At 40.2% G+C, this 144,179-nt stretch overlaps 1 long non-coding RNA gene across 2 annotated transcripts; it reads left to right on the forward strand.

Annotated features, from left to right (window-relative positions):
* Positions 1-13,186: 13,186 nt before the first annotated feature.
* Positions 13,187-105,741, forward strand: LOC137482305 (uncharacterized). 2 transcript variants are annotated; one of them, XR_011003994.1, is made up of 7 exons: positions 13,187-13,260; positions 93,032-93,126; positions 96,206-96,302; positions 96,780-96,910; positions 99,895-100,003; positions 104,184-104,412; positions 105,500-105,741. It is a non-coding gene; the product is annotated as an uncharacterized lncRNA (long non-coding RNA). The 2 variants fall into 2 exon arrangements; XR_011003993.1 differs by lacking the exon at positions 96,780-96,910 and having other exon boundaries at positions 105,500-105,729.
* The last annotated feature ends 38,438 nt before the right edge of the window (positions 105,742-144,179 follow it).

A 144,179-nucleotide genomic window follows, 5' to 3' on the forward strand; every position in this document is an offset into this window, starting at 1 on the left:
TGTCACAGTGAGAGAGCTCCCAGGTGTGTGATAAGGGCCGGGGAAGCTCTGCAATTATGCAAAATTCAAAGGGAGCTGGAGAACAGGAGCAGTTAGCACAGGAGTGAGGGAACAATGATGTTCCATGCAGGAGTATCAGACAGCCCTGGAATTTCAGGCAGTATTGTAGATCAAAGGCAGGACACAGAAGCACAAAGGAATTACAGCGAGCTTCTGTTAAATAAGGGTCAGTCAGGCTCAAGGGGCTGCCAGAAATTTCACAAGATTATGAGTGGTTTAGAGTTCGGGATTTCTCTCTTCCCCAGCCTATCCTATTAATCTGTTTTTTGAGATCCCTTTCCCCTCCCACATTTCAATGAGATAAATTCTTTTATCCCCCTCCTGGACTTTGCAGGATCTCTCCTGTGTTCTGGGAGCAGCTTTGTTATCTCCATCCCTCTCTAGGATCCAGATCCCCCTTTCCTGCTGCCATCAAGCCAAAAGCCATCCACCTGAGAAACCCCAGCTTGCCTTTCTCCAGCTTCTGGAAACAAGTGGGCAAGAAGGAATAGGGTGGGCAAGAAGGAATAGGGTGGGACAAGAAGGAATAGGGTGGGATGAGAAAGAATAGGGTGGGATGAGAAGGAATAGGGTGGGACAAATTCTACCCTAAGGATCAGAAGGGATGACAGGCAATAATCACTCTGCAGCTGCTCTGCTGCCTCCTGGAACTGCAGCAAACTGGGGAACTCTGCCAGCTGCCCCTGCAGAGACCTGGCCTGGGTCACCCAGGGACTTTCTGATTTTATTAGGAGATGTGAAATGGCTCCTGTGAGTTTGAGACTTGTCAGCACACGCTGTCCTTGCCTTGTTTGCCCCCACAGATTAATCCTTTCCAAGCTGTAAAAGGCTGAAGCAAGATTGACTGTGATGGGGAGGAGAGGGGAGGCTTCAGAGGTGTTAATGTTGTTTTAGGCACCAAGGTGTCTGTACAACCTTGATGAATTATCCCTAAAAATAGCAGTGATGCAGGTGATCAATCTTACAGGTTTGGTCAAAGGGATAAGCTTCCCCCAGCCCAGGTATTGATTTTTTACAGTAGGACCACGTTGGAGAATTACAAAAGGCCCTTCAGTCCCTGCACACCGTGGCCACAGAGGTTGGTGCACAAAAAAGGGTGTTTTTTGTTTTGATATATTTGCTTCTCCTCCCTTAAGTGCTGCCTCTTGCTCAGCTTCCACAGTAATTGCTGTTCTTATTTCTTTACAGTTTGTAGTTATCTTTTAAAATAGCAAACAAATGCGGGCTAATTTTTGCCACAGCAGCACCTCACAAGCAGGTACAAGGGCAAAAAAAGGGAAAAGAGAGGATGGTGGGCAAGCCATGAAAGGAAGGATTTTCCTGCTGGCTGTAATGCTGATATAACTGTGATATAAAGCCAGCAGATTTTTTTTTGTTTTGTTTTAATATTATCTATATGCTGTGATTTAAAAGTTATGTAGCATAATTTCAAATCACAAGGTGATTTCAAGAGTATTCCTGGAACTTGCCAGCAATGGTGTGCCTCAGGTGGGACAAGAATTGATGTGGGAAGTTTGGATCCTCTCTCAGGATATCGCTGGAACCTCATCACTTCAACAGCACAGCCAGCACCCAGGGACAGGGATGGCTGGTCCTGCTTCACTGGCAGAGGGACTCAGGAAATCAAATTCAGTTATGTGTCTGACATCCCACTGAACTCCAGCTTGCGCCAAAGGACAGATAAAAGGTTGGCAAGATGTAAGATGTTTGCTCTTTTTTGGCAAAATCTTTGTTGCTTTCTCACGTTTCCTTTAGGAGTGCTAGAAATGCCCTCATGCAACCCCCAAAAAAACCAACAAAAACTTCCCAAACCTAAATAAAACCCCAGAAAAATAACCCAAAAACTCCAGATACAACTCACATTTCAATACCCATCATCAGCTGCCCCAGGTGTCCCATTGAGGAAATCTCTCATTTGCATTCTCAAATTTTGGGTTTAGTCAGGGCCCTGGCTCTTTCTGCTGGGCTCTCTGACATAAATAGATCTGGTATCTGTTTCATTTGCCTGTGGATTCTATGTTCACAGTATATAATGTCCTAAGTAATATTTAAAAGTTTTTCTTAGGTTTAGACAACTAGCAAAGTTGGATTAATTAACAGAATACCAGTAAAATATTAGTAAATAGGAGGCAAAACCAGGACACTACCTATCATCATGTAAACATTTCAAATATTTTGAAAATGAATTATTACTGAAAAGGATGGTGCAATTCCGAGCCAAATAATCATTCCTCTTAGAACATCATTTATCTTATTGTAAATTTTAAAATGTGCAGAACACAGAAGTGTTCTGCTCTTACACTGTGGGAGCAGAGATTTAAAAAATGATTCATTGTCCTGTCAGACTATTTGCCTAATGCCACAAAAAAAATCCATTAACATCTTTCAGCCTCCAAAATATTGGGAACAGAATTGCTCTTCCCTCTCCTCCCTTCTATCACTGGGCTGGAAAGGAAAGCAGAGGAAGAGGAACTCTCTCTACCATGGTGATTTTACAGTGCAATATGGGATATTTAGTAAAACATGGCTCAACTTCTTGTTCTTCTATTATTTTAATTACGAAAGGACATTTCCCTATGCTGCAGTACGAGCAGTGTGGACAGTAACAGGTACATTTTGTTCTGGACTGCACAGATAACTCCCCCCTAATTTCACAGGTCTCAGTCTCCCATCTGAGACTGCACATTCCTTCCTATCACTTCCAAACATTTCAGACCGGGGAATAGAACTTTCTAGAATCTCATTAGAATAGATTATGCATGTTTCATATGTTGCCTCCCCAAACTGCATATTTTAAAATACACACATCTCACCAGGAAATACTCAGTCTGCCAGTTTTGCTTTATCTACCCTTCCTAGATAATTTGCCTTCTGAACAGAACTGAAAAGAGATTTTAAGTGATTTTAATACAGGAAGAAATCCAGCAGCTGGAGCCAACTGTTAAAAAATGTGAAGCCCTATTAATTTTTTATCACATGTCCAAAAGGACCCTGCTTTGTGTAGATTATACAGGCATATTCAAATAAGTTTGGGAATGAAGCTTCAGAAAAATTTTAAGTAATGGATAATGATGCCCATGAAAAGATGAGTGAGAAAAAAAGGCTGAGAAAAATCTATTTTGATCAACCAGCCAAGCACAGGAGCGTGTCAAACACATGCATTTTCATTTCTGTGAGAGCAGGCTCAATGAAGCATTAAAGAACATATTACCACAGAGACAGCTGGATTCTAGCATCCCAAATCAGGACACATCCAGGTTAGCTCCTGATTTATGTATCCCAGAGCATCCTCCTGCCAGGGCTGAGTCCCGTGGCACAGAGAGCAGACTAATTCTAAAGACATATATGCTACTCTTCATCTTCTCTCAGAGGCTGCAGCCACTGTGATCAGGGCAGGGTTTGACACAGAAACTGAAAGATTTATGGCTCTCAGCCTAGCCAAGATCTTCAGAGATGGCCAAAGCAGCACTTATTTCATGCAATTAATAATTGTATCAGAAAAGCCAGAGCACTCTGTTTACAGTGACACTTGACAAAAGGTAAATGGCAAAAATCTTAAATCTTGATTTCTGAACTTTCTCTTTAAATTCTTAATGTATAGAATAAAGGACATATTATTTATATTCAGACTTCTTCTTCTCCCTCTTTCAAAAAGTTCCGTGCCAAAAAAACTAATCCTGTCACTTACTACTTCCTTTTATTCAGTGCTCACCAAAACTTGAACTGCATCTCAGCAAACAGCATAGATAAATAGCAAAATTTCTATGCCTTACCACCTTGAAATGACAAACGAAAGTTCTAGATCCTTTGGTATATCAACAAAAAGCACTGCTGATACAGAAATGAAAGAAAATTATATCAGAATTGTGCTAAAAGATTTCAAACTGTTTAATGCAATGTAAAAAACTCAATTTCTTTCCTCCTTATTCAACACTTTTTGGACATCATTCTGAGTGGGCAGGCCAGGTTTAAATGCCTTCATGACAAGAGAGAGCAAGTTCAGCAGACGGCCACGAAGAAAACAAATGCTATCCATTTCCTTATCAGTTACCTCCCCTTCTTTAGGGAAAAGTTTCTTTTAAAGAGACTTTTTAAAGTCTTTAAAGGAAAGAAATGTGTATAGCATTGTTTTGATTCTCCCTTCCAATGAAAGAATTTTATTCTAAATCTGCTAATAACCCATTTTTGTAAGAAAAAGCTTGGTGAAACTTTATGTTTAGCATTATATTCTCAGAAAGTTGTGGCTAGTATTAAATACCATTGTATTTTATAAATACTGTCATTTTCTACTGAGGTTGAAACATTGCATAACTTTTCAGATGACAGCAGTAAAATTACATTCAGTCATGTGCAATGAGATGACAAATCTAGATTAAATTACTATTTCTGTAAGTCTTGCATCAATCATAGGTGAGACAAATGCAAACCCCTGTTCTTTTAACACCCAAAATTTCCAAATCCATGCTCAGAGTAATTGCTGAGCATTCAGGAAAACCAGCCTTGAATTGTGAATTTGCACCAACTCAGAGAAAAGGAATTCAGCAGCAGACTGAAGAGCAACTGAGAAATCACTTTCCTTCCCCCACAGTTTATTTCAGCCCAGGTAAAATGAGTTCTGTTTATGTGCATTTATATTAACTTTCATTGCTGGTATTAAAGAGCTACCTGAGCTCCCCTTCCCACAATTCCTGTGGCATTTTAAATTAACAGTAAAGCATCATTTCTGCCAAAGACTACAGCTGGCAAGAGAAAGGACCCTGCAAGTCCTGAGTGACAATGAATTGGATAGAAAAATAAAGAATCACCTCAATTTCTGAAACTGTGGCTGGGTTTGTCTGTCTTTATTCAAGGAAACTAAAATAGGATTTATTGGAAAAGCAGGGCGGCAGTAAGTCCATCTGCCTTAATGGTGTTAGTGGATATTATTAGTTATGATCCAGGGAGTTATGTAACAATTTTATACATGTGTAACACAAACACTTTAATGTCCTTGCAGTATCCCTCCTAAAGCATCCTCAGAGGGAGTGCTCAGCCTCCCTACCTCATTAAATGCCTAAAAAAGAGTGTGAACTATAACAAATTGCTTTTCCATAACTTTGTAAAGGCAGTCTACTCCATTCACCCTTGGTTTTTTTAAGCTTTAAATTGTATCTTATGCTGTAGCCTCCATCCCACGTAGCGTTTGACATGAATTTCCTTTTTTATATAGAATGGAATGGAGATTTTAATGACTGTTGGACTTTTCAGCTGCTGTGATGCAGAAAGAGTACAGGGAGCAGGGAGAAAGTGCATATTCTCAACAGGCTTCTTAACAAAATGCAATATCACTTTTACACACCTCCCTCCAACGATTCACTCACCTGTGCTTGTCATCTGCTTTCTGGCCCTTGGATCCTTGCCTGCTTTCAGTGAGCTCTGTCCTGACCCTGGTCAGGTTTTGTGGGACAAGAAAATCCCTTCAGAGTTGCATTCTAATCGCCTGTGCCTCTTCAATTCCCTTTGCTCTTGCTCTCCCCCTTGCCAGTAACTGTCTGGGTCATTTCCCTGAGGGAAAAGCATTATTACAGGCAAGAATTGCTTGAAAATTTCCATATTTTGACTTTGAAATCAAAACTTCATCAAGCTTGTGCTCTAAGCACTGGGTTTGTCATGGGATTTTAAATTGTTATCAGTAACTGAGATAAAATTTCTGGTGGCCTCTTGGTATTCCTGCTGTGCTACCCAAATGCAGACATGCCAAAATCTGCTCCAAAGCTCTTCGGGGTGTGCCTTCATCTCCTGTGCACTGGCTGACATTAACCCCAGCTCCGGCAGAACCAGGCTGCTGCTTTTCCACCTGTGACTTGCATCAGTGGGACTTTTGGAATAACTTTGTGTGAGGGGCTGTTTGTTGTGCAGTGTTTGGAAGTGCAGTGTTGTGAAAACACAGCTCTGCAGCTGGCAGATGACTCATTTTAATGCAATATACTTCATCTGAACCTTGTTAAACAGCACTGAAAGGTTGTTTTTACATGGCCTGACACCTCTGCATTTCATTCCCTTCTCCCAGCAGAGAAAATGGATGGTAGCACTCTGCCACAGAGATTCCTCTGTGCATTGTCACAGCCCGTGGTGAAATCCTGTGAAAATGGATATGGTGTCACCTTCGTCCCCAAATCCAGAATGGATGGGAGCTCTCTGCCTCCGGGGAGTTTTCAGCTTTTCCTTTGTAAGATAAAAATACTTTCCTTTTTTTTTTTTATGGACCTCTTGTTTTCCATTCCAGGTGCACAATTAGCATTCAGTTAAATTGCAGCTCTCCAGGTTTGCTTTGGAGGGGTTGATGCCTAATCAACACCATTGTTATTCTGGGCACCTCGGTGGAAAACCTGAGCACAAATAAAAGGAACCTGGAATTCTCTTGCTAGAACGGTTTTGTGATCAACTGCTTGAGAAAACTTGCTGTGTTTTTGGGATGCCACAGACTAAAGCAATTTGTTAGGTGTGGAACGTGAATTTTAGAAATTAATCAATACACCAGTCAATGCTATAAAAAACACTTCTGTGCATCTTATAATAAATGGGACAAGAGTTAGACTCTCCACTGAACAATGCTTTTAAATGAAAATTCTCTTTTTCCAGACTAATTGAACAGACACATTTCCTATGTTAAATTGTTTTGAATGCTTAAGTCTTCTATCTACTACTTTCCTCCTCAAAACTCATCATAAAATCATAAACAAGCTCTCCCCTGACTTAGTATTTATCTTCTGTTGATGCAGTGTTCAATAGGAGTCTTCTAACCAACATTTTATTGATGGGAAATTTGCAAGAAAATCTTCAGTAAATACTTCTGGTCTAAGAATCTCCCTGCAATTTGTAAAAGTTATTAGTGTGCTGCATCTTTGCTGAAATGTAAATCTGGATTAGATTTCCTCTCTTCCAAGACCCAAGATCACACATACTCTACCCCTAACATGAACTTTATACTTCACTCTGTGCTTGCTGTCATATTCAGAGTGTTTTAATAAACACCCGCAAACAGGTATTTACAAAACTGAGCTGGTTCAGCTTAAAGAGAATCAAAATTGAGTTTCCCATGGAGCTTTTCAGGTCACCAGTTCTCAAACTGTGTGTGTTGAAAGCATTCAGCAGGTAAATGCTATGATAAAGTCCCATTTTATGTGTAATTTTTTGTTCATACTGGGATTTTCAAATTAAAGGTTTCCATGTAAATTATTTGCTGGGTTTTAGAGAAAATCCCACCTTTCCAAGCGTGTTTCATTTCTAAAGGGTGGAATGACACAGCAGTGTCCTGTCTAAGGGTGATACTGCCAGGAGCACAGTCCTTGCCACCACATGTGCAGTAAAACATGTCCTGCACAACTTTATTTTATTGTAAATAGACTAAATAGTGCCTGGGAGCACAGATAAGGTTCATGGCACACAAAAACACTGCTTTATTTACTCTAATAGGAAAACAGCAAACTCCCCACACCTCCCTTGCACCTTTTTTTAAATATCAGTTATTCAAGACTACATTTAATTATCACAGGTAAAAGTATAGGGCTTTAATTGCACAATCCTTGAGGTTCATTGAGGTTGTGGGGCTTTACTGCCAAGAAAACGTGACTGTGGGATGAAGATTCCTTTTGTAGACTCCATTAATAATGAAGATAACATTCTTGCCTTTGGTTTTAAGGAATGCTTCTTCTTTCTTCAAAGTGACTTTGCAGCAATATATAAAGTTTTTGTCATTATCAATGCATATTCTTTGGTTTTAGAGTTATATTTTTAACAGCAGAGAAGCCTTGGTTATATCAAGGTGAATTATATCTGTGGCCCTCTCGAATATACTCATTAACTCTGAAAAACCTTTTTAGACTTAGTTCTGTTATATCCTTCTTACTGCAAGATCTGAAGGCAGATTTCCCAGTTATTGAAATCCGTGTCACAGTGTATAAAGATAAATAAATATATTACATAGTGTACAAAGAACGGGAAGACAAACATTTATTAATATTATTAAATCTGTCTGCTTTCCATCCTCTTTTCCCTGGACCAGAAAAGTCCTAGCTCAGAGCGAATTTTATGAGCTCAGTTAAATGCTGCTTATTCTTTTCCTGGTGGCCAAAGCATGCCCAGCACGCTCCTCTGACTCTCCAAGCCCCATTAAGCCACGTCCCTGTTGCTGCTGAGGAGTGCTGATGATTATTTCTGCTCTGTGCTCCCCAGCAGGATCCTCTCTCTCCATGAGGATGCTCACAAGTGATGATTCCTCTGGGCTGCCTGGTGAAGATGCAGCCCTGCCTCAAACTCCTCTCCATCTGTTGGAGGGTGCTCTTAACTACAGATCTGCTCTCACTCTGGAGAGGGGCTGGGTTTTCATTCTCACACCCCTTTGAAATGGAGCATTGCAAGCAGCAAGAAATAAACCATTGACTTTGAGTGAGCAGCAGGGTAATAAAGAGGACAAGGTAAAGTGCTGGGATGTAAATATTCACCAAGGAGGAAAAAAAAAATTAATTGCTGAGTTTGGCTGGCAGATTCTTTCTGATTGGAATCATAAATATAACTTCTTTCCTGTGAGAAGTTGAGTATGTTTGGTAACAAAAATAACACCTAAGACATGCAATCAGTGTGTTTGGATGCTGTCCTGTATTACAAACCTCACTGACCTTTGCTATTTCCTCTATTTCTGACCTGTAAGAACCTGGCTGACGTTTTTGTGCTGTTGATTTCACTCTGGTAACTTAGAGGTGCATTACACCTGTGCTGTGTCACCCTGCAGCCTACAGGGGCAGAATAAGGAAATCAGGGTAAGCCCTGATCATGATACAAAACATTCCTCTTTTTTTTTTCTTTTTTTTTTTTTTTTTTTTTTCTTTTTTTTTTTTTTTGGTAACAAAATTAATTCTTTCAGAGCAATTTGCTGCTTTTGTTTTTAACAAAGCCCAAATCCAAGTAGCTGCTGTGCTCAGCAAGACCAACAGGTATTTTTTTGGTGGGGCCAGCATATTTTGGCTGACAGGCTGAGAGCTGAAAGCTATCAGAGCTCTTCAGAGCACCAAAGCTGCTTTCCATGAAGTCTGCTGAGAAACAAGACAATATCTGGCCTCTTGTTGGGTTACAGCCAAATTATATTATAATGCTTTTTCTCTGGGTTCATTTACCTGATAAGGTGACAAGACTTGAACAGCAGCTGTAGCTCAAGGGTGTGTTTCCCTGTGCATTCAGCTTTGTGTGGAACAGTTTCCTCCTGAAACAGATTTAGTCATGGCCTGGATTTTGGGTACTGCCTTGTGGGCTGTAGGAATTTTACATAGGATAGGCAAATGTCAGTCAACCTTCAAAAAGAGTTGAAAAGTGCCTTTGCATTAGATGTTGTGAGTATATTTCATCTCTGCTGGCTAGCTGGGAAAGAAATGGCAATGTTTCAGAGCAGAATTCTCTGTCCCTTGCAGTTTTTACATTTGATAATCATTAGTCAAGATCATGAAAGGTGCATGAAAATAACTGTGTAGAACAGCATGCCTAATTCAGACTTTGAGAACTTGTTAGGACAAAAAAAAAAAAAAAACCAAAACTTCAACCCACATGCCAGCCCACCAGTCTAATCGTATATGGAAATTTCATTTCTGTTAATTCTTTTCCTGCACAGCACTACCCTACTGTGAAGTACAGGCCATGGGCTTGTTGAGGCTCCCAGAGACTTTCCCCAAAGAGCAACTGCTCTCTTTTCCCTCCTTGTTTTACACTAGCAGGCTGATCAAGTCAAACTGTCACTTTGTAAGTGTGTGAGGAGGGGACCTGGAGTCACTGGAAGCTGGGTTAGGGTCAGGATCAGGTGCAGAACCCAAGGGATGTAACTGCAGATCCCCACTTAAACACTGCACATCAGTCCCTTTTATCAGTTCATTCCCTTTTATTTTATCAGAGCTTCAATATCAGTTGATAAGCAGGGTGTGTAATTGCTCTCACCAATGAATAATGCCAGCTCCTGCCTTGCTGGAATCCTCTGGTGTGACACGGGGAATGCTCCTGGTGCACGTTCCTGCCACCACAGCTCCCATTCCTGGATTTCAGTGCCCTGACCTTGCTGCCTGCAGGGATTAACCAGCACAAATGGTTTGTGTCAATGGCACGGAGCCTGTAACAGTGATCTCCCCAGAGAGGTTTTTCCTTGGTGTTTGGTGTTTGGGGTGTGTTGATGTGCCAGGTTCTACTCAGGAATTGCCCAGTCAGGGAAGTGCTGACTATTACCAGCTCTTCCTCTGCATGGATTTACCCTTTTGAAGGAAGGCCCAGAAAAGCCAAAAGCTCCCTGCACTGCTGACTGAATTTCTGGGGGAGTTTTGGCAGGATAAAGGGGTGTGTGCAGTAGTGGTGGGGGTTTTGTTTGGACAGAGGAGCCTTGGATCAAATTCTGAGTGAAAAACTGAGATGGAACAGCATCCCTGTCTGTGCCTCCCCCACCAACAGTGCCAGTGGATGGGAAGAACCAGGTACTTTTAAATAAATTTAATTAAACACCAGTTAGACCAACACATGAACGTCTTCATTCAAACATTCAAACTTTCAAATTCAATGAACTTGAAATTTCAATTTCAATTTTCAAATGGGAAGAACCAGCTACAATTTAATTAAACACCTGTTGGTCAGTTAGACCAACACACGAACATTTTCATTCAAACATTCAAACTTTCAAATTCAATGCATTTGAAATTTCAATTTCAGTTTTCAATTTCAGTGAATTCAAGCAGTCATTCATTCATTCATTCATTCATATTTTTTAGATCTAGTCTAAAAAGGGAAAAGTTTCAGTCCAAAAGCTGCACGTGTGTGTGAATGTGCATGGCCTTTGGGTCCCCTGTGAGCAGTGTGCCCAGCACAGCCTCAGCAGCTCCTGCAGACAGAATTCTGAATATTGCAGGGTGCAGGGCACCTGCCACTTGAAATGTCCACTGGTCACAGAAAAGTGAAAATCAATTTCTAGCTTCTACATCCTTTATGCTGGAAACTGTGTGCTGCAGCGTGAGGCTGAAGTATATTTTCTTCGACAGAAAGAAGAGGGTAAATAAAGTTTACTGTGCTGAAAAACAACTTTTATTATACAATGTAAATAGGTAACTCATAAAAAGAGCTGGGGAAAATTCAGTGAGGATTTGAAGCTGGAATTTGATTCAGAGACTTCCAATACCTGATAGTTTATTTCTTAACCCTGTTCCCAGGAAACCTGAGATTTTTCTTATGCAGAAAAAATATACTTACTTTTTTAAAAAATAAATATCAAATATTCTCATTAATTTTAATGACTTTTGCATAAGCCAAATTTTCATCAATGACTTTATTTTTTGCCTTTAGAACTAGTAATTTCCAAGGGAGTGAGGTTTTAAATTAATCGAGAGTGAGTTGACTTTTTTCTTTTTTTTAATTTTTTTTCTTATTCCCTTTGGGAAAATATAATTGTAATTTTAAAAATTCTGCTTGTTTTCATCACCACTTTCTCTTTTCTGCTGATAGATTTGGGTGTTGCAGGCAGTGCATACTTGTTGCTTCTTGGATTTCCATTCATTCCCTCTCACACAGCTCATACATCACCAAAAGGATCCATTGTCTCAGGCCTTAGATTACAAATGTGAAAATAAATGCACAGAGATCTTGAGATTGGTCTGGCACCCTAAAATATTCCTACTGAGTGCTGACTCATTCCTAGTGTCTAAAATGCTGGTTTTAAGTTCAAGTCACAAATATTTCTCCAGCTTTTTTTCTCTCAGATCCAACACTCTAAATACTTGGAGGAACTGAGAAGTCCAAGTGGAAATTTTCCTCTTTGTCTTTTGCATTTGACCATTTTGAGGACTTGCACATGGAGTTACTGAAGGAGTTAAAGCTGGATGAGTTAAAGGACTATCTGAATTGCTCATTAGTTTACTCTCACTAGGTGTAAATCTCCCAACCTTATTAGAAAATAGGGACTTTGGCCACAAGTTCTGCCTTGCAGTAAATTGCACCTCTCCCTAATGTGGTTAATACTTTTAAAAGGGCACATTTACCAATGCAACCTCTAATTTTAATGGCTAAAACGTAGGATATGGAAGAAACTCCGTGCATGTGGAAAACTCACCACTATTAGTAGAGGAAGAGTAAAGAGCAAATAAGTGACACTTCAGATTTCTTTGCTCTCCCAATATTTTATTATTAGATTACTTTGGTCTAATTAATTGGACTCTGAACTTCTTATTGGGAGTTCTGTTTCAGGCCTAAAGAGCTGATCTTAGATGGGTTATTGGTAATTTCCTCAAGTTTCTCCATAACGTTCAAGTGTTGCTCCAGGCAGGGATTGTCTGATACAATAAAAATATATTAATTTTCAATTTCTTTGCTGGAGGGCTGGTTGTTCCTGCTTTTGCTTTCTCCTCCCATCCAAGAGCCTTGATGGTAATTAAACATCTCTCACAGAGAGCAGCTACTGCTCTTTTGTACTTTGAAGGGGCAGAGACTGAACCTTTGGTAGATAAAATCCCCCCATAAAATCATTAAAGCATTGAAAATGCTGGGAAGGATTGCAACTTAACAGCTGCTGCTTCTGCCTCTTGGTGCAGCGTTGTAGTGGCAGCTGCGTAAGGAGAACTTGAGAGGCTTTTCAGAGCGTGGGATCAGTCCTGTCTGTGGCCTCACGTGGAATGGGATTTTTGTGAGATAATTGTTTGGAAGGTGCCAGCAGAAGCTCGAAGCTTTATCGTGGCTGAGCAGGCTGAAGTGCTCGAGGGCTTGAGTGGTGTGCTCTGGAGATGTGCAAGATTTCTGAGGCTTTCTCTGCTGAGAGTGTGCTCTAGGTGGAGCACTGTGTTCTGCTTGTAGCTCCAACCATTTCTGACCCCTTCCCCTCCAAACTGGCAATTCGTGCTTCCAGATCTTGCTAGCAGTAGAAAATGTGAGATAATTGCTGTGTTTTTGAAAGAAATCACTGTGAGCTGAATTTCAAGACAAGTCCTTTCACCTGGATAAAACCTGGGCTGTGGCTGCTGCCAGTTTTCAATGTGCTGGGGTTTCATTGGTCCTGGGGAAAATTGGAGGGGAAATTTGATTTGCAGCTGCTCAGATTTGTGATCAAGAGAGGAGTTGGTGTGGGGGGTTGGATGTGGAGGGGAGTCATCTGTCTGGAAGCAGGAATGCCAGAGCTGGAACAGCTTGGGAGTGAGTGGAGCTGCCTGGGTGGTGAGTAAGGAACAGCCCCAGCATTGCCTTGTGGCTATCATGGAGTTCCCTTGGGCAGCAGAATGGATTCATGTGCTGCTCACAGGAGGGATTTTGCTGCCAGGGTGTGAAGGAACCTGCTCGTGATGCCTCCTTGTAGGACTTGTGGCCACAGGGCACCACCCAAGGTGTTGCTCTTTCATTTATTTGCTTTTCCTTTTTTCCATGTTCCAACACAAGCATGTTTAATTTGCCTCAGGAGGTGCACTAAAAATTTCCCAACAAAAGAAACATCAGGAAACTGCTGAGTTGCTTGTTCCTGCAGTCAGGGGATAACCTGAAGCTTGTTAGCATAATGCAGATCTGGGGGCTCTGGTTTGGACAAATCAAAATCTATCTGTCTCTGGCAGGGTGCTTTTCATTCTGTCTCCATGAATTGCCCGTTTCTGTTAGAGCTTTGAGAGAAGATAGAAATATTGTAGTCTTTTGTCATATAAAGTGTTCCAGCACAGGGTTTATTTTATGGCTAATGGGTTTTGTTATCCTGTCTCTACTTTAGAAGAAGGTCTGGGAAGTATAAAGAGCATATAGGTGATCCTTTTGGAAACCGTCTCTGCTCTGAGGTTGGGATGGGACCAGATGAACTCAGCAGGGTCTTTCCAACCCAAATTGCTTCAGGGCTCTTGTTGTATTTGTCTATCTGGGATGTGGGTTTGATGTAATTACAGCAACAGAAAGCTGGCAGTTTAGTTTCCTCTCTTGGGATGATCTTAACAGAAAATACGTGGGCTGTGTTTCCAGTTCTACAGAGTTAGCCTTTTGGCGCTGCAAACTTTCATCCCATGGGCAGATGGGTGACTTCTGCAGGGAGTCCTGTTTCTCAAGACCGCCACAAATAAAATGAACCCTTTTGAAACCCAGCTCTGCTTTTGTGGAGCTGTTGTGCTGCTTAATTACATATTTAAGACTAAAACCTAAACCAGATGTAATTGTTTTATGGCTGGCATAATCTCAATGGTTTTAGTTGCACCTGAGTTTATGGATAAATACCTTTTTGTATGTATGAGCCATCAGAACTGTGATCAAAAAGAAATTATAAATATCCATGTGTTGTTATCCAGTTAGACCGATCTGCAGGTTGTTAACAGTTCTGAGAGTTTGACCCGAAGTTGTCCTTTCTTTGAGAATTTCTATTGAAAGAATATTCCTTAAAAAAACACCCGGTGGAACTTACAACATCTCATCTGCAACAGGAAATTTCACTTGGTTTTGGACTGAAATAGACAAATACATACCAGAGACTTAGAAAATAATGCTCAAAGCAAAAAGCCCAAGCAAACCCTAAAACAATACTCAGATATAGCATACTTGTCCTAGTTTTATTTTCTTTAATTTTTATTTTTAATGCTCAACGTTTTATTTCCTCAGAATGCTCTCTATTACTTTTTCTTTCTCATCTCAATGTTAAGACCTTTTCCAGGGTAACGTGTACTTATTTAAGATTGGGTTTTCAGCTGTGAATTGAACCTTTATGAATCCTACAACTCCACTACCCTGTAAAAGCAGATTAAGTTTGGAGATAGTCACCCGTGGGGAGAATTGTGCTGCTCTGGAGACAGGCTTCCTGTCTTGTTTTTCCCTTTTATATTGCCTCTTTAAATGAGATGTTACATTTCAGAGGATAAACGTGGTAAAATGTTTCTTTGTGTGTTCCCCCAGTTGTTAATAAAATAAATAAGATCAGGCAAGTCAATGCATTTCTTAGCAAAGTTCCATCTGGTTTTTTATTCCGTTGTATTTGTTGGAGAGTGATTTTGGTATTAATCCTGCATGAGGCCACAGTTAGACTTGCTTTTTCTATGTTTTATCTTGCTTTTAATAAAGCAAGTCAAGGGTGTGGTTATTGTCAGATTTACTTCGGAACAGAGTAATAAATGAGGTTTTAATGGGAAGTTGGAAACACTGATGATTTATGGCTTCCTACGACTCTCATTAGACATCTACATCAGCGTGCAACGTGCCATAAATTATGGTACATGCTGCAAAAAGCCATAAATTGTCATTTCCAATGCGAGTTATCACCATTAAAGACTTTTATTCCCTGCTGTTACTGTGAGTTTCCACAGCTTCCTCACCAATTCCCTGACTAATGATTTCAGCAGCTGCTGGAAGATGACCCAGAGATGCAGTGGCTGATTAGGCAACACAATTGCCTTAAAGCTGGGGAGTCAGAGGTTAAACTGCTTTATAGAGAAAATATGCTCTCCTCTCCTGGTACCATCCCTAACACTGAGCATTGCTGAATTCCATTTGCACCAACTGCAGCATTTTCCTGGCTGTTGTTAATCTCTGCCTACTGAAAACCAGAAATGCTTTAAAAGCACCAATATCCCTTTGAGATAAGCTGGGTCCTGTGGAGCAGTTCAGTCTCTGCTGTTGATGTGCCCATCACAGGGCTTGCAGCAGAGATGTTGCTGATATTGGTGATGTTGCTGTAGCAGTTATAGCACTTTGAAGGGATGAGCCATCAAATCACTGGGTTGTGTGCTTGATTCTGGATTGCAAATCGACTGGAGTGGGGCTAAATAAGGTGAGGGAGTTGCAGGGATTACTGCAGGGTTTGCTCTTGTGCGGCGTTGGCTCCAGGGAAGGTGCTGTGTTCCTCCAGGTTCTGGTGGTTTCATTTCCAGGAGGAAGGCAAGAAAGGCTGTATTTAAATATCCTTCTGGTTTTAGACACCTTTGAGGCTCCTTTTGATTGAGAAGTGAGTGGTGCCTGTTAGGCTGCTGGCTGTGAAGTGTCATGATGGAAGCTACACACTGCAGCTTGCAAATGCAATGCAAACCCCCAAAAAATTATCCTGGCTTTCCCAAGGCATTCTTTCTGACCAGTCTGTTCTTTTCCCTGAACACTTGTGTGCACAGGGCTCTTGGGGAGGTTTTTCTGAGCCACACCTTCATTAAACCTTACTTTAGCAAACATCTTCCCTCATCCAGCCTCTTGAGTTCAGGGTGCTGAGGACAGAGAGGGACACCTCTCCAAAAAAAACCCCGGTTGTAATCTTGTTTTAGGCGTGATGAAAAGGAGAATTCTGATAAAACGGGTTTTAACACTTTACTAGCCATTTTCGTTGCATTCTGAGAGAAGAGCTTTTTGTGCTCCTCCATCCATCCCCCCAGCCGTCTCTCACCGGAGCGCATTTTTGGCTAAATCGTGCCCTCTAGCGCGGCAGCTCGGCGGCATCCGAAGCGCCCAGCTTTGCCGTGGCGCTCTGTTCCTGTTCTCTCTCGGGTAGCCCGGAGAGCCAATCCAGCCCAGTTCGCACGAACAGCTGCTTTGTGCTCCTCGCCAGGTGAGGGAAGGGGCACTGGGCCTGTGGCTGCTCTGGAGCTGCCCGGCTTTTCTCGGCAGGAGGGCAGCAGCGCTGCCTGCGCTCTGCAGCTCTCGCTCAGCAGCAATTTCGGAGCTCTCCGTGCCACGGGTGACCTCCAGGGCCGTCCCGAGGCAGGAAAGAGGAGGCCAATTAGAAATAAATTCTGCTTTATTTATTTATTTCATTTTTTAACTGGATCTCTAGTGTGTCTAGTTGATTACACTGAAAAGGGCCAGTGAATTTTTAATTTTAGGAAATTAAAAATAAAAAGTTGCCTGGAGTAAATGTATAACCTGAATAAAATAACTGTTGACTTAAGTCCAGGAATACCTCTTAGAGTCAGGAATGATGAAGAGCTTGTGCTGGCTGCTGCTTCCAGCCATTGTTTAAGCTCAGCCTGGGGGCTGCCGTATCCTGTGGTTTGGGAACAGCAGAATAGATCAGCTTTAAAATGCTCCCACACTTTACATATTCAATTACACTTCACATCTTATGGTAATGGGAACAGTGTCTGTAAAATGGGCTTGCCACTGTTCAATTGATTCAGATTTATTGTGAAACCAGACCCTGTGCCATCAGTCCTCTCCTGCCTTCAGAGGGCATCACCAAGACTTCTGTGATCAAATCCTGTGAGACACATTTGAATGGAAATTGTGAGTGAAGGGAAAGAAGTATTTTGTGTTGTGTGCATTTCATTAAATAAGCATCTTTCATGAAAAAAAAAAAAAAAAAGTGAGGTCTAGTCCTGCTGAATTATTTTACAACTTCTCAGATATGGGACTTATTCACAGGCTGAAGTTTTTTGTGCTTTCAAGGTATTCTTCAACTCTTACCTTAAAAGGCTTTGTAATAAAATAATTTCATTCTCAAATGACCTTTGATTCTGTACTTGATTTATATTGAGGGGTTTTTGTAATATGCTTTAAAAAAACTACAAATCTGAAATATTTAAAAATGGACTATCTGATAAATTCGATTTCACTGAGAAACTTTGTTTGCCATTTGTTTGAATGTTGTTTCAAAACATTGGGTCTTTGGTTGAGTTTTCTGTTTGGTTTTTGTTTATTTTCATTTTTTTTAATGAATGTTTTTGCATTTTGTAAATGGAACATGTTGACTTCTTCCTGGTGAACTTTTTTGGGGTGATGGTGAGGAATCACAACTTGTGAAACATTCAGAATTTGGGAACAGTTTATTTCTCATCTGTTCTAGAGTGATTTTTAAGCAGTCACATATACATATCTCAAGATGCCGTGGGTTTTTGCTCCTCTCCTATGATTATTGAAGAAAAAGTATTAGAAATATAGAACATGCAATCTAGTAGTTGAATTGAAGGATGACCTAATGATATCTGATTTCTGTTAGGCATTGAAGGTGAGAAGGTGGGGAGTTTCCCCATCTGTGACAAAGTCCCTTTTATATCCTGGATGAATTTCTGCATCCTCTCACACAAACTTTGCAGCCAGTGGGAGCCACAGGCTGTGAGGCCACCCAGAAATAGTCAAAATGTGATGGCTGACAGAGTCGCGTGGTTCATGGCACCATTAAATTATCATCTGGCCAGGTCTGAGAGCAAAAGGAACACAGGTGTGAGTCCCCACTGGAGATTTTGCAGTTCACATGAGGAAGTTTTAAATGCAGCAAAGGACAGAACTATGAAGTTGGTGTTTGGAGCAATCATTTCTCTTTTGGAGACTGCTCAAGAAACTTTCATTATTGTCCTAGGCAGGATTTAGGAGTTCTCTCCTGTGTCCCATTCACTGTGATTCCAACTGTGTCAGCATGCTCAAGGTCTGGTTTTCAGTAACAGATGTTTTTTTCCACTTCTGCACAAAGTAACTGCAGCTGATACTTAATCACAAATATCTCTAAGAAGATATTTTTAAATTAAAATGATAGAAATTACTTCAAAATTACCACACGCTTGAAATATACACACTGCATTTATTTGTTTTGAATTGATGAATTGTTTATGGAGCACATACACACATATCCTTTTGTTCCAAAATGAATGGGTAGAAAAATTTGGAAACATTGGCTGAAAAATGTCTTTCCATTTCTAGCTAGCTATTAGTCAGCTGTGTATATAAGAGCTCTGTCTGGATGAAAATAAATCAGTTGGGCTGATTAAAAGTAGCTTAATTGTTGTCTTCCCCTTGCAAGGATATTACAAAGCTTTCTCTTTCCAATGGCTAAAAACCTCTTTCTGATTTCTCACCTAAATTTATTTAGGACCACGCTTTGTCTGGCTGACTGAAGATCTTGAATGTCCTTTACTAATACCTAAAGCTGAAGTTCAGACTAAACCCAAAACATTTCTCTTTGGAACTTTTAAGATCCCAGTGAAAAGTCCTCTAGAGCAGAACCTGTGGTAGAATCTTGAGCTGGAAGAGGAGAACTCTGTTCTGGAAGCAAATTCTTATATTTCCTTCCCGGATGGGTGTTTCACAGTAATTTCCAATCACTGCATATTAAAAAATACACAATTTCTGTGACTGGTCTTGAACTCAAATATTGGCAAGCAAAATATTAATGAAGTATTATAATGTCCAATTTCTTTGCTGACTAAAAGCCATAGGTAAAAAATAAAATTTGGTCCAAATTCCTCTGTCTGGGCCAGAGTTGATTTTGAAAATATTCTGGTACAGGGATGGAATTAATCAGTTGTGCAGTATAAGAGCAGGAACATGGAGATGGAAATTCCATTCACAGAGATGGAAATTCCATTCCTGAATATGTCCTGAAGCAATTCTGGATTTGCTTTTCCCAATCTGCTTTTTATTTGCTTCTGTATGAAAAGCAGCTGATGCAGCTTTTCAAACTGACATTCATCCGTTTAAAAATATATGAAAAAAATAAATCTTTAAGTGTTGAACCTTGAAGATTGATTGTGGCAGAGATTTTGTTCTTTTGTCCTTCCTGCACTGGCTATGATTTCTGCCAAGGATTTGCACCAGTTTGAGGCATCCCAGTTGTCATTCTGCTTCTGCAGAGGAGACTGCAGGAAGGGCCGTGTGTCATTACTGCTTGCTGTGGAACAAGTATTTTCATCTGGTAGCTCAGTGGAAAGCAGAAACTGATGATCCTGTGCAGGTGTAGACTTTTTAGATTACAAGACAAAAAATGCAGCCTGGTGTGAAAACTCAGCTGCTCAACTTATGAAACACTTGCTGATATCCCCAAGGGGTTTCTGAAGCTGTTACTGCTCAACACCATCAAAGAGACCCAAAATGACACTTTGCTAGAAATTTTTGGAAGTTCTGTCTATGTGTTAGCAAGGAGAAGTTAAAAATGAGAATCACAGAGTGCAAATTCATTGCTAGTACAGTATGCAATGAATCTTTGTGCTGGGAAAATTAATTCTATTTAAAAAACATGAGTGGAATATTGTTGATTTCTAAGGAAGCCTTACAAAGGTAGGATGGTGATGGTTTATGATATGTATATTCTTGATTGAGTCTCATTGCTAATTTTCTTTTAATATATTCTTATTGTGCTTATTGGAAAAATTCAACTCATGCAGAAGCACCTGAATGTTTTGGTGACATTTTCTAAATCCCTGAGGTTGTAATAATTCCAAGGCAATATATTTGTGGAACTTCTAATAACAAATGTGGAGGCTAGTATGAATTCAGGCATTAACATTGTACAGAAAAAAGCTGTGGAGGTGTACAATTAATGGAGAACTCCATGGTTCTGCCTCTGGCAAATAATTAAAAAAAAAAAGTTGGTGGATGTGCTTCAAGGGAGTAGTAAAATGACAAGACTGCATAGTGTGCCTTCAGCGAGGTAATTTGCTAACAAAATGCTGCGTGTCAGATTTTGGGTCTTCTTTTGACCTCTGTATAAGGTTTGAAAGACTCAAGATAAATCTTAGCATGGCAGTTAGGAGATGAAAACAGGCTCATGTGAGCCAATAAACCAAATACTGACAGTAGCAGTGATTACTGGGAAGAGAAACAAAAAAAGGGTGGATGTGCTTTAGGCATTCTGGAAATATTATTGTACCTTGGTTCCCACTGGCCATAATCAGCTTTTTGAACGTGGTAGGAAAAAAAGTGGTGAAATTTACTGGATCATTCTGAATAAATACTTCACAGAGGGTAATGTATTCAGTGAAAGAAATTTTTTATTGTTGCAAATGTTTAATGGCACATTAGACTTACCTCTAATGTATTGTATATGATTAGTGGAATAATCTCGAAGAATGACTTTGAGATTATTACTGACTTGAACATATTTATTACTGAGAATTCCATTTTGACATACCAGTGGCGTGACATTGTTTTTGGAATTTGCATAACAAAACTTCTGGGTTGCCTACTTTAGCGAGCAGTGAAAAATAGGTTAGTGATCGTACAAAAAAAAGAAAACACACGTTTCCATCAATATTCCAGCCGAGCCAGCAGAGTTTTATACAGAATTTTAAGTGTTCCAAAGGAGGAGAGAAGATGAGGAGAATAGATCAGCCAGAATCCAATCTTATTAACGAGCACATAAAATTCATCCCATTGGTGAAGCAATGGTGAAACATTTTCTCTCTCCCTTGTACAGCTGTAGCCAGGACAAGTCTGTATCTGCAAAGCACAGGGAATCCTTTCCCCTCTCCTTTTTTGTTGTGTGCAAACTCTTTAGTTTCATTCCACCTTCAGAGATATTTTGAATTGTTATTAAGATGATTTTCAATGGGAGACAACTCTGTTTATCTTTAAACATCCTGATCTGAGCCTAATAGTTATAATCTTCAGCTTTGCCCACCCTGAGCTGATGTTTAACTCTCCAGTTTTATCTTGTGATTGCTGCAGTGCTTCAGGAGACAAAATGCTGCTTCAAATCAAGCAGAAATGTTGCCAGTGACACCACTCAGAATAAATATCTCTGGTTAAATGTCAGGGAATTGTCACTTCTTGCATGGATGGCTCTGCAGTGGGCTTGGCTTGCTTGGATGAGTAACCCGAGTAGGATACAACGAAGTGTTTTAGGATTTTTAGGTCTTTCTACTTGTCTTTGTCACTTGTTTGCTCTCTGTCAGCGTTTTCTGTGCTGTCTCATATCACAGGAGTTCTGTCAGTGCCACTTTGGGATCAACACCCACGTCAGGCACTGAGCTGCTGCGGCACCAAACCCATTCTGCTTCAGAACTGCCCAATTCCAGAGCTGTGTCCAGGGCTGTGGCACTGCCAAGGGAACAGCTGATGATCTGGGGTGTGGGATTGGCTCTGGGGCTTGGTGTTGGTTGGCTGGTCTGTGGGAGGTGGGTTGGGAGGTTTTTGGGTTGTTTGTGTGAGAAGACAGTCACAGCCATGTCCATGGGTGGTGCTGGGGGTCCTGGGCATGGCAGGGGTGGCTTTGGGGGACCTTGGTGGCACCTTGGCAGCTGCTCTCACACACCTGATAGAGGCAAAACCTTTGTTTCTGACATTAATGATTGCAATGCATCCAGGACAGCTGCTCCTGCAAGCAGCAAGAGGAACGAGCAGCACTGACTGCCCCCACAGCACTGTGCTGACACAGATGTTCACTCCTGGGACTTCTTGTTTGAGCTCTGCTCTGCTGATCAACAGATTACACCGAGTTTTCACCTCATAAAGAATATTTAAGTCAGCCCAAATCAGCTCATGGTGATCCAGCCTGACGAATGACTGGGGCTCTGTGCAATTCTCTGGAAATTCTCAGGATTTTTATCGAGGGTGGCAAAGTGTCCAGGGGTTGGTTTTTTGTGTCTTTGAGTACACCTAGCAGTGAATTTGCCTTCCAGCTTTACACCTTTCTCGACATGTTAAAGGACTGTTTAAGAACTCTTCCTGAGTTTGAGGTCAGAATTGAGTATTTGCTGTGGAAAATGTCAAATTCAGAACTAGGTTTTAATTTCAGGTGGGTCAATGACCTGGAAGTCTGTTTCTAGAAATTCATTATAGAACAGGGTTAGAAGTTCTGTAGGGAGGATGTTCTTGCCATGTGTGACATTATCCACCCTGAATCACAATTCAGGATGCATTTTTTCCCTTCTTCTTTTGCTTTTGTTACAGGATTTTTACAGGATTTTTGTTACAGAATTTTTAGTCCAAGCCCTGAATTTCACTGCATGACTGAGTTTGTGAAGTAGGTTTTCTTTGTTATTTGTTTTATGGAATGTAGGCAAATTGCAGCTGTGATGCAAATTTGTACATCCATACTTTTTTTTTTTTAATTTTTCTGTTACGAAGAAAAGTTATATTTTTCTCATGAAAATCTTGAACTAACTTAAATTCAGCACTTAGCTGTCCATTACAAAGGTGGGGAAAGTAAAATTCAAATTTGTCATGTGCCAGACTGAAAATAGAGCTGTCCTAAAGAGCTTGGGGGAGGGAGAAACAGGAGGTCATGGTGGACAGAGGTGCTGAGGGAAAAGCAGTCCCAAATATATTGATTGTTTCTGTACAGCTGCTTTAATGGATTTTACTGCCCAAAATCAATAACAACTTTTATCAGTCCTAATGAATCAAAGTGACAACTAAAAGTTTTAAGAATTGGTGGTTTTGGATTGAAAATTATACCCAGATTAATCTTCTGTATTTGTACATTATAGAAAGATTAAAAAAAAAAAACACAATAAAAACCACCCTTTCTTTAACAAAAATTCGGCTGAATAAGTCTGATCTCATTGGCTTTACCCAAATGAGCTTTGTGAATTTGGAAATGCTACTGCATTTACTGTTTGCTCATTTGTTCAGAGTAGGATTTTATCACTTGTTCATCTCTTGTGGATTTTTGTGCATCAATGTTTGGCTGGGCTTTAACCTGTTGACTTTATACATAGTAAATTGATACATTTTCTACTGGTTTGCAGTAATTAAACTCAATTAATTGAGCTGTTCTGTTGCTTGTAGTAAGTACAATGGTGTATTAGTACTTAATAGCTTTATCACTCTGTTTTCGAGGTTCTACAGCTGTAATTGGACTTTACACAGGCAGTTAAAGTATTTATTTTAATTATTTTTTATTTTAATAGCTAATATTTAAGCCATGCTTTTAGCTGAGTACAATTCCTGCTGCTGCCTGGCACCTGTTGATGATAAATACGAAGTAAATTATGGATATGCTTTGTCCATATGAAAACACTCCCAGCCATGCCACTGGTACTGATGGGCAGCTGGATTTAAGGTATTAATTAAAACCTTTCATTTGTCCAGCCTGGAGAATTTTCAGCCCATTTATGGGAGCTCATAATCCATTTATCTTGTCCCAGTCTACAAACTCAGCTACAGGGATGCCATAGGTAATTCTGTCAGAAGTCTTTCTATTTATTATCATTAAAATGATATAACACTATGCTTCATTGTTTAATAAAAATGAGATTTTGAGGATAAACTCCTAAAATTTTAGAACACATTTATTTTAATCCAGGCAAGCAGCAACAGTTTCTATGTAGAAAGCTTGACTTCCTTAGAAAAGAAAGTTTTTTTTGTGTAATTATGCCTTTGTAAAGGGGGAAGAAGTCTTTGAAGTATCTGTGGGAATCAATCTCCTTAAAAATTTAACATCACCTTGATGTTTTAATTGTGTGGGATCAAAATGCAAAAATGCAGAATGCCTGGTAGCTCAACAAGTTCTAACCTATCTCTTCCTGTAATATTGAACTTCTCAGAGCCATTTATCAAATTGGAGAAGCAAAGGAAACATTAAATGTTAAATATTTCTTGGGATCCAGCTGTGGTTTGTCAGCTATTTCTGAACCCTTTAATTGAACATGGAAAAATAGGCAGTGGGGCACTTTTTGCAGCTGCTAAACAGGGAGAGATGTGGCTGAGGTTTTATGCCAAGGTATTTTCCAGATCTGGAGTAAGAATTGAAGCAGCAGGAGACTTCACGACCAGTGGTTTTTCATCTTTCCCTTTTGAACTCGGGTAGTTGCAGCTAGGGAGGGATTTTTAGCCCAGAAAACCCAGAAGGAATTTTTTCCTGAAATGTGTAAGTGAAATAGAGTTGGTCTAATGTGTGTAAGAAGCATCTGATGGCAAACTGTGTGAAATTTCTCCTGGCAAAATATCAGTTCCTTGCTCAGGAAGTTATTGGGAATCAACAGGGATGCAGGAAGATGTCTAATCAGGGAACACAGTGAAAATCTGTCTAGGAAATAAGATTTCCTGTGTATTTAATTATTTTCCAGCCTACTGACTTGGGGGCTGGGAGTAAAGTGTGTTTTTCTTGTGTAAGGCCATTCACAAGAACAATAATTGTACAACTGTGACTATTGCATAGCTTTATTTTCCACTTACTGTATTAAATATGATAGAAACACTGTCCAAAATGTTTATCTGGGGATTTAATGATTTACTATAATTTATTATTTCAGAAACTGTGATTTAACATTGTCATGTTGTGAAGAAAAGTGCAGTTTTAAAGATAAAACACTAAATGGAGACTTTGAGTTTATGCTGTAAAATTTTCTCCCCCAGTTCTATTGCTGCCACACAATGTAAAAACTATTAGATTAGAAACCATGTTTCTTTTGATTTGCTGGTGGTTTTTTTCCCCCCAAACATACCCTAGTGAAAATAAATCTCACTGCCCTGGACAACTGACAAATACAAACTGTGTTCTAAGAGGAAGAACATCTTTGAGCATCAAATATTTTATGTGCCTATCAGCGTGGTCACATCTCTTGAAATGCGTGAAGCAAGTGCAGAGCTCTCGTTGGAGCTCAGGTTTTAAAGCACAATCCTTTCTGATTAGAGGGATGAAATGCCCATTGTCCAATGCTGATGGGGTGGAAAGAATACATTTCAAGCCACATAAGTCCCCTGAATGCAGTGACTCCCTCAGCAGGTACTAAATCTGAGTCCATGGGGATGAATTCCTGGTTTCAGGAGCTCCCAGCACTCCAGGTGCCCCCTGCCCTCCCTGCCCTGGCTGCTGCTGGAGAAGCTTTGGCAGAGCAGGTGACTCCAGCACAGATCCCCCAAGGAAAACTCCCCAGCCCTGGCTTTGCTGCTCTCCTGAGAGCCCAGAGCAAGGCTGGACCTGCAGCCGTGTCCCACAGGGACCAAATTAAGTGTCACAGCCACGTCCAGGGGTGTGCTCATCCTGCACACCCTGTATTTTATCTTCCCATTGATAAATAATTTTCATGTTCTCATCAGAATTTCCCTGACTGCTCTGAAAGGTGGCAGAAATGGGGACTGGGCCCTTATCCACACCCATGTCTTACACAAGGGAATTTACAGCAAATGTCTCAAGGAAAACACTCTGTAGGAATGGGGTCTTTGTCTGCACAATAATTGAGTATTTTGTGGCATCATGCAGTGCTGAGTTTCCCTGAAGGTATTTTATATTTGGTCTCTTTCCATTCTGAGTATGGGACACTTCTGTAGTTTTATGGAGAAAGTGTGATGAAAATCAGGCTGTACTCTGCTTTGTGGAAAGATAAATGCAAAACCAGGGCTGAGCTTTGGACATGAATACATTATAAATACAAATTACAAGTGAATAGATTTAATTATTTTCTTCTTTCTTCTAAGTGACCATCCAGCAAATCAAACATGGGGAGTTTGCTCTTTTGTGTGGCTTTTCAATTGCCTGCTGTGAAAGAAAATGGATATGAAGAAGAGTTAAACATGCCTTGGTGTGTTCTGCCTTTGAATGCATTGAAATATTAGGGCATTGAAGGAGATTACAACATGAACTCAATTACCACGTTGTACTTCCACTGCAATTTTTCTCAATTTAGAGGCTGCTTATTCTATTAAAAGAGAGGACTTGAACTAATGGTGATTGCTGATCTGCCCTAATGACTTTTTTTTTTTCCTGATTTAAATCAAGTTTTGTTGTGCCATTGAGGATATCATTGAATATCTATCAGTCCATTTATCCAATTTAGAAACAGAAAAGGTCCTGGAATGCACATTTTCAATAATACAGAGCAAGCTGAGGGTGTAATAGGTAAAAATGCAAATAAGAGATGAAAACATCCTCAATTCAAAAGTTCCTAGGAGCCATCCTGGGTGCTGGAACCCAGCTCTCTGTCCTGGCAGGCTGTCAGGGGAGTCCCTGGTGTGATTTTGGCATGTCCAGAGTAATGAGCTGTGACAAGAGGTCCCAGCCATGGCTTGGCAGCCAGAGGTTCCAGAGAGTGCCTGGAAATGAGGCCATGTGGGCTCTGCCAGGGTCCCACTTGGGTTTTGCAACACCAGCTCCATGCTAAGCTACTGGAAATTGTTTAATCTCCCTTACCATCCCTGGTGCTTTTAGGGTTTTAAGCATTAGGACATCTTCAATTACTGTTATTGAAGGTCTCTCAGCTTTGAAAATTGGGAATACATTCCATCAGAGACCCCACCATGGTAATTGGCATGTCGTGGCAATGTCTGCACAGTGTTGTTCCTATTTCAGTCTGCTGCAGAAAAGATTGTTTGCTGATTTTCCCAGAAGTATAAAATTAATTCAATCTAGGCTCTATCGAGTAATGTTTGTGAAAATGAAATTGCAATTTCTCAGACTTTGAATTATTAAAGTCTGCTTTGCTCAGATTGAGATCCAGAGCAGCTCCCTTTCCTTTTATTTGCTCCACACATAACAGTGTCGTTGTCACAGCTTTGTTTTCTATGTTATGATGGGAGAGCATCAGTCCCAAAGTTTTCTTGGCACAGCTGTGCCCCCAGCTTTGCTGTTCTGGACACGTGGCTTAACTGCAGACTCTTGTCCTGTGGATTCTCTGGTTCCATGGTAGTTTATGATGTTTATCCCACGTGAGATGCTTGGATGACCCTGTTCCCTTGAATGCTGTGCAGGATCTTTTCTTTCCAAAACCAGTGAATAATGCACAGGCTTAATCAATTATCTCCTCAAAGTTTGTAATTGATGCATTTTAATATCTGATAACATGCCTAATGCTTTCAGCAGCAAGACAAATATGTTGACAAGGACTATAAATGACTTGGGTATTGACCATCAGTCATTTTAATTAGCAAATCTCTGAATACACTGGAATCAATTTGTTCAATTAGAAATTAATAGAGGTTCCTAGTCAGGGTGTAATGTTGGTTTTGAAATGCTAAAATTGGCAGTATTACCAGATGCTAAAGACAAAAAATAATTGGAGCAGCTGGAGTAGAAATGGGATATTGTTAAATGTGCTCCTGGTTTATCACATTCCCTTTTATAAAAGTGTTCTTTGAAGTGAGGTGGCAATGAAATTGGTCTCTTACTGGATTTGGCTTGATCATTTCTTTCTGCTGAATAATTACACCCTTAATTTTCATGACTAAAAGCTGGTAATCCAGGACATAATTAGTGAAACTTAAATTCACTAATTGTAAACTGATCAGTCACTGATGTAATTAATAATTGAGTTGACTTCATGGAGGCTGCTGTGATGGCAGCACAGGTTCTTTGTTGCCAGAAGTGACAAAGAGCAGAAGTGGTGGCAGGGGCTGTCCCAGAGGGACAGGACCTCTCCTGGAGGATAATTCCATGTCCAGTGCTTTTAGTCTTTTGTCTTTTCGGAGACAACAAAGAGCATTAAATGGACCCAATATATTAAATGTAAATATAAGCCAATGAAGAGCTCCTTATTAAGGAAAAACCCAAACCAAACGATTAACAACGCCCTCTCCCCCTGAACCCCAAACACCCCAACCAAAGGGGGAAAGCAAAACGAAACAAACAATTCAGGAATAGTTTGGGTTCAGACTTGTGAGTTAAGGTGAGAAAACTCTCCCCTGCAGTTCGAGTGGTTCATTTACACCTCGTAGGATGCTTTATATAGAAGTGTAAAACAGGAGACGCTGCATTTTTTCCGAGATCACTCTTCCTAATGATTACTCCCTTCTAGTTCCATTTGCTTCAGCATCGATAAAATGCAGATTAAAGGGTGGCAGAATGTTTTGCTCCTAAGTGTGGTTTACCAGTTGATTTTCACTTCCTGCATGGGGAGATTTAAAGATAAATGCCTCAGAAATCACGACTGGAAAAGGAGACCTTCCTAGGTGCTGGATTGAAGTGCAATTTTTGCGAGCATCTCTGTTGAAAATATTATTGATTTACATCTGGTTGGGCTTTTTTTTTTTTTTGGTGGAGCGTTAGAACCTGGTGTTCATTGCTGTCATTTTTTTTTTCCTGCCTGCTGCCTCCTGAGCCAGGAGTGCTGCTGTCATTAGTGCACTTTCTGTGACATTTCTGTCAGCACTTTCTTTCACCAAGGTATTCTCCCCTTCTCTGGCAAAGAAGGATCTTCTTTTAACTCTGCTTATGACTCTTTCTTGCACACTTTTAATTTGTTGCTTAGAATAACAACAAGCTTGAAGTGCATCACCTCGTTCTAGAAAGGGGTGAGAGCAGTGAAATTTTCTGGGATCATCTCTAACTGACTAACATTTCTTAAATTTACACTGCTCAAGGCATTCATTAGTAATGGACGAATGAGAAAGAATGTGAGATAATGCCAGTTCAGTAATTTCAATTAGACTCAGCTCAGGCTTTTGAATTCTTCTGTAATATTTTGTGTTTTCATGAAACAGAGAGAGGGAGAGAAAGGAGCATCCTTCCATTTCCAGTCTCAGAAATACTCATGGAAATGGAGTTTGTGAGCGTTGGGCAGCCACTGCTTTGTGTGAGTCAAGGAGAAAGAGCTGGATAATGCAAGAACTTTCTTGAGTTGTTAAAAACAGCACAAAAATCAAATTTCAGAGTTACCCTTTCATATCTTTTCCCTCCCTGCTGCAGGTCACTCACTGATCGGGTTTCTTCTTTTCCCGTGTGAGTGAATTTATCTTGATTGGGGTTTTACCAAGTGACTTTTTCCCTCCTGAAGCTCTCACTTCCTGCACTTCTAATGGAAATAAATTCCTAAGAACTGTAGGCTGGCTCAGTAGAAAGCAGGCCTACAAGAAAGATGGGGCTTGTAATGAGGAGGGAGTTCACATTCTGACACAGTCATTTGTATTGAGATCACCACAGTGATGACTAGAAGGAAGAGTTTCCTTTGAAATGAAAATATGAGTCGTTTATTTTCCTAAAATACCCTGTTTCTGCATATTTTGATGCCCAAATATTGTGATTTTTCTGCCTTTATCTAGGCTGATATTGGCCACCAAATTTTCTGAGGAAATGTACTTTTTTCTTTGTTGAAAAATGGAGCACTTGGGATATTGTTATGGAAAATCCTGATCTGAGAATAATTGTGTCTGCAGGCTGTGCCAGCCTCTGCTGCAGTTGAATCCATCAATATCTGCATTCTACAGACGCCTCATTCCCTGGGACAGGAGCAGTTTGTGTGCTGGTGGGTCAGAGACCACTGGAGTGGGAAAGAGAACAGGGACAGAATGTAACAATTTTAGCATGGATACCTTAAATTTTGAATGTTAAAAACCTTTGCAGAATTTGGAGCCTCAGAGAAGCTGTGCAATGAACTTTGCAGGGTGGGATAGAATAGGGAGGTTCCCTGGCTGGTTTATGTCAGGGTTCAGGGGCACCGGGAGTAGGCAGAGGTATTGCTGTGTCCTTTCACTGCAAATCAGCCTCGTGCTTGGTTAAAATTCCTGCATTACTGAGCAAACTCACATCATATAAACACCTCAGGTTCTGGTAGGAGTCAAGGGAAGATTTTCATATGCTGCATTACAGTTTGATTTTAACAACCAAAGTAATGGCAACTTTAAACCCAGCAAGTTTTTCGTTCTCAGAAGAGCTCGGTGCTGAGAAGCTCAGAGGTGTGTGGTGCTGGGGTAAGGGAGAGGGACAGAAGACAGGGGGAAAAGGTGAAATGTTTAATTACACCCATCAAATTATAATATATAATGGCAAAACCTGCTGCAGGTAGAACCAGGTTCTGCTTTTTTAAAAAATAATTTAAGGGAGGCATCAAACTGTAAACCTACAGAGAATAACAAGCGATGTTACTCCCCTGAGAGGGACAGCACACAATCCACAACCTCCAGGTATTTACTTAATTCTCATCAAACCACATGGTCTCAAAGCAGCAGATTTAAAACAAACTACTTATGAGTTTTACAGGCAGCAGCAATGCACAGTAAAGGAGATTTCCTTACAATTTGTACATTCTGTGTACTCTGGCAGTGCCAGAATTGGAGCATTTTTTAACTTGACTTCATTGCACAGTGCTGTGGAATAATCATGAAATTTACCTGCCTAGACAGTCTATTTGCTCGTATTTCACCTAATGGTAATGAAAAATGAGTGCTATTTTCCTTGCTTGTCAAACCCGAGTTATTTAACCCTGATGAATGCAGAGGATGATAACGTCAGTGGTATTTTTACAGCAGGTGACACAGACTCGTAGAACTTCTAATTTACTGTGCAACTCCAGGACAAATGTGGTAAGGGGCAACTTTTATTTAATATAAAAATTGTCTTTTGCTCTGCAAGAGCTCCTTGCATGGCATATCTCCAAGGAAATCCTGAGGCTGTTAAACTAGCAGGAGTTTTGAAGCAGTTTGAGGCGTGGGTTGACCCTGATTGCAGACAGGACAAGGAGTCCTCCTCCCTCATTACGGGGCTGAGCCCTTCCTTGAGGGGGGATCTGGCTGGAAATGAGCAGTGCTGGGAATAGTCTGGTGGAGCTTGAGAGATGGGTGACTTTAAAACACATTCACGACTCCCTGCAAGAGCTTACTTTGAAGGAAAAATGTGTTTATGTGTTGGTTTCCCAAATGGTTCTCCTGTGGAGTGTGCAGAAATGGTGAAAGTGAGCCAGAGCAGATGTAATCCACTGCTTTTTAATCATTAAATAAAACTGCAACCCTTCACCTTTTTTTTTTTTTTTCCTGATCAGCAAGAAAAATGTGCTTATTGAACATATCCTGAGATACATCTCCACTAATTTTCACAGTTTAAAAATAAATGTGATGGAAATGTCACAATTGGCATTTCTGCTAAGGATGGACAAAAGTTTTGCTGTGTTTGGGCATTAAGTGTATTAATAGTCCTGGATGAAAAATTTAGCTCTGTTTCTGGCTGAGTTGTCTTTTTTTTGCTATCAGCCAGAGATAAACTGTCTACAAGTGCAAGCTACTAACTTGTTCATCTGCAATTATGACCTTCTCAGGCTATTTTTTCAGTGGGGAATATAATAATACTGCTTAGAAAGCAATAAAACTTGTCTATTTGCAAGTCTCCTATTTAAAGCATACCTGTCAAACTTGAAGGATAAAGACAATGCAAAATCCTGCCTTATGGAGCTTTTTGAAAGATAAACGGGTACAGAGATAAAAGGGATTGAATGCAGGAAAAATAAAAACTGCAAAGGATTAAAGTAATAATGTGGATTTAGGAACCAAAATGCTGCTAAATTACAGGATAAGAGGATGAGGGTTTTGAGAATAAGTTCAATATGACAATAAAAACAATAGAAGTTGACAGGAAAGGGAGGGGGGGAAGGATAAAAGCAGGAAATAAGTTGTACTAAGATGAGGAGGAAAAGGAAGTCCAAGATCCATTCACAAATAAAAGCGCCAACACTTAGAGAGCTGCTGTTGTTTACACAGTCAAATAGTTTTGTGTCTTGAATAAGATTTCAGTGTTTTTGTTCTCTGTTAAATAGAAGTAGCCTTAAATAAAATGTCTACGCCTCCCTCGTTGTGGAAATGAAAATGTTGACAGTCCAGAAGGCAGCAAAGAGAGAATTGAGCCTTGCTGAGTTTTCTTCAGTCATGCTGCAGATGGGATGAACCAAACTTCATTTCTCTGAATTTTCTGTTACTTCTGGTACAGGCTGCTGAGTTCCTGAGCACAGATTAATGTCACAGCTGTGGCATAGAGTGGTAAAATATGTTTAATATGTGATTAAATGTATGGTTTTTAAAAAAACTGTGTATCTCTAGAACTGACTCTATCCATTAAAATTGTTTCATTGCCAAAGTATAGCGACTTTGAGTTTCTAAAAATGGTGGGAATCTTTTTACTGGTTGTTTTACTGGAATTCTGTCCTTTTAATGTTTCTAGAGTCTATTTGCATGATAACATCTTATAAGTTCCTGGATGTAGTTGTTCAGGGAGCTCTCACAGGAGGCTGTGGTTTCAATGATGTGACTTTTAAAAAGAAAACAGCAGCCTTACAAGGGACAGAGGGGAAAAATGTGTTAATGAGTTGGTATTTTCCACATCCAAAATTAAAATGCATTTTAGACATAAATGTTGAGAGAAGAGCTAGAAAAAGAAAAGCTAGAAAAAGAAAAATTAGGTGTTTCTTTGTTCAAAGTATGGCACGAAAATGAGGTTTTTCCAGGAGAAGGCGAAGAAAATGCATTGGTAACTGCAGAGCAGCTTCACATGAAACTGGACACGAGAGAAACGTGGGGATTGGCTTGGTTTGTAGAGGTGTTACCTGAAACAAATTTTAAATAAATGAATCCAGATGGCAGTTTGGATGTGTGGAAGAGCAGTGCTGGAAGTGGCTCCTGATCTCAGCAGACCCAAGTGCAGGGGCCAAACCTGGTGGGCACAGCTGGGGCTGGTTCTGGGGGCTTTGGGAGACTCCTGGGCACTCAGAAGAGTTTGGTTGAAGTTTGCTGCTCATTTTGCAGTTAATACAAAACCTGTACGGTGTCCATAGAGCTCCCAAGCAAACCCCTTTCATAAGCAGGGAGAGTGAACCCAAAGGTAAGGGTGTTTGCCCTAAACAGGCATCCAGATATTTTAAAATGCTTTTTCATCTTGTTGCCATGGCTTTACCTGTGTGCTGTGTGTCTTGTCTATATTGTGTTTGTGAATGTGCCCAATTTCCCTCTTTGTGGAATTTACTTTTTGCCTTAACTCTTAATTGAAGTCATGAAAACAATGGCTTAAATCTTGGGAGAGGGGTGGCCATGAAAAGGCACTCATAACCCACCCATGCCACTTTGAAATAATGTAATGTTTACTTTGTCCTTCCTAATCATTATTTATACTTATTTTCTTCTCCATGTCCACCTAGAAAACATTTTAGTAAATGCCCTGACTCTTCTGAGGCTCTGTTCTCTGGGAGTGCACAGATAACTTGGTATCTCCATCTCTTTCTAGCAGATTATTTGGAGATTTTTCTGCAAAGGTGTTTCTGGCCTATACAAACTCCTCTGTGTGATGTGGATAAATAATTATCTTTTTGTCATTCTTCATTTTACACACTCGTGTGAGAGCAAGCAGCAGATCAGCCTTTCATTAGGTTGTGTCATGGTAGAAATATCAGGGAACTGAATTATTGAACATGACTCAAAGAAATAGATACAAAAGGATTTTTCTGGCCTGGTGAAGAAAAGCTGACTGCAGCAATTGCTGAGAAATATTAAACCCAGGTACTCTGGCCTAGGAAAAGGGTGTGTTTGAGGTTTTAGCTCAGGATTGCACAGGCTATGGTCAATATGACCAGATTAAAACGGTCAAAGGGATGCAGCAGCCCCAAAGAAATAGAAGAATGTAAATACCTGGTTTCTGTGACTAAGCCATAGAGGAAAGGTTAATATTTTTTATTAATATTAATTTAATCAGTATTATTTTTATTTATATTTCCATTATTATAATAATTTTGTGTCCTTTGTGAAAGAAAAGGAACATGCAATCTATTCTGACCCATCAAAATACCTTGGAGGAGGAAAGAAAGACTTATGAAAGCAAGAGAGAAATGGTTGGAACTGTGGGAAGTCACTTCTTGGGTGTCCTGTCAGAGCTGTCAGCAGTGCCTTGGCACTGCGATGTTTTTGTGCTGTTTCTTCACCCATGCAGGCAGAAAGGAAGTCAGTTCAGAGAAGATTATTTCTAATTACACGGAGATGTAACATTTTAGAGTGGGGCATGGGGATTTGACCATGTGACACCCATTAATGTTAATGGAACCCATGCAGCTAAATCACTCTTCACTTTTACTGGAAAAAGGGATCCTGGAGGGTTTGCACAGAGCCCGAGCTGTCTGTCACACAGCTGGACTGGAAATCCTGCTCCTGGGAGTACAACTGGCACAGCAGGAGGGAGGAATGCTTTACTACAGTGACAATTTCGGGTCTTTTTAGGTGGAAAGACACTTTTTAATGTACTTGAAGGCTGTGATTTTTCTGTTGCTTTTTTTTTTGGCGATTAGTGATTTGAGCATATTAATTACTTGGAGCAGTCCTGCTGTTGTTCTTCATGTCAGCCAGTGATAGAAGCAGCACCTCTGTGGTGGGTGTGATTCTGAGGAAAGCTGTGCGGTTAAACAGCATTTTCCTCTCATTCTGATTGTCTTGTGGTGTTATTATTGCTTGAAGAAAGAGCTGGTGTCTTGTCTTTGCTGTGAAGGCATGGTGGGAGTGAATTATGTGGGAGAAAAATGGGAGGGGAACTTTGGACTCTGCTCAATCAGCATCCATTACTGACTCCTACTGGAGATCACAAAATGGATAAGAAAGTTCATCTCATGAATTACTCTCAGAAAACTTAAGCTATTGAATACTTCAGTGTAAAAATAGAGATATTAACATTACAAATTTCAGTGTAATAAAACCTCTTTCCTTGGGAGATAGTTCATTACAAATAGCAGATGAAAGTAGTTCTTTAACATCTCATTAGAATTCTCCCTATTCATGCAAAGTCTGAATATCCAGAGTAATTACTTTAAATGCCTCTTTCTTTTTATTCCCTTTTATTTTATTGTTACTTTATTGCTGTCACTTTATTACTATTATTCATTTTTACTATACTTTATTATTCAAAATTACGCTTACAAAGGAGTTCTCTGATTTTTAGGAACCAAGATTTTTTCTTTTACTCCCTGAACAGAGCAAGCTGGAGATGGAGAATTAGACAGAATGAATAAATAGACAATTAAAGCAATAAATAAATTCCACAGGTTCTGTAAGTTGGATCAAAGCCAAGATTCCAGTGGTTCTATTCATCCTTGGCTGAGCAAGCTGCAAGAGGAGAGCCCATGCTGAGAACAGCAGCAGATCCAGCAGAAGCTGTAATGCAGCAGCACAGCTAATTAGAATTCCTGTAGGCTTTATCAACAGGTCTGCAAAACACAACAGTTAAGATTTGACTGTGAAAACGTGACTTTGATGTTTCTGAGGTGAGAAAAACCAGCTCAAAATTACCCCATTGAAAATTATCACTTAAAAATCTACCTTTCTGTATAGTTGGATGTGTAATGCATTTGCTACTACAGTGATTTTTGTAGTTACTGCAATCAAAGTTAGCAGTAATTTAATTTCCCAATAAACTGTAAAATATGGACATTCCTGCAGACTGATACTCACATGGAGCTAGGTTGGTAGATAAATACTTTATCTTTTCAGAGGAAAATGTGTGTATTTACCCAAAAGGTGAGCTTTGAGGAAGGAAAATGGCTGTTCACAACAGATTTGCATGGAGGCTTCTCGATATTTATGCCTAGTAAATGTCCTGGGAAGAAGTAGTTAATTGAGTCAGCTATTTTCAAATGAAATTGCTTCTGCTGGGCAAAGTCTAGTAACAACTGAAGATGTCATTTGGAGGGAGGAAATTGATGGTTAGGTTTGTCATTCCACCTGTGAATTATCCTGTTGAAAAGAAAGATGGAAAAAACACATCTGACAGGTTGATGTGTCAGTGCCTTTATTAGAATATTCCTTATAGGTGAGGGCATGGGTCTGGTTTAAGCCTGCAAAGGATGTTTAAAAAGCTCTGCCTGGCTATATCCTTTTGTGTGTTTGCAGTAGAATCATGTAGGTGCAGTCTTGTTTGGTCCTGCTGCTTGTAGCTGGCTGAACCAAGTCCACAGAATATGAAAGCTTTGTCACAGTGGGATTGTCACCATGGCTGTCTGGTGGCAAATAAAAAAAAAAAAAAAGATTCTGGGAGGTTTGTATGGTAGAATTGATTTTTTTTTTTTTTTTTGAATGTAGTGAGTTTTGAGCGAGAGATGTTAGGTGTCTGGGTTAAACTTTTGGTTTTTAGGTGAATGCAGGTCTGTAGGAAAGGATGTACATCCCAGTGTGAGCTGTGTATCCCAGGCTGTATCCTAATGTATATCCTGGTGTGTATCCCAGTGTGAGCTGTGTATCCCAGGCTGTATCCCAATATGTATCCTGGTGTGTATCCCAGTGTGAGCTGTGTATCCCAGGCTGTATCCTGCTGTGTATCCCAATGTATATCCTGGTGTGTATCCCAGGCTGTATCCCAATGTGTATCCTGGTGTGAGCCGTGTATCCTGAGCTGTGTATCCCAGGCTGTATCCCGATGTACACCCCAGTGTGAGGCTCTCTCCTGGGCTCTACATCCCAGTGTGTATCTCAGGCTATATCTCAGCTCTGTCCTGGTGTGTATCCCGGGCTGTGTCCCAGGAGGTATCCCGATGTGTATCCTGCTGTGAGGCTGTGCATCCCTGTGTGTATCCTGCTGTGAGGCTGTATCCCAGTGTATATCCTGGGCTCTGTCCTGGGCTGTACCCCAGTGTAAGGCTCTGTCCCAGGCTCTGTCCTGGGCTTGTACCCCAGTGTAAGGCTCTGTCCTGGGCTGTGTCCCAGTGTAAGGCTCTGTCCCGGTTTATCTCCCGGTGTCTCTCCTGGGCTCTATCCCGGTGTATTTATCTCCCAGGCTCTATCCCCGTGTATTTATCCCGGTGTGTGTCTCTCCCGGGCTCTCTCTATCCCGGTGTATCCATCTCCCGCTGTATGCATCTCCCGGCGCTGGGTGCGTGCCCGCAGCTCTGGAGCTCTAGCTCCATCTCCCGGAGAGCATCCCTCATCCCTCCCGCTCCATCTCCTGGAGAGCATCCCTCATCCCTCCCGCTCCATCTCCTGGAGAGCATCCCTCATCCCTCCCGCTCCGTGTCCCGAGAGCATCCCTCATCCCTCCCGCTCCATCCCGCTCCATCTCCCGGAGAGCATCCCTCATCCCTCCCGCTCCATCTCCTGGAGAGCATCCCTCATCCATCCCGCTCCGTGTCCCGAGAGCATCCCTCATCCCTCCCGCTCCATCCCGCTCCATCTCCCGGAGAGCATCCCTCATCCCTCCCGCTCCATCTCCTGGAGAGCATCCCTCATCCATCCCGCTCCGTGTCCCGCAGAGCATCCCTCATCCCTCCCGCTCCATCTCCCGGAGAGCATCCCTCATCCCTCCCGCTCCATCTCCTGGAGAGCATCCCTCATCCCTCCCGCTCCATCCCGCTCCATCTCCCGGAGAGCATCCCTCATCCCTCCCGCTCCATCTCCCGGAGAGCATCCCTCATCCCTCCCGCTCCATCTCCCGGAGAGCATCCCGCATCCCTCCCGCTCCATCCCGCAGCCCGTTGTGTACATTGTCGCTGAAATGCCGAATTGTCCTTGCAGAGGGTTCCCCACGGTGTGGGGCCTGTCCCTCCGGCACAGTTCAACTACAGAAAGGTGTGCTAAATACACAGATACATGCTGCTGTCAGCAGAGATCTTAATGAACACACCCTCTCCAGGCCTTCTAAAGCACTGGAATTTTTCTCCCTAGGGTAAAAGTTACCTGTGTCTAAGAGTGGGTTTATATTTAGTTATATATTTAGCTATAAACTACACTAGAATTATTTTAGCATTGAATTTCTCCCTGTTTTTATTTCCCCATATAATATAAAATGCATCCAGAGTTTTAGAGAAGCTGTCTCTAGAAATGAAAGTAATCAGATCCCAACAAGATTTGCTGTTACGTCGAGTTTGAGGTTATCTCTAAATGGCTTTTCTTCCACACGCACTGGGAGCAGCTCAGAACAGCTTCTGCATGGGCTCCTGTGAAACTAGGCTTAAAAATGTTAAGGAAAATTACCTCCACTGTTATGGACTTCTCACTGAAAAAAACAAATCACAATGCCAGTGTTTCAGTGCCTTTTTTCTTTGCTGCTCCACTCATAAATTAGTGCTTCAAGTGAAGGAGGTGCTGCTTAGAAGTCTGATAGTGCTGCACTGCAAATAGAATGTTTTCCTCTGAGGTCTAAATAATTAATTATCACAATTAATTTTTATGTGTTTTGTGTTTCAGAAGTTGTGTTTTTTCAGGGAATGGTTTATTTTCAGTGCAGATAATAAATTTATAAGGAGACTGCCAGGTTGCTGTTGCTGTCATATGGAGAAGCTTTTTATGGAATGTTAGTAATCACTGAAGGAATGGTTTATGTACAGAATAAAACCATGAAAGGAAGATATTTTCTATCCATAATTTGTATCAGAAGTGGAGTGAGTTTCCCTTGGCTTTCCAAGTCAAGGCTGGCAGTAACCCTCAGCTGCAGTGTGCTCTGAGCCTGTACAGTGTATTTTCTGTCTGGATGCCACAGGAAAGCAAAGCTTTTGAAACAATGTTTATAGACTGTTAAAATTAAACCCACTGTGATGTCAAGGCAGCAGCTGGAAAATTGTCTGTGGCTGTGTGTGCACAGTGAAGTCAAGGCTGTGTGACTTGGTGTGGCGTGGACTGAGGGCCGACAAGGTAATTCTGAGGAATTATGTCCTTGTGACACTTGACTGAGATTAAATGAGTTTTGGCCATTTTTGTCCAGCTTGGTTAACATAACTAATATGTTGTGTATTCAGAAACTGATGGCAGAATTCACTCCTTGCTGCTCAGGCCACAGATGGATAAACACAAAGCAGCTGCAGTGACTGTGTGTGACAAGTGTGGCTTGGCAAAGCTCCTCCTGCTCTTGGTAGGGCTTCCTCTGCATCAGAACTAATGCTGCTGAATTATTTTTGTGAATAATCCCTCTGCAAGGATGTGTCTGGCATCAGTGCTGCTGGAAATTGAGATTTTTATGGTTACTCTAGGACTTCTATTGTCTTTCCACTTGTGTTATGTTCAAAGGTAATGTGCTTTAAAAACGATTCCTGGCGTTCCCTTCTGGGATTCTGATTATGGCTCACAATATAAACTAAACCTTGTGATAAATTCTGCAAGCAAGCAAACCAAAACAAGAAGAGAAGAAAGAGCAGCAACACTCATATAGACATATGTATGTTATAGCTTCTGTATGTGGAACTGGGATTTTTTGATCCTGTTATTCTTTGAACTGTGTCTTTTTGAGGAGTGTAAGTAGAAAGCATCAGAAAGCAGATGCTTGAGATCTATTTGGCAGATAAAAATTGCATTAAGAGAAGGTGTATTTTACTTGGAGTTGTAAGAAATTCTATTTTGCAATGAGGAAAGAAACTGTTATAAGGTATTTCACACCTTTGATGTCAGTCTTCCATTCTCAGTGCCCCACTGCTTCTCAGGGCTTCCTCTTCCCTATGAAAAGCTTCAGCTTTTGGTGGGAGAAAAAAGTTAAGAATATTTATTTAGTGTTGAAATCCTTTCTGTTTGTTTAAGACCCTGTTTGTGCTCTTAAGTATTCATGGATGATGTAGATTTTTTTTTCAAGTTTACAGTGAAATTTCAAGCCCAAAAACCCAAAAACTCAAAAAAACTCGGATAACTTTCCCTCACTGGAAATGTGTCAAGTTTTAAAGAAATTGAGATGAAGTCCTACTGGCTATTTTGGAAGCTCAGATTGTGCAAAGGTGATCTCAAGAGCCCTCAGGTGGCCTCACAAACCCCACAGCCTTTCCAAGCTTAGTTACTCACAGCAATAAACAATTAGTAATGTCTGAGTAATGCAGTAAATTTGCAACTGTAGCTCTTGGGCAGTAGGGCAGGGTTTGGGAGTTAAATTAGCTTGCACAGTGCTCAGTGAGAAAGATTTCCCTCAAATTAAGGATTCCTTAAAGCAAGAAAAAATCAGGGGGGATTGGTGTATTTTGGGGCTCCAAATTCCCATAGTGTGATGTATCCTGGATGATGCAGTTAGGGAAGACTAACAAAGCAAACAAAAGGCAAAATAACTCATTGAAATAGTCCACTTAATGATTTTTGCTTTATTTATTTTATTTATTTATTTTGTCTATTGTGTGAAAAGCCAAGTTTGATTTATATGCAGTTTGATTTATTTTGAAGTAAATAGAATATTTCTCACTAATGTGCAGCATGTAGGAGCATCAGGGACAAAAAGGACAATGTAGGATGACAGTTCTTACACAGGATACATTTTACATGTGTCCCTCAAAGCTTTTTAGCTGCAGTAACACCAGTTTTACAACAGGAAAAAAAAATTAAAAATAAAAACAACTAACAAAAACTCCTTTCCAAGATAAGTCCATTCATCATCTGGTGGTTTCGTGGAAAGAAGTTTTCAACATTGACTTAAGTACAGAAATCTCTTGGGTAAGATATTTATTTCCTTCAGAACTTTGAACAAGGCTAGGAAATGTCCAGTACCCTGTGGTTTCGGATGGAAGCAGGGATTTCAAACACTTACAGCCTTGAATAATTCAACACATTCTGGTTTTATCCCATTTTTTATGAGGTGGGATCTCTGCCAGTGGTTCAGAAGAAAAGTCCAACCTCTCTGCAGTGCTCGTGAAAAGTTTCCCAGGGGTTCCTGTTATGACATTAATATGGATTGCTAAGATAAAGTTACCAAACATTTACAGGTTTCACAAAAGGAAAGGCGATGCCCCTCATTCCTACAATAACATTTCGGACATAGAAAATGGCAATTAAGTTTTAGGATTAAATCCCATCCTAATGTCTGATATTGCTTCTAAATGAACTGCCAAAAGTCCTGGGCAGGTGTGAGATCTGATTTTCACATCTGGGTTTTATTCTTTCAGCCTTATTCACAAGGCTTTAGTAAGCATTCCAAGAACTGCAGAATGATACAATTGTATGTAATTTGCCTAAATAAAGCTGTAGCTACTGCAAACTTAATTTCTTGCAGCACTGACAGCATAAAAATGGTATAAAACTCTGTTCCTGTTTTGAATTCAGTTCTAAAAGGCTCTTTTTTTTTCTACCCTGAGTATCAAATTTAAATTTTAACTAGTGTACAGGTATTTTCTCCCAAAGACTGAAAATATGGAGCTAATGCTGTATGTCTGAGAAGCCAAGGACACTACAAACTGCACTTTTGAGCCCTTTCTTTCCACGTTAAGCACCACTTTACAAGAAAATTTACACAGGCCTCAGTTGGTTGCAATGCTGCTTAACTTGATGATGCCTTTAATTTTTTTTTTCCAATTAATTCTTCAGAGACTGATTTGATTTGCCTCAGTGCTGAAAATCTGTTCCTCTCCTTCTTTCCAGCACAGATCCAAGTAAAGCTGTCCAGTAGCAGAGTTACGATGCTGGTTATTAGTCTCCTTCCTCTTGAAGAACAAGAAAGGTTAAAGTAGTTTCAGAAGGTCCCCAGTTGTCAATTTTTGTCTGATTCTATAAGTGTTAGGTTTTGGGAGGAAATCGAGTTAACTTCAATGTTGCAAGCACGTTCTTGCTGTTTGCATTATAAAAACCCATGAAATCAGTGATCAGAGTTGATGGAGCTACAGTTCATGGCTTTGTCCATGACCGATTCCCTGGTCAGGGATACAGCAAAATACACCTTGTTACAGAATTCTCCAGAACTGGAGTATATGCTAGGGGATGGGATACTGGAAAACTACAGATTTTTGGGGTTTTTTGTCATTTTGAAACTTACCTGCCGTGTAATCTTGAGGTCTCAGCACGGGAGTGAAGCAGAGGCTCCTCAGAGCACAGTCTCTGCATCAGCAGCCCAGTGAAACAGGATTTTGTGCTTTGCTGTGGGACAGAATAGCAATTAAAGACCCAAAAATGGGACTTTCAGCCTTTCCTGAATAAATGCAGCCTGTCACAAAATAAAAGTCAATATCAAATAATTAAGAATGAAAACAAAGAGCAAAGCAATGCCAGAGGAAATATTCAGTTTTGAGAGTGCCCAAACATTGTTACTATGAAACACTTTCCTTTGTCAAATTCTTGCCTGTTTGAGCTAGAAAAGCCACTCTTGTAGGATTTTATTCTTTAGGAGAAGGGGAGAAGAATGTTGCCTCTCACTGCTGATGAGTTACACAGAGTCCTTGCATAGGACAGCTGGGAGTAGCAACTGCCTTCAGAATGATTTTAAATTAACAATATTGTGAAAAGTACTCATGTTACCAGTTTCCAGCCCTTAGAGCTGATTAAATGAAATAGGACTCATATTTTACAGTCTGTCAGTAAGTCCATCATATTTTTTGGAAGAAGATTTATTTTCTAGGAGGCTTTCACTGACTCTGGATTCTACAGGTTTTTTTTCAGCTGGCAATTTCAGATACTGTTTAAAGAGGAAGGGAGCAAGATGCCATCATTCCCAAGTCATAATATTGGAGAGGAGCTGAAAAGGTGTTATATCAGCTTTAAATAGATTGAATTTTTGTGTGCAGGAACTTGGAGCTTCCCTTGCTGAATAGTTTTGCAGTAAACTCATTCAGTTGCTCCTTTTCTATTCGGGAGGCAGTAAAGTGACAGGACGCAGAACAGGAAAAATGACTTTTCTTGTGGATTTTAAGAGACAGATTCCACTTTTGCAGACCTGCCAGGGGACATTATCATGTAAATAATAATCATGTAAGTAATGTGGGGATGATGTTGTGAAGGAACCAGAGATCAGTCTGCAAATTGAACATACTTATTCCCTCAATATTCAGTCACCCCACGGGACTGTTTGAGGTGGGGCTGGGGGTAACATGGCATAGCTGGGTGCACTTTGAAAATATTTGAGTGGGCTCCAGAGAGCTGGAAGTGCTTTGGGGACGCACAGTGAGGTAGAGAGTGTAGAAGGAGAAGGAAATGGAATCTGCTGAGCACATCCTGGGCACCTCTGGAATATTTTGGTGCTGTAATGATGGTTGGCTCCTCCTGTGGTGAAGGTAACAGTAAGGATTACTGATTAACACCTCTCTTTATGGATTCAGGTGTAAGTGGAGGTGCAATTTATCTCTGACATTAGCCAGGGACTGATCAAGTGCCTCGACAGCACCCGAGGAGTGAGATGTAACACCTTGAGGTGTTTAATTCCTCTGGCTGATGAATTTCTCCTTGAGTGATGGTACCTTTTGTTAAGATTCCACTTTCCTAAAGTACCACTTTTGTTCTGCCGCTCTAATGGAGGCATTCAAGGCAGGGAAGAGTTGCTCTAATTTTTTTTGTGAATGCACAAGTTACTGACTTTTACTTGAACCTGCAAAGAGGAGAGGGGAGGAAAAGCTCAGCCTCTCCAGACTTACCCTGCACAGAGTAAATTCTGATGGCTTCAGTGCCCTTTAAGAGTCCAAGGGAATATGGGCTCATGAATTATCCTGATGATGAAATCCAGGTGGAGATTGAACCCATTTCATGTAGACTTTTTTTGAGGTAATCCAAAGAAAATATTTAATGTAAAAATTTCACGTTTGCGGAATCTGCGGGGGGGAGAGACATCCTGAACTCAAATAAAGGATTTAGCAGAAGACTTTAATTCTGCTGTATCAATGTTTTATGCAGGCTGTGTGCACAGCATGCTAGGTGCTCACTGGACTTGAGTAGTCTATAAAAATCAAGGTTCCTTAACTCAGTGTGGGACCAGCAGGAGACCCAAAGAAGGAATAAGAAAGTGAACCATGAAACCACTGGCAAAGCCTGAATTAATCAATTTTTCTTAGAAGCAAATCTCTTCCTGTCTCTAAAAAAGAAGAAAGCTGTTTAAATGTGGTCTCTGGAATGAATAGTGAATTCACAGGAGAAGAGCCTATTTAATAAAAGTCTTACACAAATCTAACATCAGGCCAAAATGACTGTTTTCAGTTGAGTGCCTACCTTTGAACTAAAGAAGACCACACCAGGATTTATGTACTTCTCTGGCAGTTCCTATTGCTGATTACAATTGCAGCACTCATTATGTCCACATCATAAATCTTTCCTGCTTGATGCTCAGCACCTTAATTTACCAGTTTCTTATTTTTCTAGCTGATCTACATTGTCTTAATCACACATTCCTGTTTTGGGTTAGTTTGCAGGAGGGAAGGAATTCCAGACCATCGATCTTTCTTTAGCAACTAACTTAAACTCTCCATCAACCCGAGGCTTACACAAGTGGAAAATTACTTCTCTGAAGTAGTTGAATTGCATTTTTGTTAGCATATTCAGACTCTGCAGATTGTTACTGATCTAATACTGATCAATTTTAATAATTTTTGGTGGTTTTATTGAGAACAGGCAATGTAGTCAATTTTATGTTTTACAAAAAAATTTTAGGTGGCTGTTAAAACTGAAAAAGCTTCCTTACAATTTGAGTTTAAGAAAAAAACACATAATATTTTTATTTTAGACTAGGACTGTAGCTGCTAATACTTTCACAGACTTGAGGAACAATAAGATTTAAGCACAGCAGTCTCTGCAAAAACCCTCTAAACTACATTATCTCAAATATTTTATATTTTTATAAATTATTGCTTTGAACACAGAAATCCAACAGACACAGAAGATGCCTCTAAGTAGTTTGTTAGAGTTGTGGATGTTGGAAAACCTTCATGAAACATCTGGGTCGATTCTGATCCCTCTCCTCCCATGCCTGCTCTTGGTCCTCAGGCAAAATTCCAGAGAAATTTTCCTCAGAAAAATTGTAAAATTTTCTTTGAAACCATCACAGTGGTTTCAAAGCAGGGAGTGGTTATACTCAGTATGTACCTCTTTCCCTCTCTGAAATAGCCCCAAATGATCTACCGGCAGTGTTTTCTGAATGTGCCAGGAATACACTTGCAGAAGGGACATGTAAGCCTGTTATGAGGAGAGTGATCTTAAAAAGATTTTTGGGTCTGGGTTGGTGTTAGTCCTGCTGGACTCTGGGAGATGCCTCTGGGTGCTGCTATTATCCTAATTATGGTTATTCAGAGGGAAATGCAAACTGAGCAGATTTCAAATTTCAGTCTTTGTGTTCCAAAGAAAGCCAGTTCTCTTTCCAAGATGGGAGATGAAGAGGGATTGCTGTGGAAAGTTTGGTGCAGAGGAGCAGACTGGGAGAGTTTCATGCTGGGAAAGAAGCTGAATTGTGGGAAAGCTGCAGAATCAAAACCAGGGAAAGGGGAACCGTGGGGACCAGAAACCCAAGGAAAAAAAAAAAAAAAGGGTGTCACCAGAGGACACAAGGAAAAATGATGCACCACAGCTTTGGTCACCATGAAGAGACTAATTTATTTTTTCTGACTCCAATCATTTATAGTTCTCAAAAGGTGCCAGTGGATTGGAAGGTGAACTTGCCACCTCTCCAACGACACTGGACAAACTACCAGTCTATCAAATTTCTCCGCCTCTATGAAAGAATGCAAAACAATAGGTTGTTTACAGAAAGTTGTGTGAGAAAGTTCTCTACAAGAATGTAAATTCAGAAGGCTTCAGAAAATCCTAAGAAATCAGGGCGACAAAGGGGGAGAAAAAAAAGCCAAAGAATCCCCAAATCTAGCCTGTTAACTTGATAGTTTAGGTATTCCCTAAATTATTTGGATGGTGGCTTTTTTTATCCCATGGGATCAAGAAATGTCCACTTTCACTCTTGGCTGTGTCATTTCTCAATTCACTATTTTCTAAATTGTGCTGAATACGTTACAGACACTTGATCTGTTTTATCAGTTAGAGACATTATGAAATGAAATGTTTCTGGAGTAAGGCAGAGGTAGATCTAAACCAGTCCTGTCGGGAATATTGCTGAAGTGGGGCTAAATAAAAGCCAGGAGTCCGAACTTGCGCTGCTGAATTTGCTTTGAGTGTAACTGTTCCCACTGAGAATATTCTGCTACCTGGAATATAATCAGGTTTTTCCTCTCTGGTTCCTAATATTGTATCTAGATTAAGTATTTCACTTCAATAAAGACTGCACAGTTATAATGAACACTACTTGATTTCTGAAAAGCTTGGGTTTTGTCATCATTATTAACTTAATGCCCATTAAGATTGTAATTATGGGCACAGTCCCCAGGTACTTCATCCTCACTGAAGGCCTTTATTAAAACATTGCTTTTGCTTTGACAGTGTGCACAAATTATGCTCAGGATTGCAGAGGCATGAGAGCCTAAAAATAATTTAGAAATGTTTAATCAGAGTATTCTTAAAGTTGTATGAGATAATGTCCTATTTTTGTTCCTTGCTGTGGCCAAACTCACTGCACTGTGAAATGAGGACTAAAAAGGGAATTTCCAGGTTTAATACTGGAGAATGCATATTGAGAATAACCTTCATGGTACCATTCTCATGATGGGTTCAATATTGTTGGTTGATGAAGGAAGCATACTCCTAAACTGTGGTTTTTCAAAAATCAGTATTACTACAGCTAGGAATGTGTTTCTGACAGCTGCTTGTTCACAATTCTTGATAATGTTTTCCAGTACCAGCTATCAGATATTTACAAGTGAAAACTTGCTTTTGGGGGTGTACTTCTCTTTAAGTCAATAGAATTTAAGAGGGATTAGAGGCTTCTGGATGGCTTTAAAAGACTTAAAAAATATTTTGGGTTCTTTTTTGCACGATAAAATTGGTTCAAAATTCATGACTGTTGTTTGTTTGGTGTTGGATAGTGGGCTGCAAACCAAAAACCACCAGGGGCCATGTGGATGAGAACTGATAAATAGGTGATTGAAAGGGAGAGCAAAGTGTTCATGAATCATTTTCCTGTTCAGGCAGAGGAATCAGCTTCTCCCCAGCTTTAGGACGTGGCTTTGCAGCCCCACGTCCTTCCCTGCCCAAACATCCCAGGGCTCCTGGTGTTTACACAGCTGATGTGGCAAACACGAGGCAGGGGCCTGTGCAGCCAATTTCCCTTTAGATGGAGCTGTTTCTCCTCGGATGATGTGAAGGTTGCAAATAATGTCTCTAAGTAAAGTTGAGTAAGAACGAGCTGATTTATCCTGCAGCTCAGTAGAAGGTTTTATTCTTTTATAAATGTATGTTTATCACTGCCAAAGAAAGCAAAGTGTGTTCTGTTTACACCTATTCAAAAAATCTCTTATAAGAAATATAAATTGATAAGGAAAAGAAGATGTATAATGATGTTTTGGAAACTATACAAGTAAATGTGTGCAGCTCAAATTGGGGATAGTTTTGTGATATGAAAAACATGTGAGCGCTGTGTGTAAGGTAATGCTACACAGTCAGTGAGCTGAGCTTTTGAGCATTCAAATATTTCCCTTGGAGGTGAGGAAATTTGTCTTTTCCCTGTGAGCAGCAGTGTATTGGTGGGAGTGATCCTCAGAAGGGTAAAAGCTATTTGTTTGCTTCCTGTCATGATTAACACAGACATATTTCATTACCAGGCAATCCTGCTTTATCAGCATTAACTCCAGCAAACCCAAAGCAATTCTGCTAGCTGGTCCTTGGGAAGTTGTCTAATTAACTTCTAATTAAATTCACTCTTTGAATTAAGTGCCACTTCCGAAGGATGTGTTCCCTGACACGCGTGGTTCCAGGTCTCTGCCCTTCTGCAGGATAACCATGTTCAAGTGCTCTACACGTTCAGCGCTGCCCAACAGCTCATCAGCTACCCCAGAGCATGCAGTTTGTTTAGCCTGCAGGTTTTTTTTTTTGCTGTCAAGAGATGTGGACTGGACTGTGGGCTCTGTTAATTGTTGTGGCAGCACTGGCAGCCTGATGCTGCCTCTCTCTGTACCCTCAGAGTGAGGGGTGAACTCGTGGTTTGATGAGAGAGCAAAATCCTCCTGCAGGGAAGAGGTGTGTGGAGCCAACCTGCTGGCAAGGGAGCAGCAAGCTTAGCCCAGGGACATCTCCCTTTTTTCTCCCACAGCCTGGGCTGTTCAGAGCAGAGCTGACCTGCTGGGTACATTGGAGGCCAAGATTTGGTGTCCAGCAGTGCCATTTGAGACTAACTCTGTTTGGGGTGATTGTGTGAGCCGAGGCACTTGTGCTCAGCCTTTCTCCTCCTGCTTCTCCTCCATCCCTGGTGGATTTAGGGTTGTTAAATACATTTCTACCTCTCCACTCTCGTGTGTGTTTTGGCAGTGCAGGACTATGCCACTGAGAGTTCTCTATTCAGGTGCTGCTTCCATGATTTTGAAAATGTTGTGTATCCCCTTCAGCCTTCTCTCTGGATGGAGACCTGGCCTTTCCACCATCCCTTGTGGAAGTGGCTGTGACCCTCTCCGATCCCTTTGCTTGCCACTGTATCCCCTTGATGCAGAAGCCACATCCAAGCCCTGTACTCACAGGTGTAGCCCAGTAAATTCAGTTTTCCATGATCTGCAGGCAGGAATACACAGTGACCTTCCAGTGCAGGCTCTTGGGACTTTGCTGGCCTTGGTCTTTGCCCCGGCTCCTCCTGTCATGCTCTCAGCAGCTGTCTGGAGGGGAAATGACCTGCTGTACTTTTGGGATGAGCAGTTCTGGCACAGGCTTGGGGTTGGCTACCCCTGCCCAGCAGCCCTTAGCCCTCAGGGGCAGGTGGGACCTGCTCCTCTCTTGACTTCCTGAAGACCTCCCCCAGCCTGATTCCCACACTCTGCCTGGCTTCTGGCACCATCCCTGCAGGCTGTGATAAAGCTTTATTAGTTTCATTAGACTTTCATTATGGAATAATGAGAACCATGCTAACAAATCCCCTCATTATTGCTGTATAAATCTTGCATCATAGCTCCTTGTTTCTTATTAGTGAGCAGCTGAACGTTCTGCCAGTGCAGGAGGCAAATAAATCACTGCTGGGCAAGGGCCTGCCAGGCTCCTGCTGCTTCCCAGGCAATCCTGAAACTCTTGCCCAAGCCTTTACTCGTGCTTGTCTTCCAGGAATGAAATAACTGAGGAGGAAATAGCTGAGCAGCTGCCTCACCTGTGTGTGCAGCATCCTTGAAGGCACCCAGGAGCTGGACCAGGATGTGCTGGGAGCAGTGGTGTCCTCAAAACCCCAACCTGTGAGCAACAGGCAGAACTTCAGTTCTCTCTTAAATTTGTCTTTATTTGTCTCTTATCTCTCTTTATTTCTTTATATGCGTCTCTTATTTGTCTTTATTTCTTCTTTTATCTCTCTTATTTGTCTTTATTCTCTTATGAAGAGAATATCCAACTTCTTCTCTAACAGAGGCACCTTACACAGATTTTTCACATTCTCCACCTACACAGTGTTGTAATTAAAGAAATTACAGGGTGACAGGATGACTTCTAACCTCCTAAAATAATTTGCCTTTTCATACAATAGCAATTTAAAACCACTTTAGAGCTGTGATCACTTGGAGAAAAAGCAGGGAATTGGGATGGGACTTGTGACACAAAGGCAAGCTGGGCTTCAGTTAAAAGCACTCAATAGCTCCTTTTGTGATTGTTTTTTTAATTTTTATTTTTTAAATATGAGTGTCTTTTCAACAATATTTTTATATACTGATCTGTGTGATGCATAAGCTGCATATGGTGTTAATTACTGTGAAATTAATCACATTTTGTACTGTGCTTGTGCAACCTTGTCCTCTAATCAGCATTCCTGCAGATTTCTTCTGATGTTGAATCATTTATAGGAGGCTTTTAAAAATATTTATGATTCTAGAGATGCTTCTCTGCTAATTTATTACTTTGAATTGATTGCTAGATGTGAACATGGGTTTAACCCCACGCTTGTGCTCAAATCCTGATTGCCTGGAGGTGAACCATTGACCTGAAGAGCAGCAAGACATCACCGAATTTAGAATGTCAGGTGGAAAGGGCACCTCAAGGGTCATCCAGCTCAGCCTGTCTCGGCAAAGGCAAGGGGTGTGGAGTTAGTGGGTGCTTTTTAGTGTTTGTTAACTTAAATTTCTGCACTGTCACCACAGTTGCTTTTAGCTGTTTTCTGCATTCCATCTTACTCATTGTGGAGCAGAAATAATTTCATGTGCACTCGTTGCTCTGTGTGCCTGACATGGCCTTCCTTCCATGGTTACATAAATAGAAAAAAATGCTGTAAGGTTGTTGCTGTAAATTATGTCAATTAATAGTTGTCTTTCTTTCTAGTTTTAATGTTTGTTTTTATTTAATGATGTCAATTAATAGTCTTTCTTTCTAGTTTTACTGTTTGTTTTTATTTATATTAATTTTTTTGTTTGTACGTTCCCACTCTAATTAATTTTTTTCTGTAGCATGAGTATTTAGGAAACTGGGGGGCTAGGCAAACAAATCCCCTGAGCTCTATTGCTCTGGGATTTGATTCTGTTGCTTTCTGCCTTCTTGAGCAGAAGAGGTGAGGGGATAAAGGGGAACTCCTTCATTTGCAGGGCTCAGGACTTGCAAATTGGCACATTGCAGTGTGCTCAGTGCTGGAGGGTTCCAGTTGGGTAAATCTGCTGTGGTGGGGGCGTCAGAGAGCTCCCAGAGCTGGAGCCCCAGCAAACAGATTCACCCTCCTGCCTTTTCTCCCGCCCCAAAATCACCCCCCTCTCTCCAGCCTGCTCTTGCCTTTTTGCTGTGATGGCTCCAGTCTGAAAACAGTGTTGCTCATAGAAGTTCATTTGCAATTCCACAGACCCTTCTACTTAAACCCAGTAAATTCAGGATTTATGGCTTAATTTTCTGCAGGGTGCAGGAAGAGAAGCTAAAACACTTTTGAGAAAAGAAATGAAGATAAAATAGGGAGATTTCAGCCTGAAGAGAGGTCTCTTTTCAGGCCTGCAGTTGGGTTTCTTGGAGAGTAAAAGCACTTCCTAAAATGTGTAATTTACCAGTGATCCCATCACTCTTTATTGCTCCTTCTGAAAACCTGTATAAAAAGAATTTTAAAAAGAAATTAAATGACTGAGTGTTAAAAGTGGTCACTGCCTAGTTATTCCAACCAGCCACTTGATCTAGTGAATATATATGGCATCTGGGAAACTGATATGATTTTAATTTCCAGGAAGCAAAAAGTTGGTCTATGAAGGGAAAACAGTTTTTGATGGGCATTGATCATCCACAAAAATAAGGAATTGTGGCAACTTTTCTTTTTTTTTTTAAATCCAACCATGTGGTAACTGTTCTTAAAGCCTACTGGAATACAGGTTTTCAGCAGGTACCTCAGCTTCCACTGCCATGCTCAGATTTAGATTTGCATCCACATATTGATAGATAATCTCCACAATCCCCTCCCTCCATGTAGATATTCAGTTTGAAGTTTATTCTTGACTGCACTCCCCTTAGCTGGGATCAGCACAGAGCAGTTGTGCTGCTTTCTCTTTTGCGAGGGTACAGAACTTGCCCCAGCCAGCTCTCTGTATCCCACAAGAAAAGGCAATGTTTTTATAATATTGATGTCACCTCAATTTCTGCAGAGTTTTCTGTGCAATCTTTCATGGCTCCTTCACAGGAGATCCATGTAAAGGGCTTAGGGTGTTGCTTGGGAAGTTTGCTATTATATTTCAGTAGTGATTTTCTTTTTAATACAATCAGTGAGGCTGTTAGGAGAGGAAAATCTGGGTTTAGAAGTGGGGAGGCATCTCTGCCTTGCCCCTCATTTGGTGGGTTATTTGTCACTGTGTGACAGTGTTCGTGTCCCTTAGTAGCCACCAGAAACAGCAAAGAAAGCTCTAAACCCAAAAAAGTTTGAAGTTTGAGCTGAATTATTACATTTGCTATGTTTTAAGTACCTTTAAAGCAGTGCTAAAGATCACTTGAGAGGCAACAGCATCAGCTCAGCTGATGACATGAATACACCTTTTATATGAAGTGCTAACATCAGTTAACCTTTCTGAGAGTTTATTCTTTCCTGGAAAAATGATGTTCTGGTGTGACTTTGCTGCACACAGAGCAGCTCTTCTTCTCCATTTCACCACTTGTAGCTGCAGTGAGCCATCTGACTGCAAAAGTGCACGCTGGCTCAAAGCTACACAGCCTGTGCAGGCTGGCAGTGGCGATCGTTTGCTCCCCTTTGTCGTAAGAATAAATCCTCAATGAGTTTGGTGAACGCCGAAGTGTAGCACAGGACATGGAGATTTTTGGGGGCAGGTGATGACACATTGCTTTTCTCTGAAAAAGATGATTTCTGTAGAGGATGATGTGCCTATTTCAGTGAATTTGTATCATCTTTTTTCCTAATGGTTTGACATTCTTAAAGTTTCTGAAATTTCCTTGTTTTTATGAAGGGATACATGCGTAGTGTGTGAAATCCAATTTTCCAGAGAAAATAAGATCGTAACGGAAGTGCAGAGAGTTCCTTCTTGCACTTTTGTTTATTTTAGGATCTGTGTTTCTGTGCTCAGCAGTAATTATTTTGAATTCCATGGAAATGTTTTGAGAGAAAGAGAGATTAATTCTCTTTAGTGTTAATTTGGCACAGACTCAGTCTTTGAGGAAACTAATGCCTTAATAAAGTTTGGATGGTTTTGAAATTGTTCTTTAAATTGAGATTCAAGTGAGGAAAACCTTTTCCCCAGCAAAAAGCAATATTTTTTTATCTTTAGATATGTCACCTCAATTTCTGCTGAGTTTTCTGTGCAGAAAACTCAAAGGACACCCAGGGTTTAGTGTGTTTTGCCAAGTGCTTGGGAAGTTTGCTCATTAGATCTTAGTAATTATTTTCTTTTTAGTACAATCAGAGACTTAGGAGAGGAAAATCTGGGTTTAGAAGTGGAGAGGGATGTGCCTTCCTCTTCGTTTGGTAGGTTATTTCCCTTTTAGTCTTTAGGGAGACTGTCTTTATCTCACCCCTATTTTTTCTGCTTTTTTTTTCCTTCTTCTGGGGTCCAGCATCAGACACACGAACCCTTCTCTGGGCATCTGCCAAAGGCACTAAATTCCTCTGCTGCTCCCACCAGGAGATATTTTGGCAGCTTTGGAGAATCAGCTGGAGCTGGGGCTGCTGCTGCAGTTTTTTCCTGTGGGATGCCAGGATGATGGAGAGTTCCAGGGGACCACATGGGGCTGGGAGCAGTTTGGAGTCTGATAATTACAGAGCAGGATCCTGAATGGACAGAGAAGTGGCATTTTCCAAAGTGGAATTAAAGCATCTGCAGCTGAGAAGGATTCCTTGTACCCTCTGTGTTTGGAAGCTAAAAGGGCAATATTTGCCTAAAAATTTTCATATACTGCTGAAGTTATGAAAAATCAGTAATAATTTGTTTGGATTTCATTTTTTTAACTGGCAAAGCAGACTAAAAGTGCTCAAAGACATAAATGATTCTGGATTACATCAAACCTTGCCACATAGTGCATCAGAAATTGCTTATTTTATTGCTTCTTTCTGAACTTTTTCTGGTTCATCTTTGTTTAGTTGTGGTTCCTGTGACAGACCACCAGCAGTAGCAGACTCTCAAGGGGAGAGAAGCAGAAAGTATTTGAAAGGCCAAACTTTATATAAATAAAGCAGGCCAAAGGAAAGGAAACAGCTGAGAGATAAAAATTAAATGAAATATATATAATATATAAAAATATATTATATAATATATAAAATAGATATTATATAATATATAAATATATATATTAATATAAATGAATAATAATTGAAATATATGCTTAGTTTCACCTTGAGAGAGATATTTTACTCAACCACGTGGCAGAATTTCTATCATGAAATAACCTTTAATTGCTATTTGTTACTTCAGTTACATAGGAGAGAGTGTTAAAAGGTTTCAGATAGCAGAGTTCCTTAGCTTAAAGCTTCTCTCACCTCCCAGATATCCTTCCTCTCATGCTGGGATGTCTGGGACAGGCTCCTGGGTGCAATATTTCCTTTAGCAAAAATATTTCAGGTGCAAAATAGAAAATTGATAATGGCTGAAATATTTGTTCAGTATTTTTTATCACTCATAGCCCAAATTCTGCATAACCTGTCTTGCCCTTTTGATCAAAAGTGAAATATCTTCTATTTGCCTGGTTCAGGACAGAAAATAGATGATTCTTTTGAGTGTCAGTTTCTAGTTGTGCTCTTTGGTTTTGGCTCTTTCTAGATTTTACCCATAATAAGCTTGTGAAATAGACAAATACCTTTAATAAATTCTGCACATTTATTATGTAAACAGATGTGAAGATTTAAGTTTGCTCGAGACTTTGGATGATTCCCATTAAGAAAAAATGAAATGTCTGCTTGGAATTAATCCTGGCTTTATGACATGGAAAAGGATGAGCCATATTCCCATTTAATCAGACATTTCAGATCAAAGTATTTGTATGTTTTTTTTCTTTTTTGAGACAGTAGATACCATTAGATTTTATTATTGTTTTAATTTCCATTTACTTTGTTTTCGGCTTAATATCAATTGAGTCTTGAGCCTCTTTTACCCTGCTTCTGTCATCTGTGTTTTATGGCAGAAATGGAATGCAGCTCTTTTAATCAAAGTGGATCAGGTTATTGTGCTAGGGACCTCTTAATAAAGTTGCAATTTTAGGGATGATCAAGTAGCATAATAGAAATATTCATGTATCCATGAAGCCTTAAAGTAATTCTTTCAGCCTTTAATGCAAAGTTACTAAATCTCCAGGAGTAGTCAGGTTATGCAGAGAGCCAGTTCTGATGGATTTTGTGGTGGCTTGCTTTATGGCACTGGGTGGTACTCAGCTCATGGTTTCTAGGAAGTTATTTCAAATGTTTCCAAAAGACAGGGAGCTTAATCAGACACTGAGAGTGAAGGTGAAATGAGTCAACTCCTCTGGAAACAATGTCAGTTCAATTTATTTTCATTAAAAAAACCACTACAGAGATTTATAATCCCAAAGTATCTGTAATTTATAATGCTTGCATTTGAAACTTTAATTATGTCCTTGTTGAACCACTGTGTTATTAATTATCAGACAGCAAAGGCTAATGTTTCATTACTAAAATTAGCTTTAAGTTTGCACTGTGTCTATCAGTTCTGTGGCAGAGACATGAGGGAGTAGATGTACAGGATAAACAAATGTGGGTTGAACTCAGATTTTTGAAGCTGGTAAATAATATCCCTTCATCTACTTATGCATCAGGAGCAGCAGCTGAAGTCCCCTCCCTGCAGTCCTGTGGAAGTCTGAACAAGTTTGGTGAGCCAAGTTTGGCTTCACAAATATGTTAGGAGCGCGAGAGGTTCCACACCGATTTTCCTCTTGGCCTGGGCCAGGGGAACCCGTTGGATTTCCTCCAAGGTTCTGTGAAGGGTGGCAGTGACACTGTGTCTTGTTTTCACTCCTTTCATCACTAATTTCTTTAAGAGAACAGCTTGTTGTAATATTTGAAGGTAGTGGTGAGATGCTAATTTCTGCACAGTAACTTTGTGGCTGTTTCTCCATAGTCCTGTGTGTGCTGTGTGAGCTAAGAAATCTTCCCCAGCCTTTTCTCTTTGCTTTGAAAACTTGAATGAAATGTCTCTCTGACATGAATTTTATTTCATAATTACACATGGAGAATTGGCACTCAAAACAAATATTGCTGCATGGCCACACATAAGTTTATACATAAATATTACTGAATGCCATAAGGAAGTCTTAGGATCTTCTCAGTAACAAAAATGAAAATATACTACATTTATAAGCCACCTTGCTAATAATCAGTTTGGCTCGTTATTACTTCAGATATGCATAATTTTTATATAGATCTGTAGATGTAATATCATTTGAGAGTTAAATACTGCGTACAGAACATGTGCTCTGGTTTGGAAAGTGAATTTTTATTAAATTTATAAATTAACTAGCAGTAGATATTTTGATTATTATTGTTTTTAACCCTTCTGGCAGAATTGATGAGCTAGGTTCTCACAAGAAGGAAACCTCTGGCTTGTGTCTGGAAGGTAGAACTGTGTCTTCCTAAAACTGAAATTCCTCTTCAGAGGTTTACCAAGACTGATAACCAAGATTTTCCATATACACACAAATGTATCTATAAAATAAACAAAACTTATTTATATGATAATCCCACTGACCTATGGAAAAATACTTCAATGTGTGCCCATCTGTTGGATCGTGTCACCCTTGTTAATTTGCTTTCCCTAAAAGAACCACCACCTTTAGCAGAACTTTTTGCAGCACTGAGCTTGGACCAAACTCTTTAGTGTTGAAACTGCACTTGTGGATCCCAAGAAGCCCAGACTGGATCCAGGCCGCCCATGAATGCAGGGGTGATTGCTGCTCAGTTAGCTAGCACAGATGATTAGGGCTCCTGAGGGATTGTCCCTCCTGTGTTGGGAGTAGCAGGACAGATAAATGGGCACAGAGCTGGAGAGAAGCAGACAGGCAGGGACACAAAAGCTGCTGTGGCATAGCACCGTCGCAATTTTGGAACAAATCTGAAATGCTCTTAGGCTGCTGCTTACAGTCATTTAGTTGCCATGCCTTAATCTGGCCCTAAATCTCAATTACTGGGTCACGATGCCATGGCACGGATTATTTTCAGGCACGTTCGGTGTGGTGATGCCCGAGCTGTGCTCTGCAGGAGCACAGGCACTTTGCCATGAGTTTGTCCCGTATCTGCAGCGAAGGCCGATGTGTTATAAAGCGTGTGGCTCTTTCCAACTCTCTTGATTCTTTATCTCTGTGATATCCATTTCTGTTTGTTCCACTTTCTCTGAGCTTCACCTCATTGCCCTTGAGCTTCTCTCGTCCCTCATTGCAGTTTTTTCCCTGTTAGAGTTCTAAGGGATTGTCTTGCTGTTCTGCCTGTGTTTTGCTCTTCTTTCATGACCTCTGTTTCTTCTGCTGCTGGAGTTAATGTTTCCCTTTGCTACTCACAGAGGGGTCGGTGCCCCCATCTCCCTGCCTGTCCTCTGACTTCATTCTTTCCCTGCTGCTGAGCACAAAAAAATTTGGAGTGGAAAGGTAGATTGGCAAGTAAACTGATCAATGACAATTTGATAACCTTCCTCCCAACCTGGAACTCCCAAACCATGATTTTTATTCCAATGTGTCAGCCAAAAAACTAAATCTATGGGAAGATTTAGAAACGGATGTAGAAAAAAAGAGCAAAGAAAGTCACCACCACAGGGAGCTTCCACCATTGCATCTATTTCAACAGAACATTAGGTCTTGGAAAGTGTACTTCTAAAGCTTTGCTGGGAAAAATGACTTCCTTTGATTCTCTCAAGAGCTGTGTGCCCTCAGGGTAGGTGCCAGCACTGCTTGAGACACGGCATGCAGCAGCCCCATCCCAGGGAAGGGCGTCACACCTGGCTGAATTCCCCATTCCTGTTGGCTGCACTGCTCTTACAGCCTGGCTGGTGAATGAAATGGAAATTTATGCACCTGGTGTAGGAGCTTAGGGTTACTGAAACAGCATTTCGCTCTGGTCGAGAAGTGGGTTTTGCAGTGGCAGTGAATTGGCGTTTGTAGGGTTTAAAAATAATGCACAGAGCAAGCACAAGGTGAAAGAAGGTGTTTTGTTAGGGGGCGGCACGGCATCTGGGGTGAGGGGTTTGCAGAGTAAGGCTTTGGAACCTCACTGCCAGTTCCAAATGGACCCATGATGCCGCTGTATAAAATGCTATATATATATATATATATATATATATATATATATATATATATATATATACAAAAAAAAAATCATTTTATAACATATATTTTATATTCTGATAGATAATTATATATAATAATAGATATAATTATATAATATATAACATATAGACTTTTATAATATCCACATTATATATATTATAGATTATAATCTATCATATATATTATATATTTTTATATTTACTATATAGATAAGAATTTAATATATAAATATATTTTATAAAATAAAATCTAAAAAAAATTAAAAATAAAATAAAAACAATTTTTAAAAATAAAAAAAGAAACAACAAAGCTCAGATGGGTCATTATGCTATGAAATTTAAAATCCAGACCATCTCCAACTATTTCTTTCTCCCTCAGGACTTGTTTTAGGAACTGAACAGGTTGGGTTGGACGTATGGCTTCAGGTTTTTTTAAATTGTTTTTATGGGAAGAAGGCACATTTCCGTCAGTCCAGGAAGGCCACAGAGTTCATTAACAGCTCTCACATCCTTTTATAATGTGGACAAAGACAGCCATTGGATAAAAGACTATTGGACAACTGTAACTGTCATCTGGCTGCCCGAAAGGAATGGTGAGAAGGGAAAAGGCTTATGCCCATCCTCAGGGTGAATTTGTGTTTTTGCTCGTCTCCTGCCGTGCATACAGATAGCAAATATTGCTGAGGTTGCCTTCCCTTCTAGATACATAAGAGATGACTGGTACCTATTTGAGAAATGTGCAAATGGCCTTGTGTTTATAGAATATGTTTGAATACAGAAAGAGTAGTTTATACCAGTGCAGATGATATTTTCATTTTTGACAAGTTTTAGTTAAGCAGTGTTGCACAGGTAAGTAATTTCTTGCCTTCTAAGCAGAGCAATGAGAAGTTGCAGAAGGTAAGAAAAAAGGATTTGCACCGAAAAATAAAAAAAAAGGGAAAAAAACCCAAATCATATTGAAACTGTTATACAAACATAGAATATTTATTAATTTGTAGCTGCTAGGATAGTGCAGGACATCCATACTTGATACTGACCACCAGAAATTAATTTAGAATGAATATTTCAATCTACAACTCTTCTATAAAGCCTTAAAAAGTGTGCTAAGCATGGTCTTTCCCAGCATGTTTCCTTTTTATGAGGTGAAAAAAAACCTGCTTCTTTCAGGGATTTCTTTCTCCTCATGTGGTGGGAGGTGATTACTTGAGAAGAAAATCAAAGAAAACTGCAAATTTATTTCTATGTATCATCAGGCTGGAATAACCCTTGGCTTTTTAAAGAAGGTTTTAGGTTAATTCCTTTGCTAATTTTTGTTGGTTTTGGGTTTTATTTTCTCCTGACACAGTTTTTTTTTTCCTCCATGACACATGCATGGTATTTGGAAACAGTAAGAGAAAAGAAAAAGCAGGCATAGTTGAACTGGAGAAGGACACATTTTTATACATTGTCACTGCTGCTTTATTTGGGTAGCAAAGCCGAAGGTGGTGCTTTTGAAGTGCCTGCTACTTTGGGATGTCCATTTAAATATGAAAGTACCTAATTCTCAGGACAAGTTCTGCACGTAGCAAAACGTGGCTCCTCAAATGTGTTTCAAATTGGGTATCTGCAACCAGGAATAATTTCTGAGAATTGATTAATCTGTGCTCTGGGAATTCATGCTGTCCTCCTTTAATGTAAGCCTGCTCCTGCTGCTGCTAGAGAACCCACACTGTAAAGAAACAAATCCAAATGTTGATAACTGAAGTCGTTTTCCCATTCTTTCTCCCACTTTCTGACAAATTCTTTTCCTTTATCATGGTAAAAAATGGAGGGAGATGGGAGCCCCCAAAGGGATGAAATAATGATCTCCATGGGAAGTTTGTGAGTCTGGGGCCACTGCTGTTCTACAGATGCCTCTGGTGGGCCCACATAAATCTCTGTGCCAGCAGAAACCGAAGCACTGCAGCAGGTTTTCCTTGGTACTGCCTCAATTTACAGATGAGGAGCAAAGAGAATGTGATGAAATAATGTGGTTTTTAAGCAAATGTTTATTCATGAAGCTCCCATCCTTCTGCTGGCCCTGCCTGGGCTCTCAGCAGGCTGTGGGATGCACACCCCAGGCTGGAGCAGCATCTGCCACACAAAAATGAAAACACAGCTCAGCTGGAGAATAAAAAACAAAAAAAAGGACTTAATGATTCTTTCACCAGTTCTAATATGACAGGGAATAAACTTGCTTACTGATGGCAGTAAGCTATGTCTGATTGATGCTACAGGAGGGTTTTTTGCTTATGAAGTGATTCAGGAAAAATCTTTTCTGAAAAAGAAGTGAACTGGTTTCAGTTCTGTCCTGAAAGAATTCTTGGGGATGGAAGAAATTCAGTTCTCATTGTACTGCAAGTAAGTGCTCTTGGAAAATATGTAGTTTTCACCTCTCTTTCACTACTGACATGCTGCCTGGCATCATTATTTTGAAAATTAATTTGGATATTCTGAAGTAATGATTTTTGTGACTCAGGAAAACTGTTCTTCTTGGGAAAAACTGTGGTGATTAAGGGAATGTAAAGGGTATATCCAGTGTTTTGTCAGTGGGTGTTTTGTTGTTTCTTCTACCTGAACATAAGGTGTTTATATTTTTTTGAACTGGACTATGCTATTTAGGTTGTTTTCCTACAGTTTTGCCCATTAAAAGCAGTTATTTAGCTTTTCCATGGTATTTATGCATTCTGAAAGGCTTAAAATATTCTACTGATGTCCCTTTAAAAAAACAACAAAGACAGGAACATGGAAACCCAATTGAAAATGCCACCCCTACTTTTATCCCTGCCCAACAACAACAAAATTAAGTTTTCTATAATTCTGGATTTGAGCAGAGATATTAATGACTGCATTATGCGCAGGTTCATTATGGGAATATTCAGTCTTCTGTAACAATATAAAATTTAGGATATAATATCAGTGGAACGGAAAATCATCTCAGGTTAATAAGTGCCCCTGCTTCTTAAATATCAGGGCAAAGATGAAGATTTTATGCATAAAAGTTGAGGATATTTCAAATCCATTGAGTGAGAAAGAGTGGCCATTTCTGCAAATTGCTCTCACCATTTGCCTAACCGCTGTGCTACCTGAACTCATTTAAATCCTTGTCATATTACAATGGGAGACTGAAATACTTTGTCCCTCTCATTTCATAATTAAAGGTTAAATGTGAGATAGAATATCAGAGACCTGTTCCAAAAAGTGTTCTTGAGTTCTTCAACAGTAAATGCTTATTAGGATTAGTGTCATGGTTTTGCTTGCAGAAAACACAGAACCAAACTGAAATCCAGTGTGACTGTCCTGCTGTGGAGAGGCTTTGTGCTTCAAACTAAGCTTCACTAAGCTTTGTGCTTCAAACTAAGTTTTCAAACTGACTTCTGCATCCTGTTACCTGCTGTAACAATAAGATTCTACATTTGTTCTTGCTAATTCTTTGTATTTATTTTACAGCTCAGGGGAGCTAGTGGGAATTTTGGCATCCCTAGCTCGTGGCTGTGAGTTTTCTGCTCAGACTTCTCCCTGGGGCAGTGCTGCAGGTTTTAAATCTGCTCAGTGATGCTCACTGTGTTTAAGAGGTGGATCCTGGAGAGGCTGGACAGTCACACCAAATTCTAACACAATTAAGCAGATCATGTATCATATTTTGAACTGACTTGGAAGGGCAAACTGAGTGTTTTGTTTATGAACTTTTAATCTTGTCCACAGCAAATTAAACTGTGCCTAGTGAAAATGAATTTGTGAAGATGATGAAGTGTCTTACGGCAGGAAAATCCATTAGGAAGTCTTGAGTGGGGCTTGATGAACTTCTCTTTGGAACTTCACGGGCATGTGGCATTACTTCTGGTGAAGTTATTTGTGTTTGTGTGTGGTGAGGGGAGGAGGATGAACACCAGGCACAACACTGGATCTCCTTGTGGAGAAATACTGAATTCTGTGATTTTAGTCAACTCAGAGGTAAAACCTGTGTAGCAAACTTTGTTGGAAAACCCAAAAGGCATCTTCAATTCATGCCACAATCTCAAAAAACAATGTTTTGCAAAGCAAGTTATGGAGTCACAGATATTTGGTTTTATTTAAAATAAGGTTCTCATCTCAATATGGGAGCCCCCACCCCTGGCAGTGTCCCAGGTCAGGTTGGGTGGGACTTGGAGCAACCAGGAAGGTCCCCCCATGGCAGGGGTGGGATGAGATGATTCTAAAGGTCTCTTCCAACCTAAGTCATTTTAAGATACTCTGATTTTCAGGCGTTGTGTGGGAATATTGGTGCTAATGGAAATCTCTCCTCTTTCAGTTCATTGCTATTATCATAGACAATGATAATTTTAGATAAAATCTGTCATGCAGTCCTTTCAGTAAAATTTCAAATTCTATCACTAAGTCATCACTGTCATAAGGAAACTCTTCTAAAACTTCATTACTTCGTTGAAAATACCTTTTAAATTTTCACCTTAGATCAGTTCAAATTCTGTCAAAACCACTGCAACTTATTGCAAGCATTGTTCTAATGCTCCTTTCAAAAGTACAGAGTGAACAATAAACAGGAAAGCGCCTTGGCAAGGACAGAAACATCAGTTTAGACACAGGAGGGGGGGAAAAGAGTAAATAATATGGATTAGTAGGATTAAAAGATTAAAGTAAGAAAGAAATGGGCAATGTTCCTTATAAAGCTTCCCCCTTGAGTTTCATTTCCAGTCCCAGCTGCTCTGGAAATGGTTCAGAAAAGGATGAGAGATTCTCTGCAGCCTCCAAATTGTAGGCAAGGTGCGTAACTTTACCCTAGAATATTGCTGTTGTTATCAAAGAGCACTACTGGCTTTGAAGGCAGTTTGGGCTGCTCACTGGATAAACACACACGAAACAGTTGTGGTACACTCACATGAGAAGCACCTGTGGGCTGATTGCAGCTTTGCATTTCCTGCAGCTTTATGTACCCAAAAGGGGATTTAGAGTGAAAGATGGCTTTCAAAAGGATGGGATCAGGGAGCTCCTTGCATTACCAAGCTGCAGGTTGAATAGTAAAGTTATCTTAAAAAATGACAATTTTAACTGAGACAGTGTCATCTAAATTACAGTTACTACCACTAATACTGGCTTTCACACAGTCACACCATGCAAATCTAACTTGGACCAAGAGAGACTAAAGAAATAGAAACTTAAATAAAAGGAGTGCTAAGCCATTTCAAGCAAGAATTTGAATGTTGAGTCACACACAAGCTGGTTTAGCTAGAGAAATTAAACATTTCATTGGCCTCACTGCAATTCAGATTTTTGCCATTTGTAAACCTCGATATAAAAATTTAAAAAATGAACTGAAATTTCATTAGTATTATTTTTTATCTCTTTTAATAACATTAGAAATGAAGCAGAAAATGAAAATTGTGTTGATCTGAGTTGAGCAGAGTTGACACCTCTCTGTAAAGAACTACATTTCCTGTGAGATACAGCACAGTGTGAATCAAATGAACTTTATAAACAATCCTTGAAGTTTAAATAATTAGGATAAACCCAACTTTTTCTGCATAATACAAGTGGGCTTTGTCTTGAAGGATATAGAAGTTCAGTTTTTGAAGAGAACACAGGAACCATAAGTACTTTAGTCATTTTTTATCAAATTTTTCAAGTGATGAGTAGATAAATGTTGTTGCAGCTGGGGGTGATGGATGTGATCACAGCTGAGCACCTGCCCTGGCAGTGTCAAAAGGGGATTTCAGAGCAAGGTGTTTCAGTGTGGGTGAAGAGAGGAGCTGCAGCATTTCTGCTCACTGATTATGTCTTTCCCCTGCATTTCACAAAATATTAACTTGAATAACTTTTACTGAGGTGGCTCTGAATGTGTGTTAGAGCTGAATACACTTTTCTTGCCTCAGAAGCATTAGTATTCAGTGTGTGCATTTCAGCTTTGAAGTGGCCTGTCAGCTTTGAAATACACGACTCAATACGGTGTTCAAAGAGAAAAAAAACCCAAAAACACCCACAACCTCATTGTGCAGGCTTGTTACTGCTTGGGAATTAAAACAATACCAATAATTAGCTTTTCACTATTGAGCATGGCACGTGCTGCACCAGTGTAAGAAATCACTGTGAAATACCCCTGAGTTTATTCTGAACTGAGTATTAAGCTTGTCCTTTCTCAGCAGGGGGAGGCTCAGGACCTATTTTTCTTAGGAAAGTCTTCCTGCACCCCATAACTTGAACCCTCTTTGAATGGGACACTTGTTATTAAGGACCTAAAGCACTCTGGACACCAGAACAGGGAGAAATGATGAAATAATCACAGAACTTAAAAAAAAAAAAAAAAAATTCTTTAATAATAACAATACTGTGCCACAAAAATAATAGATGCATAGCAAAAGTCTCATATGGCCTTGAGACAAAAACTGGTTTCTTTAATCTTCACAAAAATATCCCAATGTTGCATTTTTGGTGCTGGATTTTTGCAAATCAGTACTGGCTTTGCTGCTGATTTTTATTTCTTGAGAGAGAAGAGGAAGGCAATGGCCTGCTGCTCTGTGTGCTGGGTGGTTCTTTATCAAACTGTGTGCTGGGAATGCTGCAAAGGGAACTTCAGCTCCCTGAGTGATGCATGCAAGGAGCAGCACAACTTCTGCTCCTTCCTTGCTTTGAAGACCAGCAGAGCTGATTGTTCTGTGCAGTTGGTCTCTTAGAGCAGCAGAGAACCGCAGAATCACAGACTGTGTTGAAGGATTCCTTGCACTGCTCTTTAATGCCAAAGGCAACTGTATAATTGGTTATTTAAGCATGTTTCATTGCTGTGAAATTGGTAATTTCTTCCTTCCACGTGATATTGTGTTCATGTTTTCATGAATTGCATCATTTTAATGCACGCAGGAGTTTGCATGGTGCAAAGTGGGCTTCTCTGTGACTCAAGCAGTTGTAAGAATATTTAAATTACATGGAAGGTACCATATTCCAGCTGCTGATATGATCATTTATGACTAACCGGTTACAATTTGTTAGCACAGAACTGACCTTTTTCTTGTAAGGAAAGGGCACATTTTACAGCTTTCTGAACATGTCTTATCCACTTAGAAGGTTCTGCAGAAAAGTAACATGTAGTGACATTTAGTTTTATTCTAGTTCACTGCCATTAGCCTCCTTGTGCTGACTTTTACATGGTTGTGTGTGGGGCTTTTTCAGGAGAGCACAAACTCAGCCTGTTCCCTGCTGCACCTCAGCGCTGCAGAATTCCTGCCCTGAATGCCACACTGTGTGCTCCTGCCTGTGACACACGAGCTCCTGAAGAAACACAGCATCATCAACCCCGTGCTCACGTTTCTCCGTGGCTCTGGAGCACCATTCTCTGCAATACCTGTGGTTTGCCATGAGCAGTCTTTGCTGGGTGCCCTAAATCCCTGTAGGCAGAGCAATGGACCTGCTCAGGTTCCTTGGAGGAAGCCAATTTAGGTGGCTGTGTTCTTTGAAATACCCACATTTCACTGTTCCATTTCTGCACTATTCAGTGTGCTCTGCTTTGCACCCCTTGCATCAGTTCAGGAGTTAGAGCAAGGGAGTTTTTGCTGAGCAATTCAACCATGAATTTCTATTTTCAATTCAACATTCAATAGTATTTTAAATATTATTGAATATTATTATTACTATTTCAATAATTCAACCATGAATTTCTGTTTTTTTTTTCCTTTCCCCCACCCAGTGTTTAGTGGATTCAGGCATAAAAATCTTCACAGGCTGTTTGGTATGTGTGGGACAGCACGGTTCAAAATGAGGTTTTCCTTTCAGTTAATGTCACGTTTGGAGTCTGTCAGATTGACTGAGGTAGTTAGAGTGTGTGAGTAACAAAGGGCTCAGATCACCCCTCCTCCACCCCTCTGGTCAGCCTTCCTCCAGCGTGCTCATTAAACTGATCAGTGATTTTCATCAGGGAACAGGAGAAGTGCTCCAGACCAAGAGAAAATCGAGTCAGAGCCACCTAAGCAGCTGTCTAAAGCAGACTGGGGTCAGCTCAAGCTTGAGTTCTTGTTTTGGATTGGAATGCTTTCCACTGGTTTGTGTTACTCCAGTTTCCAGTATTTGACAATGTTGATGGAGTTTGGAATAAAAGCAGTGGATAGGAATTCAGTCCAAACATATAAATTTGGCAGTGAGTCATTAATCAGTCCCTAATTATTATCACTCACCAATGTATTGCTGGGTAAGAACAGCACAGATCTCAGTTTCAGCCAGAAAAATAGCTTTCTGCTGAACAATTAATATGCAATGTGCATCTGTTTTGAAGTATTTTAAACTTGTCTCCTCTTCAAAGCTAAAAAAATTCAGAATCTATATTTAGGCTCAGGCAGTTAATTAAGCCCCTCTCTTGCTTTCTGATGTGGTACCAATCTTTTGGCCAAATTTTGTGTTTGATTTACCCATGAAGAATTTTATCCTTATCCTGTTTTGTTGTTCTGGGTTTATTTTTCAGCTATGTGGATAACTATCCATGTCCATAGCAGGTTTCTTTTGTACACATACGAGACTTCTCTAAATGAACACACTTTGTAGCTGGTTTAGAGCATAAATTCATACCACAATTTCAAAAGAGTAGCACAGCAAATAAGGGGCATGAAACTAAGAATACCAAAGATATAAAAGCTGAGAACCTGCATGGCAGCACCTCCAGTCTGTGTTTCCAAAGAAATGGAGTGTAGCAGTGTGGAAGTGGTGCAAAAGTCACATTAAATAAAGAGGGCAGGCAAAGGTTTATTATGTTTATTTGTCATTGAAGTGGCTTGTGTCAGTAAGAGAACGATGAGCTTGATTTCTGAAGATTCGTCTGGAAGCAGTTCTTTATTTATACACGTAGGAGGAAAGATTTCTGAGGCAGAGCTCATTTGCTCCTTTTGATTAGGGGCAATGACAAGGTCCTTCCGTGAATTTTGCATGAGAGATTTTGCTTTTTACAGTGCTTTGTTAAAAATGAGATTACAGCAGATATCACCTTGATAAGTAGCTAAAATAATTTTGCACAGCTTAGTGAGATCTGGCAGCTAATGTCTAGTTTAATATCTAATACATTAGGCACATTACTTATTAAAAATTTCTGTGGCTAAATCTGAGAGGGAGTAGACAATTTTATGGTCTTATATTAATAACATCTATATATAGAACAGTCCAGGGGAAGCAGGAAGGACATTTTCCTGCCTTGTCTTGCAGGAATTGTACAGCCTGTTTGCTATGGCTTGCTCTTTTCAGGTCAAAAGGAGTTAAATGGAATTTCTGTCCAGCTGTATGCACAGTCTGTAAGGTTCATTTCTCCTGAAACAACTCTGTGTGCCTGAATTAGGTTTTACTCCAACGAGTTATTTTTATGATATGGGAGATATAGGTCAAGAAGGATTAAGGAGCTGAACACAAACTGGTGGTTATGACCTAATGGGAACATGGAAGCAGAGTTTCCTGGTTTGCCAGACCAAAAGCAAAGGGACAAAAGTGTCTCAGATGAATGAAGGGGCAGATAAATGGGCTTTCTTTCTCATTTGACCAGAACATCTGCAGTAGAATAGGGAAGCCTTTTACACTGGGAAACATTTTACTGAGATTAGGCCATTTTAGAGGTGTCATTTTCAGGCTTGTTACCAGAATGAGGCACTTTGGAGCAGATTACTTTTGCAGGTGAATAAATTGGAGTGTTATTATCCTGCAGAGCTCTTGGCCTTATCACATCAGAGCAGATACCCTGAGATGGGCAGGCATTTAGACCCCAGTTAAATGGCTACAATTATGTCACAAATGAAAGGGTGAAGATTGTTTTTAGTGTTTGGAAATTCTGATGTTGAATTGGGAAAACACAGAAAGACTCCTGACCTTAAATTTACAACTTATATATAAATGTATATTGATCTTTCTGCTTAAAGGTCTACCTATAGCTTATTGCCAAAAGATATCCCTAGCCAAAGAGAGAAGATAAGGTTGTTTCTCTCCCTCTCTTTTAAAATATTTACATGAAAATATGTTAGATGGGGTTTGCACCATATTTACAAATCTGGAAAACAAGAAACTGTGGCGTTTCTACCAGACTGTTGTTTTTATAGATATATTTTAAGGCAAAATTTCAAATAACTATTTTTCTTCACTACCCAGAGGTCGCTGAAATAAAGGATTAGTTTGGATGAAAGATTGACACCGAGGATTACAGCAAACTGCAAGTGTGACAGTAGCAAAAGTGAAAAATGGCTCAGAAGTGCAGCAGAGGGGGGCATTTACTTTATGCAGAAAAACAAAGGACACAATTGAGAAAAATAATTCACCTGTGCCAGTGATTCTGGCTGTTGGCAGCAGCGAAGTGTTGGCTAACAGTCTTCCAAAAGACAAAGCAAAGTTTGAATGGTTTTGGGGTTTTTTTACCTCGTTTTATCTTTAAATTTTCAATGACTTTTTAGTGTGTTTAGTTCATTCCCGTGCCCTCACCTCTGGCTCAGGCACGAGCACTTGTGTTGTCATCATGCACTCACCATGCAAATATCTTAATTATAATCTGGCTTTTAAGAGCTCTGTACCTGAGTTGCTAATGGGAAGGAATGTTGCTTAAAACATTTTTATTTAAGACCATGTTGCCCTGAAATGCTGTTTTTTGTTTGTTTTTTTTTCTTTCCTGATGTATTATTAAGACAGTAATCAGCCCATTATGTGGATGGCTGCTTCCACACCTGGAATTTCGTGGGCTTTGTGCTGGTGTCTACACAAGGGAAACATCCCCTCTGACATAAAGGAAAACCAAGATGACTTTTTTAATCAAGGGTCTCACATTTACTGTGAAAGCCACTGATAGAGCAGTCTGTAGATATATTAAGTTTAGTTGTAATCACTGAAGGAGTACAGGAAATAATTTTGTAATCTGCAGTTCCAGCAAGCATGCAATAAGAAGAATTCCTTGAAATGTATGGGTGTGGTTAGAAAGTTGTTGAAAAAAAAGTTCAAGTACAGCAAAATTTTGCCTCTGTGTCTTATAAAGTTTGCAAATTTCCCTAAAACTTTATGGTAAAATTACCTGAGGTTGTCTTTTGATGTTTCAACCCCCTACTGAGACAGATTTAGGGACTAAAAATCTCTGTGAGTCTGCTTGGCTATTACAAAAGTGTGGCAGAGCTCAGATGCCAGCAGTTAGCCAACCCAGGTTTCACATATCCTCTGTCATTAAAAAAAAAATCTCAAAACAGGCAGGGAAGCTCAAGAGTTAATATATAGATGTAAAATTCCTGATTTTTTTCTTAAATTTGTTATTGCAGAAAGCTTTAGGAGTTATCTGAACTGATGCTGTTTTCAAAAGCAGAATGTGCCCTTTAAAACAAATCAAGGGCATGTCTGAACTCTTAAATTTTTTTTTTTGAGTTATTACTGTTAAAAAAGAGGTCAGATTAACTGGAAGATGTCTCCAGTGGAGTTCTGAAGCCTTGGCTAGTTTCTCACTTCAGACCTGCTTTAGAATAGTGAGACACAAAGAAATAAAAGGAATCTCAGGGTTTTTGTTCTTTTTAGTTTTCTGAAGAATGATATGACCTTTTCAAGGAAAGAAGCCTGCAGTGCCTGAAGTCACAAGATATCCACAAACAACTCTAAAAATAATGGCTTACTGTGTTTTCTTTAATTTCCAGTCTGAATAGATTGAAGTTTGTGTTTGATGTGAGTATTACACTTGGCTATTTAGGTAAAAATACATACTGGAATTAAACACTCATCCCCCTCTCTATGAGCCATGAGTTACAGTAACATATTAAATTGCATAGCCAAGGAAAGAATTATTCTGGGTAAACTGAGCAGGTAATTTTATTGCAGTAATAGATCATCATGATGATTCAAATGTGGCCATGAAGGTTGTGTGTCCTCAGCAAGAGCCCAGCTGGGACAGAGGTGCAAATTTGGAAGATGCCACCATGGTCCAGGATGACAAAATCTGGCTGTGGTGCAGAACTGGAACTTCTGCTCTGTTTTGGGGGAGAAAACTTGTCCAGAGCCTCCCTTCTGCCACCTCCCACAGCAAAGGGTGTTTGGTGCTACAGGGCAAGTCCAGAGCAGAAAATCTTCACAGACAGCACAGGATACAGGCAGGTGTCTCTGCTCTGTGGAGCTGTTGGTTTTCTGCTAGAAATGGTCACAGGGAGAAAGGAATTCCTGAGAGTTCAGGAATTGCAGTGGATTTCCTGGCTGAAATCAGGAAAGATGAGCAAAGATGAAACTTGAGGGGAAGAAAAACAAGGTTGGCTGGAGTTTTGAGCCTTCAGGCCAAGAGTCATTGAGGTCTGAAATAAAACTTGTGCTGAGGAAGGGCAATTTGAACAAAAGCAGATAATTAGTTCTTTCTAGTTAACTGTACAACTGGCAGTTTTAGAGGAGGGACTATCACCTTGTGACTGTGTGATGTAAAAGTAACTAAGATTTCCAAGAAAAAAAAAAAAAAAGAGTTTATTGAATGTAAGTGCTTGACTCCCTAATACCTCTGAATTAGCTTGAAAAGAAGAATAGGATGAATCATCCCAAAAAACTGAGCAAATCTTTTCTGGGGATGGGGTTGCAATATTTTCTATCACATCCAGTCCTAGTCTTAAGTGGATTTATTTGTTCTTGACTACATCACTGTGCATGGAGGTAAATGTACACAAATAATTTTGAGCCTTTTAATAGTTTTTTTGTGTTATTTTTATGTACTGGGCAGAAAAAGCAAGGTGAAATCCTATTGCTAAATAGATCTCTGCAGTCTATGCTTGTTGGTAAAGTTTCTTTTGTAGCAGGAAATAATGTGAACAAAGAAATTCTTCAAGACTTGAAAAGTATCAAAATATGGATTTAGATTGTATGAACAGGTCGTGTTATTCTCTGAAAGAAAATCCCTGTTATGGGTAGCTTCACAGGAGAAAGCTTCCTTCTTTTCCTTCCTTCTTTTCCTTCCTTCTTTTCCTTCCTAGGCCAGGTTGTGTTCTCTGTGATCCAAACCAAAGTTACAAGTTTGGGAGGTGTTGTCAGGACAGAAGGTTGTTGAGGATCACGTAGAGAAGCCTTTGTGACCTTGCAGGCAGCAGAAATGAAAGGAAATTCAGTGCTAGAACATGTACATAGGTAATGAGGGTGATGCATGTGAGGAGTGAAGCCTGTCAGAAATAATGGATGAGAAGACTGCTGACTTCACCTGATCACTGTGGGCTGACCATGACAATGAAAATAATCACAAAAAATAATCTGAGGGGGGGAAATTTATGTCACCCCATCTGGAATACTGTTTACAATTCTGATCAGCTTTAGTAAAGAAAGGATTGCTTTGGCTTGGCAGGTATTTATGACTAAATTATCAGAAGGCATCTTTTATGGAGCTGCAGTCACAAGGAGCTTGATGTTGTGTGGTTATTGACAAAATTATTATAAGGATATTACTGAGCTGTAAAATACATGAAAAGAAGAGAAAAGGGAATAAATATCTCAGTGAAAAGCTTTTTCAGCTGAACAAAATGGAGTGAAATGGTTACATCAATATACTGGGAATGAGAAGTGACCTAACTGTCTTGATTTCTGCAAGTGGGTCAGAAGACTTAAATGCTTTCAGGAAGATGTTCAGTTAAATATGAACAGAGCCTAAATTCTACAATTCAGGGTTTTGTCTTCGAAGAAGTGGGAGAATGTCAGAAATTGCTCTTCACTCCCAGTGAGCTGAAATAATCCCCTCCCAGGAGCCTTTATCTCCTGTTCAACAGCATGAATCCATGAGAACGTGTGAAAATAACAACCACTTCTGAGACTGCTACCTGGGTTTTTTGGAATGATGGAACATCTCATAATTTTGTCCATTTGCCTCTCTTGAAAGTAAAATAGGTGCTCACACTCTTGCTGAGTGCTGAGCATTGTGTTTGGAGCAGATTTCTCTCAGTTCTTATGCAGATTGAGGTTTAATTGCTTCAAATCTGCAGCAGAAGGGCCCAGGAGCCAAATGCACTCCTCAGAGTGTTGGAATGATTTCTGTGGAGCCTCTGGGGAGCATCAATAAGTCCAAATACTATTAAAGGGGATCTCTGAGCCAGTGGAGCCGTAGATTTGGATCTTGAACAAGCTGTGAGTAGTGATAAGCGGACTTAGTGAGCCCTGAGCTGGCTAAGCCGGGCCACTGCACTTGTCCTTTTTACAGATGAGAGATCGAGGATTTCTTTTTGCCCCCCTCTTCTTGTTCAAGAGAAAACCTCATCTGCCACTGATTGTGATTCATCACTACCAGAGATAATCTACTGGGAAACAGGAAAACTTGAGGATTCCTGAACTACAAGGTGCTGACAGATATCTGAATCAAAAATTGTCTCTAAATCCCCCTCTCTTCTCAAACTTTCTATTACCTGGAACTAATTTTGGGTCTCCTTATTCTATGAGATGTATGTTAGAAAGCAATTTAATCAAACAAGATTTTTACAGCAAGGTAAATATGAAGTGATTGGATGCATATTCCCATCTGTAACCCACTAGTAATTTTTTCTTGTAATCCAAGAACATTTATCTTGAATTTGGAATAGTGTAATTTAGTCTAGGCATTAAATGGCAGCAGGAAAGAACACCCTGATTTTGATTCCTTTAGTTCCTAATATTGTCTAACAAGGTTCTTAAGATTCCCATCTAGATTTATAGCTTGTGACTTGTGTTCCATGAAGAAAATGTATGAATTCCGAGTATGCAGCAGTTGAAGTATGATATAATTGCATTTAGATATCTAATAACCATGTTTTGGTTAAATTACTCTAAACTCTTTATTCTCTTCAGACCCATTAAGCTTGGGCAGTTACTCAGGGCCTTTAGATTTTTGGATGACATTCCTTAGTTCAAACTTTGCCTTCTGTAAGAGAAATTTCCCTCTATAAAATGAGAACAGAACAAACATGTGCTACCCTTCACCTATGATTTCTGAGCTCTTGTGTTTAGTCCTTTCACAGATTTGTGACATTATTGTTGCTTTTACATTCCTGTCTGTATGTGCAAATATTTATAGGATATTTTCCTCCTTAGATATTGCCTTATAGCTCATGAGAGTAAAGAACTAAAAACTGGAATGTACTTACTGACTTCAGGTTCACCCCTTCAGCTGTTCCTGACAGCCAGCAGGAACTTTATCTAAAATGTCTTTTTGAGTTGTAATAGGAATAGGATACTCTTTCAATTTCTGTATTGTCTTTGAATATACAGGAAAATCTTCATGGGAATTTCTAGAGAACCTGGGTAGTAAATTTAATTAAAGCAGATGTAAAATTTGCAGGATTAGAAGGATTTGCTCTAGAGCCTAAAAAAAGAATAAGTCTCTGTAGGTGATTGTAAGCAATGTATAATATGTATATAATGTAAGAGGAAATTCTGAGAGATGTACACTTTTTTTTTTGAAGAATACGTTTAACTGCTGAAGATCATTTCTAGTAGAGGTGGATGTATATTACAGCTGGCCTTACAGAAACATTTGCTACATCTTGATCCATTTTCCTGGAGCATAGTAAGGAGAGACATCCCAGGGTTAAGAAACGTGTCAGATCTGGTGTTCATTAAACTTACACACATCCATAATCAGCTCCTCTGTGCAGCTGAGAGATCTCTGATTTGTGCATGACCTGCTGGTTAAACATCATCTCTCTTTTCTAAATAGTGTTGTCATCTGTGCACCAGTTGTAGCAATGAAAGTAAAATCTATTCTCCTGAGAGCTGAGGCAGGACATCACTGAGCACCTACTTGGAAACGGCTGGCTGGGTTAAAAATGATTTCTAATCTATAGCCAGAAGTTACCAGGTGCTCAGAAAGGGCACAGAGAGAACAGGTCTAGGTGCAAAACTACTTTGTAGTAATATGTAGCTTAGATTTAGGGGGTCTTAAACAGCTGAGAGCAGAAATCCAATTCATCTGTTCAAACTTGCATGGTAAAGCCCCACTGAGGCACAGTGTGTGCACAGCAGTGAAGAAATTGGGAGCTTCCATCAGGCAGGGCTCAATCCCTGGCAGAGGTGGTGTTTAAATCCAGCACCATTCTGATTTCAAAATGGTTGCATTTGTTGGTTTCTTTTTTCACAGAAGTGAAGGTGGAAAAGCAGCTCTAGAGCCCGGAGCGGTTTCTGTTGTCACATTTCCTAGGCTGACAGGCTGCTTTGCCAAGTGCTTCTCCCCACAATGGCAGGGAATCATGTCTTTTATAAACCTGCTCAACTTGCCTTTGTTTTCACTTTTTTCCTCCTGTTCAAATTTCCAGACAAGCCACAGAGCTGCTGTTGGAGCTCCGAGTGAAATTCCTTCTCTGCTTGACTGTTCTGTGCCAGACAGTGCTAACAAGCCGCCTTCCCAGCAAACTCTCAGATGGAATAAGCTCTGATAACCTGAAAGAGGACTTTTGTTGCGACTCCTCTAAACCCCAGAGGTGTGGGTTGTCTTTTCTGCAAGGCACATGCTCCTCTAAACCCCAAGATATTGGATCTTCTCTTCCTCAAAGCACGCAGTCACAAAGACCTTTGCAGAGCGAGATTCCTTTTTTAGTCCTTTGAGTGTCTGGGACATGGAAGGAATGGAAACTCAGGTGCCAATGCTCAAGTGCAGTCTGCAGGGGAATTCTTTCTCCAAAGAAAGGCTGGAGTCAATGCATCACTTTACTTTTACTGTAACCCAGCCTCTGGCAGCTCTGAAACCCTCAGTTGCCTGCAGTTCCCTTCCTACTGTGGAGCCCCGAGAGGTCCAGTGCTCTTTTAAACAACCAGGGGGGAGGGACAGAGGGGACAGCATTGTTCTTAGACCAGGTCTGTGCTTTCAACCCAGCACTTCCAGATCCCAACCATGTGAAAGAGATATTTGGTTCCTCTGGCATCAGTGCGAGTTAGAAGTAGCTGGAGAAGATGATGATGATGGTTGCTGGGCATTTCCTTAATTCAGATAATTTTTTCAAACGGCTGAACAGATATCTGGCAATATTTGGGGGTGCTAGCCTGGCTTTAGGTGCCACTGTTTGTTTTTGTGGTTTTTTTTTTGTTTTTTTTTTTTTTTGTCTGTGCTGCTTTCTTTGTCTTTTTTGGACCTTTTCTTTGTTTCAAGGAGCTAAGAGGGTAACTGAGGGTAAAATGGGAAACTGTTCCCAGACCAGGAGCAATCACAGAGTGGTTTGGGTTGGAAGGGACATTCAAAATCATCCCACTCCAGCCCCCCTGCCATGGCAGGGATGGTTTCCACTATCCCAGGTTGCTCCAAGCCCTGTCCAACCTGGCCTTGTACACTTCCAGGGATCCAGGGACAGCAGTGGGGGACAGTAGTCCAGAGAAGAACATCCTGGGCTAGCAGTGAGTGAGTCCAGCCAAGCTTGTGAGGAGCACTGGGAGTTTAAAGTGACCCTGTATGGATGAGCCAAGCCTTAAAAAAACCCCAACCTCATAAACCCGGGGCTGTTTTCTCATAGATGAGCTAATCAGGTAACAGAGAACTGACTATCTCAGCTTTCTGCACATCTAAACTGGGCAATAATAGGAGAATGTTCTAGCTGTACTGGCTCAAGTAATGAATGTAATTTTCTATGAATGGTGGCTGGAGAGGCAGGACCTGCCTGGCACCCCTGGGAGGGCAGTTCCCAGCTCCAGCTCAGCTCTCTGGTTGCTGTTCAGCTCCGAGTGATGCTGCATGTCTGGCACAGCCGGCCAGAGCCTGTGTTTGCTCAGGGCAGGCTCTGGAAGGAGAGGAGGTGTCAGACTGTGTAAACCTTGACCTGAGTGTATGGAGTTTTCCTGCCTGGGGAATCTGATGAAGTGGACCTCTCTGAAGCATCTTGGGGTGGCTGAAAATCCCCAGGCACACACAGCCCAGGAGGTGCAGCCATTTGGTAAATGTCACTCTGGAGTGGTGCAGAGGTGGCTGTGTAACAGTGTGAGAGCTGCCTGGAGATGAGAAATCAGTTGTGTAACAGCTCTCCAATCATCCCAGGGAGCAAGACTGAGTCATTAGCTTGCTGCTGTTGTACTAGCCAGACAATTTATTGTTAAATGCTTGTCTGTAAAGAAAAATCTGCTTTTTCTGGGAGCTCTCGATAGCACTGACATTTACTCAGAGTAAATCTAACACGGATTGGCTCAGAACACTAGAGCTTGACAGACATGACATTTGCTGCTGCCATACTTTAACCAATATTGTGATGATAAGGTCTTGGCTATCCAATGGAATTGATGAAATACAATTTTAAACCTAATGGATAGTCTATTTACCTTTACACTAAGCTGTAAGAAGAAATAAATTAAGGATCTTTTCATGCTTCTTGGTATACACTGAAAAAACCCCATGAATTAAATTTACCCTTATTTCCATTGTCTCCAGACATTGAAAGTACAAGTTAGGAGATTTTTTTCTGTCCTTTTTAGGAGTTTGCAAGTCTGTTTCCAGCAGCTTTGCCAGAGTGCAGATTATACATGATCTTTAAGTACTGGATGATTGCATCGTGCTGGAAAGCATGCACTGGAAAATCAGGAGGTGATTGGTGACAGGCAGCATGACTTCACTAAGGGAAAACCGTGCCTGTGACAGAGTTGCAGCATTGCTGGGTAAGGGCTGAGCACCAGACATCATCTCCCTGCACTTGTGAGAGGTTTTGTCACTGTCCCACGCGGCATGACTCCGAACAGGTCAGGTGGGTGTGACACGTGGGCACAAGAGGATCACTGGGTGGTCGCTCGGGGGTGTGTCAGTGTGCCCTGTCCAGGGGCAGAGCAGGGCTGGTGCTCAGGAGCTGTGCTGGCTGCCACCGCTGAGCCACTCTGGTGACGTGGGCAGTGGCTCTGAGCAGCCCCTGCAGGGACACTGGAGGAAGGGATGCCACCCACAGGGACCTGGACAGGCCTGATCACAGGGCCAGGCTTGATTCAATGTTTGGGAGACTCCAAAGCATCGTAGAAATTAATTGCCACACAGGATCAGTGTGGTTTCAGCTCCCACAGGGAGCTTGGCACCGTGTCTGGGGTCCAGGAGAGCTCACTGGGATCAGGGATTTGGGGTGCTGGCAGATGGAAACATGGACCCAAGGGCCTCAGACAAGTGTTTAGGGGCTTCAGGAGTTAAACCATGTTCTGTCCTCCAGCTGTAGGTGGGAGGACAGATGTGGCACTGCCTGCAAGGGTCCTTGCCAAGATGGGAGCTGCCATCCCCACCAGTGTTGAGCAGGGCCCCTCACAAGGCTGATGCTGAGTGTGAGCCATGGCAACTCCCCAAAAACAACCGAAAAACCTAAACCCACCCAAATCCCTTACACTGAAGCAAATCATAGAATTGTGGTAATAGCCAAGAGGGAATAAAAATCATGGTGAAAGAGGATAAAATTATCAAGCTGTAATCACCACTTGAAAAAGAGTGTGCTGGAAAAATATTATAAACATTACTAGCATTTAGCAGCATTTGGGAATATCTTGCAGGAAGTGAAATGATGTATTATTAAAAATATGAAATAGTTTTATTTCCACTAGGAAATGAAAGAGTTGCACAAGGATAGTTCTTTCATAAATCATTCACATAATATTTCTATTCTAGCATTAGTCATAAGTTCAATTAGCAGTAGTGTAGTGTGTCAGGAGTTGTGTTGATGAGATCTAATTATTTATGGATTTCTTTGGCCACAGTTTTTTTTTTAATGTGTTGAAGTAAAGGTTATTGTCCTTCATGGTTTAAGATAATCAAATTACACACACAGTGTTGTTGGGAAAGAAGCAATTAGCAGTCATGCACACACAATTAAGATAAGTTTGGAAGCCTTTAGAGAGCTTTAAGATTTTATTATTATTCTTAAGTAAGAATATTTTCATAATAGTCTATAAAACTTCTGGAAAGTCAGAACCTATTATTTTTAATGCAAACTGCTAATACATTTCTTTTAGTGGCTCTTCCATTTGAATAACAGATTTGGTGAGCTCTGTTTTCCACAAAATGTTGTCTTTGAAATAGTTGAAATTTGGAAAACAACGATAACAGGAACTGTGTTTATTTGCTTATGGCTTTAAACCTGGTTGTACAAATGTTCTGGGGAAACCTTTGATCAGGAAGTGGAGAATGACCTGCTAAAGTTCTAGAAGCTTTGAAATAGCTTTCTTTTTTTTTTTTTTTTTTTTTTTTAATGGAAATATTACGGACCCAAATAACCCAATGGCAATCACCATTTCCGTGGGTCACTTTTACCCATCATTTTTGTGACATTTGTGTTAAGCCAACACATGGAGGCCCCCATGGAGTGTGTGTGACTGAGAAGCTCAAGTTAGGAGATGAAAGAGCCCCAGAAAGTCCCAACCAGCAGTGGAAAGCATGAGCTTTGAGCTGCATGCCGGCAGATGTTGATGCAGGTGAGCTGGAAGTGATGGTGATGGTGGTGTCCCTGTGGGAAGGCCCTGGCAGGTTGAGACAGAGTGAGAGTTTAACAGAGTAGAAATCCATTTGGATTTAGGTGAAATGTGCAGCTTTGAGCTTGCTAACATAAGTAAAATATGCTGTTTAGTCTGGTAACTGCAGCACTAGCAAAACTGCCCCAGCCGAGGAGAAAGAATGTGAATTTCCAAGCTAAAAAGATAAGAGATAAGAAAGACTCCTCAGACCTTGAAACAGACAGCGCAGAGTGACCCAGGAGCTCTCTCTGTACTTTCTGACAAAAACTGAGTACAAGTGTAACCGGCTGCAAGTGTAACCGAAATCAGCAAAATGAATATGCACAAACCTATTGAGAAATTCTATGCATATGTAAATTAGTTAGGGGTAATAAAAAAGGATCGGGAGTCCTCAGGGGCACACATGTCCTTTAAAGAGGGATGATCCATCACAAGCACCCAGCGCTGTAATAAACATACCATCCCTATAAATCTTTATAGGAATTGTGGGGCTTTGATTTTTCGTCCGCGTTTCAAGGTGAAGGTGTGTGCCCAATCATTTTAAATCTGCAGCAGATCAAAGCAAGGCCGATGTAAAATGTCACTGAGGCACTGCAAAGCTGGGGGGAAGCTGATGTTTTTGACAACAGCTGCCACTGCTGGATGAGTGCTCCTCCAGAATGCCAGCCATGCTGTTTGAAGAGTGAACGACCTGCGTGGAGAATCAAAGCAATCTGCTCCTGTACTTTGGGAAACAACGCTGCTCCTTTTCCATTTGGGATGCCATCAATTAGTAGATGGTGAGGGAAACTACCACACACACGGAGCCTTTGCCTTAGGCTGCAGATCAGGAGCAAAATTCAGAGAGTAACTCAGTTTAAGGGTACCTTGGCATGTCTGTCCACTTCTTTGGGGTTTAAAGCAAGATGATCAGCTGCTAATCAACTGAAAGAAAAACTGTATTTTTCTATGTTGGGTTTCCCAGCTTTTACAGAGATTTACAAATCCATTTCTCATATTTCTAGAGGAAAAATAACTCTCTCCTTTTTTTTTTTTCCCCACAATATAGAATCCAGAATGTTAATGATGAAAAGATCAGGAACAGGGAAGGCTGTAACCAAACCTGGTGTTCTTAGGGTGAGGATTATTCCTCTGGATGACAATGTCCTCCTCTAAGAGAGGCATTCTAGTGAATGCAGCCAAGTGTCAGGCTGGCATAAGCCAGGCTTTCAATTGCTGGCAGAGCTCAGTTGGTGTCTAAATGAGAGCACACATTTGAGTTATTTTTTTATTCCAAAGAGAACTTGATACTAAGCTCTGAGTGCCACAGGGAGCAGTCAGCTCAAGAGGAGAAAAACTGGAAATAAATGCTCTGACAGGAATCAGAACCAATGGAAAAATCTAAACCTACTGATTTCAATCTTCTCTTTAGAAAAGGAAGGAGTGGCAGGGGGGCCTCTTTACAGTATGAAAAATAATGTAGTGCTAGTGGTTCTGCTTTATTTATTTCTCCTTACAAGAATTCAGAGTGTAAGAGCTGATCTCATTTTTCAGCAATGATTTTGTGCTGAAGGACGTATTATTGGAAAATTAAAAAAAAAAAAAAAAAAACAACAAACCCAAATTTGTTACTGCCCCTTTTAAATGTAGGAGAAAAACCAAAAGGCTAACCAGAACTAGAATCTGTGTTTCTTATTCCCACTGTCATGCAATTTTTCTAGTCAAAGGTTTAATTCAGGTTTGCTCAAATTGTCAGAAGTTTGTCTAGTGGCATTTGAAAGTCAGAGAGGAGAGGACGGCAGTGTTCATGGGGTTAGCTGGATCCTTGGTGGGATTACAGATTCTGTTGGCTTTTTTGGACTCTGACAGAGTCTCCTGGCACAGGAGGAGGGCAGGAGGAGCCTTGATGTTGATATTTTTGGTGCTTTCTCTGCTGTATCATTGACTGAGCTCATCAAGGGAATGGTGTGTCTGTTCCCCATAACCCTTTATGTTATTTAACATTTGTATTTAAAAATCTCGTGGCTGATGGTGAATGGAAATGATGCCAGACAATCAAGGCCAGCTTTAATACACAGGCACTGGGGCCACAGAAGGAAGTGCTGGTGAAATGGAACAATTTTGGAGTTTTGTTTCAGTGTGGAGGAATAAAAAACCCCAGGTTTTGTATTTAGTTTTGCTCTCCACCACTGGGGACTGAGTGCTTTCTCATCCTGTAGTGTCCACAGAGAAATTAGTTGGAGAAATCAGTGCAGCAACATAAGAGAAAACAATATCAAATAATAGAAAGTAGTTGTTTAATCCACTGTTGGGCTCCCTAGGACTGGAGTTACTCTATCTGACCACAAACCCTACTTTCCAGAGGTGATTATCCTCTTCAGGTTACCAGCAGTGGTTTTTAGAGGTAATGACAGAGAAGAAGAATGCCATCAATCATTTCACATTATCCCCATTAAACCTTCTGGCTGATGTAAAGAGAATATTGGGCTCCTTTTGTTTTTTTACTGAGATTCAATTCTAGCACACTTGAAATTGTAAGTATACAATGAGTGGAGAGGAGAGCTGTCCCTAAATCAGATTCTTTCTAGTTTAAATGCTATTTATTCCAAAGAAAGCATCTGAAAAACAGTTGAAGTTTCAAAAGTGTCTGCAAGCAGGAGGTAACAATGTTTAGGTTTTTTCTTTTTCCCAAATATTGAAAGATTTCCAGTAGGGAATAAAAGAGAAGAGGCATCTATTACAATATTTTCTAGCATTCCTGGGGGTTAACATTCCTCAGAAAAGCTGAGGAAGAGCCAGTCCTGTGACAGAGCAGATTTTTGGAAGCTTGCATCTTGCCTGAGTGCCCCAGCTTTGTGAGAATTGCAGATGTTTCTGTCACTGCAGTAACTCCTCAGCAGCTGGAGCTGGGAGTGGGTGCCCAGGAACACCTGGGAAAAGCTTCTGGGCAAGACCTGGAGTCTGTGAGAATCAGGTGTCACAAACCTGTGCTCCCACAGATCTGTTCTCACTGGCTGAAGTGGGGAGACTGAAAATATTCTGTGCTTAGAGTGAAAATCTGCCCTGAGGGGGAGAGAGGAGGTTCCCTTTTTTAAACCAACAGCTGAAGCGTAGTGACTTTCCAGTTCTTTCAACAAAAAAATTATATATTGCATTTAATGCCATTGGTGTGACTTTGAAATGGATCGTAAGGAATTCCCAAGCAAACCCCAGAGTACCCATCATGTGGCTTCTGCATTTGGTTTTACTTGTTGGCTAAATATTTTTGTACTCGTTAACATTGTAATTTTTTAGCTAAATATTGTAGCTAATAGTTGCATGTTAAACTAATGTCCATCATCCAAGGTACTAAGTGTTTCTGTGTTCTTTAAATTCTTGGCATTTGCACACTGGAATAGTCAAAAGGTTAAACAATATTTTCACTAATTCACCACATTCTTTTATCAGTGGGCACACACACACATCAGCTCAAAGCTGCCCTTTCACAGTGAAGTGGCAGTCACTGAAGGCTTGGTGCTTTATGATAATTTCTGTTTTCGTGGCCAAACTCTTATGAAATTGTTATTTGATCAAACCAGTGATGTTCTGATATGACAATTTATTTACTAACATCTAATTATTTCACTCCAAAAAAGTTAATAATTACATTCAAGAAATATGTTGCATTTAATTTAAAATACAGCTAGAGCACAAGACTTGAATGATTAATATCCTCTAAATTGCTTTATTGAGCAACTTTGCATGGAGTGATGATTATTATTTTTTATATTTACTGAAATGATTGTCATGAAATAAAACAGAAAGATTTTTATTACTTAGACTCCAGAGGTTTAGCTTGCAGTGCCAAATCCAAATGAAAAACAGTTGTTAAGTGGTAAACAGCATTTAAAAATCGCTGGCCCTTTGTCCCCATGTTTGCAGTTAATGCTCAGCCTGAATTTCCTGATGCATTATGGTAATAAAAGATGCACTGCATTTCCTCTAACAGCAGGAGCCTCTGACCCTCCTGGCATCAGGAGAGAATCCCCAGGGAAGGTCAACAACACGTGCCCACTGCAGGGCTGGGCTTGAAACTGGCATCTGCTGCTGGTGGAAAATGGGTTCCAGAGCAGCACTGGCCTTGCTCGAGGATTTGATGCTGTGAGTGGCTCACAGGAGCTGAAAGGTGTTGTTTGAAAAGTTCCTCCTTCCTCTTCCTCTTCCAGGAGGACAAAGGGAGTCAGGGAATGCTGGAGTGGAAATCCCTCTGTGGGGAGCAGAGCTGAAAATGCCCAGTGCATCTTCTCTGCAGATGTGAGGGGCTGTGCCACGCACAAAACACAAACACAAAGTGGTGTGGACTTTGTGCACTCTTCCCTTTCTCTCCTTTAATGTTTCTGAGCTCGAAGGAAACTGGAAATTAGTGGAGCAGCTGGAATGCCAAGGGCAGGGTGGTGGGCACCCTGAGGCAGGGCTGGAGCAGAGAGCTCTGGCTCCAGAGGGAGTGTCCGTGTCCTGCTGCTTTTCACAGCTGATTAAATGGCATTTAGGACCTTTTCCCAAGCTGGTACCACTAATGAGGTTCGTGTTACTTGTCTCACTCCCTCCTTCAACCTGGAGTGCTGCACCACATCCCCACAACCGCTCCTTTCATGTCTGTGTTGGCATCCAGACAGACCCAGAAATCATTTTAAGAAACTGACTTTCAGAGTGGTCATTTTGATGTTGTACTTTTGTCATAAAGGAGGAGTAACTGGTAGTGCCAGAGGCCAGTCCTAGGCTCTGCTAACGGGAGCTGAAATTTCGAGTGGTAACAATGTGATGATTAAGGGAATTCTGTTTTCTTGTACTCCTGTGCTCAGCTTTTGCATTCAGATATTTTGCCAAGCAGTTTCAGAGCTTGGTTTCCTTTCACAGCAGTCATTTTGCAGTGTTCACAGGTGATAAAATAAGTTACTTGTGAAAAATGAAAAATAACTTTGGTGATGTTACAAAGTCTGTTTTGTTTGGAACACGTTCTCTCAAGTGTTTTAAGTTATCGAAGCACAGATTGGCTCTGTCAAGCAAAGGCTGAAAAGGCTGCCTGATGATATCTGAAATGTGGATTTGAAAAGCATGTCCTAAATAAAGGCTGAAACTGAATATTGAACAAAGATTTGGGTGTGCATGGGAGGAAAATCCATCACTGATGTCTAAGAGAGCAGTCTCTGGCACATAAAGCTTTTGAGATCTCAGGTATCACTGGATGCTGGCACTGTGCCCTTAGTTTCTCTCAGGGTACTTTTGCTTTTACTACAAAAATCTGTTCTTGGGCTGCTTTGAACAAAAAGAGGCTCAGAATTGGGCAAAGATTGTGTCCCAGCTGCAGAGGTGCCTGTTGCACACGGGGGGAGTCCTGCACAAAGCAGCAGCAGCTCAGGATGTCCCACACCTCTGTGGGAACAGGAGTTTGAGGGCACAGGTACCAAATAAATACCTGCTGATGCTCTCTGCACAGGGGAGGCTCTGACAGCTTGAGCTGACCAACACAGAAGTGTTGGGGTTTTTTTGCAGCCTTCTAGAAAGGACACAGTAATGACATAAAGTGAATGCCCAGTGTTTCAGATGTTTTATTTTCTGCTCCTCCCTGAAAAATGGGTTATAAATATGTATCAAGAGCCCCCATTCTTCCAAGTTTACACTGCAATAATTAATTTTACACTTTTTCTTTTTTTTCCCTCACATGTTCTCTTATCCACCAAGTTCAGAGGTTTTGGCCTAGCAAATCTTCCAGGACCTATTATTTTTAGAGTTGCCAAGTCTGGCAAATACTCATAATCCAAGGAAATGTTGTCTGTGTGTTTATAATTCAGAAGCTGTGGGGAATTTGTTGTCCTTCAGCAAGCTTTGCAGTAAGCCTCCTATGTCATTTTGGAATATGATACTGATTACTTTGGGAACCTCTTCGTTTTGGCAGGAGCAGTGAAGCTTGTGCTTTGAACATTAAAACAGCTTTCATGGGTTTGGAGGGTCTGTCTCCACTGTTTTCCACTGAAATTTGTTGTGAAAAGGTATCCAAAGCAGAGATTTTTGGTTTTTTCCTTCCTTCATGTCAGATACGTTGTGTTCAAATGACAAACTAAAACTACAGTTTTAGGATAAAATGATGAACATTTTACTGCATGCTAAGCTGCATTTGTGGGATGGCTTTTGGGCTGGCTTTATTCATTTTAAGCAGAAGAACAATCACAGAGGATTCAAACTAAAGATTGTCAGGATCCTTTCCAAGCAAAGGTCACCACTACAGGTTTGGGGGTCTTGGCTGATCCAAGGAATTGTGGAAAATGGAGATACTGCACTGTGCCATCCAACCCTTGGATAAATTTAACTCTGGTGGTGAATGAAGTGAGTGTGAGATTAAAGGGGAGATTTGGTTCTGCCTCTGTAGGCAGAAATAATATAGTCTATAAACCCTTTTATATTTATTTATTTAATGCATATATATTATATATATTCATTAGCTAAATAAATAATTATCTATAAAATATACAAATATATATTTATTCAATATAATTATTTATAGATATTTTAAGTATTATATATTTAATAATATTTATTTATATTCTATATAATATATGTGTATTTATATATATTATATAATATATATTTACATATGAATATATATTTATATATTTTATATAATATATTTGTATTATTTGTAATATATTTGGGTATCTCTATATTTATTTATTTATTTATTTATTTATCTACACCAGCTTCAAGAACATTTATTTACTTGATTCTGAGAGATGAGTAGATGGATTGAATTCACTGGAGGCACTGCTGCTGAACCTTTATCAAGTACCAAACCATTTTTAGGGCAGAAGCATTTCTTTTTAAAATATGTAGTCAATTCACCATAACTGTTTCCAAACTGCAGAACTTCTAGCATCTGACTGTTTCTGTTCAACTGATAATTTAATTAAGAGTTGAATACTTGTATAAAATATCTTGTGAGATTATATTTAGCAATAATGCTTTAATTAGTAAAAATTATGTTCTTGAGAATAATTATTTAGCAATATTTTGAGTTTAATTAACAGCTACATTATTCCAACTTTTATGCTATAATAATTAATACATTACTAATTCCGTTGGCACAATTATAAGAAACTAATTGATTGAAATTTTTGTGCCTATAAAAAGGTTAAATTAATTAAGATTGCCATTAGAGTAATTTGTACAAGATTTTGGGTAACTAATATTCTGGCTTATTTTCCTTGGTGTAAAAAAAAAAAAAAAGAAGAATTTATAAAGAGATAATCAATTCCTAAGAAGCTGCATACAGAAAGTATCCATAACTGAATGCAAGCATATTATTGTGCTGGCTTTGACTGGGGTGGAGTTATCCTTCACAGCAGCTGGTGTGGGGCTGGGGGTTGGATTTCTGCTGGAAACACTTCTGAAAGGAATTTATTCTCCAGGACTTCGTGCAGCATCTCCAGTTGGGCAAGGTGGACATTCCACCTCGTGAGAGTGGAGACGGGGCAATGTTTGTTAGACTAGTGAGGGAACAGGCCACCAAACATCAGGATCTATTTGCTGTGAGCCCAGAGATGAGCAGAATGCCCTGTGCATCTTCTGGGCAGGGGCTGTGCCACGCACTAAACACAAACAGAAAGTGCTGTAGACTCTGCAGTCCTCCCTTTCTCTCCTTTAATGGTTCTGAGCTCAAAGGAAGCACTGAAAATTAGTTTTGTGGTGAGCTAATGGTAAAGCAGTGTAAGAGAGAGGGATCTGCTGGAGTACTTGATGTTGGAAGTGATTTAATCTGGATGGCAGTCCAGTGCCCACTAGTTGAAAGTGATGAGCATTTTTATCATCTCTAGGCTGCTAGGTTTGATTTTTAGATCCACTCTGTCAAGTGGAGATATACAAGCAAGGGGATTCAGTTCTTTCTCCATATAATGCCAAGATTTTATTTTTTAATTACCCTGGAGCAGAAGGGGTCCATGGATTCTCACGAGGACTGTAGCCACTACAGCAGGGAGACTACCAGCCTGCTAGGTTTCCTGGTTTTAACCTGTAAATAAGAAGATGTACATGAAATTCTCTCATTTCTCTCTCACTTTTAAATCCTAAATTTATTAAGCAGCATGCTTTTCAACTGATAGGGAGCTGCAGCACTGATGGTGTGGTTTGATGCATTAAACTCCTCCTCAGAAACCTGGGTTTATGTTCAGTTGAGCCAGGAACAGCAGTTTGCAAATCCTCACCCTTTGTCCAAAAAGATTTTCAGTGTGTGCATTCACATACAGCCAGAGCTGAAAAATAAATGCCTCCAGAAGTTTCAGCACAATATATGATTAGATCTACTAAGTGCAGAACCTGGAACACGCGAGGAGGTGCAGGTGCATTTCCAGGGCTGTGTGTGATCCCTTTCTACCTTGGTTTCCTGTTGCTGTTCTGCTTTTCACTTCAGGATTCTTTTTTTAGGGTCCTCCTCTCTCCTTTCTTGCCTTATAACCATCCATTCACGGTATGGATTGTTTGCCAGAGTTCCTTTTCCTCTGAATTTTAACTCAGCCAGAAAGCGAGAGTGGGGGTTGTGGTTATTTCTCTCCCGCTCTCACTGTGTGTGATATAATAAAAAAAAAAAATCTCGTTAGTGCAGGTTTTTCTAACAAGGTTTTGTTCCTTGGAGCAGGTGCTGTGGGTGTTTAGCCACTGATTTAAAGCTCTGCTCTCCACATTAGCCATGCCTGGGTCTCCAGGGTGGAGCTGAGCAGGGATCTCATCCTGCTCTCAGCCATCTCCTGGTGTCAGCCCGAGGTGGGGATCTCTGCTGATCAATAAAACCTTCTGAAGGCTTCCCTTGTTGACAGGGGGATTAGGGAGCTTCATCTGGCCAATAGATGAGTTTGTCAGCCTCCAGAGGACTCAGATTGTTTGATTTGTGACAAGGAGCCACCATTGCCAGGAAGGGTTTTGGGAGGGCTAATGAGGAAATTTTGCTGATGTTAGTCAGGCTTGTTTCTGTCTGAAATTCTTGCAGGAAGGTTGTTTTGCTGGGCTTCCTGGTTGGTGGTATTTTGAGTTGTTTCTTTGTTTTCTTTATTTTCTTGTTATATGCTCTAGCCTTTATTCGATAGCCTTGAATGGACATAAAAAACCCCACCACAAAACTTGTGCATGTTAAAAAGATGGGGGGTATTATTGCAAATTTAGCTGATAGTAATGTAAATTTACTCATATTCTTCCTATCTCTACAAACACACCTAATTATTGTTATTTTTAACTATCTCTAAGTATCCCTAGATAATTTTAAAATGTATTATTGTGGAATTTAAAACTCCACTGTTCTCAAAGCCTCAGTGAAGAACTTTTTGAACAGGTTGAGCTGATTTCCACTATAATCTCCATAATAGAGGAGTACAAATAAGGCAATAGCAAAGGTGATGGAGCCATTTTCTGTTCCTGAAATATGTCAGCTCAGAAGAATATAATACTTTGCTCTTTGAAAAACTGTGAATATCCAGGCCACTGCTTATCACTTGATTTTATTTTTTTATAATAATTTTAATAAAAGGAATACCTTGTACTGTTACCATTTTAAAAGACTTGAGTGCTGTACTTTGTACTTTTCTTTTTTTACTCTATTCTCCACAGCAAACGCATTAATTCCCCCTTTTCTGGCCTAATTCAATTGGGTATCTGAATACTAGACTATGGACCCATTTCTAAATTCTCTTTCTGGTTTTGATGTGTCCTGTTTTCATACAAAAACTTTTCTGCACATGCAGTATCTTTTACTCAGAATACTTTACACATACAGAACTATGTCTGGTGGTTTTTGCTGTTACATGACATTTATCATCTTACAGTTTTTTTAGTGAAATGCCAAGAAAAAGAACAAAAAAGAGCAGAAATATTTGCATTGACTGACTTCCAGAAAGCACATTTTGTTCCCTGGTAGGTGTTTCTAATGGGGTGGCCATATAGATTTATATTGCTACATCAGATCATGAAATTTCTAAGACTTCATTATCTGAAGAGAGCTGTGATTCATGCTGGCAATTCATGGGAAAATATAAAGCAGGGGAAAGGAATGAGCTCTCAGGTTGTTGATGGCTCTTTAGTGCTCTACCAATTGCACAGAAATTTACTTCTTTACTTTCTCTTGGCACCAAATCCTGCAGGTCTCTAAATGCTCAACAGCAACAGGTGAGTGGAAAGCAGATTTTTTTTGTCTCCCTCTAAATGCTTCTTGTTTAATTTATGTGTGTGCTCGATATTTGTGTTCCATCAACAGCAAATAATGCAAAGGTGCTTTGGAAGTTAAACAATTGCTTCATGATTCTGACATTTTTTTTTTCCTGGGAATTCAGTTACACCTGAATTGGTAGAATTAAAATCAATAGTCAGGTCACTCCTTGTCAATGTTTTTCTATCTCTCTGAACACTCAGAACTTCTGGGAGAAAAATTTAACATCTCTTGTCATGTATTTGGATGCTGTCAAGGATTTAAGAGGATTTAGGATTAGTACTGCTGCCTCACCATGCCCCTTAAATGTGTCCTTTCACATAGAGAATTCCTGCTTTTTTATTGCCTCTGTATCTTACATAAAACATGCCAAAATACCATCAGGAAGTTAGGATTATTATAAAATTCTGCTTATTTGGAAGATAAACTGTGGAAAGACTCTCTGCAGTTGCATCAATGGTAAGAATTTAAAGTTAACGTGGGGATTTTTAGAGTTTCATTGTGCTGAGAGTCACTTCCCACTGGATGGCACTATTTAATAAATTATACTGGGGAAGGTGATTGCTCATTGCAGCAAACTTAGAGGACATTATAGACGTGATATTTGGAATTGGTGAATATATTCTGTCTCGCTGTTTTCCAAAGCGGGGAGCACAAACCACCAAAAAGCTGGTGCCAGGAGCACATGGAATGAGCCCTGGGGTTATTGCAGCAGCACGTGCTTTACACCCAGCACAGAGCTGCTTCCACAGGCCTACAGCTTTCGGTGGTTTATCAGACTTCTCATCCTGACCTCTGCAAAAGGATACCGTTTTTAAAAGCAAAAGGATTCCTTCTTTTCTCACATCAGGAGAAACTGATTTTAATGCAAGGCTTGATGGTCATGTGTATTGTTGGGGTCTGGTTCTAGTTTTGTTCCTCAATATAAAATATCAGCAGTAACCATCCTCTAAGTTATCAGGGTTTTCATATCAGGACTGTAACAGAAAACCTGGTGTACACACTTGGGCAATTCACAGCAGGAAGACTGCAGATAAAAAATGAAACTAAATCAGTGTATATTGCTAGAAAGTAAGAATGCTGGAATGTTCTTTTCCAGTTTTTGAAAGCTGATTGAAGGAATTGCTTAGCTCATAGATAGGTAACACTGAACTTTGTGTATACAAAAAAAATGCATTTCTAAAGAAATAATTCAAGGACACATCAAGCTTCATTGACAGGCAGTCAAGAAATAAACATTCAGTAAACAAATTAAAGGAAGGTATCTGTCCCAGAATATTGCTATTCTGCTATTCTGCACAGCTGGGATGTGCAGAGATACAGGGAGCAGGATAACAGCACAGGCTCTGCTTTCTTTTATTGCCTGATTCTTTCAGTGGTGGCAAAATTTCTGCTGAGAGGTGTTATTTCTACAGGAAAAAAATGGCTTCTATTTTCAGAGTGGTGCTGAAGTTAGAATTTCTCAGGGTCCAGCCCTGTGTTTTTTTGCTGTGAGCATTTCCCCTGTTTGTTGTGCTGTGCATCAGGTGCCCACAGCTCGAGCTCTGTGTCTGCAACAGCAACACCTCCCTCTGGAGCTGGGGATTGTGTGCAGAGCCTGCCACAGCCCCTAAGAGGAGTTACCAGCCATGGAGCCAGCACGAGGCAAAATAACTGAACAAATCCTGCTCTGCCACGTTTTACTGTGCCAGCACACAGAGATTTGATCTTGAGTTTCCCTTCAGCAACAGCTTCTGCATTGCTGCGTTCTGGATGTGACACAGTGAGAGGAGAACCCCCACAGGGAATTATCAGCTCTGGGAAATAACTCACAGGCATCTGAACCTCCATCCTCTGCAGCTGATGGGAGGGCAGGCATTCCAGCTGGAAGTGCAGAATAGTGCCCAACATGGGACAGCAAGAAATGAGACTCAGGGCTGGCTTGGTTTTTGTCATTGTATTGCCTCCTTAATCTCAGAACAGGCGGTGGAGTTACCTTTATGCAACTTCTCACCTCCTGGTTTTACAGCCTGGCAGGATAAATCAGATGACCTTTAAAAAGCAAAAAGCTGTTCTCCCAGCATCTGAGACTGAAGGCTCTTGGACTCAAGCTCTGCAGTGAAGTCAATTTTCTTGTTATTAAACCACTGATACATTTAGTGTGGGCTACTTACATCATCTGACATTTTGACATCAGTCTGAGAGGAACACTGGCCTGCTAAATCGGGATGTTATTTCTGATAAAGTCAGTTCAGCTCCAATTTCTTCTTTTAAACTCTGTGAAGTCTGTTCTGATAGGGAAAAAGTTAAAAAAAAGGATAAAGTCCTTGCTAAAAGACTAAACAAGCTCACAGTATATTTATTCAGCTCTTTGTTTGGGGAATTTCAACCTCAGCTGAAGCCCCTCTATGCTGCTATGGTGTGGCTCATTCTGTTTGCATTAAAAATAGGAGAAAACATATTCATGTTTGTTTACAGTGAAGAAATAAAATTGATCATCTAATGTTCTATACATGTAAAATTTGAGTTTAAGTTAATGCAGTTTACTCCTTTAGCAACCCTATTTTGTAACTTTGTTCTGTGCTCCCAGTTGGGCAGTTCCACGCCTGCTGTTTTTCCAGGTCTGGTGCTTTCTGTAATGGCACAAACCCTGGCAGCGTTGGGCTGAGTTTGTTCGCTGCCAGTGGGAGAGTGAAATCCCTCACTTGGAGGGCTTGGAGCAGGCTGTGTTGCTGGAATTGCGCAGCAGGACAGAGTGGGGACTTCTTTCTGATCCTGGTGGACTCTTCCTTGAGCTCCTCCTTTGGAAGCAGGTCCCCTGACACACCCAATGGAGAGGGGATCCAGCGGGACGGTGTGTGGGACACTGCCAGAGTAGAAGCAGAGCCCAGTCTGTGTTGGGCACAGGTTAAAATTGCAGATCTTCATCCTAATCACTGGTTGGAGTCATCTCCTGCTGCTCCAGTGTTTATTCTTTACCAGTTTGCTTTGTCAGTATTTTTGAAAACACATTTTCTACCTTAGCAGGTAGTGGCTCAGGGAGTTTTTCTTTTCCTAATTGTTACACTCCGAGTGATCCTTTCAAAGAATTGGTTTCTATTATGTTTTCTTTGACCTTTTGATATTAGTTTTGGCCTTTGTTCTTTGTGCCATCACTGACAATTGGCTCTCTTATTTTCAGTTCAGCCTGTCCCTCACACCAGATTTGTGGCAGCAGCAGAAAGTTTTTTGAGAGTTGTAGGAGTTTTTAATGTACTAACAGATACTGTACTACAGAGCCACTTTTTAATATTAATTTATGGATTTCATGTAGATCAGTGCTGATCTCCCTAGAATTCAGCAAGGATAAGTGCCTGCTCAGAGAGAGCTGGGAATTGGAGATGGAAGAGGCTTAGCAAGGCATTTGCTATCCAGCCTACCTCTATTTCCATGTAGTTATTCAGAAATGCACTCCTCCAGCATTGCAGATAAATACTTTTTTATTCAGTGGATCTTGCTGGAGTAAATCTGGTAATTCATAAGGTGGAGCAAGAACCCTAAGTCTAAATGAACTGTAACTTTGTGTCTGTCTTTGTGGAATAGGCAGTTATTGATTATCTATACGTCAGGTAAGTCTCTAATGCCAAGAAGTAATTTTATTATGTCTCAAAGCATGCATTTAAGAAGTTATTAAAAGTTTATTCAATCCTGTGGTGAGTGATCTGTTTAGCTACTACTCTGTCTTAATAAGTACTTTGTTTAAATATCTCATACTGAGGAATTTTAAGTATAGCATAATGCAATTTCTTTTTCTTATGTTTCTAATTCCACTGGGGTGATTTTACAACATTATGAAGAAATTTATCTGTGACTTTCCTTTGTTTAGTGTTTCAAAACCATTTCAGACTTGTCTGTTATGGCCACACGCTCCATATTTATCCATTTCATGCTCCGGGCCTCGTGCGTTCTACGCATTTTAGAAGAAATCACCACGGGACTGTAGGCAAATTCAGGTGCTTCATCATTAAAACTTTCCTGGACAATTTCTCCAGTGATTAAGGATGATTGAGTGTTTTCTATTTTATAAGGAAATCTGCAAAATTCAGCAGTAAATTTGTTTGGCTTCCGTGGTGTAAAGTCATTCGCAGAGCGCGCAATGGAAAGGGAGCGCTATTGCTGGGCTCCTCCCAGCTTTGGTGTAGACAAATCTCATAGGGAAACTCACTCAAGAGCCAGGGGAACAGTGGAAGGCAAGGGCAGGGGTCAGCCTGGAGCAGGCTGGGCAGTTTTGTTTTCCTGTTGTTCCAGTTTTAAATGCAGAGTTTATGCTGAAGGGTTGAAATGTCCCACACTTTCAGTGTGTAGTGCAAATTAAGGTAGACAGACCATAGACAGGACAGTTATTAATTGAATTTTATGCCTTTCCTCCCTGGTTTTAGCACTGCTGAGCATGGAAATAAATGCTTTTAGTCATATCTCCAAGCCAAGATTGCTTCTCCCAACCTCTACTGATTGTTGTACTGTTTAGATTTAATTGTGCTTTTGCTTTCCTGTGCTTTGGATTTCATAATGTTCCCTGTTTTCAGTATTCAGTGTCAGAATTACCTTTACAGAAACCTTGTAGGGTGTATTTTGGAGAAGGACTTGATACAGCATTTTCCTGTGTATTTTACACTGTGTTGCAAAACATGGACACATCATTTTGGACAGAATTTTACTCTCCTTCTAGGTCTTTCCATCCTCCAAGGGCAGTGAGTTCAGTAGCAGCCAATCAGTTCTACACTGCATAAGGATCTTGGGACATGCTGGGAGATAATTGTACAGGTAAGAGCTTGGTGTAAAGGATATTTTCAAATATCACATCTAGGATCCCTGCAGTTTGTTGTTTGATTCTCCCAAAAAACAAAGGAATTTAAATTCACAAGTTTTTCTAGCTATCCATTCTTCTGTAGAACTCCAAGTGAATGCTAGATGAGCATTCATATTTCATTCCTTGGAGTGAAGGGCACAGAGAACAGTTCTATCTGGACCAATGTTTGGCTTTTGGAGTCAACTTGTATGGGTGATACTTGGGTTTGTGCAAAAAATCATGGGTTTCAAAAATCATGGGTTTCATGCAGAAGATAGGAATTGCCCATTGCCCTGGTTAAGAACCTTAATGAAAACAACAAAAAAACCCAATAGGTGAATGCTTAGAAACTAATTCTCCTCCTTAAATAATTCTAAAAATGAAATAAACTTTTAAAACAAGTGAAGATTTATTTTGTTTCCTGCTGACAATATTTTGAAGAAACAGGGATGACAACTGAGTGGTTCAGAGTACTCCAGAGTGAGACACAATCAGCAAGTGAATGTCTGGGACGTTGGCTGTTACAAGCCCAAACAGAGCTAATCCTGTCCAGAATGTCACCTTGCTGTTGTCTAACACAAATTCAGGCTGCATTCTTGGCTTTCATCTTCAGTGACACGTTCTTTGATTGAAATTATCAGCTGTTCTTTAGTGCACAGCAAAGTCAAGTTTCCCTAAAGTGATTAAAATGCAGATCTTGTTAAAATTTTGATAAATAATTTTGAAGGTGTAGCTTTTCTTTGAAATTCTTAAAAGCTGGTTTTCATGGTGTTTTGAATCTGGCTTAACACCTCGATTTTTAATATCCATTCCAGAAGATCTATTTTCCTACTTCCATTGCTTTAGATAATAATTTTGTCTGTGCTAACTGTAATCTTAGCGGATATATAACCTAACAGGAACTGTCTGCTTTACTGCATACAAAAGATGGAATAATTTCTTCATGGTTGCCACTTCTATTTCTGAAAGGCTGTGACTGAATGTCTGTATTTGCAGCTCCCTGCAAGGAAATGATCTCTCCTGCAGATGCCAAACAAGCCCTGACATGTGACAGCCCAACAGGAATATTTCCTCGAGTCCATGCTAACATAAGAATGATTTGTGAAAATATGGATACCACAAATATTACCAGCTTTATCAGTTGTTTAATTTACATTCATTTTCCCCGCTGAGCAATATATAAATATTCATGGTGCTATCAGATTAGTTTACACTTTGAGAAGTTATCAGAGATGAGAGAGAAATATGGTATAAATATTTTAATTCTTCTAAGTATGTAGTTCCTTTGAATCCCTGATGGTAGTCACAGTGGCATTATGAAATGAAAAAACTTTTAAAACAAATTTCATTTGCGGGAGTAGTCACCACTGAAGTTCATAAGTCTTTATTATAAAACTCTTTGTGAATCCAGTGGAATTGTTATCTTGTAGGTCTCTTTCTTCTTTGCATGTGTTTGATCAATATTGGTTGAACTATGGCTAGACTTTGAAGGCAATAAATGAGTTGTTAATGAGCTGGTCATTGCCCTGGTGTACACTGCTGAGAACCACGGGAGTGATTTTCATATTTCACACTTTGGAAAGAAGCACCGAGCAGGGCAAAGTTATGGAAGCAAAGCACACAATTAACCCCAGGGAAGGGGGAAGTGGCATTAATTCCAGTCTCGTGGGTAGCAGCCATTGAAGCCAGTGTGAAACTTTGAGGGCTTATCTGTATTATTGGGTGAGGGTGACCCCTGTTTCTGCTGCATTAACCTCGAACCTGAAAGTGGGGGAAAGCAACGGGATGTGCTTTACAGCTGGAACTCCAGTCCTTACCTTCCCACTCCGAAGACTATTCATTTGAACTGACAGAAGCTTTGGCTTTTTATTCAAAGCCAATGTGTTTCTCTCAGAATATGTCACATTTTAAAGTTAGTCAAATATGTAAATGCTTGAAATCATTTGTTATCTCAAAATATTTGAGAAATTCATTGCAACCTTTCAGTATCTCAGATATTTTCCCCCTAAAGTCACCAGTTTATGTAAAAGTCAGAAAGTAATTTCTGTATGATTAAGTGTCACAGCTAGTTTTGTGGAGTTCTTGATATGAAGAAACTCTCAGCTTAATATTTTAAACAATTTTGGACTCTGCTATCAATTAGTGCAGTTTTTTCTAGTTCATGTCTGTTGAAGATTGCTTCTAATATTTTAACTTTTAATTGGTAAGAAATTTCTTTATTTGTTTTATTTGAATTTCTAATTGTTTTAATTATTGTGATTTTAGTAAGGACTTGGCAGCAGGATTAGAGACAATTAATATTTGACAGATGGGTGTCACAATGATCAGTATGCAAGAAATACCTGGGCAGATAAAGAGAATCTTGTCACATTTAAGCTCCTGTACAGCCTCACTTTGCATAAACAGATAGCAAACATGAGAAAACTTACAGGAAGTTTGCTGAGGCAAATTATTCCTTGCCAAAAAGCACCATTGATATTTTATAATTACAATACCAAGCTTGGTTGTGTCACATTGTGGGAGACATTTTGTCATCGTCCTCGTCATTGCTATTAATGTGCCTCTGCATGCAGGATAAAATACAAAGCTTTAGCTCTAACTGGTTTTGATCTGACACCAGTTGTTGCAGGATATAAATGAATTTTGTATTCTTGTTCTATCTGTTCTCAACACTCCCAAAGAGCCAGGCAGTAACAGCAACGCTCTTGGCTTCCTTTTCACTTGGAAAAACTGTACATTGTTTTCTTCTGCCACCTCAATGTTGTGAAGACCTTCCCCTGAGTTTTGGGAGAAAAGGATTGTTATTCCAGTAATTGGGTAGTCTATGACAACTTGCTGTAATTTCTTTATTAATAATGTTTCTTAATATGGAAAAATGACATCTTGGTGTGTTTGAATTCAGCTGCTCTGACAAAACTAATTGCTCCTCGAGATGCCACCCTGGGATGTGCTGGGAGTGTGAAAAAGAACAACTGCTGACTTCAGTAACTTATTTTCCCAGCAATTTAACATTTTTTCACATAATTAGCTCTGGTGTTCTTCTTGGATTAACAGATCCACTAATAACATTGTGCTTTAAAAGCTGCAAAGTGGGAAGAACATAATGCAAAGCATATTCAAGGGGTGCCAGCTCATTATGCTGACAGGTTGGGTAAGTACAACACAGTTATCCTTTAACCTTCACAAATGCTTAAATACATTTCAAATACAGCCTTGATGGTAGATTGCAAGTCTCCGGATTTGTAGTTTACTTCAATAATAGGGTAACCTCCTGAAATTAGAAGAATTTTTATTGCAGGCAGATTATTTCTAAAGAGAGATTATAATTTGTCTGTATCTTCCACTGAATTAACTCAAAATCTAAGTAGAGGAAGGCGGGAACACCCCATAAATACCTAGACAAATAGATGATATAGATGATACAGATATAGATACGGAATGGTTTTTCTCATTAATCCAAATAATGCTTTGAAAGGGGCTGCCAGACAAGGGCACAGCTAAAATAAGCAGAGCCAAGACCAAGACCTGCATGTCAGGACAGTAAGGAGCCCAATGGATTTCTGCTTGGAATGACAAAAGTTGTAAAGACAAGGCTTTATAGCTGCCTTTTCTAGTTTTTCTTGTGCAGCTTTCCAAATGCTCAGGAGTTACAGTGTATTATGCAGGGCAATGCACACATGAATAATCTCTTCCAAAGCCCTTGCAGAGCAGGCTGGAGCTGCAAGGAGAGATTCATGGGAAAAACTAAGGCAAAATAAAGTGGACAAAACAGTTCTGAACTTCAGTGAACTGGTTTTGAGAATAATGAGTACGAGGTGATTTGATCAGTTAGGAGTTATAACAGTCAGAAAACAGGAGGGTTAATAGAAAATTTAGAGACTTGGAGATGCCAGGGAAGGGATCTGTGTTCAAAAGGATGTGTCAAGAACCAAATTTTGTTATAACACAGATGATTTAAAATTAGTGTCTGCAAATCTTAACCAATAGTCATTGGTGGAAATCTGGATTTTGAAGTAATACCAGCAGGGCTAGCAAACCCCACAGCTTTAAAGGGATGTTTACACAGATTATAAAATGCTAATTTTATCAGTGAGATGGAAAATGTAATATAAAGCAGTATGAACACAGTTATTTACCTCGAAGGAGATGGGCTGGAGCAGACCATAGACCTTATTAACCTTAATTATCAGCCCTTGGGGTGCCCTAAATTCTTAGTCTATTAAGTATAAAATGCTAATCTGCAGGGGCTGTAGACTCATCATGTGAAAAATTATTTGAAAATGCAAATGGGAATTAAAAGAGAAACATCCATCCACATCTGATTAATTCTTCCCTGCTGCTGTCTCAGTGGATCTGCCCTCCCTGGTGTCTCACAAACACCAGCAGCTTGCCCACTGCCAGGCTCTGAGCCTTGCTGCAGTGCTCAGACTGACAAATCTCCACAATGTTCATTTCAAGAAATAGACCTGGAAGTGTCTTGGTGAACTTCCACCCTGATTAGAGCAGCAGAGGACTTTCAAATCATTTAGGGTTATGGAATGGTTGGGGTTGGAGGGGATCTTAAGGATCCAGCCATGGGCAGGGACATCTTCCACCAGCCCAGGGTGCTCCAAGCTTGGCCTTGGACACTTCCAGGGATGGGAAGTCCCCAGTTCTGGGCAATTTCTCTGCTTTATAGAAGAGGATTTGTTCTCTGTGTGTCCTGCAGCCCTCCTTGTGTCCATGCCTGTTTAAAACAGCTCAGTTCCACCTGGCTGCATTGCACAGCTCTCCAAAAAAGCATCTCATTTGTGGCAATCATCTCCCAATCACACATTGTGCTCCCTCACTCTGTGCTGTTGTAGTTTGCTTGTTTAAGTAATGTAAACACAAAATTTGACATGAAAATTAAAAAAAAAAAAAAAATAGAGACCATTTTGATCCTGAAACAAAGATATATTGAAAAATCTGAGTCCATTTTAATCACAGGGTTTCTATGAAATGAATCCTATTGACTTGTGAATGCTTCCCACATGAGAAATTCTGAGATTGACTGCTGTCATGGGCTGTTGGGTCTTAGTTCATGGAAAGTGGCTCTGCTTATTGCTATAAATGGATTTCAAACTTTCTAAATATGAAAATGTACAAGTGGACTATACATCTTCACTGGTGCTGACCTTACTTTGATAAGGGCCTTGAAAAACTGTTTGATAAATGTTGGGCTTTATTTCATTTCTGTTGGCTTTTTTGCTAAAGTGTCTTCAATAGGCAAGAATATCTGGATAATAAATTTTAGTGGTTTGATATTTCTCTGTTCAGGTGAGAAAGAAAGGAAAGTCCACAGTGAAATTAAGATGTATTTCTTACAGAGCTCAAAAGCTATGAATTCCTTGGCAATTGGTTATCTGGCATAACTAATAAAAAAAAACCAAAAAACCAGGAATTGTGAATAGGAGCAATAAATCTTCTGTGAAAATAGACTGTATTGTCGGGGGCCTACAGCTGTAGAATGTGTGTAATTATTTGTAATTATCCCGTGGGCACTTCTTTTTCTGGGAATACAAGATAGAAAAATTGCACCTTCAACTTTACAGAATTTTTTTTTTCCAACTGAAGAGAGTACAGTTCATACCAAATTAGTAAAGACAGGAAAATTGTATCAAATAATACAATAGCTGAATAATGCTGTAATATGGGAGGTTTTCTGCAACTATTTACACATTCTGCTAACTTTAGGTGTCTTTTGGAATGTTCTGTGTTCCCAAACACATCCATCTATGAGGATACATATGGGAGTTTTCATGAGATCAGTGAGAAGACGACTGATACTCACCTTTTCTTTTTGTTTAGGTATTTCTTTCCCTCAGAGAAAAGCACACAGGGGTGTTTATTTAGGTCCATGCTACAAAAATCAGTCTAGCAGTGCTGTAGATCTCACTGTGAGTTTACTAAAATGGGAGAACTTGATTTTGTTTCTCCACAGCTGGATTTATTGCTCCAATTTGGATATATATCTCATAATCCTCTGGTCTGTACTATTGGAATATTGCCCATCCTGTGAGTCAAAACTCTGTTTGCCACTGTTTTAAAAACCTCTCTAAGATTTGGGAGGAATGGATGGCATTTCAGCATAATCCCTTAAAAGTAACATTCCAGGGAGTAAAAACCACTCCTTTTCCATAATCAGTGCTACAAATCAATATTCCAAATGCAATGTACAGGAGTAATTTTGATTATGCACTGAAAACACTTGGATATCACAGGTAATTTTTTCACTTTAGAAAAATCTTCATTTCTTATATTAAAATTTTCAAGAGCCATTTTTTCATGCTTCCATATGATATTCAAGATAACCTTTGTTTTCCCTCAGTGTAATTGGTCTCTGTAAGAGTTACAACAATCTCATGTGAGTTCTAGAATTAAAATACTTTGGTCCTCTGGGATTATTCTTTAGATGTGTTCTCCAGGGCAATAGAAGCTGGGAGGAATTAATTAAGCCTGAACTATGTACAGGCCACATGCTGGCAGGATCTAACTGGTAATGCCAGATGAATTGCAATAATATTGTAATTTAGGACACTTGAGAGGACTGTAGCCTTGGAATTGTTAATGGAATCAAACTTTATATTAATGTAATTTCTTAACTTTCCTGGTAGTTCCTTTGACATCTACTTTGTTCAGCCTTGTGTTTATTCTAAGTTGTCAGCACAGTATGTTCTAGTGGAGAAATTAATAAAAATACCTTTTTTTAAAAGACAATTCAGGCAGAAACAAAGATGGCAAACATCAGAGCAGCAGAACCACTTGCTCTCAGGGTACTGACAAGATGTTTCTGTAGCTGGCAGTTGTACCAGCCTATCACTGGTGTTTGAGGTGAGAGAAACAGAAGGAACATCTGCAATCCTGTGGAGTTAAACAGAAATTACTGAAGTGTAGCTCTGCTGCAGTCCCAGCCAAAATCTCACTTTTGGAAATCCACAGCCCCTTGCGCTGCTTTTTTAACCTGTTAAATTTCCCCTTTTCCCACTGGCATTGGCAATTATGCATCCCTTATTTTGTGTGCATTTGTGGACAGATGTTCATAATTCACGAAGTTTGCTGGCTGTTAGCACAAATGATTTTGTCGTGGAAACATATTTTTAGATAAGCAGACACTGAATCATTATGGTTCTTAAAGGCAATTACTTAAATAAGTAATTAGACTAAGAGTCACAGTACTTTCATTTCCCAATTATAATCAAAGTGAGAGTGACTCAGACATTTCACTTTTATAGGAATGGTGACTATAAAGCAATTCAGAGCTTGTGTGTGATTGAAATAATTGATTTTTGGTAAATATTTTGAATTAATGTGTGTTTATTATTTTGTTAGAGCTGCAGTGGTAATTAATTATGTAAATAAAAATGACAACAACAGCCAGACTAGAAGTGAGCAGAACATGCAGAACATTTATGCTGATTTATTATTACATATTTTTGGATTCTGCTCTTTCTGCCTGGGTAGAAATGTTGAGGTAAAACCAAAATATTTCTGGGACAGAAATTCTTGGATGTGATTGCCATCTTGTTGAAGGAGAGCTTGTTTGTTCTCAGCTGAAGTAGCTGTGAAAATATCATTTTTCTTGGCTCTTGGCTTCTCCAGTTCATGCCCCAGTGTAACTGGTCACTGCTCTGAATTGTGGTTAATATCAACATTAACTGCATCCAACCAAGACAAACTTTAAATGGGAAGAAATACCAAAGTGATGAATTGATTTCTTTCTGCTTCCGTTTCCAATCTGGCTCTCTGATTTAAAAATGCATTGTGGTGTGGGGTTTTTCTGGGGGTTTCTGCTGTTTGTTTTTGTTCTGGATGCTGACATATCAGCCTTTTTTCTATAGGAAGTCTCCAGAACATTTGTATTTTATTAATTTCTATTAGAGGCAACTTGGTTGTATTTTTCACAGAGAGCAGGGAGGGCTCGTTCCATTACAACCACCAAGATGCTTTTTTCTTCATACAATGGCCTGTTAGCTCTTAAATGCTTCTGTTTCATGATTAGGAGTAAACTTTTACAAACCTCTGAGATGGAATAAATAGGATTTTTAGTCAAGTACACTGGGAGCATTTTTACATCAAACTTCTTTATGTTCCTTTGAAAGGGAGCATGTGGTGCCCTGCTTTGAGCCTTCAGCATTTGTCCATGGTGAAATATTACTACTCTGAGCTTTTTTTTTTTTTTTTCCCCTGTAAAGAGGGAAATACTTCTGTCCTGAATGATTCTTTATATCTTTCTGGAGCTATGGTGTTTGTCATGCTGCATCTCCCTGACTGTGCAGCAGAATCTCTGCAATAACCAATATCACACCTCTGTCTTCTGTCTGTCTTCATTTCATTTCTTAGTCCTTGGAGTCTAACTTGGAGGCCAGGTACCTGCAAAGCATCCCATCAATCATTTGAGGATGGATTCACTGGTCAGATCCACCATTCCTTGCTGCTTTCCTGCGGAATTTTGGAGAAGCAGGTATTGGGCTAGAGAGAGAAAAGTGGATTGGGAAAATGATCTTTTGGTGGAGCTCCATCAGAGCTGGAAGATGATGTCCCCAGCAGCAAGGCTTCATGTGGGCTTTAAATGTGGTTTTGCCTTTGAGAAGTAAGAATCCTTGAGATGCCTTTGCCTTTGGAAGCTGTAATAACCCTCCAAATGTGATTTGTACTTTAAAAGCTTATTTACAGAAGACAGACCACCGCTAATGACATTTGCATGGAAATTTCCCCAATGAATATTTATAAATATGAAATATGAATACAGCACAGTGTAGTGCATGTCCTGGCACACACATTTCTATCCACAGATGTATGGGTTTTGTTGAACTCAGCACAAGTGACAAATCTCCCAGGGAAACACCAAACAGCTTGTTCCACATACAGATGTTCCTTTGGCATCTTATTAGAAAGACTTGAAAACATACTGTTTTACTGGCAATAAAGCAGCAATAATGTCTTAATAGAATCTGAAAGAATAACTAAGTACTTCAAATGCCTGGAATAAAGGGGTAATTGAAGTTGCTTTGGGTTTAAGCCTTGGTAATTTCTTGCTTTATAATAACTCAGGTGACTGTCTATCTAATGAAATGCAGTAAAGTAAGAGCATGTTATTGATTGAGAATTTAAATGTTTGCTCGTATCTGCAGTGTGTCTCTGTGATACTCATCATTGTAATGGAAGAAACAAATCATTTCAATTATATCTCATTATGCTTAACACAAGAAGTAACTCACTTGCACAGAGACTTTTCTAAAACTTTGCAAAATTTTGATGAGCGTGTTGCAAGCTAATCTCACAAATAATTTGTACTCCCAGGTTTTTGTTAAAGAGTGATCACTGAAGTTGTCAGGCTTATTAATTCAAAATACTCTGAGCTCCACAGTTAGATTTCTGTCATCATTTTATAAAATCTGGGGATTTTATTGTTCTGAATAGCAGAACCTTTAGGGTTTGGTTCTCAAGCATTTCTCTGTAGATTGAGGCCTTCGGTATTCCAAAGAAGGCAGGCAGCAGTTTCCACCCCATTTTAAGAACTGACAGATGGTATTTAAAGAAAAGCTGTGAATGTGATGTGAATAAGCAGCTTGATTTACAACCTCAAGAACCAATTTTATGCCTTTAGATGTTTTGGGAATGTAAAGGAACAGTGGAAGCTCTGATCTTCAAACTGAAGGTAGCATCACCTCCCCCAAAACTGTGGAGGGCTGCATTTCCCAACCTAGCTCCTTCTGAGATTCTGTAAGGCAGAATGTGTGTGAAAAACTTTGGAAAAGAGGAGTTAACAACCATCAGTCTGTATAAACAGTTTTCCAGCTTTTAAGCGATTTTAAATTTTCTTTTGAACTTTCACAGTGTAAAGAACAATGTGTAAGCTGAGGCTATTTCATGTCTTGACCACCTCAAATCACCTGGACTTTTTCACTGAGAAAGAATCTCCTGGAAAAGATTTCAATGTGCTTTGAGTGTTATCTGTCTCCATAAAGTTTAGGAACCAGTGGGTTTTTCAAGTCTAATTTTCAATTATCTGGAAGCGCAGCAAATAGATTTCTCCTTCCCTTCACCACTCCTTATGGGAATTAAAAAACAAACAAACAAACAAACAACCACAAGCAGATTCTGTGTTTTTTTCCTGATATTTAAATTTTGAGTCCACTGTGTGAAGCAGGTCTGTGGTCATCACTGGGGATTCTTTCAGGTCATTCTGCCTGGCCAAGGCTCTGGCAAAATCCAGACATTAAAGTGACTTTCGAAAGATGACACAAAGTTTAATCAAGCTGAGCTTTATGAACAATTGAGGAAAAATTGGAGAAGCTAAAATAAAAACCCAATAGCAACAGAGTTCAGTGTTTTACTTGTGAAATGCTTCTTTGCTGGAAAACTATTTCACATAATTGCTGTGATATTTTCTGCCATTTGTCAAATGTCTGAAAAATAACAACATGAAGTCCTTTGTAGTTAAATTGTATGGATAAGGTAATTGAGAAACATTTCTTTTCTATCACTTATTCCTCCCTCATTTGCATGAAGAAGAATTTAGTTTTAAAATCAGCATTTCTTGGCAGACTTTACTTATTTTCCATTCTTTGAATCTGTTTTCTAAAAAGTGATTTCCTTAAAGTTGATCTGTTTATAACTCTGTACTGATGAATTGCATCATTTGGGGTTATTCTCATAATATAACATTTTGAGTAGCTGGTAGAAAAAAGAATTGTTTTACTGAAGACAACAGAGAGCAGATAATGACACAGTTATTGTAGATGAGATTTACTGAAGGAGAAAAATCTTGTAAATAAGAATTGACATTTCAAGCAATAAACTCTAACATTAAATAGTACACAAATAAAGCAATAGTTAGGTGATCTTAACAGGCTATTCCAGCTATAAAGTTATAATGAAGCTATATTTCAAGTCTCAAACTGAGCTGGAGATGGAAGACTTAAACATTCCAATTTTCTCCAGCAGGAAAAATTCTATTCTGTTTTTTCTTATTTCATAAACGTCCTTTCGCTCCTCTGGTTTTCAGGAGGTGCCAGAACTGTGTGGATTAGAGACAGGAAGGCTGAAAAATTCACCAACGCTGGATTTATGTCTCAGAATCCTCCTTGAATGAGGAGTAAATCTGAGGATAAATCTGGTCCTGCAGGCCAGTTCCTAAGGAGAATCTGCTGCTTCTGTGTTGTCTGCTGTTAAATACAGAGAATATTTCTGCTCACAATGGAACAGTCACCCCTTGTTCAAGAAGTTCTGCAGAAGAGGTATGAAGGTGTTCATAACAGCTCCTGGTGATTCCCAAGTGGGATCATGCTTAGCTCCTCCCTCATTCTAAAAATAAGCTGTGAGTTCTTCAGGTGGAAATGTTTGTTAAGGCAGGGAGGAGAGGGATTTCTTTTCCATCATGAATGAGCAACTAAAAAGTTTTCAAAGCAGTAAAAAAATATTTTAAAAAAATTTTAAAAGCAGGGGTTTTTTTAATATTAAAGGAGATGATCAATTTCATTAGAATTTCTCAGCATTAATACTTTTGGGTGAACATGGCATGACTTCATTTGAATATCTGAGCGTTAAGGGCATTGCCATAGTTTATCAAAGCTTTTTTCACTTAGCAGCTTTCCACTGTGGCTAACCAACTGCGGTCCTGCATGAAACTTTACAGAGCTGTTTCCACATGATGATGGTCAGATTGTCCTCCGTTAGAAGAGATAACAGGACTTTATTTATGAGTACTAATTTTAATTAGTTCATATTTGTTGAGAAGTAATTCAGCAATCATCCTTACTAATATGAGATCTTGCCTATAATCTGTCTGTGTATGTACACAGAACTGCATGGATACAGAAGCTTTTATTAGGGGAATAAATTACTGGTTTAAATATTAGTTTTGAAAAATAATTTACTATTTACCCATTAGGGAGAGTTGTTGGTCTATCTTAACACACTGAAAATCTAATTTTCTTTTAAAAAAAATATTAATTATTCCTCCTAGCCAAAAAGGACTACATCATTAACCCCAGAGCAGTGGTAATAAACAAAAATAATTTAAAAGCTTTATTAAGTTCAATTAATTGGTTGTAGCAGACTAATTTTGTCATGCTTTGCTAGACAGTGTATTGTAAGTAATTTTGATGATCTCCAATTGAGTTGGGCAAACAAGCCTGCACACTAAAGCAAAAATTGAATTGTCTTGATAATTACAAAAACCATTGGCCTGTTTGGTATTTGTGATAAATGGGTTAATTAGCTACTTTTTATTACATCTAGACTTTCAATGCAGCCCAACAGTGGTAATTTATTTTGCTTTGTAAACTAGTAGAGTCAAAATTCTATTGTTCTGATTTGTTCCAGATAAAAATCTTTAGAGCTACATGATTTAATATTAGATATGTATGGAAGTGAATGGGGTTTTCATTATCTGCACTTGGTTTGGGGAATTTGTGGAATTTGTAAGGTTGTAATCATAGAAACTCTCATTTTCCTTTTTTTTTTGGTGTTTGCTTTGGCTTGTTGTCATTTGTGCAAATTGACAAAGTATTTTGAACAGTCTTGGTAAACAGCTCTTCCTCTGACTCATAAACAATTTGAAATATATAAATGATTCATTCAAATTAGAGTTCCTCAGAAGTCTAATAATTAATCACAATGTTTAAATGTCATTTTGTAGTTGCCAAAACATTGTTTTGAGCAGTCATTTTGCTCAATATTTGTTTGGCTGTGTCGGGGTCTGAGAAGCCAGGTAAGGTTAGGGCTGGTTCAGTTTCTCCCTCGTAGCTGGTCCCCACTTTAGCTCCTTCTCCTTGGAACAGGGCCTGTTCCTCAGTGAGTGCTAAATCTGGAAGGATTCACCCCCTATGAGTTACTGATTTCAGCAGTGAGGGTGGAAAGTTTAGGCTTATACTTGCAGTTGACAGAAAAATAAAATCAGTGTTCTACAGTTTGGGGATTTTTTTTTTTGAGAGTTGCATTTTAAGATAATTAAACAGAAATTCCTGACCCTCTCCCCCCTTCCCCACAAACATGGGTGTTCATGAAGTTTAACAGCATTTTCTAACGTGATAGTATTGCCAGAAACTCTGATTCTCCAAGAAATCTAATTACTTCTTTCTCCATTTCAACTTTGGAAGGATTATTCAAATACTTCAGTCTCCTAGCTGCACAGAGCACTTTAATCCTATTGTTTGGAGATTGTCATTCTCTGCCTTCTCTCTGCTTGCAGTCTCCCATTAGACACTGCAGGCACATCCTGGTAATCTCAAATTCCAGGGAAGTGCTATCTGGCAATCAATGTCTCCCTGCCCCTCTATTTGCTTTTCCACTCCTTGCATATTTTAAACTAAAAGAACTAGACTCACAATCTTCTCTCCAGCGAAGTACAAACTATGACTTACAAAACCCCCTTTTGTAATTGGGATCTGTCCTTAGTCCTGAGCTTGTGTTTGCCATCTCTTCCCTTGATCCTCAGGACCTTTGTGATGGCTCCAGATGCTTTCTGCTAACTCCAGAGATTCCCCCGTTTGCTGTCAGGCAGAAAGGCTGCCCGGGAGAAAGTATTAACTGAGGGCGATAAATTCTAATGTCTCAGCTGACAGGGAGGAGGATATGAGCATTTATCTCCAGGTGTTGGCCTGGATGCCAGCTCCCAAACTCCTGTGGCACACCGCAGGGACAGAGGCTGCTCTTTCTTTCCTGCTCTTTCCTGCTCTTTCTCTGCCAAGACCTCTCAAAGAAAGGCAAGGACAGTGTTTGCAAACCCAGCTCTAAGCCTGCCTGCTCGGGGCACAGGAGGCTGTTGGAATGCAAGCACAGAATCACACAATCAGACTGGTTTGGGCTGGACAGACCTTTAATGGTCACCTGGTCCCATGGGCAGGGACACCTTCTGCTACCCCAGCTTGCTCAGAGCCTGTCCAGCCTGGACTAGGACCCTGCCAGGGATCCAGGGGCAGCCCCAGCTGCGCTGGGGATTAATGTTTGTCTTTCACTCTGCTGTTATCAGCAGTAGAATGTGTGTCTCATGCGCATCTCAACGTTTCATCTTGTGCCTTGGTGTCTATGGTGCTTGTTTTCACTGCTGATGTGTGCTACAAAAGCAGGGGCTGTATAAAGGGCTGTGCTGAAATGATCCTGTGCCATAAGGGCAGGCAGTTTATTAGATGCAGACACCCTAAAATGTGCCTTGGAATCTGTCTCAGGAATTCTGGTGGGAAGGCAGGCTACTGCAATGAAGCCTTCATCCAAAATCATGAAGGGGGAGCAAAGTTCTCTGCTAGGTGGCAATATGAGAAGGTTCCAGGGGTGGCAGTGCCCTTGGCTTTGGGTTATTGTCATGTGCTGGTGTCATGCAGGATGGCAGCAGCTCCCATTTGGTTCTCATTCTGTCCATTTAAATCATGCTGTAATGGCTGCTCTACTTCAGTTGCTTCATGGACACATATCTGACTATCAAATCTCTTTTAACCTTTCATTAAGAGAAGGAAAACTGCTTTTTTTCCTTAGGAGGCAAGCATCTGGGCTAGGATTTCTTACCATTAGGAACTGGTCAATATATAGGATAACTGCTTCATTTCCTTCCACATCTCTTTTCTTTTAAAGCTACTTAAACTCTTCTCTCCATTCTCATTTCTTCCCTAGGATTTTTGTATGATCACAGTGCTTTGAAGCTGTCTCTGTGATTGTAATTTTTTTTCCAGTAGGCTGTAGGGCATAGTAGACTGGTGTGATAATAATGGGCCTAATTGAGATAAAGTTTAATGGTTTTTCTCACATGCTTCATGATTAGGCCAGTGGCACATTTTATTGTCATCTTTTCTCTGTGGTTGTTGTGTTAGCTGGTCCTAATTATAATTAAATCTTTCAAGGCTAGATAGAATAACACCTCTTTTATGCAGGAGACCTTTTTTTCCATTTGTGTTAGACTTTTAGTTGAGTTTTTTCCCCCTCCTCCTTTTATTTTCCTCACCATTATAAAAGGTTGAAATCCATCCTGCTGACCATCATCTGGAACAAAATATTTCTATTTATAAACTGTTTTTTCTCATTCAGTTCATGGCTAAACAGTTTACATTTAGCTTATCAATTCTGCTAATCGTATTTGACCAATATATAAAAGATATTTAGGGAATCAAGGACTGAAATATATCTCATGGACAATTCTAGCCTCTAAAACCCCCTTATAGCAAGGAGGGAAAACTTCTTTCATTTCTGAAATGGTCAATAATGTCTGTAGAGGTCCTTAAGACACAGAATTTAAAAAAAAAAAATTCTGATTTATCCCCATGTTCCTCATTGTGATTATCTGTGTGGCAGTAGCACTCGGCAGGTTTCGAGAGGATAATATCTCCTAAAGGGTACATTTACTTTTAAACCAGCAGCTGAATGAATCTTGTGCAGTCAGTCCTGTTTTTCTTGCAATTATGTTGTCTGTGCAGGAGAATGGCTGAATACAAAATGTGTGGTGGCTGGTTCACAGGAACAGAATTAGTTTTCTGGTGAATATTGTAATATTCAAAAGGTGCCTTGAGAGAGCAGCTCCTGCATTCATGAGAAGTGAAGGGGTTGTTAAGATGCATATTTAAAGTATTACTGAGTGGATTCATTAGGCTTTAGCTCCAAACTGGTCATTCCTCCTGGACAGCAGTGCAGTTCTGTTCTTTAAAGCACATTCCTAAAGGGATTAAAAATGAAACCTGTCCTTGGCCCTGCAGAAAACATGAAGTCTGTGGGCAGATTACATACCAACATTTGATGAAAAAAAAATAGTGAAGGCTTACCTGTGCTGATGAGAGGCGTAATGATTACACCTCTTAGTAGTCCTGAATAAATAAATAGAATTAGCAACTGAAGCACTTTGCAGGGGCTGCACTCAGCTCTGCCTTGGACCTGCTGCAGCAGCCAGGCTTTGGAGGGCATCCCAAAGAGCTGAGGGATGAATATGGGCAGAAAGTGACACTGTGATTAAAGGCCACCAAGAATTCCTGTGTATTTCCTGTAGGTTAAGATTTTAAGACAAGAAATGATGACAAAAATTCTTCAATCAAATTCTGAGAGGCTGTGTATGCTAAAACCACATTTCTCATTGTTACCCTGTGTAAAAGACTCTCTTTTGAAGCAGAGCAGGCTCTCTCAGCTTCTATCCAACTCAAGGACTGTTAGTTTATGCTCTACATTTTTATTTTCCATCCCTTGGTCAGGTTCCCCAGCTGTGCTGGCCTTTGCTAGGTCCTTCCTCTGTTGGCAGCCGTGGTGCCAAAGGCAATAATCATTTTGGCTGCAGGTTTCTGCTCAGGTGCATTACTGGAGGTAAGGCAGTACACTGGTGTTGCTATTGGACACGAAATGAGTACACAGAAGCTTGGTGAGTTCAAGAGAGGAAAAAGGCTAATTTTATTTCTGACCTCGCAATATATAGAATAGCAAAAGTGACAGTGGATTGGAGGATGGAATTGCCACCTCTCCAACCACACTGGTCAAACCAACAGTCCATCAATTCTCTCCTCCCACAAAAAGAATACAAAACAATCATTGTTTACATGAACAGTGTGAGAACTCCAGTAGAAATATGTAAACATTATCAGAAGGCTGAAGAAGTTTTATGAGAACTTTAAAGCTTTCAAAAGAACTATAAAAGAAAACTTAACACTTTTAAAAATCAGGGCAACAGATAGATAACTTCCTGGAAGCTGAGTTCAGGCAATGCAGTGAAAACGGGGAGTGGAAGCAGTCTTGCAGGGAGAATCTCCTGAAACAGGAGGTGCCACTTCTCCCAGGCACTCAGAGCTCCGCTCTACACTCGAAGCAAGGCTTTCCTTGCACACTTCTATTTTAAAAAGCAGCAGGTATTTTTGGACAACACTGCCAGGAGACAACAGCTAGTTGTAAGTGTGTTCAATGTAAAATAAAATAGAACTGAACTTCTCTGGAATAAAATTTTCATATTAGATGCAGACATCCAGAATGTAAGCATGTCTTTTCTTCACTTGGGATTTTCCACAAATGTAGCTTTGATTTTAATTCACCACCTTGCACTTCAAGTTTGTTTGAAACTGCTGTGCCCTTCGTAAATCTGAACATGGGCTTTCAATACTTTGAAAATGGAGTTGTGAGTTTGACTTTAAGCTTGGTTTCAAAGCAGAAGACACAGCCCATGGCAGAGGGGTTAGAACAAGATAATTTTTAAATTTTAAGGTAATTTTTGCACTTCCAGCCCAAACCTTTGTAGGACTTTAGAGTGAGTCTGTGTTATTCAGGTCCAGTGTTTACCATGGTTCATCTTTTGCAGTGCCATCTGGTGTCAATTAAAGAAAGTTAACCTGGTTTTCTACGTGTTGCAGCTGAAAACTAAACCCACAAGAATGAAAAAAATGAAACTGATGCTCAGTATAAGAACAGAGTAAACTTTGCTTCTCACTCATCCGTCTTTTAAAAAAGGAAGACTCACATTTTAAAACAAAATCAAGGTAACCTATCACTTGTTACCAATATTTTGGAGTATTTGTGGCTAGTCCTGTCTTGTGTTCCACATTAGGAAAGAATTTGGAAATGGTTGGTTTGTGGTAGGCAGAAGGCATTCTGGATGTCTTTGGTAACTTGGCCTGCAAATAGATTTATGGCACTGCAGGAACTGCCCTCACTTCTACCTTCCACAAAATAAAATTTTCTACCTGAAAGGCAGATAAAATTTATCTCTTTCCTTATTTACTTTTCAAATATATATATATATATATATATGGCTACATGTAAGGTCTATAAGGCTTTAATACATGACATGACGATCTAGTCGAATTTTTGCAGGTGGAAAACTACCTTGTAACCATTATGGATTATTTTGTGTTTTCCTTTGGCAGTAAATTTCTCATAAAGAAAATCATACCTATAACAGAAACCTCATTATTCCTGCTTTTTTTTTTTGGATTTAGATTAAATATAAAGATCTTGTGATGCATTGTCTGGGCAGATAAACAATTAGCTGACGTTGGCTAAAGTAGACTAAATCCATTCATGGCAGTTCTCCAGGTGGAGTTCTACTGGGTACCTTTTCTGGAAACTTCTACTCTTTGGCAACATGGCAATATTGATAAATGGGATTTTTTTCTTTGTTTTTTTGGGGGGTGAGCTGGTACTAAACTTAATTCCAACTTGGAGATGCCATATATTTCTGGGCTTCAGCACTAATATAATTTTAGATTTCTGCCTGTAGAGCTTCTCCCTAATTTTTTGTGGTCTCAGAGAAATTTGTTCTTTTGAGGTTAATAAAAACTTACCCAAAATGTATAGAGTTTTTTGCTGACGATAGAGGTCTTGGTTCTGCTGTGTTCTGAATCTAACAGATGGTATTCTAGAGGACAAAAGGACTTGCTGCCAGTGCAAAAACTCGATCTCAGTGTAACTCTCACTTGAGGTTACTGTAGAAACTTACTAAGCAGATTATTCCAATTGAACCGATTGACCCAATCCTTTGTATCTTTCAATTTACCCTTCAAATATCCATCAGGCTGTGCCTCGGAAAATGCCCAATCCCGGCACTTGGGAGACATCTGCCTTGACTCCTAAATCTTTAGAGGTTTGTGATTGGGCTAATTTTGGTCACTTTTTCTCATCAGGCAGGAATTCAAGAAACAGCACCGAAGTGTAGGGCCATTCTCAGGGATTAAACATCAACCTCAAGTCTTTCACTTGGCTTCTCTGCTGTAGACTTTATCCATCCAAGTCAAACCCAGATGTTTGTGTTCTAGCCTGAAATGGGATCAGATTCCTGCTTCTTTTTGCTTTTGTTTTGGCTTGTTTTTTTGGGGTTTTTTTGGGGTTGGTTTGTTGGTTTGTTTGTAGGGTTTTTTTTGGTCTTTTTTGGGGTTTCGTTTGGTTTGCTTTTCTTTGTGGGTTTTCTTTGTGGTTTTTTTGAGGTGTTTTTTTTGGTGTTTGTGTGTTTGGGTTTTTTTGTTGTTGTTGTTTTGTTTTGTTTTTTGTTGTTTTTTTTTTTTGCCTACCTTTCCATCATTAGCAGTTGCCAAGGTCAGTGAGTGCGCCTGAGGAGCTGATGAGGGCTGGAAGGTTCTGTGTGGTTCTGGAAGGTTCTGGCTCTGTGTCTGCTGAGGGCACGAGGCACATCAGCTGCTCTGGCATCACCTGAATCCTGCCCAGAGCCGTCTCTGCACCTGTGTGCAATTTGAAACCGTGTATTACACACACACACAGAGGGTTTAGGTACCTGTTGGTTCAGATCACATCTGGAATTCATGACCAGAAAGATGAAAAAGGTGATATTTACATCAGGCTCGGTGTAATAATGATGAAAATGGTAAATTCACCTGCTAGGCTTCCCAGCCAGGCCTTGTGCTTTCAGTTCGAGTGACTGGGCTCACAAAAATTAGGCTTATAAGCACCCAGCTACCTTTTAAAAACAGTAGGTACAGTAACTAGCTCCCACTGGAACCATTACAGCCTCTCCATGAAGGTTTAGTGCAAAAAAGAAAAAACTGCTGCCTCTTTTTTCAGTCTCTTGAAAAGATGACCCTTCCCCTTATCTGTTTTTTTTTTTTTTTTTTTTTTTTGTTGTTGTTTTGCTATTTTCTTGTGATTGTTTTTTCTTTTTTTTTTTTTTTTCTCTCCTCTTTTAAGAAAATGTCTTTAAGCTTTACAAGATTTGGGGATTTTAGAAATGTTAACTTTCAGCACCTATCTCACCTTTTTTTGAAATCTAAGGTTGCAAGAGGAAAAAAGAAAGCACAGCAGACCAGATGATGCAACTGTATTCACATCCATTTATGCACTTCATGGGATGTAGACAAGCATTTCTTTTTCATTTGTGTCAACAAATTGCTTCTTATCAACATCTCCTTGCCAAGAGATGGCAGCAAAGGATTGCAAAGGAAATTCGGGTTATTTTGTTTGAACAAATAATTATCTACCAAGGAGCAATCAAATATCACTGAAGGCATGTTTTCTTCATCTCAGCACTATAGGATAAATTTTTAAAGATGCTTTTTAGTGATCAGACAACACAAGAAAAATAAAACTTGTGATTATTTTTCAAGGTTGATTTTAAGCTCATCTATCTGATAATGCTCATGCTTCAGACTGAAATTCTTCCTAATATAATGCATTAAGGAACGCTGACATTCTGTCAGCAGTCTGCACAAAGAATCATAGACTCACACTCCTCGTTTTTTTCACCAAAATCTGTACTTTAGAAAAGCTCATGGCACACGACAGTTTTCATGGAATTTCCCAACACAAAGGCCCAGACTGAGAAATGCTTCAGGAACTTGGCTTCCTCCATGAAATTCCACAGGGGTAATTGTGAGGAAATAAGCAAAGATACATTTGTGAAATCACAGATCCCCATGGTGGTTTGGGTTGGAAAGGACCTTAAATCCTGTCCAGTGCCACCCCTGCCACAGCAGGGACACCTTCCCCTGTCCCAGGCTGCTCCAGCCCCATCCAGCCTGGCCTTGGGCACTGCCAGGGATCCAGGGGCAGCCCCAGCTGCTCTGGGCACCCTGTGCCAGGGCTGCCCACCCTCCCAGGGAACAATTCCTGCCCAAATCCCACCCAACCCTGCCCTCTCCATTGGAAGCCATTCCCTTTGTCCTGTCCTTGTCAAAGTCCCCATCTCCCTTCACTGCCAGGACAACCTTTGGGGAGAGGACCCAGAGGTGAGGAGAGCCCAAATTTGTGGGTGATTTGTGTTGTCCTTGTGTCAGCTGGGCTGAGCTGTGCCCTCACACCCTCCCTGCCTTGGTGGCAGTGCCACACTGGGGTGGCAGTGCTCCTCCCAAAAGCTGGAGTTGCTCTAAAATGAGCCTTTGCTCTCAGTGACCGAGTTTGGATTTGGACTTTTGGGCAGGGAGGGATTACTGCAGGGATGGGATATCCCTGAGAGTGTCCCACAGCCCCTGGACGATTTTGCTGGACTTTGCTTTTAGAACACAGGGTGGATTCTGGTGGTGGTTCCAGGTGGGTTTTCGGTGCTTGCCAAGTTTAACAATGCCAATCTATCTTGGGCTGATAGAAAAGCTAGTTAAAGGGTTTTTTGTTCTTTCTCTGGACACAGTGTTTCTTTTTCCTTTTTCCTCCCACTTTAAATCAATCTGTAGCTGGTGCCTCAGTGCCTTTTCACTCCCCCTGGTCTTTCCCTGCTGCCTCTTTGCATCACGTTCTGCTGCTGCCCTGCTTCAGCTGTGTCTTTGTCAGAGCTGCAGGGCTGTGAGGAGGCCCTGGCAGTACCAGAATAATGGTGCAATTACATCTTTGGTTTTCTCCCACATCCTTACAGCTGCCAGCTCCCCAGAGCAGCAGATCTCTCAAGGAACCAGCACATCTTGGTGGGATTTACAGCCCTGTCCTCTGCCCTTGTCCAGTTACAGCAGTGCTGGATCTGCTGAGGTACCAGTTGGAATGTGCTCCCTGGAGGTGAGATTTAGGCTTGTTTTTAAATCATCTAGGGGCACACATTCACATATTCCACCTCCCTGGAGAATGCAATATCATATATTGATTGCTGAGGTGAAAATCAGGGTGGAAAAGCAATGAGAATATATGTTTATATATTCAGAATATATATTGGCGTGCCAGAATTCAGTTCTGCTCCATTCCTGGGTCCTTTTCTGTATTTTTTTGGTAGTTTCTTGACTAACCCAAGGGCTGTGGTGGAAGTACCAAAGTGTAAGACTGAGGCATGTTGACAGCTGGGTGTTGGATAACACAACACAGAGATACAGGTGTGGGGTAGCTCAGTTCATGTCTCTATTATCAAAAACCTGTTGAAGGTTTGCTTTACAGATAACGGAATGTTAATTTACATGTCTTCCATGTGCAGGTTGTTCTCTGCTCAGCTCAGTATGCAGCTGAAAGGGTCATATTTTAATAATTTTCCTTAGTATGTGTTTTCCAGTAGCCATTACAGGGCCTGGGTAATTGGTTCTAATCTGAATGTTAACATTGACATTTTTATTGTGCTTGACAGGGAATGAGGGCTAATGACTAAAACACTGATAAATTGAATAAATTGATATAAGTCATATTTAATTTGCTTCTTTGCTAGGTACTGTGGTGAATTGTTCATGTTGCTCAGGATTTGCACCCTCTTACAGAGTTTGGTTACACCATAAATGTTCATAAGAAAGAAACCTCATTCTTTTCTCATGTAATGCTGTTTCTACATGAGTGTGGAAACTTGTGAGAAAGAGATGCCATAAGTCTACCAGGGAAAAAGTTCTGATTGTGTTGAACTGGCAGATTTGCTGTTCCATGAGCTCATTACAGCTGCCAGCAGGGCTGGCTTTGATGCAGGGCTTCAAGAGCAAGAAATATGAGGAATTATATATGTACATAAAAGGCCTGATCTACCATCCAAAATGGTACTGGCTCATCTTGAAAACAAACTTCACTTTGGATCGTTTTTGCCTGAAAATATTATGTTGAGTAGCTGTGTATACTTAAACCAGTTCTAATGGAACGTTGTTTTCTTGGAGATGGGAGCAGTAATGTAGATAATGCTCTCAAATGTTTTAAACAGTTATTACTTTCAGAAGTTTCAGTGGAAAGAATAAAAGTTGCAGAAAAATATAGAGCAAAATAGAGTGTTGGGAGAAGTAACAAAGAGAAGGGAGAAGAAACAACTCTGTGTGCTGGGTGGGGGTAAGATGCATTTGAATTTCAAACATCCCCAGTGGGTTTACTCAGCAGAAATGATCTGCAGCTCCTTTGTGTGAGTAATATCTCAGCAAGCTTTGGAACAAATCCTCACACCCTACTGACTTTTAATGCTTAGCAGAAAATGAGTTGCTGAATAAAAGATGCGACAACTTAAAAGGGTCTTTTCATTGGGAGTCAAAATAAATGCTGCAGAGAGTTGGTGCCTCTGCTGTCAGGAGCAGGTGAATTACCTTCCACTCTCATCCCATCTCACACAACTGCTTACAGCTTTCCTAACACACACCTGGGGATCTCTTCTCATGTGAAACTTAATCCATTTACGTGCAGGACAGTTAAGAGACCGGGCTGCTGCTCATTAAGGGATGCAAAAGGAGGCCCAGGATAAGAACATGTCTTAAAGCAGTACCCAGGAGAGGAGAGGGGTGGGCAGGGGATTGGAATGTGAGTATTAAAAGAGTTTTAACTGTCATTATTTTTTATTAAACATTGAGAAGTCTGAGGAGACTTTCTAACAGTATAGATTTAATTATTTGTATGGTTTAGGGGCCAAGACAGAAGAATTGTTTTAAAATGCTGATGTGAAAATGAGTTGCATCATGTTTTTAAAGGGACAAAACAGATATAAAAGGGAGCTTGGAAACTTGATATTAAGTCATTAATTCATTTCCTATCCTGTCCTTCCAACAACCATTAACTGAAAGGCTCTGATATTTTTACGAGGGTAAATCTAGATTAGGGTTGAGCTCTTCTCAAGTAGCAGGGTGTGCAGAGCTCACTTCATGGAAAAAATGCTGGCAAGCTCTCTAGAAAGTTCCTTGGAAAAAATGAGTTTGATAAATCAGCAACTCCATGAAAATAGATAGTAAACACTTATGACAAGTGAAAAGAGTTTCTGTCGCAGGTTGGCAGCCTTTTGCCACTGAATTTTTGCATGAAAATAATGTATTCTTTAATTCCTGTAGTAACCTGTAAACATTTCTCTTAAGTATGTTTTATTTATTATGTCAGGGTTTTTTTTCCATAATCCTCAGTGCCTGTGGAGAAGTCTCCTGTGAACGAAGCGTGATCTGTAAAAGCACTGACACTTCTGATACTTCAAATTACCTTACACCTATTGTAGGTTGCCTTAATGCAACAGCTCCCTCTATCAGCAGTGGTAAATCTGGGTGTTAAAGACAGATTTTCATTCTTGGAATTCAGACCAGATCAATTTTATTGCAGATAAGACTGATAGCTCTTTTCTGCATAATGGAAAACAAATCCAAACCCAAAACTACCTCCAACAGGTGAGACATGGAAGTTTTATTCAAATTAAGTTTAGAAATTACATTTATATCATTAGAAAGAAACTTAGGATATTTTTTCTATGTTCAAAATATGTTATTCCTACAGAAGGGAACTTATCTTCTTGTAAATATTCTTGCAGTAATTGTCTGCAAGTAGCAGAGTTTGGTGCCAGATAGCAACAATAGCAGAAGCTTTCTAGGAAGCAATTAGCTCAGTAAAGATTATTTTTTAAATTTTTTTCTTCCTGAAAAGGCTCTTTCATTTTTAAATGAGAATTTACAGGTCCAGTCGTGTAGTTGGTAGCAATTGTGAAATAATTCTGAGATATGTTTTAACTGACCTGTTTACAGGAAAAACGAGTGAGAATCTATTGTAGAGCCAGAAAATTACAAAGTGGAGAGCTATAATATGGTTGCCATAGACACAATTTCATATTCTCTTCCCTGTTTACTGCATTGATAACTCCTTTATTGAAATCCAGGGGAAAAAAACACCAAAAAACCCCTAACAAAACCAAAACTGTGAATGTTCTGAAAAGGCTGTATTCCTTTCTGTTGTAATGAGATTATGTTCAGAGCTGCTTTAACCACTAATTACCATAAGGAAATTGGCCAACGAGCTCCAGTTGAATATTTGAGCATACAAGAATATATTCAAGATCAATATGTAATTATCATATGCACAGAGAGATTTCATAGTCAAATTTAGTAAAAACAGATGGGCTTGCTACATATGGCTAATAGAGATTTAAAGTTAGTAAGAAATGCATGAATTCTGTAGATACAAGACTGAGATTCCTTATTCTCCATTACCAAGAAGACAGGATGTTAATTCATCTTTCTTCTTTTGTATATAATGCCTAAAATGTCAGTAAGAGTTCATAAATATGTGCATGTGGAAGGGAGAAGCCTCAAGCTTTTCTCCTAGTTGTGCATGTTTTTCTACTCATAAAATTCTCCATCCAATCACTGAAAGTTATAATCGTCTCTTCTGCTGTTTTGATGTCACCACAACACCCCACTAAGTCCTTGAAAATTCTGTTTATTAGAAATAGATGTGAGCTAGATTTTTAAAATGTCAGAAGGAAGACTTCATTTTTGTCTAATGGAAGGATGAAAAAAAACCCAGACCGTTCTTTTTAAACCTTTGGTAGCTGGAATCTTCCAAAGATGTTGTTGCTTAATAAAAACCTGGCAAGCCAGCACATGGGGATTTAACAGGTAGCTCCATTAACAGCGAGAGGAGCAGTTCAGCTAATCTCTGACACTGCACCCGGGCTGCTGACAGGCTCAGCTGCTCCTTCAGAGCACGGAATTGTGGCAACTTAAAAGGTGATTGTCACAGAGTGAAAGAGGGTGTCTGAAGAGGAGTTAGACAGGATGTTTTCATTAACATTAAAGAGCTCTTGCTATTCATTAGGCAGCTTGCTCTCGAGACCACAGGAGAGTTGTCACTCACAGGATCTTTTCACATGAAAAGGATGCATCATATAGAACCACATTTTACCTGCTTCCTTGTGGAGTTTCAGCACAAAAAATACAGGCAGTTTTGGATTTTTTTCTCTTTTTTTGTTAGAAGGCTTTATTTTATCCTAAAAGAGCTTTAGCTGTTATGTTCAAGTTTACACACCATGTGTACAACAAGTTGCACCAGACCTCAACAAAAATGTGGTTTCAACGTTTCAAGGCCACGCTCACTTTCCTGCTACACGTGCACTCTGGTTTTCCTGGAGTTATACTCTACACCAGCATCCTTCTGACCTGTGGGAATGTTGGTCCTTCGTTGTAAAGCACTTTATTAAAACCAGAAGTGGCTCCTAGTTGCACAAGCCATGTCCAGGAGGGCTGAAGATGACAGTCACTCAGCTGGGCAATTAATGATTAAACTGCTCAGGACAGCAAAGAGCCAGCAGTGGGCAGACAGAACATTCATGGCTCAGTTACCAGTGTCCAGTCTGTGCAGGTCTGCAGGTCCTCTGCCTCTTGTTGGAGCTCTCAAAGGCTGCTGTGGAACAGGTCAAAGCTTCAAACACAGCAATCAAATGTGAACGCTTCCGAGTGAGCATGTGGGAAATTCATTGGCTTCTGAAGCCTCTTTAAACTGTGCCTAAATACTTGCCCAGTTAATGATGCATGATAGGCGCGTGACAGAGGACACCAGGCAGATGGAAGGAGGCTGCTGAGTGTTGTGACCTGAAGCCATCAGTCTTTGCCATGGCTTTGGCAGCAGGATCCTCCCGGGCACCGATCGCAGGGCTGGGCTGGTGTTTGCTGCTCCACATCCCTTGGCTCTGCTCCGTGGATCTTGGTGGGAACAACCCACATTTCCCATGGATAAAAACCACAACCTAACCTAGATGTGGTCGAATCCAGCAGCCTTTTGCTTGGTGAATTTCTGCCCAGAGGAGTCAGGGCACGCTGTGCTTGCTCCGGGTCTGGGGCGTTGCAGGCAGGCACAGCTGCTGGCAGAATTTCACAGCTCAGAACTCCTGCTTTTCTCCCTGCTGCTCTGAAGATTATTTTGAAGGGCACCAAACTTTACTCCTGTCTGAAGTTGTTCTTCTATAATAGCAAAACGAAAAATATGATTTCAGAACTTTCTAACACAATTCTGAGGCAGTCTCTAATATTGTCCTGCTTACAAACAACTCTGACCTTTTTATTCTTTTGAAAGTTTCCTAGATAATGAGAGGCCTTTATCATTCCCAGTCTCATCTCCTATGCAAACTAGATTGTTCTGATGGGATTCTGTTTGCTTTATGGTTTTAAGGAATGAGCTTTAGGAGTGGACAAGAGAAATGAGACTGAGAATTAGTTGGTTTTTAGAGTTACATTCAGGATAGGGTTTCTTCTGTAATACCCAATTAAAATAAGGATTTTTTCCCCTCCCTTGCTTCCTTCCTTTTGTTCCTGTAGCCCATTCTTCCTTTGAAAGTGGCAGTTATAACTACAGGGGTGTATATGTAGTCAATATAGAAGCTTTCACCTAAATGGAGTTCTGGATTCGTAGGGAATACAGGAAATGCCACATTAAAGTTTGTTTGGTGCTAATTCTATTATATTTTCTTTTTGTTTCAGACATTATTTTGGATACGTTGCTTGAAGATTATAAAATCATTAAATCTTTAAAATTGTGATTCTCTAGGAGCAGAATGAAAGGAAATTGTTCTATCTCAGCAGAATAACATGAATACGTGGATTGCTATTTAATTAAAAAAGTGTGTCAAAGTTACACTGCAACATATGAGGTTATACTTTTTGTGTTCAGGATAAGCAAAATATGAACACTGTGGATTTTATTTGACTTTATGGGGCAATAATAAACCTTTATCTAGGTGTAGATTGATACCTTCCTCCATTAGTCATATCAAAGTTTGCCCTTTAATTTCTTCTTGCATTATCTTTACCACTGCATTTAAATGTGAAGCTGCACTGTGGTGCTCCAGTTGGGTTTTAATTAGCTTTATTATCTATTGTGTAGGGCTTAATCAATTCTATTGGATGCTATCTGCAGGTGCCTCCAGTAAGGGCATATTACATTGATTTTTCATTTCTCACATCAAACACGCTGCACACATCCAGTGCTTGCTGTGCTTGCTGTTGACAGCAGGGTTATTTAGGGCACCCAGGCCAAATGTGACAGGGATCAGGACAACTACAAACCCCACAGTATGGATTTATTAGACAGCAAATAAGAAAATAGGAACTTGTCCTGTTTGGCTGGCTGGTTCAGGAGAGCGAGGAGCCTGGGAGAATCCTTGCGCTTCAGAGGGAGAGTTCTCCAGCTGGAGTGAATGTCCTCCAGGGAGCTGTGAGATGCTGCCTCCTCCCCACCTTGGGCGTTCTTATGCAAACAAATATTGCATTCTTCCTAACTGCAGGTCAGCATTATATCCTTCATGTTGGAAATTTTATTAAAACCTGCAAAAGCAGTTAAATCTCACAGGTGGGGGACTTTGTGCTGGTTGTGGCTTGGGCAGCAAATCATCTTAATTGTGAGGAAAGGCAGCAGGAATGTGTTCACAACCCTAACATGAACTGAAATCCTGTCCCCATTCTCTGCACTGTGTCCTCTGGAGCTCTGTGCCTCTGAATCTGCATTTTCACTTCAGGGCTTGCTGATCCAGTTCTCCATCTGAGCAGAGCCTTTTGGGGACGTGAGGCTTTGCCTCCAGTTTGGCAGTGGGCAGACTTGAAAACTACCCTTAAATTTGATAAAACATGTTTTAAATCTGTTTTAAATTGTGCCTCCTAGCTGCCCTTCCCCTAGACAGCAGTATTCTATGCAAAATGGGTATTTTTTCCTCTTGTAGCAGTTCTTCCATCAAGGTTTCCAAGGTAATCTTAGAAACGTTGGATTTTCTCTGCAGTTTTTTTCTGATGTTATGATCTACACAGGGAGTTAGGCATTTTCAGTCCTGATATTTTTCTTTTCCCGTAGAGGTTAATAAAAATCTACAGCCCAATTTTGCACCATTTTTTCCTGTTGGTGAACACAAAGTGGATTGATTGGAGTCACACAACTGTTTGGGAGGGGAGCTGTGCTTTGAGAGAAGAAAAGGGCTGTAATCAAGCAGGCTGACAGGAGATGCCAAAGAAATGCTCCAAACACTCTTGTATTTTCATCTGAATTTCTTTCTAGGCCTAGATCTGTCCTTTCAAACAAATAACTTCTTTTCTCTTGCTTTAAGTTCTTACCAAATTGTGGAGAGGTTCAGAATTGTTTAAAATCCAGGGTATCCATAAAATCACCACGTTAAATTGACTAAAATGTGGAAGAAAAAAAATTGGGTAATATGTAAAGATTTGCTTGGCTTGATTAGGCATCCAGCAAGGGTTTTTTTCTTCTTTGAGACACATTGTGCCAGTGAATTTCCCTGGAAAGTTGTCAGCCTTGCCTGTGATTCAATGAAAGGGATTTTCCTTTGTCTCCAAACCCACACCTGTACAGACAGGTACAGCCCTGGACTGAAGGCTGGCATCTCTAAGTAGGTTTTCCCTTGCCTCTTACAGAGTTGCACTATTTCTGCCCAGTATCTTTGCAGGAATAGTGGGAAAGAATTCTGTTTCTTGCTCCATTCCATTAGAAAGATCGATGCCAGAGAGGTTTCCCTGGTTTAGAGAAGCCACCGGGCTGTGCTTGCTTGAGCAGTGTTAAGGATTGGGTTGCACCATTATAATCCATTCCTCTTGCTGATAAAAAAGCAGAGCAATTCATTGCTTAAATGGAATTTGAATAACACTGCTGAAATCGATAGCTGCTCCTTATCCATATAAAGATAATTGATCTTTCTGAAGCTCCTAAAATGCAATGAGCATTTGATTGTGTTTGCTTCCATTGCTCAGCTTAACACAGTAACGCAGTAAAATTAAATGTTGCTTGTCAAATGACTGGAGCATTCAGTGGTTTTTACTCCTACAACACTCCTTTGGTCTGTTTTTGTTGATTAGCTGTAAATGAAGATAAGAGCTGCTGCTTTGGAATGGGCAAAGCAGCAAGAATGTCTCTTTGTGTGTAGAAATCAGTCACTTCTGTGGCCTCTGCTCACCCTACCATGTGCACTTCACACTCCAGCATTATTGGTTTTTGTACTTCCTAGTGCTGGTCAGACACCTCTGTTAGTCCCTCTGTGCCTGTGTGCTCTGAAATGTGAAGTTTGGAACTGGAGATGCAGAGGATCTTTCGTGTTTCAGGTGTGTGTGTGCAGCTGAATCCTGCGCTGAGCCCGCAAAGCGCGGCTCCCGCAGGAGCACGAAGCAGAGCTGACCTGGGGCCTTTCAGGTGACATTCTCAGGCTCTTGTCCTGTGAGGATGCTGGAAAGGAGCTGCCCCAGCCTGTGTGTGATGGGTGCCAGCCTGTCCCACTCACAGATCTTCCTGCTGGGGTATGATGTGTCGGAACCCAGAATGTCCCTTGGACACTTTTGGATGTTCCGGGCCCAGGTCAGAACCATTTGAGACCCTGGAATGCAGCCACAGACCCCTGTGGGTTTGAACCTGATCCATGGAACAATTTACCAACCTTGCAGGAAGAACAAGAAATCACAAAAGTTTAGATATTGTAGTAGAAGTAGTCACAAAGTAAGAGGAAGAACTTTTGAGTGCTGTTCATGGGGGTTTTAGGCCTTGTACAGAGGGGTCTGAGTTTTGTACACGGGGGTCAGAGGTTCTAAGATGCAGGGACTTGGGTGTGCCCTGTCCTCCTTCTTTCTCCTTCCTAACCTCCATGTTCTTGGTGATGTTGGCACTCACAGGTTGGTTTAGAGTAGAAAGTCACTGTTCAATAGAGGTGATGGGCATTGGGGTAAAACCATAAACATTTAACACGTAATATGTGATATAAAAGAGGGCACCAGCCCCCTGGGAGTCAGCGTGTGCCCTTGCCTGACTGCTGAACGGACCGCAGCAGCTCAGGGAGAAATCTTTTAGCTAACACACAATAAACTACCTTGAGACCGGACGGCTGAAGACTACTGAGTCTTTCTTTGGAGACACGGGTTGGAGGAGAGACTTTTCCACCTTTCCGGCTCACCCCAGCCAGGGGTGAGTTCATACATGATGGAGTGCAGAAGGATTTGCCTTGTGACATTGCACACAGGCACCTTTTCTTGTATTTCCCATTTCTTTTCATTTTCAAGGTGTTCTACAAATTTTTAGCTGTCAAGGCTCTTAGAGAAAATACTTCTTCTTTTCTTATAAGGTCTGGATAGTCACTTCATTTATTTTTTGTGTACTGAACATCAAATTTTGGGATTGTGTGTTAGAGCAGAGGGTAAAGAGCTGTGAGATTTTCAGTGGATTATTTGCCATAAACACTGCAAATGTCACTCTTCTAGAAACTTCCCCAAAATTGTGCTTTCGTTGATTTTTTTGTGATCGGTTAACTATCATCTCAAACTATTTTGTTTGCTTTTGCTCTTCATTTATCCCAATCAATCAACCATTGAATTTACCAAGATCAGAGGAGAGTCCTATCATCCTGCACTACCTCTGCTTTGGATTTTGCATCACTTTTTAAGTTTGAAAAGTATACAGTCTTTAGACCATAGGTTGAAAATGACCAAAATTTTAAATATTCATTACAACCTGAAATGGAAGGGGAAAGCACATCTTTTCTATGCTGTATGCACTGAAAATCTTATCCAAATATTCGCTATTTTTGTCTGTACTAATAAATTCTGCATTACCTTTCATCCCACTGCAGGTGACAACATTTATCACATACACTCTATGGGAGCCTATGGCTGATGAAGAGGTTCTGTCACCGAGCTGATGACAGCTGATCACCGCGACTTGCATGTGTTCTCTCAGGTAAATCACACAGTTTCCAGCTGGCCTGTGAAAATCTTGCCCTATTCCATTTCAGAACAAGCATTTTGAACCTGCAAGCATAGCAACAAGTAATTTGTACATAGAAGTTCAGAATTTTTTGTAAATTATATTTGGTTTAAAGGGCAGAAAGTGTTAATGAGCAAGTAAATATTTAAAAAAAGGACACAGAACTTAATTACTCACTGATGGAGATGCTGTGGGTGGGACTGGACGTGTGCTTGTAGTAGGTGCACGCATAGGTGCACACATCTCTGAGCAGCTCTGCACCCTCACATTCACTCCCCATGCACAAACAGGATCAAAAGCCTCATCCTGTTCCCTTCTCTGAGTGATCAGGCTGCAGTTCTGGGAGTTAGGATATGGATTTTATGGACACACATCTGTGTGTGCAACATGCACCTCCTCAGGGGCTGTAATCCCTGATTGCAGCCCCTGGCACCTGGGGGTAAACTGAGGCAGCTCCTGCATCCCTGGCACTGCAGCCCCTGGCACCTGGGGGTCTGGGGCTGCTCCTGCGTCCCTGGCACTGCAGCCCCTGGCACCTGGGGGTCTGGGGATGCTCCTGCATCCCTGGCACTGCTGCCCCTGGCACCTGGGATAAACTGAGGCTGCTCCTGCATCCCTGGCACTGCAGCCCCTGGCACCTGGGATAAACTGAGGCTGCTCCTGCATCCCTGGCACCTGGGATAAACTGAGGGTGCTCCTGCATCCCTGGCACTGCAGCCCCTGGCACATGGGGTAAACTGAGGTTGCTCCTACATCCCTGGCACTGCAGCCCCTGGCACCTGGGGGTAAACTGAGGCTGCTCCTGCATCCCTGGCACTGCTGCCCCTGGCACCTGGGGATAAACTGAGGCTGCTCCTACATCCCTGGCACTGCAGCCCCTGGCACCTGGGGGTCTGGGGCAGCTCCTGCGTCCCTGGCACTGCAGCCCCTGGCACCTGGGGGTAAACTGAGGCTGCTCCTGCATCCCTGGCACTGCAGCCCCTGGCACCTGGGGGTCTGGGGCAGCTCCTGCGTCCCTGGCACTGCTGCCCCTGGCACCTGGGGGTAAACTGAGGCAGCTCCTGCATCCCTGGCACTGCAGCCCCTGGCACCTGGGGCTCTGAACCCCCAGGGCCCACAGCCCCACTTCAGCCACAAGTTCAGAGCCAAGTGGTCCTCAGGGATCAGTCCCTGAGCTAAACCAGAGTTTCAGGCTGGGGAGTTCAGGGGGAGGATGCTGAACTGGTGCCCTGCAGAGCCAGCAGAGTGGTGGTTATAGTTCCCTCTATAAAAACTAGGTAAATTGAACAATATATCTCCAGATTATAAAAAAACCCCAACACCAAAGTGGCTTTTTGGCAGTGAGAGGTTTTGCCCAGCCGTGTGCTGTTACACAGGGCAGTTTCACTTCCAACACACACTGAATTCACCGAGTTTGGCACTGGGATTGGACAAGAGGCCTCACTGCAAACACACACGAGTGTGTTGTGAGCCCTCTCAGTGGGGCAGGGTGATTTTAGCACTGTGCTTTACCAGTGTGGATTGTTTGCTCTTTAACCCCCTGATCTTATTGCTGCTCCTTTTTTAGCTCACACTGCAAATCCAGCCTGACCCACGCAGAGACGTTTGCTGGATGGTAAAGATGCTGAGCTCTCCTATAAACAGGAAAAAACAGTGGTTCTGAGGCTTTTATAATGTTTATCAGTAGGAAAACAGAAGTGGCAATTGCTTTTAATTGCCCAATAATTTTATTATTCAAAAGATGGAACTTACAGGAAGCAGCTGCAGTTATAACTGAGCCTGCTCTTTAATGTGTTCTGGGTTTTTTCCTGTGTTATATTATCTAATAGTGATAAGCTGCTGGTTTCAGTCAAATTTTGAAGTACAATAAGAGTTGGATTTATCAAGTCCTGGGATGAATACTCCACTACTCTCACGGAATGACACCTTTGTGAATACTGTGGTTCTGAATTGTCTGTAGAAATCCCGTTCCTTATATTAAATCAACTTTCATTCTTTGTTCTCTCAGTACACAAGAATTTTAAGATTCATAACCTATTTCTGTTTGGTTTTTCTCCCTTTGTAGTTTTCCCACCCTTCCCTGTGTTATTCAGCATGTAAGGAAATGCAGCCCCACAAGGAACATGCACTCTGAATTAATTAGCTGCTTTCTGTAAATACAAATAAATGACAGCAAGATCAAAATGAAAAGCGAGAAGGGGAGGACTAGCTACTGTCACACCTGTGGTGTTGCTGTTCCTAATTTAAAAATAGGCTTTAAAAGGTGCTGTGCTGCCAAATTATGTCCACTGTCACTGCTGCTCGTGTGCACCAGTCCCACAGCCCAGAGTTGTCCCTGAGGGTCACGCTGAACTCGGGGCTTGTGGCTTCCTTTAAGCATCAGGTTTGAAGGCTTTGAATGAGCTATTGAATGAGCTATTTCTCATTCACTGCAAATTAAAACAAGAGTTTCCTGTTCTTGCTGCCATGTTTTTCAAGGATTATTGGCAATAGCCCTGATTTTCCAGCCTTGTCTTGGTGAAAATCTCATTTGGTGCAATCTTAATTCACAGCTGGAAGTAGAGTATGGAAAACTGCAGACTAAGCATCTACTAAACTTGCAGCTCAAATATAAAAGATGGGAAAATTAATATTTCAATTTGCTTATCCTCTGATAGTTATGTGTTTATTTAAAAATCAGCGGTCATAGTTTGCAGAGCTGAAATTCCGGTGTGCTGGTGTTTTTATGGAATGTGAGCAAGGTGACAGTTGGCATCCTGTGATGTTCCTCCACTGACTCACCTATGTTCCACATTAATATTGAATAGGGCTCCAGAGAGATATGACTGTGCTTTTGTTAGTCTGGACAGGCAGTTTTAAAACACTGTTGTAATTAAATTTCTCTTTTCATTTCAATGGTGGAATTAAACAAATATTTTCCTTTGGAGGAAAGTAACAATTTGATGTTAATTGCTTCTATCTGTTTCTCAGCATTGTCAAATAACCTATTGTAAAAACTACTTAATATTTCCAGAGGAATGCCATATATTGCATAACTTATTTCCTTTGCTAGTTATTTTGTTTGATAGTTAAATGGTAATTGGAATGAAAGGAATAAAGGAGCACTTGTGGGTTGGGAACCACTCAAGGGATTGAAAATTTAAAGCAGAACAATGATTTAACATTTCTTTCTTTTGTTAGCTTTTTCTTTTCATATGTGAATTACGTGCAAGTAAGAGAGATTATGGGGAGAAAAATAAAGGGAGAATGCAGAAAACTCATTTAGATCAAACTCGCTGTGCCTAATAAGCAGACAGAAAAATCTACAAACTGTCTAATCTTCACAGTTTGTCCTTAGCCTTCCTAGATGCTGTAGAATTCACAAAATCATTCCGAGAAGGAAAAATCAGCCTATTAAAAATGAGAAAACAGAAACAAAGCTTTCAGCATCATTCCAAGAGGTCTGTGGCTTCTAGTTACTGTGGAAGGGAAAGTCATTAGGAAAAGAGAGAGCACCCACAGCAGAGATGTCCTGAAATGAAAAATGTGCTTGGATTTCCACACTGCTGAACTTTGCTGCGGACGTGCTAAAGGACAAATCATCATCCACCCAAAATCCACAAGGTGTTTGCATGCAAAAAAAGTCAGTAAAATCTGTTCATTTCCAAACAGCCAGTGTGAGGAGAGCCTCTGGGCCGTGGTGCAGGCAGCAGAGCTGATTCAGGTGGTGTGTGGGGAGTCCGGGAGCACAGGATGGGCAGGAACACACAGAGCAAACTGGATGTAGGAGTGGGGCACCCTAGCTGGCAGTGAGGGTCAGGATTGTTCCAGCTCAAGGCTCTGGGCACCCTGGAACCTGGAGAAAGCTTCTGAGCCAGGAGTAGCAGAATAATGAAGTGTTTTAGTGGAGAGCTCTGCATGTTCTGAAGGGAAGATGGATTGTCCAGGACATGCTAAGCCATCCCATTTTTCAGCAGGAGCTAGGTATCAGCCAGTGTCGCCTCTTTTTGGGGTGCAAAGTGAGGTTTTTCCTGCCTTTCTGTCACAGTTTGAGGCTGTCCTCCCCTGGGTACATGCTATGTGAAACCACACCTGTTGTATTGAAGAGAGGGGCTAGGGAGCTTCCAACTCACCATAAGCCCCAAATCACTGACCATGTTTTCCCCATATGAAAAAAGCATTTCCAGATATTTAGTGGTTAATTATTTCATGTAAAAAAAAAAAAAAGGTGCAGGTGAAACTCATAACAGGCTATTGTATCAAAGCAGTAAAATGTAGATACTGTTCTCTATATCTGAAGTGTTTTCTATCTCTGTTTTGGTGTTTTGAAAAAGTATAACCTCCAATTTATTGTTTGGTTTGTTTTTGTTTGTGACTTTTTTATTAAGTGAATTCTGTCAAATGACTGAAATTTTGCTGGGCCAATTTTGCATCTTTTTAACCAATGAAAGATTTGACTGGTTTTCCTTGTCCATCTTTACTCTAAGCATGGATTTGGGCAGTAACTTATTTTATCTTGTTTCTGAATTCCTTTTTAGTGTGGCTGGAGACTCTTTTGAGGCAGTTGGTTCCTCAGGCTGCTTTAAGCACTCTGCTATGCATAGAGCTGGGTATTTTTGTTGTCCTTTTTTTCCTTTTTCAAATTTCTCACTGTTCTCAGAAATGTAAACTTGCACATTTTTCTCAAGGGCAACTTGACAAGATGCCCATGAGTACAAGCTTAGCAGAAGAAGCTCTTCAATGCAGAGAATATGTCATACCTTATTTTAGTTAGAGCATGTTCAAGAGAGTATTTTTTTTATCACCACTCCTGTCTCTTTAAAGTCTGCATGTCCATCAGGTATTTGGAATATCTAATTTTTTTCACTGTCTTTTAGAGTCCTGATGACATAACTAAATAGCCAGCAGATGTTCATTTGCACCTTCAGGTGAAGGAGGATGCAGAGCCAGAGAGGTGAGAGCCAGGTACATAACCCTGTGCTTGGATTCCCCTTGCTCATGCAGAGAGCTCGTGTAGCTTTCATTGCCTGCTTGTACTTTTGAGTCTCACAGTTGTTATTTCATCAGCAAAAGGAGGTTTTCCTTCAAGGCTTCACCCTGCTCTGTGTGTTTTTTATAAAGTATTGCACAGACTGCTGTACCTCTTACAAATAAATACCCAGGGCTAAAAGTACAGGTTGGCAATTAAAACATTTAAAGTGTGGTTTACAGATTCTTTGACTCTTTCTCCCGGGATGTCTGAAAGCTTTTTTGTACCACAGCCAGGTTTGGAACAGCTCAGTGGCCCATTATAAGTCACAAATCTGAAAATGGAAAAACTCTGAATAGATTGCAGTAGGTCAGGCTGGCTGTGCCTGGAACCATTGCACACAAATGTGAAATTTCCACATCCTCCCCATCCCAGAACTACCAGACTGGGGCACAGCTTCTCTGGCAGGCAGGAGGAGGAAAATGTTTGCTATAGATGCTTCTGTGCCCTTGGAAATGAATAGCTTGTGTTTTTTTTTCCCTGATATTGTCCAAAATAATTGTGATTGGTGTTTGGAACAGTAATTTCTCTCTCCAAAAGATTTGGGACGTTACACACACACACACACACACTCACACACATATATATATATATTTAGTAATATAGCAAAATCAGGTATTCACACCCTCTCAGCAATAAGGCATTATGTGATTACTGCAAGAGGAAGTCTTTGCACTGGAAGGAGAAAGTTGAAGAACAAGAGCATCTCCTCAGATCTAGTAGTTTTTCCAGTCATGAGCTGGAAACAGAGTTTTGACTTCATAGCTGAAGTGGCTTTGAGATAAAAGTCTTTCAATCTTCCATTAAGAAAATTGGCCCACCAAAATCTCCCTGTCAAAGTCCTTCCCCTCCCTCCAAGAGTGTGATAAATGTTATAAGTTAAGGGCCTCAAATGATTTTTGCAAAGTCTCATAAATGTTCCATATGTCACTTTCTCTAAAATTATAATCTATTATCTCACTCAAGTGGAATAATAATGCTTTGAAAAAATGAAATTTATCCCAGGTGCCCCAGCAGGTTGATTCTTCATTATGTGTTAATTGTTAATGGCAATTTTCCATGGAGCATCTGCCAGTTCTAGTGAGTAGAGCTTCCAGAAATGATATATTAATTTCAAGCATGGACTCTAGGAGTAGATAAAATATGTTGTTTTTTTTTTTTTAAATCTTACTTTGTGTCCATAAACTGGCTGGGCATAGTTATTATTTTAAGCAAGAGTACAAAATAATTTATAGAACAGCATAAAAATAGTATTTTATTGAAGGTTTAACTCAGTGGAATGATTTTATTTCTGAAGTACTAAGCCTTCACCATGTTAAGGGTAAGGCAATGACAAGTATCAGCTGAGATGCTGTGGGAGTATTTTTCCGTATGTGTGTACTACACTACTAATATAATAATACCACAGTACAGCATTAAGGCTTAGGAATAAAATAACCTTCAATTGGTGTGGAGGACATGATGAAATTCTGTATTTCAGTTCTTGTTTCAAGGTGAATGAACTGGTGAGAAAAATTTAAACTCTTGAGTTTTTAAAGCTGTGCTCTTCAGCACCATCCTCACTGTGGATTTAAACAAACTTGGTTAAAGTGACTGCAAATTGTAAATTGTAATTGTAAATTACAGTATCTTTTAGAAATTCATACAGGGATAATATTCACTTATAATTGCTTTGAGAACATTAAAAGAATTGATGTTTACTACATTCCCGAGTCCCTTTGGGATCTGTCTCTGGACTGTATCTAAGTTAGGATTGTTCAAGTCCTTTATGGTCTCACAGCTGAGCGTGTCTTTGGCTGTGTGCTAATTGCACTCATTTAAGATTATCTGTGATGTTTTATGGCCAAAATCCCAGCAGGTCAGGGCATGAGCTTTGGGAGTGTCTCTGCTTCCCTTGGCAGGACAGCTCATGCTGGAGGAGGAGTTTGTGTCTGCAGGAGTTTCATGCTAAAGGTGAAATTTGTATCTGAAAGTTGTTTCCACTGTGAAAAATTCTGACAATGTGTTAGCAATTTTCATTCTCTTATTTTTGTTCTCTTATTTTTATGCGCTCTCATTTATCTTATTTTCATTCTCTTAACAAAAAAATGCTATTAAACAAGGACATTATAGCAGGTGGGTTTGCAGGGCAGATTAAAAGTGGTTGTTAGATTATGTCCAACCCACTGCCCAGGTAAGGAACAGAAGAAAAGGAGGGGTCAGGACTGTAATTCCATTGCTGTGCTAGCTGCTGTCCAAATACAGAGAAATCCCTGATTGTCTTCAGTCTGACTGGGCAAAGCAAGCAGCAGATGGGAAATGTGGCTCTGAGGGGGACAGGGCAGAGGCTCAGCTGCTGATTTATTTGTCCCCTGCCTTGGAAATCTGAGCCACTGGGCAGACACAGGGGAGGGCAGAACAGTTTTAGGGGCAGCAGTGAACAGAGCTGATCCCTGACAGGGATCTGCAAACCTGGCAATAGGCAGGGATGGACAGCAGTGCTTCTGTCTTTTGCAGAATAAATGATGAGTAAAGGACAATAAAACAATTAAACAATTCAGATACATGTGACAATATAAAATTAGCGGTTTCTTTTTATGCGTAATCAAACACAAGTGTGTGTGTAAAGGTGCCTAAAATAAAATTTAACTAAGTTTTTTAGAAGTGACTTGAAGAGGCTGCTGATGGAAAGATGACAATGGTGTTACTTGACAAATATTCCATTTCAGCTCCTGATGGTGTCATTGAAGCATGTTGTATTTTCCAGTACTACATTTCTTACACATTTTTCATGTTCATTATCAGCTTCTGCTGTGCACCTTGTTTATATTGTAGAATTTATAAGCAAGCTTTGCTGTTTAAATGACCCAAATAATCAAGAAACTGATTATATAAAACATATTAAAGATGATGGAAAGAAAAAGCAGAATATATTATTCCCCCCTGGTAAAACTCTGCATGTTCTTTTTAATGATAAATGTCTTTTTGAGTTGAATGTGATTCAACCTGTGATAAATATGTCAGTATTTCCATCACACGTGGCCAATTACCCTTGAAAGTCAAGAAAGCAGTGTAGTTTTCTCTCACAAATACTTTTGCCCTGTAAAATCTTTTTTTTTTTCTTTCACATTAATGCAGCCCAAACTGGTGAATTAAAGACATATAAAAGAAAGCAGACATTCAGTGGACAGGTGTGAACAGTTCAGTTTCATATTGTGTGAACAGAAGAAGAAAATCTCTTCATTACAAGATAACAAATAGCTCAAGGTTTTCAAATACTCATTCTGCTGGAACTCAATGTGACATTTTGGGAAGGTATCCACGACAGATCAATTCTCTTTTTCTTATTTGCAATATCACAAAATGTATATGATTTCATGCAGCCAGTTTGTTCCTGGGTTCTGAGTGCTTGTAGTTGATACTCACATTAATCATTGGATTTGGCTTTTCATAGTCTGGTTGAAAAGAATTTGATTGACATCCAGAGCTGGTATTTATGCAAAAAAAAAAAAAAAAAAAAAAAAAAAAAAAAACAAAAAACCTAACCTGCTTCTGTTTCCAGTTCATGCAGTTTTGTTGTGATTCTCAGGAATCAGATAAAGAAGCAGAATAACCACAGCCAGTCTGCTGTGGGAATTTAGAGATCATCAAGATGAGCTGTTTGGGCCAGATCACAGAGCTGTCATCTCTCACATAAGGAAATTCTATTTTAATTCAGATTTCCAAGAATGGCTGAGAGGATTTTGAGGCTAGAACTTGGTTGTTGGGAGTACCCAGCGCAGTCAGACCTCTGAATTCCTGGTTTTGTAAGATTTTACAAAAGTAAAATGCTAAAGATCTTGCAATTTGTACCTCCCCTTGGCCGTCCAGCTGAAAATGGCAGACAAAATGTTAGGATTGATAGGAGGGGCTGTGGTAGTAAGGATGGTGTGTGTGCCTGTGGCTGTGCTGGGAAGTTGAGGGAATTGTTTCTCTCTGCATTAGTGCGAGTATTGTTTTCCAGGGAGATTTCTAAAAGTAGCATTAATTTTATCGGTTAATTAAGCAGCTTGCTTCCTATAAAATTGCAGGATGTAATGGCAAATATTTGCTGTCAAATCCTTGCTCTTAGTTTAATACCTCACAGGACTTGAGGTCTTTGGGAAGAGTCCTGCATTTAATGTGAAGCTAATGGTGTCTGATGGTTTTCTGTTCTACTGCCAGTATGTTTATTTATTTATCTAGGTAAGTGAGCAATTTAGAAACATTATGGTTTTAGCCCAATTAATTTGAGATTTCTTTTTTATTATTTAGCTTCCAATATTTCTTTCTGTCTACTTATGAAGTAATTTTATTTTCCAGACAATGTTATTGACAATAGTGCTTTGAGTCTAGCTGAGCACTCTCTTGACTTGCTTCGAAAAACTTGATTCCTTTTGAGGACGTGGTCTAGAATGCTCAAGTGTTGTTGAAACAGCTGGATTCCTCCTCCATGAGGGTTTGTAAGCTACCTACAAAGACTTTAGAGGCAATAGCATTTTTTTAATCCATGTACCAATATAATATCCAGATATAGTTGTTATTGATTTTATATGTGTTAAAAACCATTTCTGTTTCAGTTTTTTTGGGGATTTTTTTTTACATGCTTACCTTGTTTTTTGTAAAGTACATGATTATCCTTGGCTTGTTTTCAGATCTGCTCTATTACTCTTGCATAGCAATTAGTCTTTGATTTTTTGGTCAGTGTTTGCATGTTGCTTTTTGATATTCTTTACTGTCTGCACCCTTTTAATTTGGCAGTGATAAGATGTTCTGAACAGCAATAAGTGGTGGAAATCCATTCTGCAAGATTTATAGCACAATGGGAGAGGATCTCTGCTAATCATGAAGGACCCCACTCCAAATAATTTTGTTCACTGGGGGTGACTATTTATTTTCAGTCTTGGAGTGGCTGGAGCTATTTATCATTTTTAACATGTTTCTATCAGAGTACTGGTCTCCTGCTGTTGAGCTGACAGACCAAATTGAGGAGCCCCCAGATATTTTGCATTTAAAATAAATTCAATAGGAAGGCAGCAGAAAGGTTTCTGTTGCTGTCTATGAAAAGTTGTCTGGAAGTAAACCCCGTACCCTTATAAAAAAATCATATCTAAAATTAAAGAGACTTGAGCCTTTAAGCCTATAAAAAATATTTAAAAGAAGAGTTACAGAATTTGTGGAATATGTCCTTGATGTACTTGAAATTATTCTTTAACTAAAAATATCAAACTCTCCACCTCTTGGATTGGAGTTTGTAATGTAGTGCAAATCAATGCATTTTTACTCATCACTGCATCATTCTGCACTAAATGCTCCGAGTATTCTGAGGCCATTTTTTATCACTGCTTGTGGGAATTAAATGAAGTTTCAGACACAAAAAGTTGACCCTAATATGGATTCTACCCATTCTGCCCATGCTACCAAATTTCAACTCCTCATTGCTCTTGAATTCAGATATTCTGTCTGAAAAGTTGATAGGTGTTAAATATTTTAAAAAATGAAGAAAAAAAATAAACCCCTGCCCTCTCTGTTGTTCAGGAGAGATTTTTTTGTGCTTTTATAATTGATTAATATATTCAAGCATGGTAAACTAAACAAAACACCTATCTGCCAGCTTAAAATCTATATGCAACAGTGATTCTTGCTGTAGCTCTGAAATCAGCATCCTCTACACTTTCCCTCCACCATCTCACCCAGGAAAATTGAGGATTCTCTTTTTTTTTTTTATTCATTTTTCAATTTCCTTTCCTGCACAGTACATTGGTTCTCTATCATTTCTGAACCATTTCTATGGTGCTCTATCCATTCTTTTATGGAGTCTTAGTTGCTCTCAGAAATAAGATCCTTTTTAGAAGGTTATGCTTATCTGCCAAGTTTTAATAGGTATTTCTAGATTCTTGCATTCATACAGCAGCTGAAGGCAGATCCACGGAGTATTTTGAGGTTGGGAGGCAGAAATAGCAAACAGGCTGCTGGACAACAATCAAACACTTCCCTTTCTCTCCTGGCTGTTCAAATCAGGAGCAAAAAGCAGCACGTTGTATTGTCTACACAGCAAAGCCTCACAAAGGGTTTCTCTCCAAAAGGAGTCCCTGCACCTGAGCTGTAGAATGCTTTTGCTGCCATAGATAGGGATTCATAACTCCTGGCAGCAATACAGGTTATTAAAAAAAAAGGATTCATAACTCCTGTCAACAATACAGGTTATTTAAAAAAAAAAAAAAAAAAAAAAAAAAAGATACCTCAGAAGGAATGAAAACATCCAGGAGTCACAATGATGTTGCAAGTCTAAAGCAAGAAAGGGTTCATGTATTCCATACACTTTTGAATAAAATTCAGTGCAGATGATAACACATTCAACTTGTTTCTGAGCGTAGGGTAAGAACTGTAATATATTTCTAATAATCACTGAAACTTTCTCATATGAAACAATATGCTGGACAAATAGAAGTCTATTTTATCCATCATAAATATAAAATTTAAATATAATCTGCACTTTCGAGGTTGCTGTTGTTGTGAGTGTAGCAAGTAGGTCAGGTGGGCAGCAGAGAGGAAAAAGAGCTGAAGCTTTATTCCTTTGAATAATCAGCTGTTGCTTTGGTTAACTGGAACATCATAGGTGATAAGCTGTAAAATAAGGTTTCTGTATTAATATTCAGGGCTCTTTATAAAGCAGAACCTGTGAACCCTCAGGAAAACTTCATTATTGCTCCTGCAGTGTGGTGTTTTTTGTGAGCTTTGATTGATGACTTTCATAGGCAAAGGTCATGGCAGGTTTCTCATTTAATACTGACAATAGAAGAGAAATCATAAATAAATGAGTGCACTAAAGAGCATCAGATGCTTCAAGAGGTTTTAAAAGTGTTTTGAGTGGCCTTTGCTGCATCCTGTAGTTTATTTAATTCTTCCAGCCTTTTTTTCTCTCACCTCTTTGGTTTTGGTGTATGAGCTCTCTAATACAAGTGTTTCTGTATTTTGTATTTTTTCAGAGCATTTCAAGTCCCCTAATAGTGTAAAACACAAATCTAATATTTTAAATTTTCCCTCAAATATCTTTATATGGGAATATATTGCATTTTTACACCTATGATATGTATCAACACCCATAACATTTGTGTAATTGACTGTGCATGGAGTGCTACCATCTCCTGCACTGATGGAATTTCAGGTTGGATGTAGACCCTGGCTCTTGAAATATCCATCAGATCTTCCAAAACCACAACTTGCAATCTTCCCATGTTATCAGCACAATTAGGCAGTGCTGTCATTTGAAACTGTGCTGTCAGAGAACACCTTTGTTTGCTGAAGCAAAAATAACAACAACTCTTGGAAATTTTTTTGATTGTTCATGGGAGAAAATTGAGTTTGTGGCTTTAGTTTGCTCAATATTGTGTAAATGTGGATCCACAAAGTCATTTCCAGCCATTTGCATGTTCACATTCATCTGCAGCCAAAAGTCTTGACCAGAACATGTGAAATTTCTGCCTTTCTATTCCAGCTGGTTGGGAGGGAGTGGGGATATCTTTGCTGTTTAAGATGGATGCTTCACTTGTTCACAGGAGGAGAAAAAATTTCCAATCATTCTGCACCACTGGAGTCTGGCATGAGCTGCTGAGAGAAAGGAGGATAAATGCCATCAGAAAAAAGGCAGATGTGAGGGTGCTTTCCATGGTAGGAACTCACTAAAGCAGGTGGCTAAAATGCTCAAAGTGGCAACATAAAGTGGTACAATTTGGAATTTACCTTGTTTTAAATACCTGTTATGATTCATTTTGCACAACTGACAAATATTGTTCTTTCCAAGCCCTTTACATATGGAATTCATTTAGTCATCATAGTCTAACAGTATGTAATTGTTTATTTTCTTTTCATTATGTTTTTTTTTTCATTCTTTGGAGATAATATATTGTGAATTTAAATTAAGCAGTATCATGAAATTATTTTGGAATAGTTGCTGCCATAAATAAGAAAACAATAAATTCAATTCCAGGGCAGCACATCTTCTCCCATCTTCCATGCTTCTTGTGGGGAAGCCTTGGAGGATGTGGCTGAATGGTTTGGATGAAAAACCCTCAAACAAACTAAATCTGACTTTGCTGCTAATTTCTAGTTTTCATTGTCCTACTGAATGTAGTGATTGTTATTTCTTCTGTGTCAAAGTCTTCCACCACGTGCTGTTGCTAAGAAACAGGGCTGTTGTGAGTGATCCAAATAAAAGAACAAATCCCTGTTAAATTCACTATCCAAAACGAGGGCCTGTCTGCATGGAATCAGCATTTGCTTCTTCATGAAACGCCCCAGTCAGAAATTCAGCTTACATTTTTATGTTCTGGATGCAGCAGTAGATAAAGTCTGTAATGAGTGTTTGGAAGATCCCAACTGACTCCATTTGAATGAACCCTCCAGGTGGAAAACTCCTGGCACTCTTTAAAGGGCTTAAATCTCTCTGCTGGGGAAACAAAGCCTTGTGTGGAAGTTACAGAGCACTGGAACTCTGTGAATAACTGAGGCTGCTTGGCTGAACCAAAATAAAAGCAAATAGTCCAAAATTACCTGAACCTTGAAAAAATGGAAAAAGTAATATTTGAAAAAAAAAAAAAAAAAAAAAAAAACAACAACAACAAAAAAAATTTGGTTCAAATTGAATTATTTGAATTTTTTTCTTTCCAGGTTAAAAGAAAAATTTCATGTCACAACAAAATAACACAAAAGGAAAGCAGCACATGATGAAGAGATGAAAAGATAGGAAATATGTTTTTCCAGGTAAATCTCCTTGACAGATTTGTCATTACTTAGCCAAAAAATTGGTTTAGTGTGAAATTAATTTCTAATTAGATAAGTACTACCCTGGAGCATCATCTGAAGAAGGGAGAGGGCCTAGTCCTTAGAAATCATTCAAATACTTGCTCCTAAATCATCAGATTGTGGATTTGCATGTGGATGGCAGCAATGCTTTTTGGAGCCAAAAATGATGTCAGTGATTTCTACAGAGAGCTGATGACAGAATTCCACAGCATTTTCTAAGCCATAGATGATAAATTACACTATTCATATATTAATGGAATTTTGTAGCATTTCCATAAAGTATCTTTGAGAGCTTTTTTGCTTTAATTTCTGTTTGACTTTGAGTGAGCCTGAGCTGTGTGTAGCGAAAAGGAATGGAGTATGTACAGATGAGACTAATTAAATACTGCCTGTCACTCTTCATCTTGAAGGCCTGATTTTAGCTTGCTGTCTCAACTTTGATTATTAAAATACGTATGGTAGTTCTCACCCCACGTTACCTGTGAGTGTTGCTAATTAGGTGTCAGGATGTCAGTGATTAATGCAAAATCATGAATAAATTACCAATAAAAGCCATGCACGTGTACAGAGCCATTTAACTATTTAGAATGCTCTGCAGCACAAAGAACACTGGTGGTAACCACTTTTCTCACCTTTGGGTTGGAGTCATTTGCCTGGAATTTCACTAATTAACTAGATGGTAATAGTCAAGTCAGAGTCCCAACTGGAAATCTCATTTGTCACAACAAAAGTTAATCTCCACCTGTCATCATCCAACAGATTTGATCTACTTTTGAGTCCTGTGACTATTTGTCATTCATCATTTATATAATGGGGGAAAATATGATTAAGGTTGTAGTCCCAAATAGTGATTAAGACTTAATCATGATGAACATAAACATGTAAATAATAGAGATTGGTCTTGGGAAATTGTGCATTTTTGCTTAAATCTGCCTACCTGCTGCTTTTTGGTGTCTTTCTTTTCATAGAAAGGAGGCTACAGGCATCAAATAAATGTGGTGGGAGATGGACAGGACACAACTGGAATCATTCCTGAAGTAGAAGGAGTAGCTCAGGGAAGAAACTGCCACCAGTCCTGAGGCAGATGAATCTCTGGGCTTTCTGAATGTCCTGCAGAGGTCTTCATCTGCATCCAGGTGCAGGCAGTGACTGAAGCCTGGACAAATTGGTAGTTAATATCTGCAAGTCATGGAATCCAGGCAGAGATGCACATTCCTGAGCTGCTTAGGTGGCACTGATGTCTTCTTGTCTGCTTGGCTGTTCTGTAACTGTGGGGAGCACAGACCTCATGTCATAATTGTTTTGGGAGCTTTTCCCTGAACTGGTGTCTGTTGTTTCCACTTTGTCTCATCTATTCTTTATCAGAGCTGTCACGTATTTTTTTCATCTCATGAGTCAGGTTTTGGGTATTTTAAGAAAAGGGGAGATTTTGCTCAGAGACCAACCTAAGCATTCTTATGCTTCTGTTTCTTTGAATGAGGGATTAAATGAAACTCAAACTAAAAGCAAAACCACCCTTTTTCCCCAAACTCAGGAAATAAAATGCAATGCTTCCAAATGTGTGCTTTCTCCATACCCCAGCTGCTCTGTAAAATTGGTGGGTTTTGTGTGTTTCAATTTCTCTGTTTCTACTCAAATACCAGTTTCCCTGAGCAGATGCAGGGCTCTCAGGATCTGTGCCTGATTGCTGTTGTGCCATGCAGGACCTGGGAACCCAGCCCAGAACTTCCAGGCTTCCAGCTCTGCAGCGGGGAAGCCCCAGGAGTCCTGGATCCAGCCCATAATTCCTGGTTTGTAATGCCAGCGGACGGATGGATGGATGGATGGATGGACGGACGGACAGACCGAGGGCTCCCCAGGCTCTGGGGATGCTGGTTCTGGAGCAGGACCTTTAGGAAGCAGGGCTGGGTCAAGGCTGGTCTGGAGATGTGAGCTGGTGAGCACTCTGCTCACTCAGGAATGTCAAGTGTTTGTGTCCTGGGTTCCACCCTGGTGTCCAACAGCTTCTCTGGTTCTGGGAGCTGGGGGTGCTCAGCCTGGAGAAAAGGAGACTCAGGGTGACCTTGTCACTCTCCACAGCTCCTGAAAGGTGGCTGTGCTCAGGTGGGGTTGGGTTGTTTCTCCAGGCAGCACTGACAGAACCAGAGGACACAGCCTCAAGCTGCATCAAGGGAAATTTAGGTTGCATATCAGGAAAGATTTTCTTACTGAAAGGGTGATAAAGCTCTGGAATGGCTGCCCGGGGAGGTGGTGCAGTCACCATCCCTGGGTGTGTTTAACAAAGCCTGGATGTGGCACCGGGTGCCAGGGTTCAGCTGAGGTGTTGGGGCTGGGTTGGACTCAGTGATCTTGAAGGTCTCTTCCAACTTGGTGATTCTGTGAATTCTGTGTCCCTTAGGGTCCTTCAGCCTCATGGCCAGGGTCCTACAGAACAACTTGATTGCATAAGTTCAGTTCTCCTCATCCTCTTGAGCACAGCTGTGTCCAGTGAATGCTGCAGCTCCCTCACAACCCCAGGGGAAACCAGGGGAGAGGGGAGGCCCTGGGTGCTCTAACACACCTCATTCACCAGAACTTCACAGAGCTGCTTTTTGTCAGATTAATACATTACCACTGTTGGAGAATCATGGTTATTCTTGTTAAAAAACAGCTCCCAGCACCACAAAGCCCTTCCCAGTTACCAGATCCAGGATTTGTTAAACATCTGGTCATTTAGCAGAGCTGTAAAGAGATTTGGAATAAGTAACAGGAAGAAATTGAAATAAATTTTCATTACAGATCTCTATGAAATGTAAAATCCAAGATGAATGGATTTAATTAGCTCTGGACACTTTGGTTTTCCTATAATTCAAACATGTCAACTTTACAACACGCACGCCCTTGGGCCATCATTTGAGTCGAGTCATCTTTATATTACGTGTTTAAACTGGGTATATATTCTGGGGTTTGTGGTACTCCGTAAAATCTGACAGATTGTGACAGGGGGCTGTATTTTCATACCTGTAAATAAAGAAAGAATTGGTTTAGGACCTGCCAGTACGTTTATTTTACGATCAGTCGTGAAGAAGCTCAGAGAACCATTGGCAGAAGAGGCAGTGGATCTGCATTATTGTGCTTTCAGTTAAAGTAATGGGAATTCAATAGAGTTTTGTCTGGATCTGTCCTACCAAAGGTGCAATAAGAATCCATTTGATAAGTTTTAATTACTTTAGTGCTCATCCGGTGAATTTTTTATTTCTATTTTTATTGGGAATCATGTCCTACAGATTTAGTGCATGGGTGCTAACTCAGATATCCTTCCTCTGTCGACTTAAATAGAGCTACAGCACAGAAGGTGCATCCAGCATGGAGTGTGGAAGGAGACACCCAAAATTACTGGGGATTTTTGTTCAGGGCACACCTACTTTGGATAATTCACTTTTTCGTCCTCCAGGTTTATGTTACAGGCTCTTTTCCTCAAGAGGACAAAGGTTGTGCCAGATTTCAGTATTGATGTGGACCTGAAAATGCATGAAATAAATGAAGATATCAGCCAGGGGCCAATTACATCACAGACTATCAAATTATACTAAAAAGACCCAAGCTTCCCATTCAGAAATGATACTGGAATGACACTTGTGAGAATATTTAATTTGCTTTATAAAAGGCTGTTCAGGAAAAGACAAGATAAATTGCTAGTTTTATATAGCTGTATAGACAAATTAAAGCAATAGATTCCGGGGTGCTGGAGAATTGTCCTTGCTCTTTGGCTTCTGTCCACATATATTCTTGGAGATCTTGTTTATTCTGGGGATTTTCTTCCATTTCAGTCAAGGGCAGGCTGCTGTCAGAACAGTGAATGTGCTGGCAGTGCCAGCAGGGTGTCCCAGTGCCAGGTCTGTGCTCTCCCCTGCCCTCAGGGAGCAGGGGTTGGTGCCAGTCCAAGGAAGAAGCTTTCCCTGCTCTGAGGCTGGGTCGGTGTGGGGTTCTGAGCTGGGGGAATCGCTGCTCACAGCTGCTGTGCCCTGAGATGGGGCCCTCTCTTCATCCTGCTGAGCTCTGCTCCTCTGGTGGAGCTGGATTCCACCAGGGACAGGGAAGACTGGGCTGGTTTTGGGCTCAGCTGCAAGTGGCACACCTGAGCTAACCCCCCAAAGTGCCTGGTGCCAGCATCCCCCTGGCTGCTGCTGCCAGCTCTGGAGCCTGGCAATGTTCTTGCCAAGAGAGGCTTTGCCGAGGCAGCAAAAGAACCTCTTGCTGCTGCCTGCATCAGTGTTTTAAAGAGTGAACAACCGTGAGCAAATAATGCTGTGCTTCTCATCTGGTCTGTTTGCAGAGCAGGATGCCAGGCTTCTGAAAAAGACATTTTCATCATCTCTGTTGAGGACTAACATATTCAAAGTCAGGCAGCTTTTGCAGAAACTTCCTACAGAAGAATTCATTTTGCTGTGTTCATTCTTTGTGGGCTGAATCTGATTCTTCCCTCGTTGCCAAAAAAGCAGGAATAACAGCTTGAAATCCTGGAACCACAGAAGAGCAAACTTTGAGGAGGTACATAATGGTTTAATTGTCCTGGTTCAGATATATCATACAAGCTTCCCTGGGGGAGTGTTTTTTCCTTGTTAACTCATTTATAAGATAACTGAGGCTACAGGTGTTCAGCTTTAATAAGGCATTAGTGAACAATTATCTAAGACACTAAAAATACAACTGGAATCTTTGCATGGAGGAAATCAACACTGAGTGAAAAAATAATTAACAGCCAAGCTGCACAATCAAATAAGGGTGAAGATTTTTAGAAAGTAGAATGGTTGGGTGATATCTTTAATGCACATAGAGAGGATGTTGTTGAAAGAAGAACGGAAGACGATATATTTTTATATACAAGATATGAAAAGACACCAATAACATATAAAAGAATAACTGGTGCTAAAACTACTGATAAAATAATTTTCTGTTCGGATTAAAGTGTGCTTTAATATATTGTTTTAAAATAGTGAAGAGCCAGCTTTCCACTAACATGCAATGCTTTATTCCCTTGATTTATGAAATCTCATTTCAATTGCAAACCAGTGGCCCCTGTGCTTGTGCCTGTGTGCTGTGGAATGCTGCAGACAGCTCCAATAGCAGAGAAAGAGGAAATTAGATGTATTAAACCTGAAGAATCAGTGACATTCAAATAACAGCTTTGCTCTTGTATTTCTCATTTGTTAGGAGTTCCTAATAAAAATTCTAATGTCTTAGCCTTGGAAACAATGATCTGTTCTATTACTTTTGACAGAACAAATTTAGGACAGAGGTTCTGACACTTTCTTAATTATAAGAAGATCTCTGAAATGCTTGGCTCCCATTTGTCTTCATCTGAATTTACCTTTTTACTCTTCATGATGAGAAATAGTGAGTTGGACTGATGCTCATCTCTCCTATGAAATTCTTTTTAGGATTTGTTTTGTAATGGTACAAAGTTGAGGCAGAAGGAGGTGGGAACTCCAGCAGTTTGGTGTTTCTCAGTCATTTCCAACAAAACAGAGAAAAAATTATTTTCTTGTTAGATCTGTGAGTGCTGCTGATGTTTGACTGAATGTTCTTAAAATAGATGCAAAATATGGTCCAAACCTTGCTGTTATTAACAGGCGTAAGTTGTAAATTTTGATGCCTCACTTCTGGTTTTTAGCATTGTCACCTGTTTCAATGCAGGTATTTATTTGATCCCTCTATCTGTATTTATGTAAATGTAAGCAGATGTATAAATATAATTTACATAGACAAACAGAAGTTTCATTTTCTTATTTTTCAGGAGCTGCATCTACACCTTGTTCACACTAGAGACTGTATGGTAGTAAAACATTTTTTTCATTTAAAAAAAAAGTTCTTCAGGCTGGAATGGGGCCACTTTTCTCACAATCTCTTGCAAGGACTGTCAAACAGCGGCTGTACTTGTATCTTTTTGATAGAGTAGGA

The sequence above is a fragment of the Anomalospiza imberbis genome, chromosome 14 (assembly GCF_031753505.1).
Source record: "Anomalospiza imberbis isolate Cuckoo-Finch-1a 21T00152 chromosome 14, ASM3175350v1, whole genome shotgun sequence".
In the NCBI taxonomy this organism is placed as follows: domain Eukaryota; kingdom Metazoa; phylum Chordata; class Aves; order Passeriformes; family Viduidae; genus Anomalospiza; species Anomalospiza imberbis.